The sequence below is a fragment of the Typopeltis vanoorti genome, chromosome 2 (assembly GCF_054136105.1).
Source record: "Typopeltis vanoorti isolate ZY-2024b chromosome 2, IOZ_Tvanoo_1.0, whole genome shotgun sequence".
Classification (NCBI taxonomy): domain Eukaryota; kingdom Metazoa; phylum Arthropoda; class Arachnida; order Uropygi; family Thelyphonidae; genus Typopeltis; species Typopeltis vanoorti.
Window position 1 is genome coordinate 115225896 of NC_143550.1, and position 118265 is coordinate 115344160.

General features: G+C 35.9%; 1 protein-coding gene across 2 annotated transcripts; it reads left to right on the forward strand.

Annotated features, from left to right (window-relative positions):
* The first annotated feature begins 531 nt into the window (after positions 1-531).
* On the forward strand, positions 532-94482 carry Nse1 (SMC5-SMC6 complex component Non-SMC element 1). 2 transcript variants are annotated; one of them, XM_090407644.1, is made up of 6 exons: positions 532-776; positions 20016-20143; positions 42909-43117; positions 60134-60277; positions 65638-65754; positions 92308-94482. In XM_090407644.1, exons 2-6 carry the CDS (start codon positions 20029-20031, stop codon positions 92455-92457), a joined length of 735 nt encoding a protein of 244 aa, XP_090263770.1. In that variant the 5' UTR covers positions 532-776; positions 20016-20028; the 3' UTR covers positions 92458-94482. The 2 variants fall into 2 exon arrangements, with proteins under 2 accessions (XP_090263770.1, XP_090263777.1); XM_090407651.1 differs by lacking the exon at positions 532-776 and adding an exon at positions 36592-36666 and having other exon boundaries at positions 20022-20143.
* Positions 94483-118265: the final 23783 nt, after the last annotated feature.

The following is a 118265-nucleotide window of genomic DNA, read 5'->3' on the forward strand; positions in this document are numbered from 1 at the left end:
GATTCTTGGAGAAAAAACCCTGCTACCACCGTATGAGATCGGCTAACTCACCTTCGACTGAAATCGTCCAGATAAAGATTCCTCCCGTCGTGACGAGAATAACTTAGGCCTATTCCAATCGAAGAGCGCAATGTACAGTCGTTCTTCCAATTGCGCTACGGAGGCGCTTATTATTATTTGACATAGATGAATTTTATCGTATCTTTTTGTTTCTTTCTTTTTTGGAGTTGCTAGGTTAAAACCAGTCTGAGGGACGATTAACCCATTTTTCGTAACTGAGAACAGGCAAACGGGCTCCGTGAACACACATGGATTTACAGCCCTCACATGGCGTACGCCCGTAAACCATGATGTAACTCATGGTTTAGGTGTCATCATCCTAGATAGGAGATGACACATAAAGGGAACACGTTTATAATTAATATATTTAATATTTTGCTGTTTAAGACTTTTTTACTTGTCTGTTGATCTTTCTAGTATAAGTAATAATAACATGCTGGGCGCTAGGTTCTCTACTGTTTATCTAGTATTAGGACTGGAGGTCACTTACGTACATAAATTAAAGACAGCGAAATAGTATAAGGTATAGAGAAAAATTAAAATTTCGAAAAGTGGCATAACCAGTATCTGCTGAAAGGTGGCGTGGAAAGTAGATTGATGAGAGTTTCTTTACGAAATTTGTAATCGTTTGAATTTGTGGTGGTGTTTACAAATGTTGAAGGTGTTAGTGGAGTAAAGTGTTTCGTTGGATAAACAAGATATGGATTGATTAATTGGTAAGAAGTTTGGAATTTAAATTGTGGGAATAATTAAACTATAAAGGTCAGCCATTACGTTTAATTTGTTGTATTCATTTATATTTATTGTTAAGTGTTTGTGGTCTTTGGAATTGCACATTCCTGTTAGATTGTTGTGTGATGAATTAATTACTTGTTATATGGCTTAAAAATGAAGTAGCAATAAGCAGTCATAGTTTGTGATATAGAAGAATAAACAGGGTGGTATGGCATACCACCACTCTCTTTTATCCTGACTCACATCTACATCTTAGTCACCTTAAAAAAAAATAAAAATAAATATTTATTCTATTTTTAACAGTTATATTGTGTGCGCGTGCGTGTGTGTGTGCGTGCGTGCGTATTAAAGATACCAAGCAATTTTATAAGCTAGGTTTTAATACTTTTTCCCAAGTAAGCAAACAGACAAGTAAGTCAAGTTTGCACCTGAACATAGTTCAAGTCTGAGGCAACTCGTGTTAAAGGTGGTGTAAGTTCTGATCACTTTCGTTAGTATTTTCTCCCTATTGCAAAGCACATTCCCTTGCGGAGATGCATGATGCTATGCATTAAAAGCAAGGGCCACTACCCAGACCGGTTTCCTCAGACTTGAACTATGTTCAGGTGAAAACTTGACTTACTTGTCTGTTTGCTTACTTGGGAAAAATTATTAAAACCTAGCTTATAAAATTGCTTGGTGTCTGTAACATACCATATACCCAAGGTAAAAAAAAAACTTTTTACACACACACACACACACATATATATATATATATATATATATATATATATTTAATTTAATTTAATTTAATTTTTTACATGGTCCAGAAGCTCTGCTCTACCAAGAGTCCAAGCATGGAACTTTTTTTCAAGCCACTTCAGGTCTCCAATAAGCAGAATTGTTGTCTACTGCAGGATGATAAAATTATCACCCACCTAAAGACAATCACAAACATCTATGCTAACAGCAGGATTCAAACCTGCAGATGTACATTGGCAGAAGACATCCTTACCTGGGTTTTCATCCATATTATTATTACATTGTGGACACCAGAGAAGGAATTAGAACTTTATGCAATCAAAAATATTTATTTTTTTTTTAAATGCTTGTTTGTTACAATTAACAAATATTGATATAAGTTAATTTTTTAAATATAACCTATTATTATGCAACTTTCAACATCAGGATATGACCTTGACAGTTTTACTCTTATTTAAATTATTTATTTTATGCAGAATTTATATGAACCATCAGAATGTATGGTGCAATTATCTATATTTTCTCCAGGAAAGAATATAGATAATTGCATCCTTGTTTCCAAGAAATAGACAAATTGAGTGTTTGTGTGTTTATTATTATTTGTTAACTTCATGAAGCCAAAAGTCTCATTGCAGATGACCGCTTCATTTATTAACTCCAGCATTAAACATATTATGTTTTCTTATTTGTATGTGTTCTCAGCCTGGTTTGCCTACTTTGCATAGACACGTGTGGGGAAGAATCCCCCAAAGTTATGGGTGGAAAAAATCCTGTCACCTGCATATGAGATTGGTTAAGCTAACTTATTTTCAGTTGATAAACTCTTAGAATTTTTCTCACATCATGATAAGATTCATAACTAAAGCTTTTCCAACCACAGGACATAATTTGTTGTCCTTCCAACCCTGTTTGTTATTCTATTAATATATGGAAAATATTGTTGTCTTATTCTGAGGCAATTTCATCAAATGTCTGTTGCACGATGTCAACATTTTGTAATAAATTTATTATTATTTTTTATTATTATTATTAAACAAGACCTCATGGAGTCAAAGACTCATCTAGGAGGTCCTTTTATCTCACACACATCTCATCATACCGGGTCTTAAACACATTCAAACTCCTTGTAGACACCACACTCTCAGGCAAGGCATTCCAATCATTCACAACTCTGCACGAAAAAAACCTGCCTCTCACTCCCCTACTCACACCCTCTTTATACAGTTTCCAGGGATGACCTCTGGTTCTCCCCTGATCTCCCACTATTCTCTGTAGAACTTCTCCACCATTGATCCTATAACAACCCCTTACCAACTTGTAGGTCTCTATCATATCTCCCCTCTTCCTTCTCTCCACTAGACTCTGCAAATTACATCTTTTCAATCTTTCCTCATACTCGACATTCCAGAGGTCAGAAACTACCTTAGTCAGTCGCCTTTGGACCCTTTCCAACGTCTCTTCATCCTTCTGAAAACCAGGTGACCAAATCTGGTCACAATAGTCCATGTGTGGCCTAATCAAAGCCTTGTACAATGGAACAAGAATCTCCCTACTTCTACACGTCAGTGTCCTCCTCATCATTCCCAGAAGTCTTTGTGTTGTCTTCACAATTTTGGCGATGTGTCCCCTAAATTTTAGATCCTTATCCACTATCACTCCCAGATCTCTTATTTCCTCTACTTCCAACAATATATTCTCACCAAGCATAAATTCTGCATCCCATCTTTGTTTTCCAAATTTTAAAACCTTACATTTTGCAACATTGAACTCACATCCCCATTTGCTTGCCCAATCACTCAATTTATTCAAGTCTTCTTGCAAGGCCAAAACATCTTCACTACTCTTTATGGTTCGTCCCAACTTTGCATCATCTGCAAACAACTGAATATCTCCATCCAAATCTTCGCCAATATCATTAATATACAAGTTAAATAGTAATGGCCCTAAAACAGATCCCTGAGGCACTCCACTAGTGACTTTCCTTTTCCTGGATATTGCACCCCCATACACAACTTGTTGATACCTATCAGATAGCCAGTCTCCAATCCAATGCACTAATCTAATATCCAACCCCATCTGCTCTAGTTTGACTGTCAACTTATCATGAGGTATTCTATCAAAAGCTTTTGCAAAATCCAAGTATATTACTGTGTATCCTTCTCCTCTGTCCAAGGAAGCAGTCACTTTATTGTAATAAGTAAGTAGATTACTAAAACACGACCTCCTATATTTACACAAGATATAAGTATTTACAGTTATATTTACACAAGACAGCAAAATTCATAAATCATTTACAGTGAGTGCAAATACACACATCAAGAGTATTATTATTATTTATATGAGCACGCCATGGAGTCAAAAGACTCATTGCAGGAGGCCCAACTCTATCCATTACCACAATACCCGTTATACACTTAAACCTATTCCCTGTTGGGGCAATTACAGCCACCTCTGGCAATCCATTCTACTCCGTCAGCACTTTCCATGAAAAGAACCTAGTGCACACACCCTTATTGACCACACTCTTAGACAACTTCCAAGTGTGATTCCTTGTTTTCCCCCCTTTTTTCCCTGTGTATTGAAAAATTTCTTCTGTGTCAATCTTATAGAATCCCTTTAGTAACTTATTAGTTTCTATCATACCTCCCTCTCCTCTGCCTGTCAGCTAAACTCTGCAACCCACACATCCTCAATTTATCCTCATAGGGAACATTCCATAGACATGTCACGAACTTGGTCGCTCATCTCTGAATACTCTCCACTACTTCTCAATCCCCAAGAAACACAGGTGACCAAATCTCTGCATAGCAGCCAACATGTGGTTGAATTATTCCTCTTTATAAGACTATGATTCAACCACATGTTGGCTGCTGTGCAGAAATTTGGTCACCTGCTCCCTAATCTAATCTCCCTAATAATCTCTCTAACTTTGTCCTCTTTAGCATCCAAGTAATCCTCTAAGCTATTTTGCCAACTCTTGCAATATATCCTCTGAATTTCAAATCTCTTTCCACCATCACACCCTAGATTTCTAGCATCATCAATTTTTTGTAAACTAGTACCATCAATATGATACGTGTCATCTTTTCATCCTGAAGTGCATTACTTTACATTTTACAACATTCAATTGACAACCATGATATCTACATCACCTCTATCAACTATTGCCCTCCCTAGTTTTGCATCATAAGAAAACAACTGACTGTTCCCTTTTCAAATCTACTGCTATATCATTAATATAAAAATTTAAGAGTAGTAGTACTGAGCCCTGGGACACTCCACTAATCACCCTCATTTGCCTTGATTCCATTCTGCCATACACCACACTCTGATATCTGTCTTTCAGCCACCCATGCCACAAGCCTCATATCCATTCCCATTTGCTGCAACTGATGTTTTCCATGCAATATTCTGTCATATGCCTTTTGCAAAGTTCAGCAGTATCATGGTGTAGCCATTTCCTTTATCCAATTCTGCTGTCACCTGATTATAAAATGTGAATACATTACTGAGGTAGGACCTACCTTTTATAAAGCTGTGTTGCCCCATATAAAGTATCATATTCCTATACACCCATTCCTGAATTTTACTTGTAACCAACTTTTCTAATACTTTAACCACCACTCCAGAGATACCAGCTGACCTGTAATTTGCTACTTCTGTCTTGGAGCCACCTTTATGCAATGAAACTATCTTACCCTCTTTCCACTCCTTTGGAACCTTGCCAGAACTGAGATGCAAGTTAAACTACTTGCCAGAGGCACTGCAAGTTCACTTGCACATTCTTGTAGCACATGCACAGACATACTGTCAGGCCCACTGCTGTATTCACATTGCTATTTTTCAATATACTGAGTACCTCCAGTTCATCTACCTCAATACTCATATCAGTCTGTCACCTCATCCTTGATCACTTAGTAGCTCAGCTATTTCTTCTGCTTTTGTCACTTGCCTACTATTAGCTTAGCACTGAGTAAAGTTATCTTTCCATAATCATTCTTTCTCTTACTTGATACGTAGCGAAAAAACTTTTGGATTTATTTAGCTTGCTTAGCTAATTTTCTGTCAAAATCTGATTTAGCCTTCGTTACCATACTAGCTATCCTTCTTGCTTGTGCTTTATACTGATCACTTTGTTGTTTATATTCCATTTGATCATTAACGTGGTCAAATTCCAAATTTTGTTTAGGAAACAAGATTTTTATGTACTAAATAGAGAAAGACAGAGAATGGAAATTGTTTAAATTAATAATATATGTTAACTTTGCTTCTTATTAAAATTTCTGTAACTAATTCTTGAAGATAAACTTTTGAACAGAAATTGGAGGTGTGTATACTTATGCTTCATGGAAGGGGATCAGGTTTTGGTGATCTTGAGCAAAAACTATATGCATTTGTCAAAGTAAGCCAGAGATTCTGCAGTTTAAGGTTTGAACATGGTTTAAAAGGGTAAGATCCATTAGTGATATTTGCATGGCTTTGTAAAACTCGATGTAGCTTGGAAATGCCAAAGCCCTTTACATCGATTTTTACTGAGGTCAAGTCCCATAAGAATGTTACAAAAATAACCTTGTTTGTCTCTATATGTTTTATGCTAAATATTACTGTAAATAACCCTATGGGAATTAACTGTATTTACTCCTTTAACAAGAATATTTTAGAATGTCAAAAAAAAGGCAATGCTTTGTCACTGGAACTTTATATAATAGCGCTATATGAGGGCATAAGAAAGTTGTTTATGATTTTAGTGTATGAGCAAGTTGCTTACGAGCTCTGCGCATGAACACATTCAAAGTCAGTGCCTGAGAGATCTGAAAGGTTCAGACAAGTTTCCACTGCCCGACAAGATACGATCGAAGGAGTGCACGGAGGAGAAGAAAGAACGAGTCAGTCTTAAGAGAAGATCAAGGAGTCATGGTGAATTCTTTGGGGGTTACAACCTTTCATGCAAGGTCCCAGAGAAGGTGTAAGAAAAAGGGACTGAGCCGAACATCGCGGGGGGAGGGCAGTCAGCAACAGTTAAGTCATCGAAGGCTGCAGTTAGCTATCGGAGTCAGCAGTCAAGGAGCCAATTAGAGGCAGAAGTGTTGGGAGTAGGATCCAGAGGACCGGATGTTACGACGAGCCCATGCCAGAGGAGAAAATTGGGAATGATGAGAGAACAGCCGATGTAAATACCCGAAGCAATTTTGCTCGGAAGTCCTTTTGCAGTGGGAGATCACTCTCTTGCCAGAGCATTTCGAGTACCGCAGATAGCAGTTCACAGCCCGCCAATTCCTGACGTGATATCGCTGATGCAAGACACTCCTGAAGGAAGCCTAAGACCCGAGATGAAAGAAAGCCATAGAGACTTTAGTGCAAGACTTTTGATTGAATGTGCGTTGCAGAGCCTCTGTAAGTTTGTTCTTTTTTTTTTTTTTGTACATTTCCTTTTATAATCTAGGAGATATGTTATAGATCGACTGATAAGAATTAGTTTAATAGTAATAAGAAGTGTCCATAAGAGAGTCATTTGGAATAGTAATGATTAGCATAAGATTTGTGAAATAACTTGGCATAGTTAGCTAACCTCTTAGTGAGTAAATCAGTCTTCAATAATTTGATTTAATAAGCAGAGAAGTAATTGTATTGTATAGTTAATTAGTATTGAAAAGGAAAAGTTTGTTTCTTTCTTTATTCTGGAAGTCTAAAGGATAGGTAGAGAGAGTAACCTCCCTATCGTTTAATTAATGTACTTTGATATTAATGTAAATAAATGTGTTTTATTTATATGTCAATAGAGTGCCGCCTGATTCTTTAAATTACAATGCACTATTCCTAAATAAACTCAGACTTGTGAGTGGGAAACAACTAAGGCATATCAAGCATACTTGTGAAACCATGACTGTTTACGTAAACTTTATTGAAGGAATTTATGCTACTAGTGAGAGAGAGAGATCTACAGGATGCATTACCAAATCTTATGCCGATATAGAAATGTTGGTGGCACAGTCTTAACAAAATAAATTTTCCAGTGTTATTATTATTATTATTTCCCCAAGACCTCATGGAGTCAAAGACTCATCTGGGAGGTCTCTGTGTTCATAGGCATACGACTAGTAAATGCAAAAGGTGGAATAAGCACAGTACATAATAGAATAAGTAAGGAAGGTTACAAAAGCAAAAACGCACTGTTAATTAGAAATAAGGATATTACAATAACGCATTAAACATCGTTCGTTACAATGCCGCAGTAGTTTATGTTTACAGCTTGACGTATTGTGCAAAATCCTATTTGACTGAAAAATATTTCCCCCCCCCCATTTTTTTTAATGATGCATCCCAATAAGTCATAAAGTGATTAACAGCTGTATTGTTTGGAACAATAAAATCATCAATCACCATTTTAAGAATTCAATGAATAATAATAATGCAAAACTTATAGCACCTCAGTGCTATATGTGGACAGGTGGTTAAGAATAAAGAAGGAACCTGTTGCTATTATTTATTTATTTATTAATTATTATTTTATTTTATTTTTTGAATATATTAATGTCACCTGGTTTAAACTTCCACCCAGAAGACTGTACACTTGGAAATTGCCTCAAGATAACCGACATAACATTGTCAGAGATCAAATTGATTACATACTGATAAATAAAAGATTCCACAGTAGTATAGACCGATGAGATATCTGGAGCAGATATCTCATCAGACCACAATCCCATAGTTGCAGAAGTTCGTCTTAGATTAAAATCAGCTAAAAAATCACAAAAGAAGAAAAAGAAAATTGATGTAGAAAAACTGAAAGACCTGAACATAAATAAAAGTGCCAAGACACAGCTTAACCTGCGATTACAACAGATTAACATAGAAGAAAATAAAAGAGTGGAATCTCTCTGGAATAGCTTAAAGAATGCCATCGTAACAACAAGTATTGAAGAAGTAGGTTATGTGAATAATAAAAAAACAACAGGAATGGATGACAGATGAGATTCTTTCTCTTATTGATACAAGAAGAATGTACAAAAACAAAGACCTAGCCAGATATATAGAAACACATAACATCATCAAGAAAAAAATAAAAGAAGCCAAGGAAAATTGGATGAAAAATTTATGTACTGAAATTGAACTGCTTCAGAAGAAACATGATAATTTCAATCTGTATAAGAAAATCAACGAAATTTCAGGAAAAAGCAAATAGGGTCTCTAAGAGACGAAAATGGAAGAATAGTTCTAGAAGAAGAGAATAAAGCACAGATTTGGATAAAATATGTAACAGAACTTTTCAATGATACTAGACAGAAGCCTATAAATGTAAAAGATAATATTCAAGGACCAGCAATCATGAAATGCGAAATAGAGAATGCTATACGAACAAGTAAAACAGGAAAAGCCAGTGGACCAGATGGTGTGCAAAAAGAATTTTTAAAATTAATAGAACCAGATAAGATCAAACTTTTTGAAAAACTATTTAATAAAATATATGAAAGTGATGAATTTCCATCAGATTGGCTCAAATCTACATTTATCACTATCCCAAAGAAACCCAAAGCGAATTCCTGTGGTGACTTCTGACTTATTAGTCTAATTAGCCAAACATTAAAAATATTTTTGAAAGTAATTCAGAATCGCATTTATAGAAAAAGTGAAGAAATTCTAAGTGAAACACAATTCGGCTTTCGGAATGGTTTTGGTACTAGAGAGGCCCTTTTCTGTACCCAAATATTGATACAAAAATGCATAGAAAAACAGAAGTCTGTCTTTATGTATTTCATAGATTTTGAAAAATCATTCGACAAAGTCAGACACTAACTTAATAGAAGTCCTTCAACAAATAAGACTAGACGAACAAGACATAAGACTAATAACAAATCTGTATTGGAATCAGTCAGCTACCGTTCAGTTAGACAACATTACCACCAGTGATATTAACATCAAAAGAGGAGTGAGACAAGGATGTATGCTCTCACCACTCCTGTTCAACATATGTCCAGAGGGAATCACAATAAATGGAAAGATTGTTATGATATGCAGATGACACAGTACTAATTGCAGATAACATTATGGATCTTGAAAAACTCATTGACAGAGTATACATAGAAAGCCAAAGAATGAGAATAAATATAAACATCAACAAGACAAAATACATGATCATCAGCAAACATCCAGCCTCATCAATGAAACTGACACTCAATGGGAAAAATATCGATCAAGTGTCAAGATATAAATATCTTGGTTGCTGGCTTAATGAACGGTGGGATCCAGAAATAGATATAACGACAAGGATTGAAGTTGCACGGCAGTCCTTCATGAAAATGAGAACACTATTCTGCAATAAAGACCTAAACATGGAAGTCAGATGCCGAATGCTGAAATGCTACGTGTGGTCTATTCTGCTCTATGGAGTTGAAACATGGACATTGAAGGCGACAACCATCAAGAAAATCGAAGCCTTTGAGATGTGGGTGTACAGAAGAATGCTAAAGATATCATGGACAGAAAAAATTACCAATGAAGATGTCTTAAAATCCATTGGCAAAGCTAAACATCTTATACAAATAATCAAGAAATGAAAAACATATCTTGGCCACATCATGAGAAACAGCAAATACCAACGTCTACAAACTATTTTGGTAGGAAGAATTGATGGCAAAGGAACTAGAGGAAGAAAAAGAATACCATGATTTGACAACATTAAGACGTGGATCGGAGCAGTGCATAACTACTCAGATTAGCACAAGAGCGCAGTTTGTTTGCCAAGAAGGTCTCTGACCTTCGATTGAAGATAGCACAATAATAAGAAGAATGTCAATATTAGAAGTACAAATGCAATTAACAGACATGATGCACAGGCCTTGTAGCCTCAGTTGTTGTAGCCATAATTCCAGACATCAGTAAGGATAAGATGAGTCTTTGACTCCATGAGGTCTTGGGGTAATAATAATAATAACTGAGATTGTCAGAAAAAAAAAAAGTCAACCAATGATCCAAGGATAAATTAGTACACTGATAGTACTACACAATAAAGTTTACATTATTACTAACTTCCTATCAATTTTCTTCAAATTAGTTTTATTTGTAGATTCCAGTATCGTTAGTTTTTATTATTATTATACAGGTATCTCCATGGAGTCAGAAGACTCATTGTGGGAGATTTGTTATTCACACACTAGCCATCATTCACCCAATACCTATCATACTTCTCCTTAAACTCATTCACTGATGAAGCACCCATAACCACCTCTGGCAACCCATTCCATCCATCCATTCTCCCTCCATGCAAAACATGTAGATGTTTTGCATAGAGGGAGAATGGATGGAATGGGAAAGGGAGAAGTCCTAACACCCTTGCCAACCACAACTGGCAACTTCCACTGTGACTCCCCTGCCTTGTTCTCTCTCTTTTTGCCATGTACTGAAAAAATCTTCAGTGTCAATCTTATAAAACCCCTTTAATAACTTAAATGCTTCTATCATGTCTCCTCTTTTTTGCCTATCAGCTTATTTTTGAAGCCTACAGGCCGTCAATCTCTTTTCATGGGGAGCATTCCACAGACCTGCCACAATCTTTATCACTTGCCTCTGGATCCTCTCTACAACTTCTTCATCCCCATGGAATCCAGGAGTCCAGATCTGTGTGCAGTAGTCTGGATATGGCCTTATTAAAGCTTTACATAGGGGAATAATAACCTCTCTATTTCTGATTTTTAATGTGTTCTTCAACAACCATGTAATCTGATGTGGTGTTTTGGTTTTACCTTTACAACATGCCCTCTAAACTTCAACTCCCTGTCCACAATCACACCCAAGTTTCCTGGTCTCATCAGTTTCCTGCGGTTCATTTCCATCAGTATAGTACATGGCTTCTGATCTCTTCCCGAAGTGCATTACCTTACACTTGGTCACATTAAACTGGCAGCCATTTATCTTTGTCAATATAGCTAGTCTGTTTAAGTCTTCCTGCAGGATCTCTGCATCACCTTCATTTACTTTCCCAATTTAGTATTGTCAGCAAACACTTGAATATTTCCTGTCAAAACATTTCCTGTTATCATTGATATACAAATTAAACAAGAGAGGACCAAGTACCTGAGTGCTGTGGCACACCACTGGTCACTTCCCTTCTCTTGGACTTAGCTTCTCCATTAATCACTCTTTGATATCTATCCATCAGCCACCCTCTAATCCAAATTAACAGATTCATATCCATCCCTATTTGCTCTAATTTATGCAGTAAAGTTCTATGTGGAATCTTGTCAAATGCTTTTGCAAAGTCTAACAATATCACTGAGTAGCCATTTCCTTTATCCAACTTCTTTGTCACTTGATTATAAAAAAAAAAAAAAAACTAATCAAATTACTAAGGCAAGACCTACCCTTCACAAAAACATGTTGTCCATTATAGAGTATCGTATCCACCCTGTCCTGAATTCTGATGAAATTTTGATGAAATCCTGAGAAATTTTCACCAATTTTTCCAATACCCTATTCCTTGATTAAGGCAAAGGATAACTATTCTTTATTTATTATTCTAAAGTTACATGTAGATACAATTGAAAACAAAAAAAATTAATTAACATAGATTAACTGCAGATATTCCAGTACATGTATTGTGGATCATCATATTTTTTTTCCTGGTTGTCTTGTGACTGTTCATAATAGGGGGAGGGAGGGACAGATTCCATTCTCCATATACCATCATTGTTGTTTATTTTACTTTTTTCTATCTGATGATAATTCACAATACGTGTATTGAAATATTCATAGTTAATCTATGTTAATTAAATAATTTCATCTGTTTATGTATAACTAGAATATCACGAGGTTTTAATGTTGTATATCTTTATAGGAAGTAGAAGTTAATGAGTATCAACATTGCCCACCATTTGGTGAGAATGATTGAGGTATTGGTTTGAGAGGTGATCACCTGTCAAGAAGGGATATATGTAGAATTATGAGGTGGGATTATGAAAAGCCCTGTAGTCAACTAGCGTCAGTACCATGGATTGATGAGATGTATACAAAGAAGGTTATAGAGCATGGGAATTGATTAGGAAGCATGTGACACACGAGTTAAGCAAATAAACAGAGTAGGAGTGAAATGGATGAACAGTGAAATTGGACAAACAGGAAAGAAGATGTGGAAAGAAAAGTGCAGGGTGAGAGGAGATTAGCTAGTTAGGCCAAAGATAATTCAAGAGAATATTTCTGCTGTATGGTAAGCAAGAGGAAGAATAATTATGGAAAGGTGGTGGAGAGATATGATAGCAGAGTGACCATGGCAAAGGATGTGGCAGAATTATTTAATGAGCACTTTATCATTGTATATCATGCTAGTGTAATGATTTTGAATATATAGATGGAGGAATTACAGGCAAAAGAATCAGTGCTTCAGTTGTTGATTGGGTTAGATGTTAATAAGGCTGTGGGAATGGATAACATAACACTAAGTGTTTTCAGGGAACGTGCAAAAAAGTTAGCTATGCACTTGACCTGGTTATTTAATCTATCTATTCGTATGGAGTTTCCTCCCTTTTCTCCCCCATCCCTAATAGGACGAGTTGAGCCCCCTAATAGGGGTTGAGTATTTATGACTGTAAATCCGTGTGTGTTCATGGGGCTGGTTTGCCTGTTCTAGGGGATGAAAAACTCGAGTTTCCAGGTGAGAAAATCCCCTACCTCTGTATGAGACCGCTAACTCACCTTTAGTCAAAAGAGACCAGATAAAGGTTCCTCACATACATCATGGAAAGGAATCGAACCCGGGTCTTTCCGACCAAAGGGCTTCTTCTATACCTACTGAGCTATGGAGGCTCTATGGTTATTTAATGAAAGTTTTGCAGTGGAAAAGGTCCATTTCTTAGAGTGGAAAGAAGGCAAAATAGTACACCACATGAATGGTTCTAGGACATGGTTTTCCATTTATAGACTACCTGGTTGATAGACATAGAATTCTTTGATGGTTAGCATGTGTTTTTTTTAAAGGATGGGTCTTGTTTTAGCAGTCTTGTATTTTATGGTAAGGCGACAAATGTGTTAGATAAGATTCATATACAGTGCTGTGCTTAGACTCATTGCAAAGACATTTGATAGATTACCATCATAATTTGGTGTGCAAGCTGCAGAAGATGGGAATGGATAACAAATGCTTGGATGGATTGGTGAGAGAGAAAAAGATTCACTCTCTGAATTATACCTACAAATTGCTTGTGATGGGGCAGTGCTCAGAAGATCCCCAGTCAATCCACATGAAATATCACATATAAGATAGACTTTACTGTTTATCTTATATGTGATATTTCAAGAAGAGAACCTTGAAGGTCATCAGTGATATACCCCAAGGTTTTGTTTTTGGATCCTTTACTGTTAATTTTTATGTAAGATTTCATATGGATTGATTGGGGATCTTCAGGGTTTTTTTTTTTTTTTTTTTTTTTTTTTTTTTTTTTTTTGATGATGCTAAGTTGGAGAGTATTATATGGAGCATTATCAATGTTATTTTGCTTCAAGAGGATGTGAATAGATCTTTAGTTTCTGGATTGTCATGCTTAAATTTGTTTTAAAAAATGCTAGTTTTTATTGTGATTTTGAAACATGGAAAAGGACCTGAGATGAATGACCAAGGCAGTATTATGGCTTTATGTTGGTTAGGGAGAGAAGATGAGGAATGTAAATCACAGATTTGGTGAATAGGCTGAGAAGTGGTTGTACAATTGAGAAATTTAAGTTATTGAGAAAACATCTATATAGACTTAGTGCTGGTTTAAACTCATAATAAAATTTATTAGAATGAATACAGCACAAAGGGAAATAATTAAACATCATCATCAAATTCCTGACATATACCCTTGAGGGTATATGTCAGGAATTTGTCAAGGATATGATAGTACTACATGAAAAATTTACATCAGTACTAACTTCCTATCTACAATTTTCCTCCAAATCAGTCTGTTACCTATCAACATTATCAGATCATATATTTCTATCTTCTAAGGCACTTTTTACTATATCAATCCACCTATATCTTGGTCTTCCTTTGGTCTTTTTCCTGCCAACTGGACAGAGAACACTTTTTTTTGCTAATCTTTCCTCTCTCATTCTGTTTAAGTGACCATACCACCTGAGATTAGCTCTGCTAACACATTCCTGGATGCTGACAGTGTCAAGTTCTTTCCTAATATCCTAATATGATATTGTTATTGATGGCATCTGTTCATACCCCTAATTTTTCTCAGGACTCTCATATCTGCGGTCTCTAGTCTTTGGTCAAGTGTTTTACTTCTGACCCAGCTTTCAGATCCATAGGTTAAAATTGGTTTGAACACTGTACAGCTAATTTTAGTGTTTTGGCTAATTTCTCTCTTATTCCATATAAATTTATTATTATTATCCAGGTCTCCATGGAGTCAAAGATTCATTGTGGGAGGTCTTTTTTAAGAAACACAAAGTTCATCATACCATTCCTTGAACCTATTGACCGTTCCTGCTCAAACGACTCTCTCAGGAAATGCATTCCAATGTTCAACCACTCTCCATGCAAAGAAACCACTCCTCACCCTCTTGCGCACAGCCTCCTTTCGTAACTTCCAGGGATGGCCCCTTGTCATCGCTCCTTCCTGCTGTTCCACCAAATGAAAGAAATCTCCAATGTCTACCTTGTAACTGCCTCTCAACAGTTTAAAAGTCTCAATCTTATCACTTCTCCTCCTTCTATCCACCAAACTCTGCAGTCCACATTCCCTCAGTCGATCCTTATAACTCATATTGTACAGTCTTGAAACCATCTTAGTTATCCGCCTCTGTATCTTTTCCACAGTCAATTTATCCCCTTCAAATCCTGGGGACCAAATCTGAGAACAATAGTCTGACTATTGTTCTCATCAGGGTCTTATACAATGGAATGATAACTCTTTTATCTCTGCAGGCAGCGTACTTCTCAGTATTGGAACAATCCTCTGAGTTACCCTCACCACCAGATCTCTTGTCTCCCCTACCTCCTCCAGTACAGCTCCTCCAATCGAGTATGCATCCTCCCATCGATGGATCCCAAACCTCAAGACTTTACATTTTGCTGCATTGAACCAATACCCCCATTCATTTGCTCATCTGTCTAGTTTATTCAAATCCTCTTGCAGGGCTGCCACATCTGCAATATTACTGATAACCCTTCCCAGCTTCACATCATCCGCAAACAACGAAATGTCCCCTTGCAATCCATTGACAATATCATTGATATAAAGGTTGAACAATACAGGTTATTTAGTTGACTTCTTACCATACCAGCTTTGTCGATTCTGTTGTCTGTTTTTGTATTTAATTTACCGTCTTCACTAAAAATGGTGCCTAAGTAGCTGAAATGTTTTACTTGTTCTATAGGTTCTCCATTCACAATGCAGTTGATATTTTCAGTACTTCTGCCTATTTCATTGTCTTTGTCTTGTTATTGCTGACCTTGATACCATATCTATTACAACCATTATTCAATTTAGTCGGGAATTTTGCAGACTTGTAGCAGATTTATTTAGATGTATAACATCATCTGCATAGAGCAAACAACTGAGATTAACATTTCCAATTTTGATATCAGGTTTAGTGCCACTTTCCTTCATAATTACACTATTACATCCTTGTCTGACACCAGATTTAACATTAAACTATCTTCCTGTACTTCCTTCAATTCTAACTGATGACTTATGACTCAAATAAAGACCAAATATTGCTTGATATAATGCTCCACTAACACCATATAACTCTGTAGCGTTTTGAATAGCTTCTCTCTTGGTACCTTTATATGCCTTTTCAAGATCTACAAAGCTTAAATACAGATCTTTGATATATTCCCATGATTTTTCAAATATTTGTCATAAAATGAAAATCCTGACAGCCTCTACTTGGCCTGAATCCAGCTTGTTCTTCACCAAGCTTCTCTTCCACGATCCTTATAAACCGTTTCTCAAGTATACTTGCATATATCTTTGCCAGGAACACTCGGTAGAAGTATACTCCCGTAATTCTCGCATTCAGTTTTATTTCCCTTTTTTACATATGGGTATTATGAGAGCTCTGCTCCAGTCATCTGGAATTCGTCCCTTTGTCCAGGCCTTCTGAACTATGCAGTGCAGTGCAGCCACTCTAAGACTTTTATACCTCCATACTTGAGCATTTCTGGTCGAATATCATCTACTCCTGCTGCCTTTTCACATTTCAGGCTTTTGATGGCTTTTTCTACTTCAAGTATGGATATGTATTCTTGATTGCATTCCTGGTCAGTGTTTTTTACCACTGTGCTGTCATCACTGCTTGTTTCATTTAGTAATTTTTCGACGTAATTACTCCATACTTCAAGGATATCTTTTTCTCCTCTTTGCATGTCACCTTTATCATCTCTAATTCCTTTTACAGCATCTTTCCTCCATTTCTGAGCTTCTTCAACACCTCCAGAATATCTTGCCGCCTTCAGAGATAACCTCACCACATGCCTCTCTGGCTGAATCAATGAGTGTTTTCTTCATCGCTTGCCACTGAATCTCCAAAGTTTGGTTCCTGTTCTCAAACCCTTTCATCTTTTCTTCAATTATATTTGTGTATTTCTGAATAAAATACATGCCAAAAGACATCAAGTTGGAAGACACCAGTTGGAAGAGCCTGTGCCCAAGGTTGTGCATTATTGCAGTCCAGGTGAACTTCACAAGAAAACCATCATAGAAATAATGGAGTTGGGAAGAGAAAATAGGAGGCAGAGGTTGAGGACTTAGAAGAAGATGACATCAATGATTTAATAGATGGACAGGCAACAACATTAATGGATGATGAACTAACTTGAGAAGTGTTTGTTCTAACTCTGATGCTGAGGAAGAACCATGTCAACAGAAGATTAGTCTACAGTTCACATCTGAGAGCTGCTCAACTTTTATTTGCTTTAAAACTTTCTTACATGTTTTTCTTTTTAATATGAAATTCAATTTTATCCTACTCAAGACTAAATGGTGATCACTTCCAATTTCAGATCCTCTCTACACTCTGGTGTCTTGCACCAGGGAGAAAATATCACTATCAACAATAACATAGTCAGTGAGACTTTTCTTATTCTATGCCTCTTCTCTCCATATGAATTTGTGCACATTTTTATATTTCAACATTGTGTTAGTAATAACCATTCCATCTCCTGAGCAAAAATCCAACAGGTATTTGCCATTATTATTAACTTTGCTCTTTTCTCCAGATTTTTCCAAAATATTTTTGTATGTCTGACAGTCATTTCCTACTCTGCTATTTAGATCCTCAACAAGAACCAAATTTTCCTTTTTCATTGTGTCAGTTGCTTTCTCTAAAGCCTCAAAAATTTCCTCCACTTCTACTTTAGTAGAACCGTCTTTGGGACCATAGGCACAAATAAGTCTCATTGTGCATCCCCCCCCACTCTGATATTTGCACACATCACTCTACTTGATATTGCTTGCCATTCAAGATTAGCCTCGTATTTTGTGTTCAATGCTATAGCTACACCTTCTTTTCCCTGATTGTCATTGCCTGAATATAACATTTTGTACTTATTGCTCAGAAAGATCTCACCAGTTTTTGTCTTTTTTGTTTCAGTCACCCCTATTATGTCGATATGGTACTTATCCAATTTCTCAGCCAGCTCCGTTTCTTTGCCATTCAGGCTTCTTATATTGATAGTACCGATCTTGAACTCTGGTGATGTTGCGTTGGGTGCGTTTATTGGATTTGTTCCAGTAGCCGACTTTTCGCTGTTTGCCCTGCTTCCCTGGCAAAAACAATGGACGGACTGGTTGGGGGGGGCTTGTTTAACTGGGCAGTGCCTAAGCCGGCATGAAATTCTGTTATGTTGTACCATCATTCCATATTTTGGTTTAAGCCAATAAGAATATAATTTGATTGGCTAAATCCCAAATTGCCAGCCTATCCTTCGTTCTTTCAGTATCCAGGTAAATACCCAACAGGGTGCACCACAAGAAGATGAGGATTAGACATTAGGTCAGAGGTCCTGGTCAGTTCTCTGCTTTCCTTTAGAGGCTTTGTAGAAGTCTCCTCTCAGTTATGCAGTTTTGACCCTTAAGCATCCCAATAATTAAACAGTAGGTTTAATTGTTTGAATTAAACCTACTGTTTAATTCAGTGTTTGCTGAACTATCCTTTATTTGCAAAATAAAGGAAAGTTCAGTTTGCCTGTCCAATAGTCAAAATGCCAGAAAGATCTACAAATTATCTGTCCCTCCCATCTCACATTCCTCTCAACATATAGACTACAGTAATGCCATTGGTATTCTCTATATCCGGAGTTGTGCAGTGCACAACTCCGGATATAGAGAATACCAATTACACAATGAAGTGCACCAATTACACAATGAAGTGCACAATGAAGTGCACCAATTACACAATAAAGTGCAGTGCACAACTTCAAATGTTGTGCACTGCACAACATTTGAAGTTGGCTTTTCTATACAAGAATGGGAAGCTTTAAATACTCTAATTTCTTCCCTTATTGTTTTGTGTGTTTTTGCATGTGTTATTACAATTTTAATGTTGTTTTCCTGAAGATGTCTCTTTGACAGAGATGAAATATTGGAATTATTAAACCTGTGGTTTAATTATTTCTCTTTGCTATATTCATTCTATTAAATTTTATTATAAGTTACAAGAAGATGTTATTGGATTAATACAGAGAGAAAGGGGAAGAACAAGAGGCCATTTCTAAAAGTTGAATGTTAGGAGTGTTAAGGAGTTTAAGGTTCAGTTTGATAAATACAGTGTTAGTTAAGTGGACTTCCCACAATGAGTCTGCTGATTCCGTGAAGATCAATATGAAAATAAAATAGCACTGAAATAGGCTCTGCTGAAATGGATGCCCTATTAGGTTAACGTAAGTTCCCCTGCTCTCCTTCCAGTTCATTTATGAAAGTGAAGTATAATAAAAATAAGCTTGCACTAATTAATTCATAAATTATCATGTTGTTAATTAGTATTAAGTGCTTTGTTTTAAGACAATGAAAATTTTTTTTTTTAAAAATATCAGTTTTACTCATGAGTAGTGCCAATAATTGGATTAAAGAATAAAATATAACTTTAATAAAAACAATAATTTCTACAAGTAATAATAATAAAAAAAATATTGTAGTTTTGACTACTGCGATGTGCTAAACACTTTTGTCAGTTGGAGAAATACAATACAATATATAAAAGTAAAGTATGATAATCATTAACAGATCCAAAATAGTTCTTGAGTAAGTCCTGGTTGTGGGAAAATTGGATTTGAGTCTTTATGCCTATATTCTTTTGATGATTAAATTGCTGTTTGGTATATAGAATTTAATGAAGTTAGGATGCTTTATCATTGACATGGTCAGTTGAATGGTGGCAGTGGGTGGGGGGAGGGGAATAGGTTAAATATCATCACTTTCATTAACAGGTAAATTGCTTAGTGTTTCCATATGCAAAATAAAAAAAAAACATGTTTTTTTTTTAATTTCTTGTAGAATCTTGAACAAAATGTTTTATCTTCATCCTTGTCAACAAGAATTTCTTCAGGTGATGATGTGGAAAAAAATTTGTCCAGCTATAGACGTTTGGGATATTTATGTGGATTGCTGTAGAAAACATGGTGGTTAGTGTTTTGTTTATTTATAAAATTAGCCTATTACTCATTTATGAAAGAAGCTTTTTTGCTTCTTTATTTCAGTATACTATTGTGATTCCATATGAATCTAAATTGTGATAAAGGATTCACTCATATTGTTGAGAATATTATATAGCAAACTGTATTTTTAAACAAATGATATTAGATTATATTCTGCATTATATAATTAATGAAATCATATATAATCACAATAGTATACAATAATAAAATATCATGTTACAGTAAGCTTTTTGTTATCTAATTCTTCAGCACTTCAGTGTATGCATCTGATAATTGAGCTATAATAATTGACCTGTTTGCAGTCACCAGAGAGTAGGGTTATAGTCGGAGGTGTTACGAGGTAGCAGCGGAAAAAGAGATTAGTTTTCATTATTATTTATAGAGTTTTTACTTTAAATTACAGGAAATCTAAGTTAAATACAGTAGTTTCCAATTGGAGAATTTGTACTTAAACATAATATTGCAGTATAGTTTATAGTATTCTTTGTGCAGTGTTTAAATAATGGTGAGAGATCAGGGAGTGCATATCAGCAGAAAATGTAAAAAATGGGAAGAACTTTGTGATTTAGAAATTACCATAATGGACCTTGGCAGCGTTATATCAGAAACGGGTAATTACTGCCTGAGAGAGACAAGTGGCATGATAAAGGGTGAGGAAAATGAGCAGAATGTGAATGAACAAATAAAAGTAGGGAGTGTAGTAGGTTTGAAACATCACATTGTTTTTGAAGATGGTGTTATTTGGGAGGATGAATGTCAAGCAAGAGAAGGTAGCATGCAGAGAGAGAGAGAGAGAGAGAGAGATGCTGAAAGAAGTGGAATGTATTGTATCAGGAACAAGTTCAGGAGTGTAAAAGAAGAGATTAGGTGACTGGAAACAATGAATGCAAAGTGAATCGGAGCAGTAGTGAGAGAGAGTCATGGGAATGATAGAGGTGGAGAATAGGAGAACCTGTAAAGAGAGGGTATGAGAGAAAGGCAAGACAGTGCTGGAACCAGGGATGAAGAGATTACAGGATGGCAGGTAATTGGGAGAACAAAGAAAGAAAGTGTTAGAGTTGAGAGAGTGAGGAATGCAAGTGAGCAAAGAAGAAACAATGGTAAGAGATGTGATGTATGGTGACTCGATCTGTGCTGTAGAAGATAGAATGCCAGATTAGTTTGCCTGGAGGAATGATAGCTGGTGCAACTGTGGCAATTAAGTGAGGTGAAAGGGTGAATGAGATGATTGTGATGGTGGGCACGAATGAATTAAGAGACATTGTGAATCAGATGGTAAGAGATCTGAGGTTCATGCTTGAGGTTGTATGGAAGAACATAGAGAGGGAAGATAGTGAGTGTGTTGCCCAGGTATGATAATGCAGAGCTGCAGAGAAGAGCATCAGTAACGAATAGTATAATAGCCAAAATGTGTCAAAAGAGAGGCTTTGATTACATGGAATTCTTGGAGGGCTTTGAGGACAGAAAGGAACTGTATGTGGGAGATGGCTTGCATTTCAGTGAGGAAGGATATAGGCATTTGAAGGGAATGTTCGCTCAACAAGTCAGTGTGTCAGTGCAGGGAAACTAGAATTATCAGGATGGATGGTAGCAGTGGTGGCCTCTTGTTGGGATAGTTGCTTGGAAGAAATGGGAATACATCACGTAATACTGAATCCACTGAAGTCTGGGGGGATAATGATAGGTGTAGAAACAGTGACAATAGCTTGATTCTTTATAAAATGCCAGGAGCATCTGGAATAAAGGAGATGAATTTGTGTCACTGATAGCATGCCTGTCCAGAGATTATTGGGATCTCTGAAACATGGTTGACTGAAGATGATATTCTGATAGGAACAGCAGTATCAGGGTATAGCATTTTTCAACGGGATGGAAAGAGCTAATGCAGTAGTGGAGTACTGCTTATGATAAGTCATCACTTATCATAAGCAGAGTGAAGGATTTGAAGGGCAATGACACTAATGGTTTTAAAAACATGGTGTGAGGCAGATGAGATGGGCAAGACAGGATATTTAGTTGGGTGTTGCTATAAGCCATGGAGAATAGAGGGTGAAGAGCAGGGGATGTTTATGCAATTGAGCTTGGCAATTCCAAAAAAGAATGATTATGAGATATTTTAACTACAACAGTATAAATTGGAAAGAGGAAACTGCATGTATTAGTAAGGGAATGAAAATTTTGGAATTCTTGAGGGACAAATGTCTTAGATAGCATGTAGCAGAAGGAACACTAGGTTCAAGAGTTTTAGATTTAGTCATAGCATCAGAAGATCTGATTATAACTGATATGGCATCTTTGCCCCAGTTGGAGAGAGTGACCATGTGATTTTGACTTGGAAGATGAATAGGCATGCAGGAGTATCAAAGACAAAGGAATGTATGTGTGGAATTATAAGGCAGATGATTATAATCCTATCAGTGATCCTAACAGGCACTTAAACACCTTTTCAAGCCTTCGCAACTGTAACTCGAGGATAAGGTGGTTTGCCCTATGCCTCCCAGTGTGTCTTATGTCTGTAGATGGCAGATGGCGTGTATTCACGAGGTCGTGAGGTTGGATTGCCTGTTCTGTGGGGGGGGGGGGAGGGGGGAGAATTAAAAACCTGAGGTTCCAGGTGATAAAACCCCTACCTTCGTTATGAGACCTGCTAACTTATCTTTTGCCAAAAGAAACCAGATAAAGGTTCCTCACGTCACTGACAGGAATCGAATCTAGGTCTTTCTGACCAAAGGGCTTTGTCTATACCGACTGAGTTACAGAGGCTCAAGTGATTATAATAGTCTTAGATATTAGCTTGGAGCAGTTCCATGGATGGAGGAATTGGAAGGGCTAGATATCATCAGTGCTTGGGAACGTTTCCATAATAATTTTTCATATAAGATGGAAACACATAAGTCTGCCATCTTATGTGTTTCCCAAGGCACACTTGTTCACATTTATCTTGAAGAGAAATGTGAACAAGTTACTTCTTGACCATCCCCGGTTGTACTATAGGTTGACCAACTTTGTGTGGATAGATTCCTAATAATAATTATAATAAAATCTTAGATGAATTGAAGTAGTAACAAAAACATTTTTGTTGAGGTCAGATTATAGTTTTTTTTTTTACAGTTGTATCAACATCTTTGTTGTTCATGTGCTCTTAAAGTCATTTGGGTGAGCACTGGTTCATTTTCTTTCTTTCACTTTCATTTGTTTTTTTCACTTGTTCATCAAGTATATCTCTTATCTTCAAATCTCCATACAATACCTCATCCTTATTTCCAGTTTCTTGCACTTTCATACTCTCTGAATTTATATTTTATTTTATTCTCCCACCTGCTGTACCACATAATAGTCATTTCTCCACTTGCTTTAGATCCTGTTTGGCCTGTGAAGGATGCAATATAAATGAAATGTTTCAATCCTTATCATCACTTCATCATTCACATTACTTTCAGCCACTTCTTTCACACTCTCATTCCTTGCGCTATCATTCACTACTTTCATTTTGGCCAGAACACTTTCTCTAGCTTTCTTTACATCATTAACATTCGTCAATTCATTTTCTTGCTTTCCCACACAACTCTTGTACTTTTGTACTAGCATGGAAAACGTTTACAATAAAATCTCTCTCCATTCTCACTTTCATACCACAATTCAACTCTTTGCAATGAATACATAGAACATACACTACATCATACAACATCCCTTGTGCTAAGTTCTGTGTACAAGGAATCGCTGCTCGGCATTTTCCTTATATGCATCTGTATATTAAAACTCTTTCTAAACAATATATAACCCTATTAAATTTTTCTCTCTCAACATTACAGTATAAAATAAGTATTATATAACTAAAATCATTACTTAAATTCAAGGTGTTTTGTAAAGGGTAGGTCCTGTCTTAGTAATTTATTCCTATTTTATAATAAAATGAAGCAGATTTAGATAACGGAAATGAGTACACCATTATATTGCTGGACTTGGCAAAAGCATTTGAGAGAACACTACATGAAAAACTATCACAAAAGTTGGAGCAAATGGATATGAAGCCAGTAGCTTGGAAAAGAGGGTTGACTGACAGACACGAGAGAGTAGTGTATAGTGGAGTGGAATTTAGGAGAATGAGGGTAATTAGTTGAGTACCTCAGGGTGCTGTACCAAGGCCTCTTTAATTTGTATATCAATGATATAGGGAAAAATTTAAGAGGGGATATTCAGTTGTTTGCTGATGATGATGATGCAAAACTGGGGAGAGCAATAGTTGATAAAGGTGTTGGAAATTTATTTTTCACTTGGTTAGACTATAATAAATTTAGTTTAATCCTTTATCCAAGTGTAAGCAAACAAAGTTTGCACCTGAAAATATCTTCTAGACTGAGGTAAGGTAGTGCAACACCAGGCCACTCTGAGCAAAGGTGGACCAAACTCTCATCACTCCTTGTCTCAGTATCTCCCATAATGCAAAGCACATCTCCTTGCGGACATGTATACTGCTATGCATTAAGGGAAGAGCCACTACCCCGACCGGTTTCGACCTTTATTGAGGTCTTGTCAGTGGAAGGCACATCCAAACGTGGAGATACTAAGGCAGAAACAATAGGAGAGGTCATATTTACCTATAAGAGTTGCCAACAGGTGTACCACATTATTATTGAATTACTCTGGATTTAGAGAAAGATGTTGGAAGTTTATTTTTCACTTGGTTAGACTATAATAAATTTAGTTTAATCCTTTATCCAAGTGTAAGCAAACAAAGTTTGCACCTGAAAATATCTTCAGGACTGAGGTAAGGTAGTGCAACACCAGGCAACTCTGAGCAAAGGTGGACTAAGATCTCATCACTCCTTGTTTCAGTATCTCCCATAATACTGAGACAAGGGTGATGAGAGAGCTTGATATCTCAGTATCTTGGTATCTCTTGTCTCAGTATCTCCCATAATACTGAGACAAGGAGTGATGAGAGCTTGGTCCACCTTTGCTCGGAGTTGCCTGGTGTTGCACTACCTTACCTCAGTCCTGAAGATATTTTCAGATGCAAACTTTGTTTGCTTACACTTGGATAAAGGATTAAACTAAATTTATTATGGTCTAACCAAGTGAAAAATAAACTTCCAACATCTTTCTCTAACTCCAGAGTAATTCAGTAATAATGTGGTACACCTGTTGGCAACCCCTATAGGTAAATATGACCTCTCCTATTGCTTCTGCCTTCGTATCTCCACGTTTGGGTCTGCCTCCCACTGACGAGACTTCAATAAAGGTCAAAACCAGTCTGGGTAGTGGCCCTTCCCTTAATGCATAGCAGTATACATGTCCGCAAGGAGATGTGCTTTGCATTATGGGAGATACTGAGACAAGGAGTGATGAGAGCTTGGTCCACCTTACCTTACCTCAGCCCTGAAGATATTTTCAGGCACAAACTTTGTTTGCTTACCCTTGGATAAAGGATTAAACTAAATTTATTATAGTCGATAAAGGTGATGTAGATATCCTGCATGATGCATGATGATTTAAATAAATTGGCATTGTGGGCAAAGGATAATGTTTGTCAATGTCAATTTAATGTTGCAAAATGTAAGGTTGTGCTCTTTGTGGTGAAAAGATTGCATACCGTATATCATATTGATGGTACTTGATTGATTGATGATGCTAAGGACTTGGGGATAATTCTAGAGTTGAAATTGAGAGAGCATATTGCAGTATTATTATTATTATTATTATTATTTGTGACATCTCCAAGGAGTCCGAAGACTCATCGCTGGAGGACACCTATTGTACAACTCTCCGTCTCCACCACTACACCGAATCCTCTACTACCAATCATCTACATCAGTGCCCACCACTGCAGCTAGTATTTTTTGTCTGTAAATTGCATGTCTTCTGAAGGGCCGATTTGTCTGTATTTGTCAATAGTTGGTAAAATAACTCAATGTTGAAATACACGCTAACAAATAAAGATAGGGAAGTTATTATCCCTTTGTAATGCAATGATATAGTCACATCTTGACTGTTGTGCATAAATTTCTTTACCTGGGTTTTTTGGGACCAGGAAATGGTAGAAAGATTCAAAGATGAGTGACTAAGCTGTTGTCTGTTGAATGCTTCTTATAAGGGGTTGAAAGTTTGTGGGTTTCTGCCTATCAACAAAGTTTAGTTGATAGGCAGAAAAGAGGGGACATGATTGAAACTTTTGAGATATTAAAGGAGTTTTATAAAATTGATGCAATATTTTTTAATATATGACATAGAGAGTCAGAGGCCATCTGTGGAAGTTGTGTAACAGTGTGGTTAGTAGGGATGCACAGAGATTTTTTGCATGGAGAGTGATGAATGAGTGGAATGAATAATTATAAGAATTAGTTGCGAGTTCCCTTACAATGAATGAGGTCAAGGAGAAGTATTGATGAGTTTTGTGTGTAATAGTTGATAAAGGTGATGTAGATATCTTGCAGGATGATTTAAATAAATTGGCATTGTTTGGGTTTCGAACACTGAGTTTGGACACCATGAAGATGCCATATAATAATAATAATTTTCATAGTTAGGTAGCATTTAGTTTTTAGTGCCTTCTTTGACTGTGTTCATTGAGATCATGTGGTGTTTTTCTACATGTTACTTGGGCTTTACCATCCTTTCTCATGAATAGTTTACCATCTCTTACCCATGCATACTTAACTGCAACTTTTGCTCTCTTTTTTTGCTTCGCTTGATAAAGAAGTTGCTTATTAAGTTTGGTTAAATGGTAATTTATATAGATGGGCATTTTCTTTAACTATTCATCAAACTGATGAGTGTGTAGATTTTTTTCAACCAAAAAATGAATGTGACAAAAGATACCTTACACTGTACTTAATAGGTTGTGATAATATAAATTCTTAAACTAAACCAGCTAGTTTTGCCACGTAAGCTAGTGGCTTCTTTATATCATCATGACCTATTAAAACCAGTGTCTGTTATCTTTTGTCATATTCATCGAACTTTTGGGCTGTAATCTTGTTGACTTTTCCTGCTTCCACCATCCATTTACTTTTAAAATGTTTGCTTGCTAATTGGATGACAACTGACTTGATGTCTGTTTACATGTTATTAAGTATTCCTTGGGTTTTTGAGCTGTGATAAAAAAACGTGTTTCTAATTAGTGTATGGTGTGGCTTTTCATCACAAATTGTACAAGTTTCATCACAAGTTGAAAAAACTGCTATATGTATGCACCGAAAAATGTGAACGATCTGTTGACTGTTTGGATAAACGAGAAGAAGGAAAGCATAAGTGAAAAGTGTCTGGATAGATTAGAGCAATTAGAAATAGGAGCAAATGTCAGGACCATAGTAGAAGAGCTTCTGCAGGAGTTAATGAAGATGAAAAGTGAAATGAAACATCTAGAAGAGGATATTAGACAGCTAAAGGAGAAATTGGCTGATAATAAAGAGGGGGAAGTTAATGTTATAAAGAAAGAATCAAAGGATAGTCGTATATCAGGGTGTGGTGACTTGATCATCAGAGGTATGATTAGTAATAAAGCGCACAAAACATGCTTTCCTGGTGGAACAATAAAGCAAATAACTGATGCGTTGCAGAAAAGGAAATTACTTGTGTCAGAATTAGTGGTAGTCATGGGCACAAATGACTTAGTTGGGAAGAAGAAGAATGTTGATAGAAACTGGAGGAAGTTGTTGCAGCAGGTAAAGAAGAATAGTGTTGTTGGGAAAGGCGTGGGCATGCTGCCCAGATTTGATAACAGTGAATTGAGAAGGAGAGTAGAGATAATGAATAGTAAGATGGCTGAGTTGTGTGAGGCTCAATTTGTAAATCTGGGGAGTGAATTTGAAGGAAGTTCAAATGGTATAAATCTGATGGATTACGTTTGAATGGGTTTGGTCTTGGGCATTTAGAAGGGCTATTGTTTTCTGAGAAGGCACAGAGTCAAGTTAATGTAGCAAATGATCAGAGTCTACCTGTGAAACAGGATAGCACAAATGAACAGATTGTTCAACAGGAGGAAGATGGATATGAGGTTGAAGATGTGGTTGCAGCAACACAAGGTGATAGAATGCATAAAGGTGAGGATGAGACAGGTAAGAATGTAAATCACAGTCGGATCAGGGAAATGGGGGTGGTCAAACCAAAGAGAGAGAGAGAGAGAGGTGTAGTATAGCAGCTAGAATAGAGAATGTTGGTACTGGTAGGATGGCCTCAAACATACAGTGATTGTTATGTTTATACATAAATGTAAGGAGTATTCAAAACAAGAGAGCTGAGTTTGTGGCATTAATTGGGATGGTATGCATTAAAGTAATTGCAATAAGTGAAACTTGGTTGTCTGAGGATGATGTGATGTCAGAAATAGAATTAGAAGGATATATAATTTTCCAGAAGGATAGAGATGTGAAGAGGAGGTTAATGATTGTAGAGAAATTGTGTCTGCAAAGTGAAAGTTGATGGCCAACCTGACAGAGAACACTTGTTTTGCTAATCTTGCCTCGCCCATTCTTGCACAGATTTTGAATCTGTGTAGTGCGAAGTTGAAATAAACAGGTTAGTATATCTGATAGGATGCTGTTATAGGTCAGGGAATGCAGAGAATACTGATTGTGAAATGTTTAGGCAAATTAGTTGGGCATGTAAAAAGATGATGATCCTGATGGGAGACTTTAATTACAGGAATATAGACTAGAAGGAGGAGATAGTGTATGGGAACATGGAGAGTGAGTTTGTGGAATTTCTGAGAGATCAGTATCTTAAGCAACATGTGATTGAAGCAACTAGAGTCTTTAATGTATAACTGAGAAAAATATGGAAAAATATATAACTGAGAGGAGACTTCCACATAGCCTTCAAAGGAATGCAGAGAACTGACCGGGGCTTCTAACCTAATGTCCAATCCTCGCCTTCTCGTGGTGCACACTGTTAGGTATCTACCTGGATACTGAACGGACGAGGATGGGCTGCCAATTTGGGATTTAGCTGACCAAATTTTATTCTTATTGGCTTAAACCAAAATTTTAAATGATGGTACAACATGACAGAATTTCATGCTGGCTGGGGGCGTCTCCCGGTTAAACAACGCAGCTGTTGTTTTCACCAGGGAACCAGGGCAAACAGCGAAAAGTCAGCTACTGGAACAAATCCTAAAACTTACCCAAACTCAACATCACCAGAGTTCAAGATCGGTACTATCAACATAAGAAGCCTGAATAGCAAAGAAATGGAGTTAGCTGAGGAATTGGATAAGTACCAGATCGACATAATAGGGGTGACGGAAACAAAAAAGACAAAAACTGGAGATCTTTCTGAGCTATATAACTATAGCTATATAAATACAAAATGTTATATTCAGGAAATGACAATCAAGAAAAATAAGGAGTAGTTATAGTATTCAACACTAAATACAAGGGTAATCTTCTTGAATGGCAAGCAGTCTCAAGTAGAGTGATGTGGACAAATATGAGAACGGGGAACTGGACAATGTGACTTATTTGTGCCTATGGTCCCACAGAAGGTACTAAGGCAGAAGTGAAGGAATTTCTGGAGGCTTTAGAGAAAACAACTGACACAATGAAAAAGGAAAAGTTGGTCCTTGTTGGGGATCTAAATAGCAGAGTAGGAAATGATTGTCAGACATACAAAAATATTTTGGGAAATTCTGGAGAAAAGAGCAAAGCTAATAATAATGGCAAATACCTGTTGGATTTCAGCTCAGGACATGGACTGGTTATTACTAACACAATGTTCCAACCAGTGGCGTAGCTGGGAGGAGGGGTTGCCCTGGGCAGCACTTTGAACCTTTTTGAATTTTTCAGTTAATTCTAAAATACAGTCTCGAGAACTCAGTTCCAAATATTGTAATACTACAGCAAATTTTCTTCACAGTTGCTGTAAGTGTTGCTAGTTGTGAGAGGAGTTTTTCTAAATAAAACTGATTAAAAATTACCTACATTGCTATGAAATATATTTCACCAATATCATCAATTTTGCTAAGAGAAAGCAAGAAAAATAACATTTTACAATGTTGAAATTAAAGTTCATCATCAAATTCCTGACATGTACCCTCAAAGGGCGTACAGGATATGATCGTACTACATGAAAAATTTACATCATTACTAACTTCCTATCTACAATTTTCCTCCAAATCAGTCTGTTACTTGTCAAGACTCCAGTATTATCAGATCTTATATTTCTATCGTCTAAGGCACTTTGTACCGTATCAATCTACCTATATCTTGGTCTTCCTCTGGATCGTTTTCCTGCCAACCTGGCAGAGAACACTTGTTTTGCTAATCTTTCCTCTCGCATTCTCTTTAAGTGACCATACCACCTCAGATTAGCTCTGCTAATGCATTCCTGGATGCTGACAATGTCAAGTTATTTCCTAATATCCTCGTTTTTAATATGATATTGCCATTGATGCTATCTGTTCACCCCTCTAATCATCTTTCTCAGGACTCCCATATCTGCAGTCTCTAGTCTTTGGTCAAGTGTTTTTAAAACTGGTTTGAACACTGTCTTGTATACAGCTAATTTAGTGTTCCGACTAATTTCTCTCTTATTCCATATGAATTTATTCAATTGACTTCCCACCAGCTTTGCTGATTCTGTTGTCTATTTCCATATGTTATTTACCATCTTCAGTAAAAAATCGTGCCAAAGTAGCTGAAATGTTTTACTTGTTCCACAGGTTCCCCGTTCACAACACAGTTGACAATTTCAACAATTCTACCTAATTTCATTGTCTTCGTCTTTTTAATGCTGACCTTCATACCATATCTATTACAACAGTTATTCAATTTAGTCAGGGAATCTTGCAAACTTGTAGCGGATTTATTTAGAAGTATAACATCGTCTGCATAAAGCAAAGAGCTGACATTAACATCTCCAATGCTGATATCATGTTTAATACCACTTTCCTTCATAATGTGATCCATATAAATAATGAATAACAGAGGGGATAATGTACATCCTTGTCTCACACCAGATTTAACATTAAACCGTCTTTTTGTACTTCCTTTAATTCTAACTGCTGACTTACAACTCAAATAAAGACTAAGTATTGCTTGATATAATGTCCCATTGACGCCATATAACTGTGTAACGTATTGAATAGCTTCTCTCTCTCTCTCTCTTGGCACCTTGTCATATGCTTTTTCCAGATCGACAAAACTTAAATACAGATCTTTGTTATATTCCCATGCTTTCTCAACTATTTGTCATAAAGTGAAGATCTGATCCTGACAGCCTCTATTTGGCCTGAATCCAGCTTGTTCTTCACCAAGCTTTTCTTCCACAATTCTTCTCAACCGTTTCTCAAGTATACTTGCATAGATCTTGCCAGGAACACTCAGTAAGGAAATGCCTCTGTAATTCTCACATTCAGTTTTATTTCTCTTTTTATATATGGGTAGTATTAGAGCTCTACTCCAATCATCGGGAATTTGTCCCTCTCTCCAGGCTTTCTGAACTATGTAGTGCATCCACTGTAAGACTATTATACCGGCATACTTGAGCATTTATTCGCTTTAAAACTTTCTTACATGTTGTTCTTTTCAATATGAAATTCAATTTTATCCTGCTTAAGACTAAATAGCGATCGCTTCCAATTTCATATCCTCTGTACACTGTGGTGTCCTGCACCAGGGAGAATACATCACTATCAACAATAACATAGTCAATGAGAATTTTCTTATTCCTTGCCTCTTCTCTCCATGTGAATTTGTGCACATTTTTATGTTGGAACATGGGGTTTGTAATAGCCAGTCCATGTCCTGAGCACAAATCCAACAGGTATTTGCCTTACTCTTTTCTCGAAATTTTCTGAAAATATTTTTGTATGTCTGAGAATCATTTCCTACTCTGCTATTTTGATCCCCAACAAGGACCAACTTTTCCTTTTTCATTGTGTCAGTTGCTTTTTCTAAAGCATCAAAAAATTCCTCCACTTCTACCTTAGTAGAACCTTCTGTGGGATCATAGGCACAAATGTCTCATTGTCCAGTTCCCCATTCTGATATTTGCCCACATCACTCTACTTGAGACTGCCTGCCATTGAAGAAAATTAGCCTCATATTTAGTGTTGAATACTGTGGCTACTCCTTCTTTTCCTTGATTGCCATTTCCTGAATATAACATTTTTTCTTTATTGCTCGGAAAGATATCACCAGTTTTTGTCTTTTTTGTTTCAGTCACCCCTATTATGTCGATCTGGAACTTATCTTATTCTTCAGCTAGCTCCATTTCTTTGCTATTCAGGCTTCTTATGTTGACAGTACTGATCTTAAACTCTGGCGGTGTTGAGTTGGGGTGTGCTTTCAGATTTGTTCCAGTAGCTGACTTTTCGCTGTTTGTCCTGGTTCATTGGCGAAACAACTGGGGGCGGGGGAGGGGCTACGTTTAACCGGGCGACGCTCCAGCTAGCATGAAATTTTGTCATGTTGTACCATCATTTTCTATATTGGTTTATGCCAATAAGAATACAATTTGGTCAGCTAAATCCCAAATTGCCAGCCCATCATCGTTCGTTCAGTATCTAGGTAGATACCCAACAGGGTGCACCACGAGAAGGTGAGGATTGGACATTAGGTCAGAAGCTCTTTTCGGTTTTCCGCATTCGTTTAAAGGCTATGTGGAGGTCTCCACTCAGTTATACAGATTTGACCCTTAATCACCTCGAAATTAAAATTTTACTTCAAAAATAAACAGTGTTTTAATTTATTTCCCTATATGTTGTTTTGACTTTTTGGAGTATTTTTGATGTGTATTGAGAGGGGCACCAAACTCAGAGACCACCTCGGGCAGCAGCAGCTCTAGCTACGCCACTGGTTCCAATATAAAAAGTGCATAAATTCACAATGAGAGAAGAGGCAAGGAATAAGAAAAGTCTCATTGACTATGTTATTGTTGATAGTGATGTTTTCCCACTGGTGTAGGACACCAGAGTGTACAGAGGATTTGAAATTTGACGTGATCACCATTTAGTCTTGAGCAGGATAAAATTGAATTCATATTGAACATGTAAGAAAGTTTTAAAGAGAATAAAAGTCGAGCAGCTCTCAGATATGAACTGTAGACTAAAATACACAAATATTATTCAAGAAAAAATGAAAGAGTTTGGGAGCAGGAATCAAACCTTGGAGATTCAGTGGCAAGCCCTGAAAAAAACACTGATTGATTTAGCCTGAGAGGGATGTAGCGAAGTTGTGTGCAAGGATAGAAAAAAAAATCTGAACTCCATAGTGGACACATGAAGTCAAAGAGGCAGTGAAGGAAAGGAAGAAAGCATATCAAAAATTCCTTTCAAATAAGTCAGCTTGTGCTCTTAGAGAATACAGAGACAAATGTAAGAAAGCTAAACACTGTGTAAAACTGGCTAAACAAATGTAATTGGAGGACTTTGGTAAGTAAGAACATAGAAAATAAATATCAAGAAGGTGGCAAGATATTCTGGAGGTTGTTGAAGATGCTCAGAAATGGAGGAAAGAGTGCTGTAAAAGGAATTAGAGATGATAAGGTGATATGAAAAAAGGAGAAAAAGATATCTGTGAAGTATGGAGTAATTACTTTGAAAAACTGCTAAATGAAACAAGCAGCGATGACAACACAATGGTAAAAAACACTGACCAGGCATGCAGTCCGGAATTCATATCTATACTTGAAGTAGAAAAAGCCATCAGAAGCCTGAAATGTGGAAAGGCAGCAGGAGTAGATGATATTCGACCAGAAATGCTCAAGTATGGAGATATAAAAGTTGTACAGTGGCTGCACTGCTTAGTTCAGAAAGCCTGGAGCGAGGGACACATTCCAGATGATTGAAGTAAAGCTCTCATAGTACCCATATATAAAAATGGAAATTAAACTGAAAGTGAGAATTACAGCAGCATTTTATTACTGAGTGTTCCTGGTAAGAAATATGCAAGTATACTTGAGAAATGGTTGAGAAGGATTGTTGAAGAGAAGATTGGTGAAGAACAAGCTGGATTCAGACCAAATAGAGGCTGTCAGGATCAGATTTTCACTTTACGACAAATAGTTGAGAAATCATGGGAATATAACAAAAATCTGTATTTAAGTTTTGTAGATGTGGAAAAGGCATATGACAAAGGTGCTAAGAGAGAAGCTATTCCAAACGCTACAGTTATATGGTGTTAATGGGGCATTATATCAAGCAATATTTAGTCTTTATTTGAGTTGTAAGTCAGCAGTTAGAATTGAAGGAAGTACAGGAAGATAGTTTAATGTTAGATCTGGTGTCAGACAAGGATGTACATTATCCCCTCTGTTATTCATTATTTATATGGATCACATTATGAAGGAAAGTGGTATTAAACCTGATATCAAAATTGGAGGTGTTAATCTCAGCTTTTTGCTTTATGCAGATGATGATATACTTCTAAATAAAACTGTTACGAGTCTGCAATATTCCCCGACTAAATTGAATAACTGTTATAATAGATATGGTATGAAGGTCAGCATTAAAAAGACAAAGACAATGAAAATAGGCGGAAACATTGAAAATATCAACTGAATTGTGAATGGAGAACTTATAGATAGAACAAGTAAAACATTTTAGCTACTTAGGCACGATTTTTAGTAAAGATGGTAAGTTAATTATGGAAATAGACAACAGAATCAACAAAGCTGGTATGGTAGGAAGTCAACTGAATAAATTTATATGGAATAATAGAGAAATTAGCCAAAACACTAAATTAGCTGTATACAGGACAGTGTTTAAACCAATTTTAACTTATGGATCTGAGATCTGGGTTAGAAGTAAAACATTTGACCAAAGACTAGAGACTGCAGATATGAGAGTCTTGAGAAAGATTAGGGAGCATGAACAGATGGCATCAATAGCAACAGCATATTAAAAACAAGGATATCAGGAAAGAACTTGATATTGTCAGCATCCAGGAATGCATTAGCAGAACTAATCTCAGGTGGTATGGTCACTTAAACAGAATGGGAGAGGAAAGATTAGCAAAACAAGTATTCTCTGCCAGGTTGGCAGGAAAAAGAACCAGAGGAAGACCAAGATATAGGTGGAGTGATACAGTAAAAAGTGCCTTAGACGATAGAAATATCAGATCTAATAATGGTGTAGTCTTGACAAGTAACAGACTGATTTGGAAGAAAATTGTAGATAGGAAGTTAGTAATGATGTGAATTTTTCATGTAGTACTATCATATCCTGTACACTCCTTGAGGTATATATCAGGAATTTGATGGTGTTGGTTTAGATTTGGTGATCTTTGGTCTTACCTTTGCAACTTTTGTAGTTTACTGTGGACACGACTTGTCTGTGACCTTGAAGAGTATTGTTAGGCAGGTACCATTTAGGTAAAGATGGTGGTTGTTGCAGCATGGTGTTTTTGTGTTATTTAATGGTTATAGTTTCTGATATCCTTAGCATTGTTATATTATTCTGTATGTCTAGTATGGCTTTTTTAATTTGTGGGGTATGCTTGTGTGCATACCTGTTTTCCCGAGTATTTGGTTTTTTACTCTTCTTATTTTTTAAATGTTTTGGAATTGGTATGTTATAATCACAAACATGTTCTTGTAGTCTTGCCCATAATAATTGAATCGTGGAACCTGTATAGGTGACATCAGTTGTGCTTAGCAAGGAAATTTGTACACCACATTGTGGTATTCTAATATTTCCTTGTATGAGTGAAATTTGGTAGATTTTAAGAAAGTTGCCAATTTTTAGTCGTATACTTGAAATATATTTATAAGCTTTGTATGTATTTTGGATATATGGCAGTTTAATATTATGGCTATATTCTTTGATTATAGGATTGGTTAGACGAGTTTTCACTGTTTGGTTAGCATAATTTATTAGTTGCACGAGATAATTTTGGTTTTTTAAATATCTGTGTTAAATTTCTAATCTCCACGTTAAGAGGATTACTTATGGTTGAAAATTTGTATGCGTTTATAAATTGTGAAAGAATAGATGATTTTTTTAATAGAACAAGGATAATAAAAATTTTAAAGTGGAGGTAGTTAACAATATGTGTAAGTTTGTGGAATATTTTTGTGGCTATTTTGTTCTTAGTTCTAATTAATGTTAAGTTTAGGAAATTTATGGATTTTTCATGTTCTGTTTCTATGGTGAACTTTCATCTATTGCAGAAGTCATCAAGGGAAGCTTGTAAAGAGGTAACATGTGTTGGTTCTACAATGCATAAAACATCGTCCACATATCGATTGAAAAATGTAATGCTGAGGGAAAGAGAAGGGTTTAATAGATTTGATTCTAAATATGATAAACATAATTCAGCTAATTGTCCATTAATATTTTGGCCCATTGGGAGTCCGACAATTTGGATATAGCTGTCATCATTAAATTTAAAAAAATTTGTCAAGATTATTAACTTTATCAGTGTTAAGATATCCTTGGGTGTTAATTTTGTATGTGATTCTAAGGTATGGTCTTCTAGGAATAATGTATGAAAACAATGTGTAATGCTCTGGGGATGTCCACATTGGTGTATAGTGCCATTGCATCCAGTGAGGTAAGAATGTCTTCATGGGATAAAGTTAGATTTGATATTTTTTGGTGTATGTCATCTATTTTTAATCGTAAATTTGGACTTGATTAGTAGTGGTTTGAGTAATTTTACTAAGAATTGTGATAAAGGTGATGTGGTAGTGTTTTTATATGAAATTATTGGGCATATTGGGTATAGAATGGGTATGCTTCTTTATGAATTTTAATTTGTTGAAATATATATGGAGTACAATATTTTTCACTGTTATTTTATCCATCTTATTTTGCTTTTTAATTTGTGTAATATATTGTCAATCTGTTTTATGAGGTTAGGAAGGGGATCATTTAGGATTTTTAGTTATGTGTTTTAATCATTTAAAATTTCTGTTATTTTATTGTAATAATCCATTTTGTTTATAATGACCACATGTCACCATTGTTTGTTTTGGTGATCATTATATCCACGGGCCTTGTTGACCAACTGGTTAGCATATCTGCTTTCCAACCAAAGGGCTGTGGGTTCAAATCTCACCATTGCCATGGATGTTTGTGATTGTCTGTGGAAATGCTATTGGTGGTGGGTGGTAGATTGCGTAAGTGTAGTCGTAGTTGGTGGAGACAGAGAATTGTCAAGTAGGTGCCTTCCCTCTGGCCTTGTTGGCTGAGTGGTTAGCGTATCTACTCTCTAGCCAAAAGGTTGTGGGTTCCAATCCTGCCATTGCCATGGATGTTTGTGATTGTCTGGGGAAATACTAGTGGTGGGTGGTAGATGGCATTCAGTGTAGTTGGTGGAGACAAAGAATTGTACAGTAGGTGCCCTCCCTCGATGAGTCTTTGGACTCCTTGAAGGTGTCATGTAATAATAAATAAAAATAAATATCAAAACTTCTTGTAGGTTTGGAATAATGTTAGATTGTATTTTTATTTTCATTTATGTTTATTTATTTTATGAAAATTAAAAACGTTGCTGTTTGGAATGATTGAAGGAAAGAACGAAAGAGGAAGAGCAAACAGAGAATGGGGCGATGACATCGTCAAATGGTGCAGAAACTATACACAAACTGAGTCATCTTGCACAAAATAGAATGCAATGGATGAATCATATCAAGATGGCATCAGACACCTATGGGCATTGGACCGATGGTTGTTGATGATGATGATGATTTTATGAAATATTATTTCTTTGTTGGGGTCTGTTTCTAGTTTAGTCTGAATTTCGATAATAATATCTTTGTTTGGTTCATATTTTGGGGATATTGCACCAAGGGAGTACTCCTTATGAAAATAGGCAAAATAGCCATAAGTATCACTACCATATAAGTTTTTTAGAACTGAGTTCTCAGATTGTCTAGCTTTTGTATTGAAGTTCTGTGGATTTATCACCTTTCAGGAGTGGGATTCATCTAAAAAAAAAAAAAGAAACACACACACACACACACACACACACACACACACACACACACACACACACACACACACACACACACAACGTATATAAACATGAACATCAGTTCAGTGAAGCTAGTAAAGTCAATCATTAGAAGAAATTTAAATAAAACTTGGTAATGTTTCTCATAAGTATGAAGAACCCTCATTAAAGATGCAATAATGAAGAAAGGGTCTTCGAAATTTCCGTGAACAAGTAGTAATAATGGATTATTATATAAATTATACGTAATAACAAATCATATTCTTGTTTTTATCCTTTACACAAGCAAAAAAAACTTTACTTTTGTGCACAACAGTGAAGCTTCTTTATGATTAAGCTACTTTTATATAGAGGCTGTTGACTTCATGCCATATTGCCTCATTATCTCCAAACATATAATTTACTGAGACAGCTTGAGTGAAGTTAGCAGTCTCTGAGTAGCCTAGTCATGGATATACTTTACATGTAACTTCACTTTTTCTCCCGCAAGGATGTATCTTTCTTGTGAAATATAATTAAATTATTAACAAAGTGAAAAAGCTTGTTTGCATTATTATATAATACAAGCACACAAGTAGCTGAAGTTTTTGTGTAAATTTGTAGTAAACTTTTCTAACATGAATTAGATTTTGAAAGGGGCATTCTGAAAAGAATGCCTATGCTCATAGGCCACTTAGTGTGAGTGGTCTTGAAATGAATCTAGTCTTGTTCCTTGATCTTTCTATTACAGTTGAAACAATTTTTTTAAAAGTAAAAATATTATATAAAGAAATAATTTTTACACATTTCTTTGCTAATCCTACCCACGAATGGTTCCATGGGTATGCTAAAGATTTTTAATTAACTTAAAACCAAGTTAAAAGCAAATTACGATATATATATATATATATATATATATATATATAATTGTCTGGACACCCCTGTTATTTGAAATTATGGAACATTCCAGGTTTGTTAATAACATAAAAATCAGTGTATAGATAGTAGGAAGCAATATTTCATCATAGCAATTGAATACAGGTGGTATGGCAACACATCGTGAATTCAGTGATTCCGAGAGAGGTGTCATTGTGGACTGTCATATTGGTCGCATGTCTATACATGCCATTGCCATTCAACTGGAGCATCCAAAATCAACAGTTGGTGATGTGATTAACAAATTGAGACTTCTGGAATTACTAATTGAGGAAAGCACCCAGGGCAGCTGCCAAAAATGATTGACTAGGGACAGTAGGGTGCTAAAACAGGTGGCACACAAAAACCAGTGACAATCGGCACAGACCATCCATGATGAGTTCCAGAAACACTGTGGTGGGCACTAACACTATACGAAACGAAAAGAACGGCATTTACTGTGTTTCCACGGAAGGGCATCAGCACACAAGCTGAGCATCACAGCAATTAACACGATGGCTTGCCTGGTCTGGTGCAAAGAGCATATGAACTGGACAATTGACCAATGGTAAATGGTACTCTGGAGTGATGAATCAAGGTTTGCCTGTTTCCATTCTGATGACAGGTATGGGGGGCAGCCTGCTGAACACTTGTTACTACAGTGTGTTGCATCCACAGTAAAGTTTGGTGGAGGAGGAGCAATGGTGTGGGGTGCATTCAGCTGGTTTAGAGTGGGACCACTGGTTGGTGTCCGCTTCCTACACTGTGTAATTTTTAAGGAATGACCCATGATGAAGATGACAATGCCTCATGCCACAAAGCTGCAGCTGTTATGGAATGATATGAAGAGATGGGTGTTAAACGACTGCCCTGGCCTATGCAGAGTCCTGACCTCAACCCCATCAAGCACCTATAGGACGAATTGGATTTGGCAATTGAGATACAGAGCAGCACATCCTCAATCTGTCACTGAATTCAGTACTGCTTTGATGGAGGAATGGAGACAAATTCCACCTGATATCTGCCATGCATTGGTGAAAGCCTCCTTCAAAGTATGCAGGAGGTGATCAAAGCCAAAGGTGGACATACCCAACAATAGAATTCACATGCTGGTATCAATTGTAAATTGGTAAAGTGTCTGGACAATTATTGTCCAGATACTTCTAAATGCTCTAACTAGGTAACTACTCAGCAGAACGATTTAATATGTAACATGATGATGTGTTATAAATTAAAGATGTCAAGAAATTATGTTCTTGGTTTAATCTTTTATCCAACTCTAAGCAAACAACGTTTGTGCATGAAGTAACTTCATGACAAGGCAACTCATATATAGAGGCTAATGACTTCACATCAATTACCCACATATCCTTATAGACATGTATAATGTAAACCTATGCATTATGGGAAGGGCCACTACCCGGACTGGTTTCGGCCTTTATTGAGGTCTCATCAGTGAGAGCCAGACCCAGATGATGATGATGTGTGTGTGTGTGGCAAATGAATTTTATTTTGTGCAAAAACCAGTGTTAGTTCTAAAAGTCCACTAGGGCAGTACATGGCATGGGAAACCATACCAGGTAATTCAAAATGTAGGGTAGATACAGTATGTTGTATATGGTTACACAACATGTTCAATATGCTGTCCTGCACTGTCAGCAACAGGCTGAAATCGCATATTCAACCACAGAACATAGTTTCACTTGAAATGTTGTGGATATGGCATGTAATGCTAGTCTTGAGGTCTGCTAAGTTGGCTATGTGTCCACATTAGACATTGTCTTTGAGATGTTCCTACAGGCAAAAGTCACAGAGGATATCAGATCCAGCTAACTCACAGTCCATGTTGTACAAAATTGTGGGAAAGAGATAGATGCATATCGCTGGCCATTAACAGTGCAGGGAACGAGATTAGCAAGACTGAGCTCCTCAAAAATGAAAGGTTCGATAATGAATTCTGCTGTAAAACCACACCAGACAGTGACCTGGGAATGAAGCATAATCTTTCACATGATGTGTAGGTTTGCAGTTGTGCATGCTCATAGTACTATCCAGATAGAAGTGAGCTTTGTCAGTCCAGAAAAATGTTCCATGGCCAGTCATTTTCCAGTTCAGTTCAAGCAAGAAACTGCAGGGCAAATGTTTCTTGTGCATCCCCGTCAGGATTAAGGCCAGTCTGGTTGGCCGAGTGGGTTGCATATCCACTCTTCATCTGAGAGGCTGTTGGCAAAAGTTTTCACAAAGCTTTATGTTGATTAATCCTCGCATTACAGCATGTTTTTTATGTTTAAACACTGATTTTGTTAAAAGTACCAATAAATCTATAGGCTTAATTTTATTGATCGTTTACATTTTTATTCCAGTAGGTAGGTAGGGACCCCAGTGCATTGCTTTGCCCAGGGGCCTACAATACTATTAAGACGGTACTGATGGTCCTACTAACCAATTACCACATGTACTGCTGTGATCTGTGTTCTTGTGTAGTATGACCTTTGATGTCTTTGTGCCATTAAAAAAAAAAAAAAAAATTAATCAGTATTAAACACTTGCTGAATGTAGGAAATCTTGTAAGGATAACTGCAGAATTTGCCTCATGACTTTGTGAACTATGCTTACAGGTTTCTCTAAAGACTATGCAATATGCCATGTTCCGTTGCTGCCTATGACATTTTCCATCCTTTCTTCCTCTAATGCTTGGTTACTTCTTCCACTGTCTGCCATTCGATGGGCTTCTGTCCTCTGCGAGGTTTGACATCTAAGGAAACTGTCTCTTCAAATTTCCAGATCATTTTAGGTAAACTATTTGCAGTTATAGGACCTATTTTGAATCCCTTTAATGTTCTGAACTTTTGCAATGCTGTCAAGGCACAGATTATTTTGGTAAAACAACTTCACAAGAAGCATGCCATCCTTCGGTGTAATGGTGAGATTGTGCCTTTAACATGTCTGCTCACAGACAATGAACTGATGCATTCTGCCACTACCTGCTTTAATAGAAGCTTCTTTCAAAGCATACATCATTAGGGACATTTGTCATTTGCATAAATGGTATTGCCAGAGCATTTCACTGCATACCAGAGTATCGTACTCAATTTACAGGTATTGCAGCACCATGTATCACCCTAGCAGCAACTTCTAGAACTAACATTGGTTTTGTGGAAAATAAAATTCCATTCTGCACACATCATGTTTAATATTAAATCATTCTGCTGATTAGTTATCCAGTTACAGCCTTTCGTAATTATAAATCACCCTGCATATCAAATAATTTGATGACATGTTGAAATAAGCCAAGCTAGTCAGAAAATTGAATAATCAGAGGCCAGATAATGGTGACTTTTTCAAATTATTATCCTGCCCAGGAAAAGATGGAATAAATAACATGTTAGTATTGTAGATGGACAAAGTTTAGATTACCTGATAACCTTGCTTTATAGATTAGGACTCCTTACTTTTCAAACTACCGTAAAACATGGTATGTGTCATATTTGCTCAATAGATGCTTATGTGTCATTGTATGACACATAAGCATCTATTGAGCAAAGTGAGCATCTATTATAAGGATGCACTAGGGTGAAGTTAGGCATAAATCATTTACAATTAAAACCTTGAAAAAAAATCCATGCCAGAGGAAATTTAAGCAAATGACTTCTCATTGGCAAAGAAGCTTTGCCCACTACTGAAGCCAGCAAGTCTTCAGTTGTGTCATTGTAAATTTTGTAAACAGTTATGAAGATGTCTGCTCAGCATTGACTCCTTGTTTCTCTTTCCCCCCCTACCTTTTGATTCATTGCATTTGGTAGTTATACCAAATGCATCCCTTCATCATCACTTCCTTTGCTACTAATATTTTTCTGATATAAATGACTGTGAATTTACTGAAAGACTAGAATAGATTAGTCATATAAAAATTAGTTAAATTTTTATTCAATTGTATTTTGCAGTACCAATGAAAACAAAAAATGCTGCTGAATTATTTGAATTTGTGAAAACTATAAATGGTGCTATAAACCCTTTTCATTTGGAAATTAAAAAAGGCATCAATGAGGAAACTGGTGATCATTATTATTCTCTTGTAAACTTGATAGAAAGTCCTATGTGTTTGTTAGCTACATCATTCTCAAAAAATGAACTCGAGTTCTATAAGAAAATGGTAAGTATTTTTTTAATAGTATTTTGTATCATAAACATCTCTGATTATTTTATGCCAAGTGAACGGTTTATTACCAAGAGCTGATTTGTCTTCATTCCTAAATTCCTTTTTTAAATATGTCTGACAATTTAAAGAACTGACTACCATTTGCTATATATATATATGATAGTAACATGATAACAAAATATTTAGATGCTCAGCACTAAATTTTTTTTTATTAAAATAACAGTAAAAGTACTTAATACCTGTACAGATCTCAAAACAAGTGTTATATGATATGTCCTGAGACACCCTCATTTTAGAATGAAACATACTGATGTGTGTGTGTGTGTGTGTGTGTGTGTGTGTGTGTGTGTGTGTGTGTGTGTGTGTGTGTGTGTGTCTGTCATCGAACAGTTTATGCTGCTATATGAGACAAGCAGATATGTGTTATCATCAACTGTACATCTATATTGTCAATGGCACTTGAAGAAAAATTTATACTTTAAATGAGATGTTATCATAAGGATTGCACTGTCATCAGTGGTTTATCCATTCATGACATAAAATGTTAAAATCACCCAGAATCAACTGATAGAAATATGCAGGAAGCTGACACTAATGGATGAACAGAAGCTGGTATTGAAATCTCAGCCTCTACAGTATAAAAACAGTCAACTAGGATTTCAGTTCTTGAGAGCAGTTTCAGAGCTGCACCTCACAGTTTTTATAAAATGGTAACTGTACCTAAACCAAACATCATCCATGACAATCGACAGCGCAGACACTATCTAAAAAACATTGAAAGTCTGTGATATGAAGTAATGAATCACACTACACCTTTTTCTGATCAGATGTGGACGAGACAAGTGCCTGAGGAATATCCCTCATGCCTAAAGTGTATTATCTCAGCTATGAAGTTTGCTTGTGTGGAGATGCATTGATCAGAAGCAGAAACTGGAACTTTTTACTAGTATGAACTTGGATCTTTATTGCAAAGATCCTGTAAAGGTGAATGCTGTCTAATAATCAACACCTCAGTATAATTCAGTGCTTCTTATATTGTGGCAGTTTTATCAATCAGGCTCATGTCTAGCCTGAATCATAAGAGTATCATGTCATTACAGTATAATATGTCATAGTGGAGGGGATCCTATTGTAGTGTGGTTTAAAGAAATTATATAAAAAAATGACTGGCCTTTGTTAAATCCTGATCTCAACTGGGAATATGTTTGGAACAAACTGGAATATTGGATTTGTGGGCTAGTGTTGACACATTGATTAATGATCAGTGTTGGAATGCATTCAGCATTGATAGATGGATTGGTTTGGTCATGTTGAAAAAAGATTAGTCCAAATTATCTAACACTTGGGTTGCTGCAAACTGGTGAGGAGTATGCCTAGAAGGATGGAAAGTGTAATCAACTCTAAAGGAATGCACGTGCTATTGAGAAAATGGGTGTACATTACGTTAAAATAAGCATTACAACAAAATGCATATTGACAGATCAACTGGAATTGTAAAATTGGCTAATTAGCAGCTAACAACTTGATTTATTAATTTAGTCTTATATCCTGAAATTTTCAGGATATGTAAATAAATATTGGTCACTTTTACATTACACTTATCCTCAGATTCATCAGCACTTCAGAAAATGAGGATGGGTGGGTAAGTGAAACTTTTCTTTGAAGAGCAGTAGATTCCTAAGATTTAACCATTTTGCAACCTGACAATTTAGTCAATATTTTTTGCAACCTGCCAAGTGCTGTGTATCCCATCTCTCTCTACCTCTGTGTCATAAAAGACTGCTTAATGAAGTAAAGTGTCACCTTTTTTTTTTAAAGAAATTGTTCTTTTTAAGTACAGCCTTGTTTTTTACTTTTGATTAGTTTTTTTATAGATTTACTAAATCTAGCAACGAAATAAAAATATTTAGAAAAATCGTTTCCAGTAGTATTAATGGGTACACTGGTGCCCAAAACCTAAGGACAAACACTATTTCTGAAAATTGCAACCACAAATTCAAATGAATTAGCTTGTGTCAAGTTTTATGACTGACGATTTCAAATAGAAAGCAGGTACATATTCAAATTTTCGAATCACAGGCAAAGGGATCACGTGGTAGCTCTCAACAAGATAAAAGGCAAAAGGCTGTGCTAAGTGAATTGTGTTTGAAGGATGCTCTTTTTGGGGTGCTTAAGGGTCAAAGCTGTATAACTGAGTGGAGACCTCCACATAGCCTTTAAAGGAATGCGGAGAACCGACCAGGGCTTCTGACCAAATGTCCAATCCTCACCTTCTCATGGTGCACCCTGTTGGGTATCTACTTTGATACTGAACGAACGAGGATGGGCTGGCAATTTGGGATTTAGCCGACCAAATTGTATTCTTATTGGTTAAACCAAAATAAAAAATGATGGTACAACATGACAAAATTTCATGCCGGCTGGGGCATCGCCCGGTTAAACAAGGCCCCCGTTGTTTTCGCCAGGGAACCAGGGCGAACAGCGAAAAGTCAGCTACTGGAAGAAATCTGAAAACAAACCCCAACTCAACATCACCAGAGTTAAAGATTGGTACTATCAACGTAAGAAGCCTGAATGGCAAAGGATTGGAGCTAGCTGAGGAATTAGATAAATACCAGATCGACATAATAGGGGTGACTGAAACAAAAAAGACCAAAACTGGTGAGATCTTTCTGAGCAATAAATACAAAATGTTATATTCAGGCAATGATAATCAAGGAAAAGAAGGAGTAGCCATAGTATTCAACTATGAGGCTAATCTTCTTGAATGGCAGTCAGTCTCAAGTAGAGTAATGTGGGCAAATATGAGAATGGGGAACTGCACAATGAGACTTATTTGTGCCTATGGTCCCACAGAAGGTTCTACTAAGGTAGAAGTGGAGGAATTTTTTGACGCTTTAGAAAAAGCAACTGACACAATGAAAAAGGAAAAGTTAGTCCTTGTTGGGGATCTAAATAGCAGAGTAGGAAATAATTGTGAGACATACAAAAATATTTTGGGAAAATTTGGAGAAAAGAGCAAAGCTAATAATAATGGCATATATCTGTTGGATTTCTGCTCAGGACATGGACTGGTTATTACTAACACCATGTTCCAACATAAAAATGTGCACAAATTCACATGGAGAGAAGAGGCTAGGAATAAGAAAAGTCTCATTGACTATGTTATTGTTGATAGTGATGTTTTCTCCCTGGTGCAGGACACCAGAGTGTACAGAGGATTTGAAATTGGAAGTGGTCACTATTTAGTCTTGAGCAGGATAAAATTGAATTTCATATGGAAAAGAATAACATGTAAGAAAGTTTTAAAGCGAATAAAAGTTGAGCAGCTCTCAGATGTGAACTGTAGACTAAAATACAGAAAGGTTATTGAAAAGAAAATGAAAGAGTTTGAGAACAGGAATCAAACCTTGGAGATTCAGTGGCAAACTCTGAAGGAAACATTGATTGATTCTGCCAGAGAGGCATGTGGTGAGGTTGTGTGCAAGGATAAAAAAATCCGAACTCCCTGGTGGACACAGGAAGGTTAAAGAGGCAGTGAAGGAAAAGAAGAAAGCATATCAAAAGTTCCTGGCAAATAAGTCAGCTTTTACTCTTACAGAATACAGAGACAAATGTAAGAAAGCTAAACAGTGTGTAAAACTAGCTAAACAAAAGTCATGGGAGGACTTTGGCAAGAATATAAAAAATAAATATGAAGAAGGTGGCAAAATATTCTGCAGGTTGTTGAAGAAGCTTAGGAATGGAGGAAAGAGTGCTGTAAAAGGAGTTAGAGATGATAAAGGTGACATGAAAACAGGAGAAAAAGAAATCCTTGAAGTATGGAGTAATTACTTTGAAAAACTGCTAAATGAAACAAGCAGTGATGACAGCACAGTGATAAAAAAACACTGACCAGGCATGTAGTCAGGAATACATACTTGAAGTAGAAAAAGCCATCAAAGGCTTGAAATGTGGAAAGGCAGCAGGAGTAGATGATATTCGACCAGAAATGCTGAAGTATGGTGGTATAAAAGTCTTACAGTGGCTGCACTGCATAGTTCAGAAAGCCTGGACAGAGGGACGAATTCCTGATGATTGGAGTAGAGCTCTCATAGTACCCATATATAAAAAGGGAAATAAAACTGAATGTGTAAATTACAGAGGTATTTCCCTTCTGAGTGTTCCTGACAAGATCTATGCAAATATACTTGAGAAACGGTTGAGAAGAATTGTGGAAGAAAAGCTTGGTGAAGAACAAGCTGGATTCAGGCCAAATAGAGGCTGTCAGGATCAGATCTTCACTTTATGACAAATAGTCGAGAAAGCATGGGAATATAACAAAGATCTGTATTTAAGTTTTGTCGATTTGGAAAAGGCATATGACAAGGTGCCAAGAGAGAAGCTATTCAATATGCTGCAGTTATATGGTGTCAATGGGGCATTATATCAAGCAATACTTAGTCTTTATTTGAGTTGTGAGTCAGCAGTTAGAATTGAAGGAAGTACAGGAAGATGGTTTAATGTTAAATCTGGTGTGAGACAAGGATGTACATTATCCCCTCTGTTATTCATTATCTATATGGATCACATTATGAAGGAAAGTGGTATTAAACCTAATATCAGAATTGGAGATGTTAACGTCAGCTCTTTGCTTTATGTAGATGATGTTATACTTCTAAATAAATCCGCTACAAGTCTGCAAGATTCTCTGACTAAATTGAATAACTGTTGTAATAGATATGGTATGAAGGTCAGCAATAAAAAGACAAAGACAATGAAAATAGGCAGAATCATTGAAAATATCAACTGTGTTGTGAATGGAGAACCTGTGGAACAAGTAAAACATTTCAGCTACATAGGTACGATTTTTACTGAAGATGGTAAATTAAATATAGAAATAGACAACAGAATCAGCAAAGCTGGTATGGTGGGAAGTCAATTGAATAAATTCATATGGAATAAGAGAGAAATTAGTCGGAACACTAAATTAGCTGTATACAAGACAGTGTTCAAACCAGTTTTAACTTGTGGATTTGAGAGCTGGGTCAGAAGTAAAACACTTGACCAAAGACTAGAGACCGCAGATATGAGAGTCCTGAGAAAGATTAGAGGCGTGAACAGATGGCATCAATGGCAATATCATATTAAAAATGAGGATATTAGGAAAGAACTTGACATTGTCAGCATCCAGGAATGCGTTAGCAGAGCTAATCTCAGGTGGTATGGTCACTTAAATAGAATGGGAGAGGAAAGATTAGCAAAACAAGTGTTCTCTGCCAGGTTGGCAGCAAAACGACCCAGAGGAAGACCAAGATATAGGTGGATTGATACGGTACAAAGTTCCTTAGACAATAGAAATATAAGATCTGATAATGTTGGTGTCTTGACAAGCAGCAGACTGATTTGGAGGAAAATTGTAGATAGGAAGTTAGTAATGATGTAAATTTTTCATGTAGTACTGTCATATCCTGTACACCCTTTGAGGGTACATGGCAGGAATTTGATGATGATGATGATGATGGATGTTTTTTTCATGAAGGAATATAGATGAAAACTTGGATGCCTTGTAGTGTCTCAAAGACATCATCTAGATACATTCATGCAGGGAAGAATTATTGGAACGCTTGAAGAAGGGCACAGAATTATGGATATTGCCAGAGAGTTTGGAATTCCACATAGTGTTGTATCCAGGCTCTGGGCAGTATTTCAAACTAATGGAATATGTTCCAGACGTTTGCAATGAGGTTGCCCTCGCTCCACCATATTTTTGGTTATAACAGTAAAATGTAATCGATGCACCACAGCAGGTCAGCTTGCAAGTTGACTCCATTCAAGCACAGGTATGCAGATATCTCGACAAACTGTGGTAAGATGTCTGCAACAAGTAGCCTATACGCTGGAAGGCCTGTAGTCTGCATCCCTTTATCCACAGCTCATTGCAGAGCACATATTCAATGGTGTTGTATAAAAAAAAAAATGGACAATATGCCAATGGATTAATGTACTCTTTACACATGAGAGTCGTTTTGGTATTTCTTCTGGTTCTAGATGATACTGGCATAAAAGTGCTACTGATTGCCTTTGCTAGAATGTTTTTGAAAGGGATAGATATGGCAGTGCTGGGGTCATGGTGTGAGGAGAGGCATTATGCTTAATGGATGCACTGAGCTACAAATGCTGGAAAAAGGTGAACGATATTGGAACGAAGTTCTTCAATGTCATATAACATACTATATTTATTGTTTAGTAGGATATCACCTGTTTTTGTCTCAGCAACTCCAGTGATGTCCATGTTGTTTTTTTCCAGTTCTTCTGCCAGTTAGATTTCCAATTGTTGAATCATGTGAGGAAAGGATATATGTGGAACTACAAGGCTGGTAATTATGAGAACCTCAGAAGACAGTTTGCAGCTGTAGCATGGAATGAGTAGTTGAGTGGAAAGGAGATTAATACTGCTTGGGTGCTATTTATGAACTACCTGGTAGAAGCGATGTCTAAATGTATTCTAAGTGTCAGTAGGTGTGAAATGGATGAATGAAGAGATTAAGCATGCAACATAGAGAAAGAAAGCATTATGGATGCAACATAAGGTGAGTGATAATAATCAATTCCATGGGAAGTACAATGAACAAGCAAGGAGTGTGACTCAATTCATGAAGACAGCAAACAGTGCAGTATGAAGAGCAGTTAGTAAATGAAGCAAAAAAATAAAAAAACCTAGGAATTCTTTCGATATGTAGCCAGCAAAAAAAGAATGATTGTTTAGGATGACATTGATAGGAGAAAATGAGATAAGGACAATTGCTGTAGAGGATATAGTTGAGATATTTAATGAGTCATAAAGGTCTTCATACTTGCGAACGTGTCATCATGGAGAGTTTGAGAGCAAGTGATGAGAAGAAGTAGAAACTGGTTGTGAGTGATCAAGAGGTATATAGGGAATTCAGCAGACTTGAGGATATATTGCCACATAATTCGAAGGAATGTGCCAAGGAGTTGACATCTGCCTTGGCATATTTGTTTAATATGAGTCTTACATTGGGTCACGTTCCAAAGGAGTGGAAGAAAGAGAAGTTTTTACCACTTTGTAAAGGAGGTGACAGAACTTAATCATCAAATTATAGGTTAATCTTTATGTCAGGTGTAGTGGTTAAAGTGTTAAAGAGGCTAGTGAGAACCAGGCAGAATTTGGTTGACAACAGTAGTATTATCTTTGATTGACAGCATGGATTTGCTAATAGGAGGTGATGTTTTAGTAATCTGCTTGCTTAATCAGTTGATAGCTCATTGGATGAGGGAGATGAATACACAATGGTATACTTAGATTTCGCAAAGGCTTTTGATAGATTACCACATGATAAGTTGATAATCAAACTAGAACAGATTGGGTTGAATTAGAGAGTAGCTATCTGATAAGTATAAGCAAGTTCTGTATGGGGAAGCAATATCCTGGAAGAGGAAAGTCACTAATGATGTACCTCAAGGGTCTGTTTAGCCATTGCTATTTTTAACCTGTATGTTAAATGATATTGGGAAAGATTTGAATTCTGGATATTCAGTTGTTTGCAGATGATGCAAATTTGGGAAGAACTATGAGGAGTAGAGCAGATGTGGCCTTACAAGATGACTTGAATAGACTTAGTGAATGGACGTGGAAGTGGGGATGCCTGTTCAATGTTGCAAAATGTAAGGTTTTAAAATTTGGAAAACAAAGATGGGATGTAGAATTTGTTCTTGGAATTATTAGATATACGAAGAGCCAAAGGCTTCAATTCGGCGACATATGACTTGTTTAAGTTAAGGGATATTACATCCCATATCGTTTCTTAGCCGAATAAGAAACTCAGAGTTTCATGCTGAATATAGTAGAAACTATATAAAGTTCGGCGATTCCAAGCGTAAGCAAATACCTGGATACTGCAGCAACTGACCCTAAAGGTAGTGCAAGCTGAGGCAACTCATGTCTAAGGTGGAGAAAGCTCCGATCACTATTCTTGATATTTACCCATAATGTGAACTTAGCCCTTACAAATTTTTGAAAGGATTCCAAGTATTCATTTGATAGAATTAAATGAAACTTGTAATTTAAAATGTATGCTAAAATATGTAATTAACTCATTTTTAGTTACAGTCAGATTCTTTTTATTAGCTAAATTTAGCAAACAAAATTGTGAATGAAAGTAATAATTATTCTCCTCTAATGGATTTAATGAAAAAATTTGATATTTAAATTCCTGACTTGTTTATTGAATAATTGCAATTTTAATTTCACTTAAATTATTTTTAGTGGCAAAACTAGGCATAATAAACTTATATGTCTGCAGTGCATAAGCCAAAAATAGTTCCCTGCTCAGTTGTTAGGATGATATGGGTATTTCAGTAAGAATAGCATTATGAAATAGACTCTTATGATCATTTATGATCATTTCATTACTTGTTGAAAGTTTTTTCACTTGGTTATATTATAAATTAAAGATGCCAAGAAATTATATTCTTGGTTATACATTTGGATAAAGAAGTGTAATCAAACAAAGCTTGCTCCTGAAATATCTTCAGGGGGGGTAACTCGTATATAAAGGCTAATGACTTCACATCACTTGCCTTAGTATCCCATAATGCAAAGCACATATCCTTTCAGACATGTACAAGGGACGTCCAGAAAGTAAGTTCCTTTTTTAAATATTTTCACTGCAGCGCTGCGATCACAATGGTGCACATGAGTGCTGAGTTTGTTGATTCATTAGCAAGGCGTTGGTGCCATTTTCAGACATTCTCGCAGTGCATACGCTTCTTGGTATGTGGTTATAATGTCTAAGAAAATTGAATCATCCTCCACATGCATAATTAGGTCAGTTACCTGTTTCTTGAATGTGAGGAATGTTAAAGCAGCTGAAATTCATCGGCAAATTATTGAGGTTTATGGAGAACATGCAATGAGTGATTCAATGGTACGAAAATGGATAAGACTTTTTAATGAACGAAGGAGAGGTGTGCATGATGATGAATGCAGTGGGCAACCATCTTTAGTGACTGACGATTTGGTGCATTCAGTTGAAGAGAAGATTCAACAGAATAGGGGATTCACTATGACGTCACTCTTGCTGCAATTTCCAGAAGTTTCACGTTCATGTCTTCATGAAATTGTGTCAGAGAAACTGAATTATCGGAAATTGTGTGCATGCTGTGTGCCAAAGTTGCTTACAGAACAACACAAAGTGAATTGGCTGAGCAGTGCGTTGGAATTTTTGACACGCTACTATGAGGATGGCGATGCTTTTCTGAGCAGACTTGTCACTGGGGATGAGACTTGGGTGTCGCACGCAACCCCTGAATCCAAACAACAGCCCATGGAGTGGAGGCATACCTCATCATCACTCAAGATGAAATTAAAGATGACGCTTTCCACTCAGAAAATTCATGTGCACTGTGTTTTGGGACAGACAAGGAATTTTGCTGGTAGACTTCTTTTGTCAAGGCTCCACAATCAATGCAGGTATGTACTGCCAAATTCTTTTGAATTGGAATTGGAAGAATTTGCGTCGTGCGATCCAGAATAAATGACATGGCATGCTTACCAGGGGCATTGTTTTGATTCATGATAACACCCGCCCACACATGACCGGCATAACACAACAACTTCTCGCAACCTTCGGCTGGGAACAATTCCATCATCCCCCATATAGTCCTCTCCTCGTGCCAAGTGACTTTCACATGTTTAAACATCAGAAATCTTTCCTTGGTGGGTGGTGGTTTCAAGACAAGGTTGAGGTCAAAGAAGCAGTCATTACGTGGTTTGCTTCACAGGCAGCAACCTTCGACGACGAAGGTATACAACTCTTGGTGCCCTGTTATGATAAGTGCCTGAACAATGGCGGAAATTATGTAGAAAAGTAGTGAAAGATGTCTACTTTAATTTCCAATAAAGTTTTTTTTGTAAGTATATTTTGTTTCTCTGACAGCCTATCGGAACTTACTTTCTGGACGTCCCTCGTATAATACTGTGCATTATGGGAAGGGTCACTACCCAGACCATTTCCATACCAGTATATGAAAATATAACTTCTGCATTCAACCTTGGTATCCCTTGACTCCCACTGATGAAACCTTAATAAAGGTCGAAACTGCGTAGTGACCCTTTCCATGATGCATAGCATTATACATGTCTGAAAGGATATGTGATTTGCATTATGGAATACTAAGGCAAGTGATGTGAAATCATTAGCCTGTTTATACGAGTTGCCCAGTCCTGAAGATACTTCAGGTGCAAACTTTGTTTGCTTACACTTGGATAAAGGATTAAACTAAGAATATAATTTCTTGGCATCTTTAATTTATTACATTACTTTTTTTATTTTTATCAAAATGTATCTAGGGATAGTTACTGGCCAGCAGATTCTTTTCAAACTTTTTATGTCCAATGAACAGATTTAGTGGTTGAGAAAAAATATTGTTTTTACATCATTGTGTGTGTGCACACGTGAAAGAGAGAGAGCTTAATGATTGGTAGTACTTGTCAGAAGTGAATAGCATCTTACTATGATATTTTGTTTGCCATGAGATTATTACTTACTCTGCTTATTGAAGACTTTGGGGGACCTGAAAAACTACCATGTTTGGTTGCAAGTAGAATTTCTGTTACTGTGGTGCTAATGTATAAGTTTTTCAGTCTTGTGGATAGGATGTGGATTTTTGTTATCCAGCTTAGGAATATCATGTTAGGGATTCAGGTTTTTAATGTATAATTTGTATCAACCCAGATGTGTTCTTTATTACTGATTGTTTATGTAAGTACAGGTTCCTAACAATTTTTTTCTTATATCAGCGTGATATCTGCATGCTTTCTTAAATTAAATATTGAGAACCTCTATAGAGGGATATTTTGCAGATACAGTATTTTTTACTTATTCCATATAAAGTCTTATGCAACAAATGAGTAATATTAGTAAGTGAATCATGGATTGAATTAATGCTGAGCTCACTGGATTTTGACACCCATAGAAAACAGTGAATGCTGCAGTAAGCAGGTGAGCAGGTTAGATTGCTGGTGTCACTATTCCTTATGAGAGTGATTGGGTCCGATCACTCTTGTCATTAAAAGAATAAGAATTCTAAACCAGAAAACTGGAATATAATGCCTAACAAATAGAAGAAGATTGTGAATCTGGTCTGCTGAAGTAAAACTGAAAAATCGTGAGCTGCACATATGGTCATGGGACATTGATATCAGCAGGAGTAGAACTTAAACAATATAAACAGTTGTGAAGCTTGTGGGAGAGAGAAGTATGGCATAAAGATATGACTGTCTAAGGATTAAAGCTAAATATGTTTTGGGTTGAAGAATGGAAATATCATTTGAATGTTGCTAAATGTAAAGTTATGCACATTGGCCAGAGAAGATGGAATGAGGTTTATCATATTGGAGGAACTTTGCTTTAGGTGGTAGAGGAGGCAAAGAATCTGGGGCTTTGGTGAATAGAGAACTGATGTTCAGGGAATGCATTGCAAAAGTTGTAAGGTTTACCCAAGAAATTGCTGCTATAAAGCAAAGAACACTGACGTATGAATAAGGAGATGATAGTTCCACTCTAAAAGGTGCTAATTAGGCCTCATTTGGATTTCTGGTCACCTGGCTATATTGGTGATAAGGAAACAGTGAAGAGAGTGCAGAGGCAAATAATTAAGACTGTCTCAGGAATATTTGTATGAGGACAGGGAATGTAGTCTTCAGGAGCTTGGTAGATAGAAGGAGGAAGTGTATGTGTGTATGATTGAGATGCACAAGTTGGTGAGAGGAGCATATCAAATAAATACAGGAAAATTATTGCATAGGATAATGAGTGATGCAAGAATGAGAAGTCATGCTTGGAAACTACATCTGAGTAAAGAAGTGAAAAAAGATTGGAAGAGATTTGGGATACAGTACACCTGAAATATGAAACAAGAAGTTGCTGTCATCTAATTTTGAGTAGGATAAAAATGTGTATTGTGTTGAAAAGAAAAATATCTATGAAGTTTTGAAAAAGAATCAAAAACAAAGCAGCTTTCATAAGTAAGCTGTAGACTCAAATACATAAACATGAGTGAAGAAAAGTAGAAGAGTTTGAAACAAAATCCAAACCATAGAGATATCAAATAGAGTGAAAATCTAAAGAATCATTGTGTGATTCATTCATGTGGTGAAGTTTCCTTCTGGGATAGAAAAATTGAGACATCGTAGTGCACTCAAGGAGTTAACAAAGCCATTCCAAAAAAGAAGAAATTTATCTAAAATTACAGGAAATCAACATGCTTTCCTAAATTATTAAAATGAGATAACTAGTAACAAAACATTGGCAGAAAATATTCAGAAGTGCATTCATGAGTATATTTTACTAATGGAGAAATAAAACTGTTTGAAAATATATGAAACAGTAGCTGAGTATATGATATTTGGCCAGAAATGTTTATATTAAATGAAGTAAACATTTTTACTATTCTTAGTAATTCAGAATTTTTTAGTGAAAGTTCAAATTCCAGGTTGTTGGAGCAGATACTTTACGCCTATTTATTTAAAAAATAAAATAAAATAAAATGATGGGAAAGATTAGAAATTTTCTTTTGAGCATTCACTTGAGATTTATGCAAACATACATGAGAAGCTAAGAAAAATTGTAAAACAGAAAGAAATAATGAGAATAACAAGGGCCTGTTTAAGTTTTTATAGATGTAGATTTGATGAGGTGTTAAGAGAAAAGCTATTCAAAATGTCCTATACTATATGAGAATGGGATATTACAGAGCAATATATATGAGCTATACTTGAGTTACAAGTTAGAAATTAGAATTGATGATGTAACAAGATGATTTGTTATAAAATCAGGCGTAATGAAAGATAGCACGCTATTTCCATGATTATACATTAAATTTTGAAGGAAATGGCATTAAATCTACTATCATATTCAGAGATGCAGCAAATTCTGTGTTATCTGAATAACTTGGGAAACTGATAGTAGATTTGTTTGTATAATTAGAGGCCCCTTGAAGGATGATGTCCTGAGATGTCTGAGCATGTGCTAAAGTGGTGCCATCGAATCACATATTTGAATTCTGTTATCACAATGTTAGTGCTCTTGGTAGATCATATATTTCAATAAAAAAATAAATGTTAAGTTTTAATGTATACAGGGAAAATGAAATGACTGATGAAGGAAAGAAATGAAAAGGTCATCTGAAGTCAGAGGTGTGCTGTCTATAACAACAACCAGCAGTACTAGCCAGCTGCAGAACACCACTGCCTGAAGTGTACTTTTGTTTGGGGTGTGAAATCTTAGTGTCTTAAAATTAATATGGATTGCTTATGTCATAGAATATAAAATACAAAGAAAACAGGCACAAAAAACATCACTTCTATCTTCTTGCATTTAAGTGAGGAAACAGTAAACCATTTTCACTCTAAAAGGGAAAGTTTTTCCCTATAGTGCACAAATGAAGGTTATTGCTGGCAACTTACCATATTTGTGAAAATTGAATTTAATTTGTTTTTGAAAATTTATTTTAATTTCTATAGTTGACGGCATTTTATGAAAGAAGAATAAATTTATTTCATAACCAAGTAAAGCACAGTTTGTACTAAAAAAACAGGCATTGTCAAAATGAACACTGAAATTATTTATTCATTGATTTGTATCAATTTTACAAAAATTGATTGATACAGTACTGTATATCTTGTCACAGCTATGTTTGCAGCTGATATCTATGAAAAGTTGTTGTTTACCTAAATTGCTAGGTCTATTTTTTTTCCTGCCAAGTGATGATTTTTTATTTAATATTTTTAAATGATAATTACCTTCATGTTGGCTGGTCTTATAATAAATAATGATCAATTTTTATTACTTATCTTTATAACTTTCTTTTCACGCATTTTTTTTCTCTTTTTGGCATTAGTGCATATATAGCATTTACAAAATATACAGTGTTTTCACCAGTAATTTTTTTGTGAAATTGACTTAAGTTAATGAGTTATCACAATGTTAATTTCTCCAGTTAAAATCCAATTTTTAAGTAAACTGGTTAAGAAATATATTTATTCTTCTTTTATAAACCTTTGTCAACTGCTCAAACTGAATGGCATTCAGTTTGCAAAAACACATAACATGTATCCTTGAATTTAGAGGAGACAAAAATATTGCTTATGTAGGAGGGGCATATATATGTACACACAAACATATATATATATATATATATATATACGGAGGCTGTTCAATAAGTTATAAGACTATATTTATACAGAAAACAGATTACCTTTAATCGTCATCATTTACATGGTCTTTTTCGAAGTAACTACCATGAGAGGCGATGCATTTGTCCCAACGTTGCGTCCACTTCTTAAACACATATGAAAGTCCGGTTTTTGAGAATTCTTTCAAAACCGCCTCCGCAGCTTTTACACATGCTTTGTTGCTTTCGAAATGGCGGCCTCTTAGTGGTTTCTTGAGCTGAGGAAACAGGCAGAAATCGCACGGTGTGAGATCAGGACTGTGTGGAGGGTGTGGTAGGATATCTATGTTGTTCTTCTGCAAAACGTCCACTACACAACCAGCAATATGTGGCCTTGCATTATCGTAGTGCAATAAGAAGCCATTCTTCAGCAATGGATGCTTTCTTTTGATGTGCTGTACCATTGTCCGTAAAAACATCCACATAGTATGAGCCGTTTATAGTATTCCCGGGTTCTACAGCGTGTTGGTAAACAGTGCCTTCATAGTCAAAAAACATTATGGTCATAACTTTACCAGCCGATTTTACAGTTTTTGCTTTCTTGGGGGGTAGGCGAAGACGGATACTTCCATTCACTGCTTTGTTGTTTCATTGTAGGGTCATAGTGATACAACCAAACTTCATCTGTTGTAATGATGCATTTTAAGAAGTTGTCGCATTCTTGTTCCAGTCTTTCTTTCTTTCCATTCTGTGCACACATCCACTCGATGCTGCATTTGTTCCGGTGTCAAGAGTTTGGGAATCCATCAGGCGCAAACATGTTTCAGTCCCAAATGTTCAGCCATGATTGAGTGAACACTTCCCACTGAAATATTCAGGACAACATGCAGCTGGCGTACTGTAATTCTGCGATCCTCCTTGATGATAATCGCTGCTGTGTTGATCATTGTCTCTGTGATGGACGTTGAAGGTCTTCTCCCTCACGTTCAAGATCTTCCACATTTTGCCTTCCTTCCTTAGAAGTTTTATGCTAGCGAAAAACACTTGCCCTCGACATTGCTTCATCGTGGAAAGCTTGGAGTATCATGTTAAAAGTGTCCGATGCCGGTTTTTGCAAACGCACACAAAATTTAATTGCATAACGCTGTTCCAAGGATGCTTCCGTTTCGACGACTGGTCGCGACTTGTAGGCGTGCCGAAACAAGCTTGCATTTAGTCACGTGACACTCTGGCACATCAGCCTCTATACGCCATCTATCAACCTCTTTTGTTAATACAGACAGCAACATCTCTTTATTCCACAGAAATTAATATTGTGATGAGTGGTTTCACGACAGTAAAATTAGTCTTATTACTTATTGAACAGCCCTCGTATATATATATATATATAAGTCTATGTGTATACCCCCAACAACATTTCTGAAAATACTGTTCTGTTTCTAGTATGGTAAAGATTTGGTGTGAAAATGAAATTTGCTGATGTTCCATATTTAAAGATGCTACTCTGTGCATAAATCATGCTATCCTTAAATGCCTTTGAATAACAAGTGACGAGGCTCATTTGCTTCTCCCGAAAATGTGTTTGTGCCTCTTGCCAGATTATGGTAGTTGTAAAAGACGATATGTATATTTAAAGTCAAGTGTTACTTTATGTGAGTATGTGTGTTCCCTGCCATTCTCTTTTATTTATTTTTAAAATTTTGATATGAATTTAAACCTCTCATGCAAAAAAAAAAAAAAAAAAAAAAAACTGACAATTTTTTTGTTCAAATTTGTGTTAAAAATATAAATATATAATAATAAATATAATAAAAGTATATATATAAAAGTATATAATTATAATAATAGTAATTACCCATTATAAAAATCAAGTGTGTATTAGATCCAGCATTATTTCAAAGCCGAATGTAGAAACTATGAAAGTTTTTAATATCTACTTGATTTTTATAATTTTGAATTGCCATGGTGAAGGCTTTTGGTGCTTTATTTTACTAAATACTTTTACACACCAACTGAGAGGTCACGTATGAAAAATACATCTCTTCAACGTTTGAAGTTCCTTAGTATTGAAAGAGTTTTTGCTCTCTTAAGGTTTCTGCCTGATCTCTGAAGAGAATCAAACAGTTTGAAACAGCTATCAGGCCAGTGAAACCTTATCAAAAATGGATTAATTAGAAAGCAAATATATGAATGCCCAGGTAGCGTTCATGTTTTCTAAATGGTCCATGCTAGGGCAACTTCTAAATGCCAGCGGGTGTATTCCTCTTTTAGTTCTCTGGTCAACTTATCTTTTTGAAACTTTCATAGTTTCTACATTCGGCTTTGAAATAATGTTGGATCTAATATCTATTTAATTTTTATCAATAATTTATTAATAATTTTGCATTGCCAAACTGAAGCATTTATTTTGGCTTTAGAATTTACATTGGCTCTTTATTTTAGTAAGTAATTTCCTATCAAATTTACTGTTTGATGCATGATCCATTGTATTAGTTTTTATAGTGATAAGTTCATTATAATGATATTTGATATAGTGAGAGTTGATTATACCAATACTTATAGCTGATATTGCCAAGTAAATTGAAAGTGAATATATCTAAAAATCTTGCTTTTAATAACTTCAGAATTACATTATGAATATACTTAATTTATAATTGTATTTGTAAATGTAATTGTCATTGTACATAAATAGTTCTGTAAGCCATAAATTTAAAGATTTTTTATTTTATTTTTATTTTTATAAATATGTTCCTGATGAGAAAAAAGGCAATTTTATTTCATGGTGATTGTTTTTATTATTATTTTTTTAAAAATTTTCATTCTTGTTATTAGATAGCTGAAATAGTGGAATCTGAAGATGGTTCTGTTTCTTCTATTAAAGCTTTACAACTTAGTGATGAATTAGAAAAGCATATTAGCAAGAAAGATATTGAGGAACTTCTTGAACGTTTCACTGATGACCAGTGGCTTTCAGAGGTAAAAGAAAGAAAAAAAAAATTAGATAAGCATATTACTTTTTCATAGTACATAACAAACACTGCAATCTTTAGCTCATGTACTCCTTTGACTATTAAAAAAAAAAAAAAAACAGTCTTATCATTTCTTGGATATCCTCAAATCATTCTGTAGGAAGTTTTCGGTATTGAGACCACATTGTAAAATAAGGAGTTTATTAAAAATAAACAATTAAAATCTGAGAAGTTTTGTGCATTGTATGACTTGCATCATATAGCACATGTGATAGCAACAATTAACAATGTGCCAACACACATACAGTACGGAATGTATCATTTGTATTCTGGTTTATCAATTAATTAACAGTTGTGAAGTTATCAAAAAATATCTAAAATGTGTAATTAATCATTAATAGACTTTTGTTGTGTAAAACTTTTATATACCATTACTCCTGATGATGTAAGTCTTAAGTTTATTTTTAATAAACTCCTTATATTACAATGTGATCTCAATATGATCTTCTTAACCACAGAAACCTACGCATATACCTACGTATATCCTCAAATGATATTCAGAAGAATGCTATAATATTACAACACAGAATTTCATCACTAGTTTCCTATTAACAATTTTCTGTTAAGCTAGTCTAAAATTTAGGCCTATGATTTCATCAGCTTTTAAATTTCTTTCTTTTAATGCATGCATTTATAAATATTGGATCTTTGATATTTTCTGAATATTTTTCTTCTCATTTTTACTTCATTTCTGTCATTTTGTTTAAATGGCTACATGATTGGTTCTGGTTATACATTTTTAAATGTCACAATGTTTTCTGATATTTACATTTTTAATATGGTTTTGCTGTTGATTCCATTTATTCACTTCCCTGATTTTCTTTAGAATTCTCATATTTATGTTCAGTTGTCTTTGATAAGCTGTTTTATTTTTAGTCTGTCTCTCAGACCTAATCATCAGATTCCTGATATACACACACACACACACACACACACACACGCACGCACACACGTCCTCTAAAAGGGAGCTGTATACAGGATACTATGATAGTACTACATTTAAAACATTACTTCTATATTAACTTTATCTCAGCAGTTTTCTCCAAATTAGTTTTATCTTTCAGCATTATTGTATTTTGGTCTTTTTTTTTAAGGTAGTTTGTTAGTCTCTAGCAGCACTGATCTGGCTTGCTGCTTGTTACTGTATGGCCTGCCTGCAAGTTAAGGATAGTTTTTAAATGAATTTTTTGATAGAATCATGAAACTACAGTTTCAGTATCCATAGAGTAGTGTTAATGATTCTATCAAAAAATTCATTTAAAAACTATCCTTAACTTGCATGGCTGGAGAGCAGATACGCTAACCACTCAGCCAACAATGCTGGCATGATTTATGCTATATATAAGAAGGTGGCAGCAGATCAACAGTATACCAGGCTAAAATAAACTGCGTTCTCTTAAGCATTAAACTGTTAGTCTCGGTTCTTTTTATGTAGCTCAAGAATTATAGATAGGGCTCTACAAATAAGCTTGCCTGCTCACCATAGTGAATAGATTTTGGCAACTGACAAGTAGCTTCAGACTGAACAAAAGAGAATATTTTGTATTGAAAAAAAAAAAACCCTTCTTAAATGAAATCTTTAACTTTAAAAAACACAGATACAGTATCTCTGATCAGTGTATGGAACTGCTACTGACTTATTGACACACACACATCATTAAAAAAATTGACAGTCTTGGATGAATACATTTTTTGCAATGCAAGTAGGATTTTGCATGATTTGTCAAGTCCTGATTATAGACAGTGTGAATATATTTGTTTTAATGCATACTAAAGGAATACATGTACGAATATACAGTATTTGACATTTTCAGATACATTTACTTACATAGGCAAGTTACCACAAAATGTACCTTTCACTTGCTAAATTGCAGGATATTGGATTGATCTTGAATCAAAATTGAGTGATTAATGGGATTGCATTGGCTTATACAGCAATGCACATGGGATGTGCATTGCTGTATAAGCCAACAAATATTCACCTACAGTGAATTGTATTAGTTGAATACACTGCCATCTCTAAGGAATGGTGGAACGACGTGTTAGTTGAAAGTTAGTGGCCATTCATTTGAAATTGGTGTAATGTAATTGAAATTTTAGCTCAGTCTGAAATGTTTTAGGGAAGGAACAGAAAAGGAAAATGTAGGGTTTGGTTTTTTTTTTTTTACTGTGAGAGAGAGAGAATATGCTATGTGTGTAAATAGATGAAATTAATATTTGGGCATGGGATGGTGAATCATATGTTGCTCTATTGGTCTGGCCACAGTGATGTATTATTCAGTATATCATTCACCCATTGTTAATTTTTTTTTTCTTGCACTGAGTTACTATTGTTCTGTGACCTTGTTTGTGGGATTGGATTTCCTTTCTCTCTCATAATTAGGGTTAGGGCCTCCCTCGATGAGTCTGTCGACTCCTTGGAGTTTCCCGGAACAATAATAATAATAATAATAAAAATAAAAATCTGACCTGACAAGCAATACTGATGGTGTTATTATTACTGGCCTTCTGTCAAAGGACTTAAAGTACATCTAGGGTGGTATAACAGCATAAACTCACAAATTATCCAAATTCATACCTTATATCTTGACCAATATAAGCAACTACTACCAAATCTGCTTGAGGTCAGTTATATTAGAGGGGGAATATCAGGGCATCCAGAGGATGCCCTGATTTTCAGGGGTTATGGGAAGGGAGGCTCCTCACAGTTAATCAATGATGGACCAATGCCAGTTAGCCCAGGAAACTAGGATAAACCACCAAAATGTCTGGCACATCCTAAAAGAGAGAATCAGTATATGCAAAATTTCAGCTCCTTGGGTTCCACATCATTTGACTGAGATGCAAAAATGGCCCAGGTATGCAGTTGTTGGCCTCTATCTGGAATGATACGAAAATGAATGGGATTTTTCTTCCCAAATTATATTGTAGCTATTAATAAAACTTGGACAAGGACTTATCAGCCTGAACTGAAGAGACAATCTAACAAATGCCACCATTCACCTGTCCAAAAAAACTTTGCCGGGAACCTAAAATTTAGTCATGCTGATAGTCACAACATTCAAGGTATCATTCTTCATCAATGCTATGCTCTGAGGACAAATTTTAACTCACAGTACTATTGACAATTTCTGGACCATTTGTGTTCAGCTTTAAAAGCAGCCACATTTTTCCATTGTGTTTGTTGCATGACAATGCATGATGTGTCGTAGTTGGTGATAGAGATGTTGCACAGGTGGCATTGGGACATCTTACATATTCACCGGGTATGATTCCTTGCGACTTTGACTTGCTCTCCGAAATGAAAGATCCCCCCCCCCTCCCAGGTCTGCAGTTTCATATTGTACAAGAAGTTCTTTGAGCAGTAGGCTGTATTATCACTGATATCAACAAGCAGCACTCTGCTGATGATATGCAGTAGCTCCCACAACTTTGGAAACAGGTGCAGAACATGACAGGAGATGACATTGAAAGGATGTAATTGTATAGACTTGGTAGTAAATAAGCTATTTTACATTTCGTGCACATATTGCCACTACTTTATTTATAACCCTTGTATATAACAACTTCAGAACATATTTTTGAAAAGTTGCTGTTGGGTGTTTTCAGATTTGTAGATCATCTCTTTCTGCTAATGTACTTAGTTAATCTGAAACTATGTAAAAAAAAAAAAAAAAAATCCATCAAAATAATTTGTTTGAAATATTTGCAGAATATACTTCTTATCTCATTTTTAGACATGTCTTTACCTAATAGATGGCTAAAAAGTTCCTCTTTAAGAATGGCAGGCTGGCTTTGCTCTAAATGTAATAAAAACAAGTTTAGGTATAGCATTAATCTAATGCTCTGAAAAAATGGCAGGTGTTAGATAAAAACTAGTAACTTGTAAGTTAATGCATAGGGTAAACATATTGGATGAAGGAAATGGCTGCACCATGATACTGCTGAACTCTATAAAGACAGAATGCCACACAGAACTCTGTTACATAAATTGGAGCAACTTGGGAAGGATATGAATCTGACAACATTGATAAGAAGGTGGCTGATGAACAGATGTCAAAAAGTAGTGTGTGGTGGAGTAGAATCCAAGTGAAAACATGTGACCAGTGGTGTGCCACCTCAGAGCTGTGTACATGCACTGTTACTATTTAATTTGCACATTAATGATTATAGAGAATGTTTTTGAGAGGGACATTTATTTATTTGCAAATGAAGTAGAACTGGCGAGTGAAATGGAGTGCAAGATGATTTAAATAGACTGGCATTGTAGATAAAATATAATGGTTGTTAGTTTAATGTGGTAAAGTGTAAGGTTATGCACTTGTATGTGGGGAGGGGGTGATAAAAAGTTACAAGCTGTGTACTACTACATTGAGATAACTGGACTGTAGCTAGTTGTTGAGGCTAGGGATTTGGGGATATTTTTGGGATTTGGTGGGCAAGAATTTGAAGTTCAGCAAGTATGTTGCAGAAGGGAGAAAAATAGGATGAAAGATCACTGGAATATTTGAACATAGTGACAAGTAGAGATAAGGAGGTTTTATATCTCTTCCAAAAACTTTGATACAACCACCTGATCTATATATGCAGATTTGCTCATCTGGGTTTCTTGGGATGTAGCAGAGGATCTAGATGCAAGTGATTAAGATGGTGATCTGGGGAGCGCTCCCTGTTCTAATTTGACATAGCTACTGAATCATGTGCATTGCAAAGTTTAGTTTACAAACAGAAATGTTTTGTAGAGTAGGTGTTGAAGAAATGTTCCAATATAAGACATGACAGGAGAGAACAAAGTGTGGTTTAGGGTTTCAAGACTACTTTTTTTCCATGGAGAGTGGTGAATGAGTGAAGTTGGTTACCAGAATCATTTGTGAGTGCTTTGTCAGTTAAAAATGAGTTCCAGGAGAGATGATAGGTGTGGTGTGAATAATGATTATGTGGTCATTCCATGATGAATTTTTGACTTTGTGAATGTTTCTGTATAATAATATTTATAATCAAATGTGCCAAAACATAAAAATTCAGTAGAATTCGTGTAAGGGAGAAAAGTTTTATGTTGTGTTATCAGGTACTATTTTATATTTCAACACAGTAAATAGTTCAGCCTATCTCTCTCTCTCTCTCTCTTTCAATAGCACTGCTGATTATGAATTTTAGAAACATCTAGCAGGTAAGTGTATTATCATAATATGTAGATTTAAGACTTAACATATCCAAGATTAAGGACTGCTAAATAAGAAACTCACCTTAATAAATCTTTAGAGTAACTCTTTGTATACAATTTGTAATTATGTTGTATTTTTGTAGAAAAAAGGAATATATTCCCTCAGCACTAGAGCGATGATTGAATTAGAGCCATATTTGAAAAAGGAATACGATGGTATCATATCAGTATGCCTCATGTGTGAACAAATTGTGATCAAGGTAATTACATATAATACTTAATGCCGTGTCATAATTAACATTGAGACATCCTTTAATTTAGTATAAAACATCCTGATATATATATATATTGCTTTTGTCATATGAGACTCATATTGTTATGTCAAACACAGATACACCTCAAAACTGACTGTACATTTTTGTATACTATTGATGGCACTTGAAGAACTTCAAAAGAGGCACTATCATAGAGGTGATGCCATATTAATTGATTACGTTGTAAGCTTGCATCATCCAAAATTAACCATATGCATTATTACACTGAACATTGTACATTTCACTTTCTTTAGGAGAAATTTCAGTGTAGTAATATATATTGGCTTATGCAAGTCATATTATGTGGCATGTGCTAATATACATGTCACATAATATGACTAAGATAAAAGACCAGGAGACCAGACTTGCACACAATAGTCCAAGTGAGGTTTTATCAAAGCTTTGTAAAGAGGCAAAATTACATCCTTATCTTTACATGTGAATGTTTGTTTCAGCATTGCAATTATCTTTTGAGTTGTATTTGTAATATTTGCTGCAAGGCCCCTGAACTTCAACTTGCTATCTACTAACACTTCAAGATCCCTAGCCTCATCAGGTTCTTCTAGCATAATCCCACCAATATAATACAACATTAGATATCTAATTACTCCGAAGTGAATGACTTTCCATTTACTGACATCCACTTTCCCATGCCCACAATTTCATCCTATTCAAATCATTCTGTAAGTACTGCATATCAGCAGCATTCCGGATTATCCTACTTATCTTTGCATCATCAGCAAATAACTGTATGTCTCTTGTCAAATCCTTCCCAATATCATTAATGTACAGATTGAATAACAGTGGACCAAGCACTGATCCTCGTGGTACACCACTGGTTATTATTTATTTATTTATTTTTTTTATTGATCTTTGCACTGGTTATGGGCAGTACTACCCTTACATCATGTCCAGACTTGATATAGGCCTAAGCCTTTACAAATGTTTTACCCTATGCCTGTTCTAGTTATCATTGTGGTCATTCTCTGTGCTCTGTAGGGCCCTCAAGGAAAGAACTTTTATATCCTTCTGCGTAAGCCCAGGCTGTTTTAAGTCCTTATAACTATCTGCGCTCCATATGCCATATAAAGAGATGGTGGTGCTGGTAAACCTCGGGGAAACTCCGAGGTTTATCAGCGAATTGGTTATTTTGTATAGTAGTTCACTTTATTATTATTGCTATAGGCTAGTGGGTGCCCTGTTCCCACCACCTGGGAACAGGACACAGACTTGCATCCCCTGTATACTACTTTTTGATATCTGTCAGCCAGCCATCCTCTTATCTACATTAATATTTTATAATCCAAATCCATATTCTCCAGTTTATGCAACAGTCTACCATGCTGTATTCTGTCAAAAGCCTTAGCAAAATCCAAAAGTATCATGGTGTGTCCATTCCCCTTGTCTAGTTCAATGGTAACATTGTATAGAATGTGAGCAAGTTGCTAAAACATCACCTTCCCTTAGTTGCTCATTGCAAATTATGATTCTCTGTCAACCTATTTCTGTATGTGAGCTCTTACCAACTTTCTGAAAATTTTCATTACCACTCCAGAGATACTAATTGGTCAATAGTTGGATACACTGGTCTCTGCACCGCCCTTGTGCAATGGAATTATTATACATTCTTTCCATTCCTGCAGAATCTTCCTTGTTTTGAGGCTCATCTTAAACAGCCTGGTCAAAGAAATAACGAGTTCAGCTGAACACTCTTTTAGCACATATCGTGATAGCCCATCAGTCCCTATTGCTGAATTCTTATTCAGTTTGTGCAACAACTCTAATACCTCGTCCTCATACACCTGAGTTTTTTCATCCAGTGAAGAGGTAACAATGAGCTCAATGTTGTGTACACCAGGTTGATAGCTTTTAACAAAATGGGCACTCATTAGTAGAACAATCTCTTCTGCATCTGTTATCCCCACCATCTGCATTTAGAAGAGTTATTCTTTCATATTCATTTTCTCTTTTACTTTCAGCTTATCGATAAAATTTTTGTGGGTTGTCATAAGCACACAGAGCCAGTTTCTTTTCATACTCAGACTTTGCTTTCCGTACAACAGTTATGACTATTCTAGTCTGCTGCTTATAATTTTCATAACAGACATCATCCTTGTGCATATGGTATTCCTTCCACATCATCCTTTTGCTTAATAAGATTAAGCAAGATTAAGAATAAGATTAATAAGAATCTCTTGCTTAATAAGATTACACATCCATTTGACTCCTACGCTATTTATTCTTCAAGCTCTCAGGACACATTCTGTTATCACATCCTTTAAGTATTGTTTAAATGCTTCCCATGCACTGTTCGATATTCTTCCCATCCAACAACCGATCCCATTCTACTCGGTATACTCCTCAGTTGGTCATAATTTCCTGCTTTGTAGTTCAGCATGTAACCTTTTTTGAATTATTTTGGTGATGCATTTCTTTATCACTACAATCCACCATATCTGTAACAACATCCCACTATGTAATTGATCTTGTTAGATTCCACCTCACACCAGATGGCTTCAAACTCACTGCCACGTGAAATACTGTTAGTAGTAGTACTACAATCATAGGTCTCAACTCTAACTGGATTCATGTCATCTGATATCATTAGCAGCATGCCTCTCCTCTCCTATCCTTCCTAAAAATACTGTACCCTTTACACTCGATACCAGTTAGTATGTCTCAGTAATGTCTACAATCTGAATTCCCAACATATTGACCAAGGCAACGAACTCTATCCCCTTTTTCTGGTACTCATAGCATTCATGCACAGACGTACTAGTCTACTTGCATGTTCTTTTGTATACTCTTGTCTGCAATCTTCATGACACAGTTGGACAATTTGCAGATCTCTATTCTTCTCTAGTGCCTTATACATGTAGACATGTTTGATGGGGCCGAACCAGACTGATAAAAAGTTGAAATCGTTTCTCTCCTTGTCAACATTTCCATGATAAAGCCCATTCCCATCATTAACATAGTTAAATAACATTGTTGCTCTTACACTCACATTCTCACCATTCCTCTCTTTATAATTTAGTTTCCCTGACTGTATGTTAGTTCTCATACCAGTTATTAGTTTTTCAAGACTCTCTTGATACCAAACACATTCAGGTGTATGCCATCCCTCTTATACAAATCCAATCTTCCCTCAAACTCACTCCGCACATTCAAAAACTCACATCAATTCCTTCTACATAGCTTATGCATCAAATCATTTGCCGTCATAGCCTTCTTCTTGATTTATTTTTATCATATTGAGGTAATATACTGATGATTTTCACTTTCTCACTCTTCACTCTCACCTCTTCTTATATTCTTATCCTTTATGTTCTTGATTTTCGTTCCAGGAAAAGTTATAATTTAAAGTTATAACTCACTCTTCAATAGCATGTTTTATTATAGAGTCACCATACCAAATAACATCCTTCTTTTTACAAATAACATCACTTACCCGATTTCTGCTACTTCCTGACTTACCTGTTTCCGTGCTTTGTCTTTGTTGTTTCTTAATTTAAACGCCTCTCAACTTTTTTTGTAATTCCAACATTGTCTCTCTGATTATTTGCTTTAATTTTGCTATTTTGGAGGTCAATTCGTTTTCAAAAAGCCTCCCTCTATATCTTCAATAACCTCGTTAGCAGGGCTAGCCTTCTTGTTCTCGACTGCACTGCTCTTCTTAGCATTATGTTTCTTGTGCGTTTTTGGCACCATTTTAAACTTATTATTGAAATATCTTAATAAAAATATGTTATAAAACACTAAAATCTACACTAATATACAGTCATACCCCGAAGTTACGCGGTAGGTGGGACCAACAAAAAAGCGCATAAGTCGAATTCGCGTAACTCGTGTATAATTTTGCATACAAATATACAAAATATTAGTTAATTGGGACCAAAGGTTTACAAAAACACCTATATTTTTTAAGAAATATAATCATAATTGGTTTTTCGTACATAAAAAAAAAGAAAGTTATTTCGATGTCAATGGTTTCATAAAATCTAATAGATTCGTCAAATGGCATAATGTCTTTTTTTTTTGTCATGCAAAATTTCTTCATAGCCAGCTAATGATTTTTTATTCCTTACCTTGTGGCTACAATTCGTTCCTCGTTAGAATCCATGTCCTCCAAAATCTGTAAACCTTTCTTTTATGATTGTTCTTACTGTGGATTCCTGTAGATCAAACTTCTTTGCTACCTCACAAATTTTCATTCTGCCTTCAAAATACTTAATAATGTTGAGTTTTGTTTCCAAAGTCAATGTTTTTCTTTTCTTGTTAGCTGTAGAAGAATCGGACTGCTTCCTTTTGACGACATTATTATTTTTTATGTGATAAAATTTTTATCAAGAACATAACATTAAACAATCGCAAGGTTTGTAGACTATAAAAATCGTGTATGAATGGAGACCATGCGAAACACGTCAGTGCTTGTTCACAGCATGTGTGACACTGGCGAATGCGGCCGGCACCGGAAAGATACGACTAGTGGTGAGGTGTGAAGCAGGACAGGAATACATACATATATGAAACCGCATAAGTCGGGGTATGACTGTACTATAAAACACTAATTTTTTAAGGGAAAAACACAATAAAACACACAAAAATCACCAATTTTAAATGGTAGTGCTAAATTCACCAACCAACCACAATGTATCCTCGAACCAATGTTCAATGTTATGGTGAATGTTTTTCTGCTGGAACTGTGTTTATAAAAAATTGTGTTGATCTTATAAAGCCTTTGGCCAAGATTTTTAGAGTTGTAGTGACTAAGTTTGCTATAGCAGTGTTTCCTGATATTGACTGATATAGTTTTAAGTTCCCAGTTAGTGATCCAGGAATGTTTCTTTAACCTGGAGATGTCTGATATATACATATGAAAACATAGAATCGTATTATATTCGTCTTTTAGGATTATCACTAAATAGGATTAAATTTATGAAAAAACATCATAGCCTGTTAAGTGTTTGGCTGTCATCTCATTGACAATCTTCACTGGGTTGCCAAGATGAAATAGTAAGCAAAGTGGAACAAAGTGTTAAAAGTTAAAATTAATATTGCAGATGAAAAGTCCAATAGGAATTAGAACCTAATGCTTTTAAAAAGTAAAAACACCTTTAAAAATAATGTGGAATCTTTACCAAAATTTGACAGATTTTGACAATAATCTGCTTAAATTTGGCAGATTTTTTTTTTCTTGCCCTATTGAACTCTGTAATTGGGAGGGGGAAAAAACTATATGCTGAGCAATACCAGCTTTCTGAGACTTAGTTGTAGAAAAGTTAAGTGAAACCTTGTTTACTTATACTTAGACAAAAGATTAAAACAATAATGTAATTTTCTTGTGTCATTTTATTTACTTTGTAACCAGCAGGAAAACTTTCTGCAACTATCTGTGATCCAGAGTATTTTAATGATGTTGATTCATCATTTTACTATTTGTATACAGAAAATATAGGCCTCTATATTGATTTAATATAGAGTCTAGGTCTAGCTTCCATAGGTGATACCCCAATTGATAATGGTCTGGGCAGTTTTTCTCCCCATAATGAATAACACTAAACACATTTGAAAGAAATGTGCTGTGCATTATGGGATACTGAGGCAGTTGATGTGAAATCAAACACCTCTGTATTTAAATGAATATACTCTGTATAGTCATGAAGATATTTCATGCACAGACCTCTTATACTGGGGTAAAGGATATAACAAGAATATAATTGAATGCCACTAAGAGGGCTAGATTTTTCTCTCATAGGATGGTGGATGATTGGAATGGATTGCCATTGGATTTTGTGAGTGCAAGCAGTGTGAATAAATTCAAGAATAAGTATGATGACTGGTGTGTGTGTGTGAGAGAGAGAGAGAGAGAGAGAGAGAGAGAGTAGTATGTGACCTCCCTCAACGAATCTCTGACTCCCTGGAGGTCTCTCTTAATAATAATAATAATTTACTCTAGGTATCTAAACGCTGTCTTCATGTTCTTCTCCTTCTAAATGAATATGTGCTGATCTTCTTGTTTGATTAATGTATGGCATACTATATATGTAAAACACATGGTAAACTCTTGCATGGACAATGGATCTTCTTATTAAAGATATCATCTCCTTTCTGGTTATGATTATACAGTTATTACACCAATTACAAATTTTCTATAAAGCATCCAAGGATTGCATAACGTTTCATATTATACTTCTAGTAAAATATGTTTTAAAATTGTGGAATTTTTTTATAAAACGAGGCAGAAGAGATAGTTGCATAAAATTTCTTTACTATTTAAAGCTCATTCTACATAATACTGTATTTCAGGACCTTATTAAATCATGGTCAGTAGGTTAAATAAGCTTGTACATAAATTTGTGGGATAATCAGTTAAAAAATGAGTTTCACAGCTGTATGAAATTACTAAAAATCCACAAAGGTAACATTCCAGCCAGGTTGTGAATTACATAAGTAGTGCAATATATATATATATCAGTATTAGCTCTTTCTGGTTTCATGACAATTCAGCTACTTATATCAGAAATTGAGTGGAGTTTAAAAACATGATGATAGACTGCTGAATATGCAAGAATTGTTGAAGAAAGATGTTCTTCTTGACATCATAAAATCATATGAATTGTGATTGATACCTTCCTATTGGACCCAAAACAGTAATTTTGAGTCCAATAAGACTCAAAATTACTATTTGGTTATTCTGTTTTTGTAACCTTGTATATATCACTGACGGTGACCATGAAACCTATCCAAATATTTTGCAAGTAATAGTTTCATAAGTAAAAGTTTCCCTTTAGAGGAAGGGAATGGCACAGATATCCTTGCATTGTATGCATAATTTTTTCACTTAGTACAGGTTAGTAATACTTTATCCCTAAAAAGAAATAAATGGATGGTCTACCTTTAGCCTTCTGCAATTGTTTAACCACTTTCCTTAGCTGTCATAATAATGGACAACTTCCTCTCCTCCGATTTGTTTGTCAATGGAAAAATTCCCCAGGACTCTGTTCAATATTTTTCTTTCTCACACATAAATGGCTTTCTCTCACTGATTCTAAACTCTATCCATAGCTTTGCTGATATAGTGCACCCTATTCCTCCTCATCTAATAATTTTGAAAGGTGCATGATAATGTAGTCACATTTAATAATACCAAAAACAGAACTCTGCCTTTTTTTACAAATGTCTATCTCAGTTTGCCTTTTCGTATACCTTTAATAATGTAAATAATGTATACCATTAGACAACATTAGATCTTGTCAGGAGTTTCTTTAGAAGTGTATTATATGTCAGGGGTATATTCTTTGCATAGGAATATATGTGTTCAAAAGGGAGTGTGTTGTGCATTTATGGGATACTGAGACAATTGATGTGAATTGTCTCAGCCTCTCTATACAAGTAGTGTAGTGATGACTCATTAAAGGTTTAACCACTACTGGCCAAGAACGTCTATAGACGTCAAGTTTATAATGGATGCGAAGTGCATATTAAAATTATAATATCATTGATATTACATCGAAATATATGATGGATACAAAGCATATGATGATGCGTATTTGATCCATAATGGCCGGTGAGGTAGTTAAAGCAGTGGGACAGCAGCACTAGGAAAGGATTAAAAATAGTATTTAATTTTTCCAATATTTTGTCGCAGTTACAGAGACATCATCAGGAACTATAATATGAGACTTGTAACACACACACACACACACACACACACACAAAGGCAGCACAAAACTAAGTGAAACATATTGATGAAAAACTAGAGTCCTAACTAGGTGGGGCGCCCTCTAAGGACATCTGCCGACAGCCTAGTATGTAAACTGGGATCTCGAGGTATTAGTGTTTTCCATATTTTGGGAAGATTTATGCAACCATATTTATTTAAATTAGGCTCATTTTAAAGAGCAGTAGCAGATTCTAAAAACAGTCTTTCTCTTCTAAATTTACTGTGATGGAACATGATTGATTCTGTGAGCTGCATCCAAAGCATGTTCTGTAAGGTCAGATTGACTATACTCATGGATATAGATGTATTTTTTTTTTTATGTTCTTCTATGCATATGGTAGCTGATCTTCCTGTCTGTCTACAGCAGGCCAACTTGCAGGAACTCTGTATACACCTGCAACTGAGACAGAAGGGATTTTGTCTTTAGTGAAGCAGATAAGGGTAGCTAGATTCAAGTTGGGCTTGAAAGCCATGCAGAGGTTGTATTTCTTTAAGATTCTGGCTGTTTTTTCTGATGTGTCTCAGACATATGAGATGGTGGTGATAGCATTACTAAACTCTTTCTGAAGAGAAAGTCATGAATTGGGGCAAGGATTGATTTTTTTTTTGATACTGTGGAAACTGTAGCTATTGGATATAAAAAGTGGTGTATATGATTCAGTTCTACAGCAAGAGAGATCTCACTCCATTAAAACTTGAACATCAGTTTCTCCCGGTACTTGAGCCTTAACACATGGATAAAGTTTAGTGGTGAAGATTAAAACTTTGTTTGCTTATGCTTGAGTAAATGATTAAAATGAGAATATCATTTCTTGTCTATTATAATTGGCTTTATAACCAAGTGGAAAAACTTTCTATACGATCTTGCTTCTTGGACTAATATCATCCTCCAGCCACTCCTGGTACAAACACATCCATAAATTCCTTAGCTTCCAAAATAATTGGCATTCTTTTGTGCTCAACACTGCTTTTTGCCTGTCCAGCAACTAACCCTGTATATATATTATTATTATTATTACGGGCAACTCCAAGGATCCTTAAACATCATGTCAAGAACAACTATTCAACATCCACACAGTATCTATCATACTTTGCCTTGAACTCATTTACAGTCATGGCACCCACAACAGACTCTGGCAGCTTATTCCACTCATTCACCACTCTCCAAGTAAAAAACTTAGTTTTAACACTCTTGCACAGTTTCCATGGATAGCCCCTAGTCCTCCCACCACCACCAGTCCTATTCTGAAAAATATCCTCTGAATTAATCTTATAGAAACCCTTCAGTAATTTGAATGTCTCAATCATATCACCCCTTTTCCACCTATCAACCAATTTCTGCATCCCACAAATCTTCAACCTGTTCTCATAAGGTTCATTCCATAGACCTGCTATCGTCTTGGTCACTCGCCTCTGGATCCTCTCCACCTCCTCCTCCCCATCAAGAAGAAACTCTGCCGCCCAGATCTGGGCACAGTAGTCAAGATGGGGTCTTATCAAGGCTTGATACAGAGGAACAATAACTTGCTTCTCTGCTCGTCAAAGTATTCTTCAGTAACCAAGTGATTTGATGAACTGATTTAGCCACTTTTGCAATGTGCCCCCTAAACTTTAACTCCCTATCCACCAACACTCCCAAATCCCTGGCCTCGTCAATCTCCTGGAGTACAGTTCCACCAATGTGGTTTACTGCTGCTAATCTTTTCACCCCAAAATGCATAACCTTACACTTTGCCACATTAAATTGACATCCATTCTCCTTATCCCAGTCCTCCAATCTATCTAAATCATCCTGCAAAATTTTGACATCATGTGCATTCACTATTGCTCTACCCAACTTTGCATCATCATCAGCAAACAAATGAACAGTTCCTCTCAGATCCTTTCCTATATCGTTAATGAACAAACTAAATAGTAGTGGTCCAAGAACAGAACCCTGCGGCACACCACTAGTCACAGGCCTTTTGAACTCTACTCTGAATAAACTACTCTCTCTCTGATATCTCTCCATCAACCACTCTCTTATCCATCCCCCATATGCTGCAGTTTACTGATTAGAATTCCATGTGGTATCCTGTCAAAGGCCTTAGCAAGGTCCAGCAGTATCACTGTAAAACCGTTACCCTTATCCAGTTCTGCCGTCACTGTGTTATAAAACGTGAGCAAGTTACTGAGGCATGATCTACCCTTCACAAAACCATGCTATCCCCCATACAGTATTATCCCATTTTCATCCATCCATTCCTGTATTTTTCTCTTGACTACTTTCTCCAAAACCTTGACAACAACTCCTGATATGCTGATCGGTCAGTAATTTGCAACAGCAGCCTTGGAACCTCCTTTATGTAGTGGAACTATTTTCCCCTCTTTCCACCCACCTGCGACTAACCCAGACCTGAGACTCCAATTAAACAAAATTGTCAAGGGCACTGACAGTTCTTTAGCCACTTCACATAAGACCAGAGCTGGTATACTATCCAATCCCACGGATGTATTCACATTAAAGTTTTGTAATATACTATTCACCTCCATTTCGTTCACCTCAATTCCCGTATAAGCTATTGGTTCCTTTATTCCTGAAATATCACCACCTGGATGATATTGTTAGATCCTGAATGAAGGAATCTTGCAAAGAAATCATTCATTCAGAATCCAACATATTAAACTTACAAAAAAAGAGAAATGCCTGTACATCAGCTAAAATTAAAAGTGAAACTTCTTCACTTTATGTATAAAATTTGCATTCCTTATTTCATGTACGATATATTTAATCTATTGTGTTCATATTAAGATTTTATTAGTGTATGTTTTATAAGAGGGATAATCTGACTTAATTTAAGCCTCACTTAAGCTGTGTAAAATTAACTGTGAGTCATCAAATAGTTACTAAATAATAATTCTTGGAAGGTATAAAACTACACGTGTACAGCGTAACGCTGCCGGCAGTTGCTTAAGCGGAACATATATTGATGCGAAATCTGGGAATACAAGAGCATAACACTGTCGGGAAAAAGCAAGGGGTGAAAAGAAATGGGTCGTGTGCAAAGGGGACTGAGGAAAAAGAGGGCGCTCTAAGGAGGAATATAAGGGGACGAGCGCCGTATCGGAGATCTCCCTTGTCGTATCATTTTCCTGTTTGGTGGTTCGGAAGTTAGCGGGAGTTTGCACAAAGGGGGGGGGGATGAAGCGTCTGTGCTAAGATAAGATGTCGGACAGCAGGCTTTCTTAAAAATGGAGAAGGATTCTGCGCAGAGCTGAAGGTAAAAATTTCCAGTCGTCCTAGCAGAATCAAGCCATCGCTGAGAAGTCCCATCAGGTTGTTCCTGAAATGCAAAGATTTAAGACTGTTTTCGGCAGAAATAATGAAGATAGCATAACCCCTATGTTGGCATATGGACAGCCAATAGACAAGAAGTAACCAGACATACACGTGGTGCTGAAAGACTTGGAAAAAGTTCAGTAAGGTAAAATTACTCTATTTTGTGTATAAAATTCATTAGAAGAGAGATTGTTTGCAAATGTGAAATTAAGAACAGTATTCTAAAGAACTCTGTGGACAGTCTCTAATTAGAAAGTTAACCTCCTTTGAGAGAGTAAGAAGAATTGTTTGGAAAATATCTTTAGTAATTGTATGTGATAGGATTAACTTAATAAGATCAGAATTGTGGATTTTAGTAATTGAATAACATTAGAATGTTTGTTTATATTATCTTATGAGTAGATTACAGAAAGGAATTTTAGTTTAACTTCATATCATTTGCTATCTAACCCAATATGCAGTTATTGTGTTTCGCATGTTTTATGACCTTTAATTAATTTAGAATATGTTAACCTCTTAATTCAAGTTTCATTTAGTATTGAGTCATAATTGAGTGTATGAATTTTGTATTCTGTTTAGATATTCCAATAAACATGTCATATTTACCTAAACCTGAGTCATGCCTGATTAAGATTCCAAACTACCACTTATAAAAATAGAACCTATTTTGGCAGGAAGGATTTAGAAAGCAAATATAATTATAGATTTTGGTCATGACTGCAGTCTGAATCTATACAGCAGCACTAAAGTAAAGTATTGTGTGTAAGAACAGCTGAGAGTCTAGTATTATCTCCCTGAGTAGGAACCTTTCTACTATAGGATACTGGCTGGTGCAGCATAATAAAAATTTGCCGGTATCCGAAGAGGAAACAGTCCTAGATATAAATAGATGTAAGCATATTAAAGGCCTGATATCTGAAGAAGTAAAATAGTGATAGAAAGATAGAATAGATATATATAAAACAGAATATATAGAGAAAGTAACGACGTAATAATAGAGCAGCTGGTAGGATTTTAATTGAGTAAGGTTTTGAATAAGAAAGGATTTAATCAAGTAACAACTAATTAAGTATAAATGAGGAAAATAAGAGATTAAGTATAAGTCATATAAATAAAATATTTAACAATATACTCCTGCAAAGTGCTCGCTCAGTAATTCCACTATATCAACTGATTCAGTTACCTCCCTACCATTGGCATTCCTTAAAATCATTCTGCCATATACATTTTTCTTTTACTTGCAACATATCGAAAAAACTGTTTGAGATTCTCTATATCTTGCATGGCTAATTTCCTTTCATAATCAGCTTTTTCTTTTTCTTACCACACTTGTTATCCTTCTGGCCTGTGCTTTATACTGTTCATGGGCCTGCAGGTCACCTTTCTCCTTAAATTCCCTCCACAGTTGTTTCTTTTTTTGCAGCTCAAGCTTAATGGTGTTATTCATCCATTTAACCCCTACTTGATTTACTATCCGGACTCTAGGTATACAGTCAGCCATTACCTCCTTCAAACGCTCCTTTACCACTTCCCATGCACTATCAACCTCTAGCCCTTGCAGTTTTACATGCCATGGCACTGAACTAAGCAATCTCCTAAGCTTGCCATACTTATCAGCCCGGTAATTTCACATGTACCCTTTCTTAATTGAAAATTCCACACATTTAGCCACCTCCCAGTATGATCACTCTTATCAATTGGTGGCAATGTGGTCATATTCATTACAGTCAAATTCTGAGATGCAATTACTAGGTCAAGCATTCTCGAACCCCTAGTATATTCCATTACATGCTGTCTCAGGTAGTTATTCCTTAATAACTGCATAAAATCCAATTCCTTCCTCCCATGTGTCCTCTCCTCCTTCCAATCAATGTTGCCATGGTTGAAATCTCCCATAATAATTATTTCCCCTCCTTCCACTCATTGTGTCTATTTGTCTATGCATACTATCTCCACCATCTATTCCATCACCTGGTCTATAGCAGCACCCAACTGTATATTTTGTTCCACTAGTCTCAAACTGCACACCAAATAGCCTCTCTTCACTATCCTGCAGTTCAACTTCAATTCTCCTTGGCTGCAGTTCATCAGCTATCATCAATAACATTCCTCCCCCCATTCTTTTCTCTCTGTCCCTCCTGAACACACTATACTCTTCACATTCTATCCCACTAACTATATCATCTTCTGTCAGCCATGTCTCACTTGGCGGAGACCTCCACATAGCCTTTAAAGGAATGCGGAGAACCGACCAGGGCTTCTGACCTAATGTCCAATCCTCACCTTCTCGTGGTGCACCCTGTTGGGTATCTACTTGGATACTGAACGGACGAGGATGGGCTGGCAATTTGGGATTTAGCCGACCAAATTGTATTCTTATTGGTTAAACCAAAATATAGAATAATGGTACAACATGACAAAATTTCATGCCGGCTGGGGCGTCGCCCGGTTAAACAAGGCCCCCGTTGTTTTCGCCAGGGAACCAGGGCGAACAGCGAAAAGTCAGCTACTGGAACAAATCTCAAATCTGAAAACAAACCCCAACTCAACATCACCAGAGTTAAAGATCGGTACTATCAACGTAAGAAGCCTGAATGGCAAAGAAATGGAGCTAGCTGAGGAATTAGATAAGTACCAGATCGACATAATAGGGGTGACTGAAACAAAAAAGACCAAAACTGGTGAGCTCTTTCTGAGCAATAAATACAAAATGTTATATTCAGGCAATGACAATCAAGGAAAAGAAGGAGTAGCCATAGTATTCAACACAAAATACGAGGCTAATCTTCTTGAATTGCAGGCAGTCTCAAGTAGAGTAATGTGGGCAAATATGAGAATGGGGAACTGGACAATGAGACTTATTTGTGCCTATGGTCCCACAGAAGGTTCTACTAAGGTAGAAGTGGAGGAATTTTTTGAGGCTTTAGAAAAAGCAACTGACACAATGAAAAATGAAAAGTTGGTCCTTGTTGGGGATCTAAATAGCAGAGTAGGAAATGATTGTCAGACATACAAAAATATTTTGGGAAAATTTGGAGAAAAGAGCAAAGCTAATAATAATGGCAAATATCTGTTGGATTTCTGCTCAGGACATGGACTGGTCATTACTAACACCATGTTCCAACATAAAAATGTGCACAAATTCACATGGAGAGAAGAGGCTAGGAATAAGAAAAGTCTCATTGACTATGTTATTGTTGATAGTGATGTTTTCTTCCTGGTGCAGGACACCAGAGTGTACAGAGGATTTGAAATTGGAAGTGATCACTATTTAGTCTTGAGCAGGATAAAATTGAATTTCATATTGAAAAGAATAACATGTAAGAAAGTTTTAAAGCGAATAAAAGTTGAGCAGCTCTCAGATGTGAACTGTAGACTAAAATACACAAAGATTATTGAAGAAAAAATGAAAGAGTTTGAGAACAGGAACCAAACCTTGGAGATTCAGTGGCAAACTCTGAAGAAAACATTGATTGATTCTGCCAGAGAGGCCTGTGGTGAGGTTGTTTGTAAGGATAAAAAAATCAGAACTCCCTGGTGGACACAGGAAGTTAAAGAGGCAGTGAAGGAAAAGAAGAAAGCATACCAAAAGTTCCTGGCAAATAAGTCAGCTTTTGCTTTTAGAGAATATAGAGACAAATGCAAGAATGCTAAACACTGTGTAAAACTAGCTAAACAAAAGTCATGGGAGGACTTTGGCAAGAATATAGAAAATAAATATCAAGAAGGTGGCAAAATATTCTGGAGGTTGTTGAAGAAACTTAAGAATGGAGGAAAGAGTGCTGTAAAAGGAATTAGAGATGATAAAGGTGACATGAAAACGGGAGAAAAAGATATCCTTGAAGTATGGAGTAATTACTTTGAAAAACTGCTAAATGAAACAAGCAGTGATGACAGCACAGTGGTAAAAAACACTGACCAGGCATGCAGTCAGGAATACATATCCATACTTGAAGTAGAAAAAGCCATCAAAGGCCTGAAATGTGGAAAGGCAGCAGGAGTAGATGATATTCGACCTGAAATGCTGAAGTATGGTGGTATAAGAGTATTACAGTGGCTGCACTGCATAGTTCAGAAAGCCTGGACAGAGGGACGAATTCCCGATGATTGGAGTAGAGCTCTCATAGTACCCATATATAAAAAGGGAAATAAAACTGAATGTGAGAATTACAGAGGTATTTCTCTACTGAGTGTTCCTGGCAAGATCTATGCAAGTATACTTGAGAAACGGTTGAGAAGAATTGTGGAAGAAAAGCTTGGTGAAGAACAAGCTGGATTCAGGCCAAATAGAGGCTGTCAGGATCAGATCTTCACTTTACGACAAATATTCGAGAAAGCATGGGAATATAACAAAGATCTGTATTTAAGTTTTGTCGATCTGGAAAAGGCATATGACAAGGTGCCAAGAGAGAAGCTATTCAATATGCTGCAGTTATATGGTGTGAATGGGGCATTATACCAAGCAATACTTAGTCTTTATTTGAGTTGTAAGTCAGCAGTCAGAATTGAAGGAAGTACAGGAAGATGGTTTAATGTTAAATCTGGTGTGAGACAAGGATGTACATTATCCCCTCTGTTATTCATTATCTATATGGATCACATTATGAAGAAAAGTGGTATTAAACATGATATCAAAATTGGAGATGTTAATGTCAGCTCTTTGCTTTATGTGGATGATGTTATACTTCTAAATAAATCTGCTACAGGTTTGCAAGATTCCCTGACTAAATTGAATAGCTGTTGTAATAGATATGGTATGAAGGTCAGCAATAAAAAGACAAAGACAATGAAAATAGGCAGAATCATTGAAAATGTCAACTGTGTTGTGAATGGAGAACCTGTGGAACAAGTAAAACATTTCAGCTATTTAGGCACGATTTTTACTGAAGATGGTAAATTAAATATAGAAATAGACAACAGAATCAGCAAAGCTGGTGGGAAGTCAATTGAATAAATTCATATGGAATAAGAGAGAAATTAGTCGGAACACTAAATTAGCTGTATACAAGACAGTGTTCAAACCAGTTTTAACTTATGGATCTGAGAGCTGGGTCAGAAGTAAAACACTTGACCAAAGACTAGAGACCACAGATATGAGAGTCCTGAGAAAGATTATAGGCGTGAACAGATGGCAACAATGGCAATATCATATTAAAAACGAGGATATTAGGAAAGAACTTGACATTGTCAGCATCCAGGAATGCGTTAGCAGAGCTAATCTCAGGTGGTATGGTCACTTAAATAGAATGGGCGAGGAAAGATTAGCAAAACAAGTGTTCTCTGCCAGGGTGGCAGCAAAACGACCCAGAGGAAGGCCAAGATATAGGTGGATTGATACGATACAAAGTGCTTTAGACGATAGAAATATAAGATCTGATAATGTTGGAGTCTTGACAAGTAACAGACTGATTTGGAGGAAAATTGTAGATAGGAAATTAATAATGATGTAATTTTTTTCATGTAGTACTATCATATCCTGTACACCCCTTGAGGGTACATGGCAGGAATTTGATGATGATGATGATGATGATGATAGAATACTATCCTGTGTTTGGAGTAGTTTGTCAGTAATCTCCTTAAATATTCTTGATTCCGTCCCAAAGTATAGTTCATCTATTGATGATTTCCTCATGATCTGTCTGCTTTGTCTACTTTGTCTTTTCTACAGATACTTCCGTGGATACTGTTCTGCTGAAGTGGCATCCTTCATTCCTCACTAAGCCTGTTATACTTAAGCAGTAACTGTCCAACATAATTTTAGTGCAACTGCAAACCTGTTTTTCCTCTTTTACTCATCTTCCTCTATTCCCTGGAACAAATTTCCTCAAGAAATGTTTTCCCAAAGACATCCTCCAATATTCAAAAAGAATATCAGTACATTCCTTTTTCTCTTAACCCTCCTGTCCATTCATGACAAGGGTTAAGAGACCTGTGCACCATAACTTGTGCATCCCTTAAGGATACATATCAAGAATTTGACACTGATGACATAAAGGTTATCCAACCTTTAATTATTGTACCTGCTATTTTAACTTGGTATTGCAATATTACTATATTATGTGATTAAACTATCTGTATTCAGATATGATTAAAGCATCAACTGCTGAAGATAATATAATGAAACTTGGTATGTATATAGTCCAAACTATATAGAACAGAATGATAACAGAAACAAACTAGAAAGTGCAAATATCACCATTAGAATATATGGCATATAATGCATTTTGCATGTTTACATGTGTGCAAAGGTAGTTGGGAGGAGGCATTTATAACTAAATGCCTCTCATTGTTGTTCACTAATGACATGTTTTTGTAAAGCCATAGCACATTCACACTATGGGTGGGCTAAGGATTTTTTTTTCTTTTTTTTTTTTCAATTTTTATTAATTTATATTTTTATTTATTTTTTTACATAGTCCAGAAACCCTGCTATAGAGACTAACCATGGAACTTGGAAACATGGAGCTATTTTTTGCACTTGGCAAGGAAATTCATCTCCCACCTAAAGATGATCACAAACATCCATGTCTGTGGAAAGTTTGAACCTGCATCTTATTGGTTGAAAAGCAGATATGCTAATCACTCATTGGTTTGAATCCTATCTAGGATGCAAGAAATATTTATAACGACTTTTTAATATTTATAATATAATATTTATAAAAAAAATTATAATTTATAATAAAGGTGATTAAGCAGTCTCATAGGGAAGGCAGGATTTTTCCTCTCAGGGACTCAGGTTTTTCATCCTGTTAAGTGGAAAACTGGCCAGAAAACATGCAATTAACATAATATATTGCCCTCGTAACCTTGGTTGCTTCTGCAATAATCCCAGCTAAACCAAACTTAACTGTACTATAATCACAGTAATGCTGTATCTGCATTTCAGGAATTACAAATTTTTATAACTACCAATTGAGGACAGTAGCCTAGAATTCTCTGTGAGACCCTCAGGGAACCATTAAAAGGATTTGAACTATGAAACACTTCTAGTTTCATGGTGCAACTATAACATTTGAATCTTTTATAATCCTTTGCAGAATACTTAATTAATATTCATTTAGGATTAATTCCCATGAAAAATCATAGCAAATTGCAAATGACCCATGAACACACACACACACACACACACACGGATCTACAGTCATAAAACACATATTTAATCTCCCACTAGGAGAGGCTCAACCAGTCCTAAGGGACAGTTGAGGAATGGGGGGAACCCCATACGGATAAATAAATAAAAATTGATCAATCTAATTCTACTGTGCTGAGTTAAGAAATTTTAGGGAACTCTTAGGGGCATCTTCCTAAATGTCAGAACAGTATTTCAGCCATTCAAAAGCCAAATCGATTAACTCCACGTTTTGAATTTTTTTAAATTTTAGTGTCAAAGCACTTGATTGACTCCTAACTTTTTATATTCATAATAAATTTCCCTAATAATAAGGATTAACACCACTAAATGACAAAATTTTTGTTAGCCATTGAATAATAAATAATTTATTTCAGAAGCCAATCTAATTAACTCCATAACCTAATGTAAATCATTGCAATAATGCAGTTCGAATACAGAAGCAAGTACTTGATGATAACGGTAAATTGTTTAGTGCTGTCTCATCACAAAAAAAGTAAAATAATTAACATGTTTGCTGCCATGCTCCTCGGGCGTAGTTTGTTACCACACGCCAAGCTCTTTCACTTCTTCAAGGTCAGTACGAATAATCTCGAAGCCGGCGGTAATCGACATAAGAGTGTATTCGTAGTTGGCTTATGAAGCTCATATACCAACTACGAGTATACTCGTAGTTGGCAGCAAACGTGTTAATCAGTTACAGTCTAACTGATTAACTGATGCCGTAGAAGTAAGTACTTGTGAATTTTAGTGTCAGTTGTTTTTAGAAAAAAAGAAAAATTATACCGTTATAATATCAAGATGGATGAGACTAATAATACTTATTTGGATGTGAAAAATGATGAATCTGATGGTTCTTCAATATGATTTATTGGCAGAAAGCTCAGCTCAAGAAAACGTTTATGTGTTTCTTTGGATTTGTCATCTGATTGTAGCAGTGAAAACATTACAACAAATAATTTGATTGGGCGGAAAAGAAGTTGTAATCCTGATAAATGGGCTTGAAATGTCCAAAAGCATAGAAGAATAAAAAGTTTGGAATACAGAAATAGAAGGGGAAATTTAATACCTGCAAAAACATTTGTTGATGTCGTCAGAAGGAAGTGCAATGAAAAAATTACTTCAGATGAAAGCTGCCATGGAGGCATTTTATAATTTAGACAGTCAGCTTGAGCAAAATATTTTTTTTAAGAGGTTGTATTAAAGTTAACGAAATAAAAAGAAATCACCCAAAGGATAACAGTAAAATGCCAAGATCACGTTCTTTCACATTATTGTCGAAATAGCTGAAAAAATGATATTTATGTTTGCAAAAAATATTTTAAGGATATTTATCAGATAAGTGACAGACGAATATATGACTATTATTGTAAAAAACAAGTTTCGTCTTTGATTGATCGTCGCTGTCGCCATGTTCCAGGCAATAAAATCTATGACACACGTGTTGTAAAACATACAGACTCACTAAATGTATGAAGAGCCAAAGGCTTCATATAAGCTCTGTTCGCCACAAACTGGGTATTATCTAGGTCTAGCTTCACTGATGAGACCTCAATAAAGGTTGAAACTGGTCTGGGTAGTGACCTTCTCTCATAATGTAGAACAGTAATACAGCTCCTAGGAGCTGGGTTTCACATTATGGGTAAATACCAAGAATAGTGATCAGAGCTTGCTCCACCCTTACTATGAGTTGCCTCAGTGTTGCACTACCAAATGGGTTATGTGTTGCACTTTCCAGGTATTTGCTTACGTTTGGGCTCGCCGAACTTTATATATATAGTTTCTATATTTGGCATGAAACTCTGAGTTTCTTTTTCGGCTATGAAACAATATGGGATGTAATATCCCTTAATTTAAATAATTTTACTTATAGACTCATTTCCCACCTACACTAGTCACTACACAAGAGCTCACAATCCAAGACAAAAATATTTAAATCCAGACCTAAATATTAAGAAAATGTACGAACTGTACATCGTGCAATGTGAAGATGAAGATATAGTACCGGCGAAAGAAAAATATTACGACAAGGTATTCTCCACTAAATTTAATTTACATTTCAAGCAACCGTCTAAAGATACATGCCAAACTTGTGATTCTTTGCAAATAAAAATTCAGTCTTCAGATAGTGAGGGATTCGGATGGCAAAACTTGAAAAGGATGCTCACAAGAGGCTGAACAGGCTCGTAGTCATATGGAATGGCAGCATCCGAAGAAATTTTTGTATTTTCTTTCGACTTAGAAAAAGCTTTAGCCTTTCTTAAACTTACTACATCGGTAGCTTATTATAACCAAAATTTATAAGTTTATAATTTCGGTTGCACAATTTTAATAAAAATATAAGCCACATGTTTGTTTAGCCAGAAACTGAAGGATCTCATGGGTCTCAGGAAATTTCATCATGCCTAATAAAGTATATAAAGACTTATGCTAAAAATTATGAAAAAATAATAACCTATTCAGATTCATGTACTGGACAAAATAGAAATATCAAAACTGTCTTAAGTTTATTGAAATTGGTTCAAAGTACAGAAATAAGAGCTGAGTCAATTGAAATGAAATTTTTTGTAAATGGTCATAGTTATTTGCCTAAAGATTCAAATTTTGCCATTATCGAATCACATGGGAAAAAAAATTCAAAACATTTTTTCACCAGATGATTGGTACAATATAATCAAAACCAGTAAAAAGAAAGCACCATTTAATGTGGTTCAAATGACTCATCAGGATTTTTTCTCAACAAATCCTTTAGAAAAATTCTATCATTAACAGAAAAGTAACAGTTACAGGGTTACCAGTAAATTGGCTTAAAATGCACTGGATAAAATTAGAAAGGTCGAAACCCCACGTCATACAATTCAAATATGACTTGAACGAAGATTCAGGATTTCATGCCATTAATATAAGAAAATCTGTAGCAGGTAGACCACTAGGTCTGAAAAATGCAGACCAGCCTTTGTTATATCCTACAGGTAGAACTGTGACAAGAGGAAAGATATGATGGACCTGTTGAAATTCATTCCTCCTATTAAACATGATTATTATAAAAACTTAAGAACAAATCGACATGACAGGACCTCAAATACAGTTGACGAAGAAGACATCATTTATGTTGCTGATGAATCAAGTTAAACAAACTAATAATAATAATTGTAACAGTAACAGAACAGATATTATTATTCATTTTTGCAAAAAATCTTTAATAAACAATGTATGATAATGAAGTTTTTCTGTAATAAAAAAATAATTTGAAGACTGAATTTGATGTTATTACTTTTTTTCACTTGCCAAATCGATTAACTCCCTTAGTCACGCAAAAATCTTATACATTTTATATGTCGTTAGATAAAAGCTGCATCTGCAATAATGCATTCTACAATGTTTATTTGAATTTATATTTTAAAAGGAATTTTAAAAAACAATGTATATTATTTTATCACTTTTCTCCACTTTTTGTTTTATGGAGTTAATCGATTTGGCAAGTGAGCGGCTCATTTAATTATATGATGGATTTGTAATTTATATAGTGTTAGAATGTAGTTCAGAGGTAGAGTAAACCCTGATCCAAGAGAACACAATTTCTTGGATGCTGAGGTGGCAGTACTTATATGTTTATGCAATAACACAAGTACTACTTCTTAACACAAAACGATATTGAATAATGTCTTATCTGATATGATACTGTATTTATAGTAGCATATGAAATCATGAAACTTATGTTTGCATCTTTCACATAACCCTCACCACCCCTTTATTTAAATCATGAACTGCTTCTAATCATATATTTTTTTAATCATATTAAGACTTTTTCTTTCGACTTAGAAAACGCTTTAGCCTTTATTATTATTATTATTGTTCCGGGCAACTCCAAGGAGTCGACAGACTCATCGAGGGAGGCCCTAACATCATGTCAAGAACAACTATTCGACATTGACACAGTATCTATCATACCTTGCCTTGAACTCATTCACGGTCGTATCACCCACAACAGACTCTGGAAACTTATTCCACTCATTCACCACTCTCCAAGTAAAAAACCTAGCTCTAACACCCTTGTCAACCACGCTCTTACCCAGCTTCAATGCATGGCCCCTAGTCCTTCCACCACCAGTCATATTTTCAAAAATATCTTCTGGATCAATCTTATAGAAACCCTTCAGTAATTTGAATGTCTCAATCATATCACCCCTCCTTCGCCTATCGTCCAATCTCTGCAACCCACAAATCTTCAACCTATTCTCAAAAGGTTCATTCCATAGACCTGCTATCATCTTGGTCACTCGTCTCTGGATCCTCTCCACTTCCTCCCCATCACGAAGAAACTCTGGTGCCCATAACTGGGCACAGTAGTCCAGATGGGGTCTTATCAAGGCTCGATACAGAGGAACAACGACTTGTTTGTCTCTGCATGTTAGAGTATTTTTCAGAAGCCAAGTGATTTGATGAGCTGATTTAGTCACTTTTGCAATGTGCCCCCTAAACTTCAATTCCCTATCCACCAACACTCCCAAATTCCTGGCCTCATCAATCTCCTGGAGTATGGTTCCACCAATGCGATATACTGCTGCTATTCTTTTCACCCCAAAGTGCATAACCTTACACTTTGCCATATTAAATTGACATCCATTTTTCCTTGCCCAGTCCTCCAAACTATCCAAATCATCCTGTAAAATTTTGACATCCTGTGCACTCACAATTGCTCTACCCAACTTTGCATCATCAGCAAACAAGTGAACACTTCCTCTCAAATCCTTTCCTATATCATTGATGAACAAATTGAAAAGCAGTGGTCCAAGAACAGAGCCCTGCGGCACACCACTAGTCACAAGCCGTCTTTTAGACTCCACTCCTGAATAAACCACTCTCTGGTATCTCTCCTTCAACCACCCTCCTATCCATCTCACCAACCCTATATCTATCCCCATCTGCTCCAGTTTACTGATTAGGGTTCCATGTGGTATCCTGTCAAAGGCCTTGGCAAGGTCCAGTAGTATCACTGTAAACCCATTACCCTTATCCAGTTCAGCCGTCACCTTGTTATAAAACATGAGCAAGTTACTGAGGCATGATCTACCCTTCACAAAACCATGTTGTCCCCCATACAATATCCCATTTTCATCTATCCAATCCTGTATTCTTTTCTTGACTAATTTCTCTAAGACCTTGACAATGATTCCTGATATGCTAATCGGTGGGTAATTTACAACAGCAGCAGTCTTGGAACCACCTTTATGCAGTGGAACTATTTTCCCCTCTTTCCACCCTCTTCGAACTAACCCAGACTCGAGACTCAAATTAAACAAAATGGTCAAGGGTACTGACAATTCTTTAGCTGCTTCTCGTATGACACGAGCTGGTATACCATCCAATCCCACAGATGTATTGACATTGAGGTTATGCAATAGACTACTCACCTCCACTTCATTCACCATAATTCCCGTATAATCTACTGGTTTATTCGTTTCTGCAATGTCACCACCTGGTTGATATATACTTGCAAAGTGCTCGCTAAGTAACTCAACTATATCAACTGATTCAGTTACCTCCCTACCATCGGCATTCTTTAAAATCATTCTGCCATGTACATTTTTCCTTTTACTTGCTACTTATCTAAAAAACTGTTTAGGATTCTCTTTAGCTTACCATTCATGTGCCTGCCAGTCACCTTTCTCCTTAAATTCCCTCCATAGTGGTTTCTTTTTTTGCAGCTCAAGCTTAATGGTGTTATTCATCCATTTAACCCCTACTTGATTTATTATTCGGACTCTAGGTATACAGTCAGCCATTGCTTCATGCAAACACTTCTTAACTGCCTTCCATGCACTATCAACTTCTAGTCCTTGCAGTTGTACATGCCATGGCACTGAATCAATCAAACTCCTAAGCTTGTCATACTTTCCAGCCTGATAATTCCACATGTACCCTGTCTTAATTGAAAATTCCACACCTTTAGCCACCTCCCAAGTCATATCTGTTACAGCCAAATCCTCAGATGTAATTACTAGGTCAAGCACTCTCTGACCCCTAGTATTTTCCATTACATGCTTTCGCAGATAGTTATCCCTTAATAACCGCATAAAATCCAATTCCTTCCTCCTGTGTGTCCTCTCCTCACTCCAATCAATGCGACCATAGTTGAAATCTCCCATAATAATTACCTTCCTTCCACTCATTTCTTCTATTTGCTTTTGTATACTGTCACCACCATCTTTTCCATCACCTGGTCTATAGCAGCACTCAATTGCATATTTAGATCTGCTAGCCACAATCTCACACCAAATGGCCTCAAATGTGCTCTTTTCTCTATCCTGCAATTCAACTTCTATTCTCCTTGGCTGTAGCTCATCAGCTATCATCAACAATACTCCCCCCCCATTTTATTCTCCCTGTCATTCCTGAACACACTATATCCATCACATTCAATCCCACTAACTATATCATCTGCAGTCAGCCATGTTTCACTAATACCAATAACCTGTGGTCTGGAAGTGCCAACCATGGCCAAAAACTCTTCCTTCTTGTTCCTAATACTCCTAGCATTAGTGTACGTGAATTTAAGACCCCCATTAGCCCCAACCGTACCTTGATGCCTTTTATTAACTATCCCACTCTGATTTGTTGTCCTTATTCGTTCGGGCATATTATATTCATTCATTCATACATTCAACTGCCTCCCTAAGGACTGTATATCTACCCTCCCCCCTTAATAAATCTAGTTTCCCTGAATTTGCATTTCCACTAAATTCAGCAACACTCACTCAAGTCCCCTTACACCATAACCATTCAAATGCAAGCCATCCATTTTATATAGATCCTTTCGCCCATTGAACTCACTCCACACCACTCATCATACATAACCCACGCATAAAGTCATTCGCAATTATGGCCCTCCTTTTAAACATTTCACTGTCATACTGTGGCAAAAGACTAATCATTCTAACTCTCTCACTCTTTTCTTTTGCTACCTCAAGCAATTCATTCAGGTCTTCTATCATTTCCATTTTATCTCCTTTCAAATCATTCGTACCTGCCACAACAATCATTTCTTTCACCCTTTCCTTTTGTTCTCTAATAGACTCAGTTACATCCTTTATGGTCGCACCAGGTTGGTACGATTTTGTCAAATCCTCTACTAACACACCTCGTACTAACGAGTCTCCATACAGCACTCTATCCTTCATTTTGTTCATGTTCACATTCATACGCCTATTTTTCCTGTCATACTTTTTATTATTGGCTGGTTCAATCAGTCGACTTTTGCTCATATGCTCTAGCTGCTGTTTTGCCCTTTGTATCGTACCATTCAACAGTGCGATCTCACTCATTGCATCTATCTCATCTTTTTTATTCTCTGTAAAACCATTAATACTATCATTCACACTCTCACAATTCTCTGGTTCACCCTTGCCGTTTCTTGTCATATCCCTATTTTCTTCATTCTGAAGTTTGACAAAATTATCACACTCACGATCCGAAATACACTTCAATTCCTCATTCTCCCTACATTTTCTACACACATGTACTCCTTTATTATCATCTAACCACACTCTGACCAAACTTACTACATCGATAGCTTATAACCAAAATTTATAAGTTTATAATTTCGGTTGCCACGATCTTAATAAAAATATAAGTTTAATATGAATTGATTTTATTATAAATAATTTTCCAAGTTATTTAGTGCAACAAAGTTAAAATCTATTCAAAATCAACTGGTATCTTCAAATTACCAGTTGATTTCTTTTATTACCATTGCAAATTGCATAGTTATGAAAAGATCCAAGGTTGCATTAAACACAGTACTTGAGTCTGTGGACTACTGACAGTTGTTGTAATGCATATAATGATTACTTTTACATAATTACTTGATTATAATTTGTTATCAAGCACACATCCCAGATTTTAAGGTTTGCAGATTACTGCTTTTATAATTATTTTTATAATTACACACGTACGCGCATGCACACACACACATACGAGGGTGGGGGGGCTGAAAAGTTCTGATATAATCACAAGAAAGAACATACGAGGATATAAGAAGATAATTATTATTATAAGGTGCCTCCATGGAGTCAAAAGAACATAAATTGCCTTCATAACTCTGCTACTAGTATGTTCTTTACTTTGATTATATCAGTTGCTTTAATATTTTTGTTCTAGGTGTTTATCAGAACTATTTAATCCTCCCCTCGTGTGTGTAAAAATATGCATTAAAACTGAAGTGTGTGATTAAGATATGAGGCTGTTTCTTGCAATGTTTATAAAATCACTTGTAAGAGAATTATTATTTATAATTTTTTTTCTTTATTTTTCTTCCTCAAATAGGGTCAGAGCTGTAATGAGTGTAACATAAAATTACATAATCATTGTGCTGTTCGGCGTTTCAGCCAGATAGAAAACAAGAAGTGCGTAAATTGTGGAGCTGAGTGGATGCATGATGTTGATAATGTGCAGAACGTTTCAATTTCAAATTAACTGTATGTTGTTGAATTTTTTCCCTTGAATGGTTGTGTTCCATTTAAGATGAAAATTCTAATTTCTTGGGAAAAAAAAATTTCATAGTTTAATGAAAATTTGTGATCTTTTAGAGGTATATATATGCCTTATACTTTAATCTTGTTTTGCAGATTAAAAATGGTAAGTCTACAATTTGCCTAGGATTTTTGATCTAATTCTATGAATATGGATCAATTTTTATATTTATGCACATAATTTACCACAAAATCTCTTACTTTACATGGTAATGAATTCTGTGAAAACATTATGCTAAGCAAAAACATATTAATTTAATATAATAAGCAATCAAAAAAATTGTAATTCATTCATAGACATTCAAAATCTTGACTCAATTTTTTAAAATACATTTGCTGCAATATAAAGATAAAATATTTGAAACAATTCAAAGTTTATTAAACTCTACATAATATGTATTCATGAATTATGCATACAAGTGTTTTTGAAAGAAAATTGTTTTCATGAGAAATACATATTTCAGCAAGGGAATTTTGTCCTGGCTTCTTTTTCTTTGTTCTACAGAATTCTACATTCCAGCAGAATTTTGTCTACTGTGATCAAGGTTAGCATTAGTTCAAAACAGTTAATTTCAATTAAGATTATATATATATATATATATATATATATATATATCACTGTTTTAAAAACTGTCTGAATATTAAAGCATTAATTAGTGCAGAAAAGCAATATATGGGAAAACATACCTTGAAATTCTAGAAGGGAGGGAAGAATGCTGTTCCTTTTCAAAATTTTCAAAACATAGGTGAATAAACAACACTCGTTTTTCAGAACTAATTTTTTTTTTCATGTTGTAAGTTAATTTCAAATTTTTCTCTAAAATTATAACTTTTTGTTTCTTTTTATTGTTCACACTTGCTATTTCACTCTTGCTTTTATCCATAGTCTGTGTTGAAGGATGTTTTAATATAAAAATACAAAAATACTGTGTTTTTGTCAAGAGGGAATTAAGCAAATTTTTAATCTGTGTTAAATAAATTGTGGTATGAAGTGCAATTATTAACCATGTTAATTTGAAAATTATGTTATTACAAACAATGTAAAGTGAGAGATTCCTGTATTGTAAAATATCTTTATTGTACATTATCATAATAATATGAGATATTTCCTCAATATTTTGTCCACTTCATATAAATACTTTTGAGTTTATAAGAATGTTATGTGTATCATAGTATCATTCTGAGTATCGTTAAAGATCCTTATTCATGAATAATTTCTGAATCCAAGCTTATGCTGCTTGTTGGGTATAACTAGTATTAGTTAGCTAAGCATAAAATGAATTGGAGTGATCACTGTATTAAAAACTGTCTGAATATTACTAATTAAAGCATTAATTAGTGCAGAAAAGCAATCTATAGGAAAACATACCTTGAAATTCTAGAAGGGAGGGAAGAATGCTGTTCCTTTTCAAAATTTTTGAAACATAGCTGAATAAACAACACTCATCTTTCAGAACTAAATTTTTTTTTTTTTTCATGTTGTAAGACTTCAGAGATGCAAGGTGCAATGCCTATTAAAGCATAGAGAAACAGGGCTACAACACTGGAACATTACAAAATCATATCTATCTGTGCATGTCATAGCTGCCAATAATTCCATGGACTAGTCAACAACTAGTCTTATTTAGAAGAAAATTTCAAGGAATCCTAAATAGAAATTAATTACAGCTTAATTCTTTGACATACAGAAATCCTTAATTATACCCTACAGTCTCAAATTTTATCTTTTCCAGCAAGCAGTGTGAGAAATAGATAAGCCTATCAAATGATACTTTTTGTTGTTACTTTGCATATCTTGTCATTCATTGTTCCATTATTAACAACTCCTGCACTGCATTTCTATATTAATATTTTCCCCCCGAATATGTTTTCTTATTTTCCTGTTACTTTGAAAAAAAGCTAAATAGTGAACTGAATTCTGTTTGTAAAAAATTACATTAAAATCAACATTACTATTAATCTCATTGAATTATCTTGAAACTTTCATGTTACAGATTTTGTATTTTATTTTGCAGATTTTTCTTACTTAACACCAAAGTAGAATAATTGCACTGAGTTAAAGAAAAAGAAGGGGTTATGTTTTTTTGACAGTCTCACCAACAGAGAATGAAAACAGCCATCTAAAATATTTCACTGTATTTAGTGAAAACAGATTATTACTGACATGACTGAGAGCCATCAATCCATGCTGGACAAAAGTCTTCCACAATTTTCCTTCATTTGAATATTATTAAATATTTATTTAGCGTATGGCTCACACATGAAAAGTTACATTACATTAATCCTTAATATATATGGACATAGTAATAGACATATGTACAATAAGAAGACATAATACAGTCATAAAAGAGACACTCAAGAATAGGCTACAACTGAATGTCTAGGTTGATTATCCAGTCGACTGCACTTGGTGTAGTACGGATGAAGTCTGACAGGTTTCCACTGTATGCATGTAGGACACATTCTGCTATAATATGATTAATTGTCTGGCGGGGTGATCCACAGTCGCACCTGGGTGAGGCAATCATGCCCCATTTGTAAAGGTGGTCTACACATCTGCCATGGTTGGTGCGGATTCAGTTAAGGGCAGACCAAGTTTTCCAAGGTAGGTCAAAACCTGAAGTTATCTGTGTTGGATCCACTAATTCATGGAAGATCTCTGTTGAAGTGTTACACCAGGACTCTTTCCACTTCTCCTTCATGGTGAAGCTTGTCTCTGCAAGATTTTTTGCTGTTAAGATTGGAAGGTGCCTTGACTTTAGCCTGTTTATTTCTAGGGGTGGGATGTCTTCATGGATTGGAAGATTTTGGATTTCCATGATTTTGCTGTATTCATGTAGAAGAAAGTTGGATCTGCGGATGTATGGAGGCAGGATGTTGCTTAGCACTGGGAGCCAGTAGGTTGGGGTTGATTTTACAGTTCCAGAAATAAGGTGCATAGTGGTGTTAAGCTGGGCATCAACCAAATACATATGGGCTCTGTTCAGCCATATGGGTGAGTAGTATTCAGCTGTAGAGAAAATGAGGCCAAGAGCAGTGCAGCGAAGTGTTGTTGCTGAGGCACCCCAAGTTGTTCCACATAGTTTTTGCAGTATATGTTTCTTGTTTTTAGCTTGGATGCTGTGTTAATGAGATGTGGTTTAAAAGATAGTGTTCTATCTAGAGTGATGCCCAGATATTTCGGGAATCTGTTGTAGTGTAGCAGTTTGTGGTTGAAGTAGACCATGAGTTCTTTGTTAGCGGTTATTGTTCAGGTGGAAGCATGAAACTTGTGTTTTGCTAGGATTCGGGCGAAACCCCAATTTGCTGAAGTATTCATCTAGGATTTCAAGGTCATTTGTTAGTGTATCTTCCATTGTAGTAAAATTGGTGTGTCTGGTGGCTAGAGCAATGTCATCAGCATAGCAAAACTTCTTAGAAGCTGTATGAGGCATATCTATGATGTATAAGTTAAAAAGGAGGGGGAGCCAGAACTGACCCCTGTGGTAATCCATTATCCAGTGTTCTTTGTTTGCTTTTGTTCTCGTCCATACACACTTGGAACAGGCAGTTGCTTAGCATGTTATCCATTAGTTTTGCTATTGTTTTGCAAGGGACTGCACGGAGCAGCTTGCAGACTGCGCCATGCCTCCAGACTGTGTCATAAGCAGCAGTAAGATCTACAAAAGCTACAGCTGTTTTCCGGCATTGTTGATAGCCTGCCTCTATATGTGTGGTGAGTGACAGAACCTGATCACAGCAGCTTCGTTTATGTCTGAATCCAGCCTATTCCACTGGGACTTGTTCTAATATCTTAGGGGCAATTCTATTAAGGATGAGCCTTTCTAGGAGCTTATAGCAGGTGCTAAGCAGAGCAATTGGTCTCTAGTTTTCTGGTTTGTTGTTGGTTTTTCCTGGTTTTAAGATAGGGATAATTTTTGTCCTCTTAAACTCTTTTGGAAGTCTACCAGTCTGGAGGATGTCAGAGAAAAAGCAAACCAACCACTGTCGAGCTTTTTGGCCTGTCTTCGACAGGAAATCAGGATGAATTCCATCGAAACCTGGAGCCTTGCCCGGTTTCATATCCATTAGAGCAGTGTTAACATCTTCAAGAGTGAAGGGCCGTGAGTATAGAGGGTCTGTTATGTTTCAGATATGTAAGTTCTCTTTTTATTTGAAGAGTGTTGTTTGTCCTTGGTGGTATATCTTGACATGTTGACAATATGTGATACATATTGGTTAGGAGAAATAGCTGATTGTTCCCGACAGTCAGGGTGCCACTACCTAGTTTTCTTAGAAGGCTCCACGCATTTCTACTGGAGTGCCGAAAATTGAGTCTTTCTACTGTTTCAGTCCATTTCTTCTGTCGGTTGGTGTCAAGGCTGTGAATGAGTTCATCTGCAATGTCAGGATCGCCACACTCTAGATATTCTTGATACAGTTTATTACTATCATCATCATCCCATCCAGGGATATACTCTTTCCGGAAGCCTCTTGGTATGGTCTTCTTACCTACAGCTAAGACAGCTCCTGCGAATCTTTTGTAATTACTGCTTGTTGAAGGGATCCAACGGACATATTTGTTGAGACAGGCAGCAAATGTATCCCAGTGGGCTTTCTGGAAGTTCCAACGGGGACGTTGGATGGATCTGATAAGGGGTACCTGCAGACCTACCTCTAATATAATTGGTCTATGTTGGCTTCGGGGAAAGTTGGAGAGAACTCTTCTTGATGTAGGTAACGGTTGTCCACTGTTGTCTTGAGTGACGAAGCAGAGGTCAGGGTTGTACTCCCTGTTCCAAGCTGCTGACCTGAATGAAGATCTATCTTTTGCATCGAAAATTAGGTGCATGTTGTGAATTTCTGCCCATTCAGTCAAAGTCTCTCCGCATTCATTGTTGGAAGCATATTTCCATAGCGTGTGGTGGCTGTTAAAGTCGCCTATATGCATCGCAGGGCGGTTGTGCACTGGTAGAACTTGTGGAGGCCACAAGAGAGCAGGGGGTTTATACACGTTGGTAATGGTTATGTTCCCTATCATAGTTGTTATCAGATGAACGCTGCCGACAATGCTGGCTGTAATGAGGTGGGAATCTTCTAGGGTATTACGTACATAGGTGGCAAGGCCCTGTGCATGATGGTAAGTGGCTCCAATGATAATGTAACCAGGAATTCGGCCCCTGCAGTGGAGCTGATCATCATCCTTACAGTGAGTCTCTTGAATAAGAACAACGTCGACATTGTTGTCATATAAAATCTTTGAGAGGTATTCACATTTTGCTCTACATATACCCTCAATGTTAATTTGACAAATTCGAACTACAGGTCCAATATTCCTAGTCATCTTGTCCTTAAGAGGGCTAATTCGTGTGTTTGAGTTCATGTGTGCTGTAACCAGGAGATCGAGAAGATAGTCTGGTTGCCAAGTCGCTCTAGCTCTTTAGCGTTATCCAGGATGCACCACGAGGAGTGAGCTAGCAAGAAGAAAGATCCCTAGCAGACGATCTGATTGCGTTCGTACAGCAGAATTCCTCGTAAATCTGCAGGAACAGGTGTTGAAGAACCCTGGCATTGGAATTCGGGCTTTGTTCGTGGAGTTGCTAACTGTAGTCAAGCCCTGGATAACAAGGGTAGCCAATGGTAGGCCGTATGTATGGCAGCAGGATTCGGCCCCTTGCCACACCTCTGGGAAAAGTCAAAAATGGTTGTCTGAAAATTTCTACGACTTCACCAGTCCAAATGTTTGGCCTCCAAACTCCCCAGACCTTAACCCCATGGATTATTTTGTATGGGGCGCAGTTGAAAAAGACACCAATCGCACTTCCAGTAATACAAAAGCCCAGTTAATGGATAAAATTAAAACAGTTTTTGCGGCCCTTCCCAGGGAGACTGTAGCATCAGCTTGTTCGGGGTTCCGAAGCAGAATTGAAGCTGTGATCGATGCTAATGGTGGTTATTTTGAGTAAATCTTGTTGATAGTATTGTAATTAACTCTGCCTGTAATGTTTTTTTGTCAATTCATTAAATTTAATAGATACAAAGAAGATTTTCTTTTTCCTTACGAAACTGTCAAATTTATCCCGAACACCCTGTATATATATATATATATATAAAAAACTCTCATCCAGTTAAAGAGCTTTCAAGAATTAGAAATCTCTTTGAATGTTTTAGTTAATCTAATTGTTACATCTTTCTTTACTTAATATCTGAGTGGAAGAATCTTATGGCCACATTGTTAATCTGTTTTCACATGATAGGCACTGTATTCATTTATTCTTTTTCAACCAGTATTTCCACTATCTCCATCCATGACTAATATACCTCCTAGTTTCAGACCAGTTTTAAAACTTTTGTTTTGGTGGTGATACATTGACGGTATGCTCATTATTTGAAAACCTTGTAAGTGAGAAGTGATTTTCTTCTTTTCTCAATCCACATCACCAGGTGATCTTGTATAAGTCTATTTGTGAATATACATTGCGTACCAACTCTGTTAGCTTACACTTTGGAAGGATTAAAACAAGAATCCCACTTCATAAACTTCCAGGTTTAGAAATTCTATTTTTCAAGTATTAACAAAATTAGAAATGTGAACATTAATTGCACTAAATAAATGCTAAATATTCATAATTATGACATTTGAAATATGCATGTAGCCATACGATACAGTACTACTGCACATATATTTGTTTATTCAGGCAGATGAGAGCTTCTCACCCTTCATTTTCATTGTCTTATTTCAAATGTATCTCTTTATTAATACTGTACAGTATACCAGAATGAAGTATTACTATGGAGACTAATGTTAATACAAAGAAACAGCAAAGAGGAATAACATTAGAAACAAAATATGAAATCATAAGCAAACATGCAGCTAGATTGGTTATTAATCATCCTTGTGCAAAATAGTACCTAAGCATTTGAACTGTGTGTATTGTGTGTGTGTGTATATAGTTTTAAAGGATAAAAAAAAAAAAGTTGCTTCATCTAAATTTCTAAAGAAAAGAGATAACTGTCTTGAAAACAAATGACTCTTATAATTGCATGATTTTAAAGAGTATGTTTTGATTTATTTTTAAATAGAATAAACTGTTGTTTATTCTATTTAACATTATTTATTTTTTTATTTAACATTACTATGGTCAAATTTCATTGTTGAGAATGCAACTCCTTTTTTTAACATTACATATATATAAAATAAATTCCCACTCTGAGTGAGCATATTCTAGGAATTAACTCCTAAAGTCTGGAAGTATAATTTCTTGCCAAGTATAATCAATTTCGTGATATTTATCCTCAAGAGGATGGGGGGGGGGAGTATAGGCTACTATAACAACACTTCGTGATTAAGTTTACATTATTAGTAATTTTCTACAAACAATTTTCCTCCAAATTAATCTATTACTTATCAACACTCAAATATTTGACATTTATATCTGACATTTTGGTCTTCTAAGGCACCTCTGACTGAATCAATTCACCTAAATCTTGGTCTTCCTCTGTGTCTTTTTCTGCCATCTTAGCATCAAATAGCTGTTTTGGTAATCTTTTCTCTCTGATTCTGTTAAGTGATCATAACACTTTAATTAGCCCTGTGTACACATTCTTGGATGTTAATAATGTCACCTTGCTTCCTAATGTCTTCATTTTTAATTTGATTCTGCCATTGATATCATCTGTTCAGACTCATAATTTTTCTCAGAACACTCATATCTGTGGTTTCTATAATCTTTGGTCATGCTTTATTTCTAACCCAACTCTTTATTAGATGCATAACTTAAAACTGGTTTGAACATTGTCTTGACACTACTAGTTTAGTGTTTTGGCTAATTTCTCTCATTTTCCGTATAAATTTATTCAGCTGGCTCCCCACCATACCAGGTTTGCTTATTCTGTTGTCTATTTCCATATTTAATTTGCCGTGTTTACTAAAAACTGTACCTAAATAACTCAAATAATATTCTTATATAATCAATTTATGCACTGCAGTTCACCTTAAAAGTAGATTGTAACTTGATATATTCAGTAAATCCATGATTTTCAAACAGATATTAAGATACAATGATATCATCCTTACCATATCTCAGTAGTATTTCCACTCAACACTTTTTTTTTTGCTAAACTCAAAGTTGTTACAGACTGGTTCAAAAATGACAGAGCCTTCTAAGAATCCTGGAAGATACTAATTATCCAATCAAAAATACCCAGTTACTAATCTTGTGATTTTCTAAGTGTTTATAAAATCTAGGTATTGTACCTGCAGCAAGCCTCATTAGGCCCAGTCTTGCTGAAGTCATGAAAAATCCATGAAGGGAAACACTATAGTGACATACATTTTGAAATAGAGAGAGAGAGAGAAGGGGGGGGGGAATCAGGTGCACCTTTGCATTCACATCTGTGAACACTTCTGCGGACTGAATCTGCAACTAGAATGCCTTATTTCAAAGAAATTTTATGGCTGTTTGTTTCAAAGAACAGGTTAAGTTTTCTGCTAAGTGAGAATCAAGGCTTAATTTTGCATAACTCATGAAAAGTCCTATTTAGGTTCTGCAGTACTTAGATATTAGCTATTCCAACAATCACTGGTAAGCAATGTGAGAAATAGAGATGCCTGAGAGATAATGTGACACTAGAACACTAAAGTCTTTTCATGTTCCACTAACATTCATCTGTTTTATTTTTCTTATTTTATTGTTACCTTGATAAAGCTACTAGTTTTATAAATTAGCATATGTTGGGGAATTCAGTTTGTGAAAACACATCCTTAAATCCATAACTGTTAATAAATAGTCAGCTCTCACTGTAGCAAACTCATAGGAATAGTTTGCTGTAGTGAATTTTTTAGGATAGAATTGTGACTGTGGAGATTTAGCCAGAATTTTCAACACTCAAAGAGTGTTGAAAACAACATTATAGATTCTTCAGTTAAAGCATGGTTTTCACATTATTGCTTTATAACCTTGGCAGATGTGAAGTATTTGTTTAAATACTATACCATAACCAGTAGAAATTATCAGGTGTTAGATCAAAACAGTTGTTTGTTTTACACACACACACAGTAGATTCTGGTTAATTGGAATATGTTGAGATTTTTTTGGCCCAGTTAAGTGAATTTCATGTTAGTAGTTAAAAATTTAGCAACAAATCATTTATTCAAATTAATTACAATGGTTAAATTTTCCTCGTCGTCAATATCAACAAAGAATTGTTGTCCTTCAGTGTAGTCCTATAAAAACAAAATACACAACACATTAGAAAATATTTGATATTTAAACATTTAATTTATATAACATGAATTTAATATCATGCCTACATTTCCATCAAGAACAAACCATCTATTGCTTTAAAATCATAGTGATCCAGCATCTTAGCTAGATCTCCTCTGACTTCTTTTTTAACGTTGGACCACTGACACTCCATTGAGGTATAATGGAGAACCATTGATTTAGGGTATCTCATTATCAAGATCTTTACTTTCGTGTTTTCGTTTTTGGAATGTTCCCTCTTTTTTGTGGCGAGTTAATTCTCGCAATTTATTTTGCAGTTACATATGATCATAGATTTTGGTATTCCAGTCTTAGCCAGACAAAGATGACTGGTATTGTGCGAATGGCTTTTGATTTGGTCTAGTAAGTCAGTTTTTTTGGCTAGTAACAAATATTTACATGGCATCTTAGTAAGGATCCAAAGTTTTATAAAATTAAATTCAAAAACAAAATTATCAAAAAACAGAGCATTGAAAAATCTCTACACTTTTCAAATTAGGCGTTAGCTCAGCATGAAAGATGACGCAAGTGCATTCAACTAACGCTAGCCAGAAACTATTTCCATTAGAAATTAATACAATGTATGTATAAGCTTAATTGGTGAGAGGAGTGGTGAGTTATTTATTACTCAAAACACGTGGAGGAACAAAGACTGATGAGATAATTATAAGCTGTGGTTTGGTATTGTACTCCTTGTTCCAGTAAACTTTAAATCAACTAACCATTTACAAGCAATTACTTCAGAGAGATAATCTTCAGTGCATCTCCTCTTCCAAATAAACAGCTTCCTCTTCACTTTAGGGATTACGCATTTGCCTGTTCTCTGGCCTCGCTGATCTCTCTCGTCAATATCTGTTCACTTCTTTTGGTAGCCAATATCTTTCCATCCTAAATGGATGTTCTTTCCATTTCTCTCTATATTCCTTTATCTGATCTCTCTATATTCCTTGAAATAAATGGCTTGTGTCCCAAATTAGCAAAGAAATCTGGTAATTTTCGTGATGTGGTTTGGTTCTTGAAGATTTCTCCCAAATAAATGGCTGTCCCAATTAATTGGATTCTACTCTGTGTGATGTGAGACAGTACCTTGCTTCTTAACTCAACATATGCAATGCCTTTTTTTAAGCTAATGACTACAATTCTTGCCAGATAATAATAATAATAAAAAACTATCTCCACAACCCTTTTACATCCCCCCCCCCTTCCAAACAAGGACTATAAATCTATCACTATTCCATACAATTCATGATTCCTCTGAAAAGATGGCCAAGATGTTAAAAATATAATTTGGTGACCACCTTCAAGCTACCCAAGAACTTAGCATCCCCAATCTTTTCTTCTGAAGACCAGCTGCAATCCCTGGGTTTGTCTGTGGCCTACTAAGTACCTTGCAGCTTCTGCATCCTTTCCTACTGTGGATGAAATGGGCAAGATAGCCAACATCACGATCTCAGATCAGAAACTGCATCTGATGCCACCACTATGGCTTCTCAAGACTAGCAGGCCATGCCTTGGATACCTCTCACAAGATCCATTGAAAAATGACCACTTTACTTTGCTGCAGTAGATGTGTGTATATATATACATATGTTCCCTTTTATTATTATTATGTGACACCTCCAAGGAGTCCAAAGACTCATTGAGGGAGGGAGGTCACCTATTCTACAACTCTGTCTCTACCACTCAATCCACCAACTACAATGAACTGCAACTACCATCATCATCTATACCAATGCCATCTACTGCCCACCACCACTAGTATTTTCACACACCATGCCCATGGTGGAATTCAACCTTGGCTGGAGAGCGGATACGCTAACCACTCAACCAACCAGGCCGGCTTGTTTCCTCTAAGTTGTGCACATGCATGACTGCACACAAGTCTTCTGCTCATTGTCAAAGGCTGCACACTAACAAAATATTTTTTTGTTGTTGTCATTGTGGGATTTTTAAAAGTTTTAAGTTTGACTCATGCTAGGATCTCAAATCATACTGTACAAAGATCAGTGCAAGACACTCATGATGACATTAAGAAACTTAAAAACTTCAGGAAGTTTTTAAGTTATTTTGACTAAATAAATTACTTGAAACTAAGACTGTATATTTTATGTATTATGTACAGTTATATTTTCACTTACATAAAAATATGTAATTTCTCTTTTTTTGTGGGGGGGGGGATTTATAAATGTAAAGGATAGTATTCATTTTTTTGAAACCACTCTCCATCCTGTCCAGAGTTGCTAAGCACCCAGTTGCTGATCAGAAAATGTCACGACTAATGCATTTGCTTCCTCAGCTTAAAACATTGAACCATTTCTTCAATCTGCTTCTGCCTTCACAAACTAATCTCAATAAATATGGTTGCATTTAAACTGCCTGTCATCTGAGGAAACTCAAGTCCACTAAGTGGTATAAAATATTATTGTTATTTTCCTGAAGAAACATCGTGGGAAGTCAACACTAGTGAACAGTCTATTCTACCACTCCTTAAAATCATCCATAGTTTGCATGTTCACCACCCTCTCAGCAATGCATTCCATGCAAAAAAACCTCCTTACCCTGTCACTCACCACCTCCTTTTGTAACTTCCATGGATGGTCCCTTGTCCTTGCACCTTTCTGTTGTTCTACTATATGAAAATCTCTTCAGCGTTATTATGATAGCTTTTCAACAGCTTAAATATCTCGATCGTATCCCTCCCCCTTGCCTTCTATTTGCCAAACTCTGCAGTCTGCATGCCCTCAGTCTATCCTCATAATGTTGTACAGCCTCGATATCATTTTTGTTTTCCATCTCTGCATCCTCAATATTGCTGCAATTCTCTAACATGTTTTCACAACCTTTGAAATATGTCCCCAGCTTCAAATCTCCATCCACTGACCTCAAGATTTTTTACTTCCTCTACTTCTTCCTGTATAACTTCCAAGCGAGTATGAAGAATCCCATCTATGGATCCCAAATTTTAAAATCTTATATTTAGTTGCATTAAACTGACATCCTCATTTATTTGCCTACCTTTTCAGATTATTCAAATTCTCTTGAAGAGCCGAAGCATTAGCACTTACTAATAATCCTCCCAAGCTTCACATCATCTGCAAAGAGTTGAACATCTCTCTGTAGTCCTGTGATAATATCATTGACATAAACATTGAACACCAATGATCCCAGAACTGAACCTTGTGGAACTCCGCTTGTAACTTTCCTACTCCCCCATTTATATGATTCTTTGATAACTATCAGAGAGTCAAATTAATCTGCTAATCTGATATCCAAACCCATATGATGCAACTTAAAAATCAACTTGTCATGTGGCACTCATGTCAAGTGCCTTGGAAAATTCAAAAAAAAAAAAAAAAAAATGACTATGTCTTAGCTCATCCACTGCTCTTGTTACTCTATTGTAAAAGATTACCAGATTACTAAAACAAGAGCACCCTTTAACAAAACCATACTGGCCTGCATAAATAATATTGTCCTTATCTACCCAATTCTGTATATGAGCTCTTACAAATTTCTTCAAAACCTTAACAAGTACAGAAGAAATGCAAACAGGCCTGTCCTGCTTCCATCTTTATGCAATGGTACTATTTTACCCTTCTTCCATTCTCCAGAAACCTGCCCATTGCAAGACTAATTAAACAGCCAAGTTAATGGCACAGTAAGTTCCATAGTGCATTCCTTGAACTATGTTAAGAAATTCCATCTAGTCCCCCCCCCCCACCTTATTCTTTTTCTTTCACTATGCCTTATCCCATGTGTTAAATGGGGTCGGTGCACCGATCTTTAACCTTCCTCTTCCAAGTTCTCCGGTCCAGGGCGTCCTTCATACTCCATTCTTTCTCCCTAAGATTCTCTGTCACCTTATCCCTCCACCTGAGCTTGGGCCTGCCTCTTTTCCTCCTTCCCTCCAACTCCATATACTCCACTCGTTTACCAACATACTACTCACCCTTCCTCTCTACATGTCCAAACCACCTCAGCCTACTTTCTTGTATCTTCCTGCCCGTTGTTCCCACCTTAACTGTCCCTCTGATGTAGTCATTCCTTATCCTGTCCTTTGTCACACCACTCATCCATCTCAACATCCGCATCTCTGCTACCTCCATCTTCCTCTCCTGTGCCTTGGTTATAGGCCACGTCTCCACACCATAGAGCATCGCCAGCTTCACCACCATCTTATACAGCTTTCCTTTCCTCTTATTACCACTTAGCATATTTAGAATATTACCTCTTCATTCACTTCACCACTCATCTGTCTAGGAATATAGCTTGCTGTACCTGGATGAAACACTAATAAAGTGATCATCAAACAGTTTAACTATATCATCTGCATTAGTCACTTGATTCCCATCTCCACCCAGCAAGATAATCCATCCACTGTCATTTTCTGCTTCTACTCACACATAGCAAAAAATTCCTTGGGATTCTTGGATTGCAGCACCAGTCTCTGATATTCTAAATTTTTTTTTCTTACATTACTTACATTACTAGTCACTTTTCTAGCCTGCGCCTTATTATCCTGCAACTGCTCTCCACCTCTCTTTATATGCCTTCCATAACAATTTTTTTTTTCTGAAATTCCCCTTTTATTTCTTTTCTCATCCATTTGACTTCAAACTGCTTTATCATCTTCACTCGAGGTATACGATCTGTCTGCTGTCAACACTTCTTTTTTAAATATCTCCCATGCACTAATGATGTCACCCTCTTCAAATTCTTTCATCCATTGTACTGCTTCCAGCTAGTTTATGATAGCTGCCTACTTTATTCACATAACCCTTCTATTTTCATACCTCCACATAACTTCATTCCTCGAGTCAGGACTACATGGTCACACCAATGGGAAGCAAGTATGTCATCTCAGTTACAATCATTCTCTGATGCTATGACCAAATCCCAAAGTCGATCCTTGTGTTCCCTCCACCGCATGCTGCCTAAGACCAGGGCCGGCGGAAGTGGGCATGCGGGGGACGCCGGGGCACGGTTCATAAGTTTATTTTTAAGAAACAATTTTTATCATAAAAACAAAAATTTCTTAGAATGATCAATATTAAAATAAGGCCGGATACACCGAATAAAAATTTAAAAAATTGTATATTGCCGCCTCTGATCAGCCGGCTGTTTACAATTTTGCAGTGAGAGTAAACGTTTGCCTGCAGAATGTGTCTACTGGAATCTATCTAAAGTGAAACGGTGAACATGCGCAGAAACGAATTTTCGTACAAAACGTTTGTTGCTAGGTAAACCAGTCGTGGTATGCATTTCAGTAACCTACTGACAGTAGCGCAGTGCGGACTATTATTTCGTCTCTGTGTCATGTGTAATAATTTCTTCTGAGTATAAAAGAGAAATGGAATCAAAAATTAAAAAGGTTATCCGATGCTCAAAATCGTAAGCTTCATGCTGCGAAAGAAGCAGATATTTGGACCCCCAGAAACAAACTGGGTCCTTAATAAATTTGTAAAAAATATTAAAATATTCTAATGCAGATTGTAACCAACTTGATACATCAGAAATCAGAGTTGACGAACCGTGCACATCATCCATTATGCATGAGAGTACTATTGCAACTATTGAACAAGATAACAAGATGCATGATTGAAGTGAAAAACAGGAGAAGATTTAGTTGTAGTTGACCACGAAACTAACATTGTTAGTCTCTGTAAATTTAGAAGATCCAGGTGAATGGGGAAATATGAAAAATTATGAGTTGTTTTAATTGAAATGGGGCCTGTCCAAAAGAAAAATATAATATATCCCAGAGATACATATAGTCATAAATTTGGCGACACGTATTATAATAGAACAATGGAAAACGGCAGCTCGTGCCAAGAACATCGCTCATTTATTCCGAAACTTTAAATTCTGTTTTTTGATTTTGTTGCAAACTTTTCGCACCTACTGAATCAAGTAGTCTTGTAGAAGGTTATAATGATTAGTGGAATGCAAGTACAACTTTGCATAGACATGAGACTAGTTTAACTCACATGAAAAATTTCTTAAAATGGAAGGAACTTGATAAAAATTTAAAAAACAAAACTACTCTTGATTGCCAGACTCAAAGCATGTATTAAATGGAACAGAAACATTGGACGAGTGTTGTAGAACGCTTGATTGAAATTATAAAATTCCTTGGTAGCCAAAATTTAGCTTTTCGTAGATCACCTGATAAATTCTACGAAAGGAATAACGGCAATTTTTTAAAATTAGTCGAACTGTTTGCGAAGTTTAATCCCGTTATGGAAAGTCATGTTGATAGGGTCCTACAACGAAACAATAGAGTACACTATTTGAGTAAAGACAGTCAAAATGAAATATTGGAAACTTTAAGTAACGCAATCAGGGATACAAATTTAGTATCAATTCGAAAATCTGAATATTATTCCATAATTTTAGACTGCACACCTGATGCAAGTAAAACAGAACAAATGACCATTATTATTCGATTTGTTTCCTGTGACAATGGAATTGTCAAGAACAGGGAAAACTTTTTAGGTTTTGCAGATATATCAGATTCCACAGGACGTGGTTTATGTGCAACAATAATGGAACAACAAATGTGGAACAAAAATGGAACATTCCCATTGAAGACATGCGAGGTCAAGGGTATGACAATGGGGCAAATATGAAAGGGAAAAAATATGGGTTCCAAAATTTGCTTTTGAACAAAAATCCTCGAGCTTTTTATGTGCCATTTGCTGCACATACTCTAAATTTAATCATTAACGATGCAGACAATTAGTTTCTTTGCAATTATTCAAGAAATATACAATTTCTTTTCATTCTCTTACAAACGTTGGCCAATCCTTTTAAAGTTCGTAAAAATTTAACATTGAAACAGCCATCAGAAAGTAAAATTAATGCAACCCGCCCTCTACGATATCTGTTAGGAGAAATTTACGATGCACTTTTTTAAATTTTAAATAATGAAAATTTTAATAAACTCAGCATGAAGCACAACATTATGTGCTAAAATAAAGGGCTACAAATTTATTTCTCTCATAACTTGGTATGATTTAACAGAATAAACCCTGTGAGTAAATTGCTTCAAGACAAAAATATGAACATTACACTTGCTTTAGAATCATCGAAAACTTAAAAATATTCTTACAAGAGTATCGATCAGATACAAATTTTAAATAAGTTCTAAAACCGGCAAAAGAACTCAGTGAAGAGGTGGATGGAGAACAAGAATTTAAAACTGATACGGAAGTTCGACGACGAAAGAAGACAATTTGATTACGAGCACCATTACTAAACGCCACAATCGCCAGAAGATAAATGAGAGTGAATGTGTTTTATACACTTCTAGACGTTGCAATGTGTTAGTTAATAGAACGTTTTGAACAACTAAAAACATATTATGATAATTTTAATTTCTTGTATAGATTACTGTAAATTAATAACGAAGAATTACGAAAAAATTGTGATGAATTAGAGATTCTCTTGAAGGACTGCGACATAAATGCAATAGAAATATATGAGGTGTTATGTGCTTTCCGGGATATTTTTTGGAAGGAAAATTTAAATATTCAAAACCCTTTCGATATTCTTAATTTTATTGTGTCCAATAATTTATCTTTCCCAAATTTTTCAATTGCTTTAAGAATACTATTAACCTTACCTGTTAGTGTAGCGAGCGGAGACCGTTCCTTTTCCAAGTTTGAAATTGATTAAAACCTACTTAGGAACAAGTATGTCACAAAATAGGCTTGTTAGTTTGGCGTTAATAGCTATTGAAAATTAAATATGTGCGGAATTAGAGGTTAAGACCATTATTTCTAATTTTGTGAATATGAAATCAAAACCCCTAAAATTTTAATTTAAAAAATTTCAAGTATATTTATGTAATTTAATTTTTTTTTATTATTCTGTGAAGATTTTATTTTTCGAATATTAAATGTTCTAATTATTTCTGAATTCTTTTCTTATTTTCTCATCTATCTTGAGTTTCTTTTATTTTCCTAAAAGATAGTTCCACTTATAAAAATTATTAAAAACTTTTTACAAGTTCCTAAGAATTTTGTAACTTGTAAAATGCAAACATTTTTTAAACTTTAGTTCAAATAAATTTTAACTTTAATTAAAATTCATTTTAATTTTGTTAGCGATTCGGGTCGGTGAGAAGGCTATAATCCCTGTATCGTTATATTCAACGATTAAAGTGAAGTAGCTTTATCGAAATTTGTTTTAAAGTTTGAGAATTGTTTAAATATTATAAATTTTTAACGATTATCCTGCCTAGTCAACAACCCTTGTTCGTTACATTTTGCGAACCAACGTGTGGCTGTTCTGTCAAAATGTATTTAAGAAATTTCTAATAATTTAAATTTTTAAGATGAAAAGCCAAAAGGCTATTTTTTTCTGGCAAGGTTGTTATAAGTTAAGGGGATAAAAATCCCTTCTTGTTTTTCAGCCAGTAAGCGAAACTAAGATCGAACACTACGATCTGTAACGTTTTTAATATAAATTTAAATTTTTATTATCGTAAAAGAACCACACACGCCCGGATAGTTACAGGGGCGCTGATAGAAATTGTATGCGGGCAGCAAATACCCAAGCGCCGGCACTGCCTAAGACATGTCCCAGAAGAAATCGAAAAATCCAGTTCCCTTATTACTGCATGCTGGAGCCTCTACCCGGTTTATATCACTATAGTTGAAGTCCCTCATAATGACCACTCGCTTTTCTCTTGCAAAACTAATTTAAGATCATGGGCCTTCCTCTCCATTTCATTATCACTTATGATAATGCAGTGTCTGTACGTGTTGTGCCCTTGATAATCTCATCTCTTTTTTACCATCTTACCTTGCGGTGTCGAGGGTTTATTAATCATCGGATCTCAAACCATTCACAGGATAATGTGGTCAGCTGTAAACCCCGGTGTATCCTATGTCCTGCAGTATTGAGTTCTCAAGACAGGTTTGCCTGCTTTGCGGGATGAAAAACCGCAGGAAAAACGGTAAAAAACCTACTGTCCACGCCCAGACCAGCTAACTTGGATATGGCTGAGGAAGATCATTCAGCTCAAGTCACTGATGGGAATCGAACCTAGGGCACTCCCTCCCCAGGCATATAGTTGCGAAGTGCACAGCCATTAGGCTAACCGCATGGACCCTCCCCTGATGATTCCAAGGCAAAATATTGGAATAAAATAATCTAATTAGTTTTATCTTCATTGTAATTTCTTAAAACAAGACGAGTGTACTCATTCAAAAGAGTAATAAAGGAGAAGATTGCAAAATGAACACACATTTGTGTGGTTTATTATTATTACACAGGCACCTCCATGGAGTCCTAAGACTCGTCATGGGAGAATAGCAAATCATAATTTCGGGTATTGATACCACATGTTTCGAAATATAAAACAGGTTTATTAAAATATAACCAGCAGTTTCGTAAGTCGTCGGACTTTCATCACGACTGGCAATAATATGTGTGGTCTCAATACTTTAATTTAAATGAAAATTGAAAAGGTGCTATAATTATAGTTCTTTAAAAAGAACACTACAGGGATTAAAAAAAAACTAATTCTTGCAGCAATATTGATCCTACAGATGGTACGCAAAGGCATGATCCAGTTGCAAAATCTGTACACTGGAACTTATGTGAGAAATATGTAACCAAATTGGCACAATCCCTTGGGAACATACGATTAAAAAGTCAGTAAAATGAAAATGCTAATATATATTATAGGATTTGGAGTTAAATATATCGTTTATTGCAGTGGCAATATCTGGGGATAGCATAGCAAAAGAGATGTGCATGAAAAATTCATCATCTGGAGATTGAATTTCACTGAATTTGTAAAAAGGGACAAAAACAACAGTTCCAAGTTGCCAGAGAAGCTCTAGGAACTATGAAACGCTTTGAAAGTTGAACCTCCCAGATATAACATCTCAACTTAGAAAACGGCATTTTAGAAGCCTCTCATGTTTGATGATTTTATCTAATTGATTACTAGGTCTTTAGATATGCACCAAATCGAATACCTCTGACAGTCAAATATGGGATCATGTTATTATACGTTGCTTGTACTCTGCCTATAAATTTTGTTCACCAAATATAAAATAATGAGCTAATGCCTTTTATTTCCTTATACAGGGACTAGGCGAGATTTTTTAACCCTATCTAGAATTTGGAGACAGTTGACAGTTCACTCTCCTTCAGTAGCCTATCAGATGGTTGGTCTAAGATATTAATTATAATTGCCAATCGATGAAGAGACTGGCAAACAAGTGATGCTGTTTCTTGGTACATAAACCTAAGGTGGGTTCTACAGTCGATTTTCTTGAGTTTATGGGACAAAAGAGCCAAAGTTTCCTGGAGAAAAAGAAATACACTTGCTCATGCCAGAGATTGAGTAACCTCTGTAACTGGTTGGAGAAAGGCTTAGAAAAATTTCCTCCAGTTGGTGACAAGATTTCAACTTAAGTCTATCTTCAGGCTGCTTTGTGCAGAGGATGCAAATGCCACTCCACTGAGCTACACAGGCCTTAAATAAGTTCATTTCTGTATAGCTTAATTGAAGTGGTCTTTAACTCTAATTGCCAAAACAACTACCTAGGTTTTCAAACTTCTAATGGGCATAGTTTGGAATGAAACAAAGATGGTTATGATGTTTCCAAGAAAGTAAGTGAGGAATACCAACTACTTCAATTACAGTAAAACTGTATGAGAAACTTATCAAGAGTCTTCTGCGAGGAGGATCAGAAATGACACCTTCAGTTTTAGAAAAAAAACTATAAATGATCATTATAAAGAATCATCTGCTTTCACATTCTTTCCACTCCAAACTCTAATGGCCCAAGAGATTTGCCCATATAGAACATCATCTCGTCAGAGCATTATTTTAATTTATTTTCCATTTCTGGAAATGTGAATTCACAGAATTTGCACGGTAATGTATCCACTCTGTCGATACTGATTTCAGCATAATTTTGAACAATTAAGTCCATTTTTGCCTGTTAACGTTGATTTAAAAGTTCAGCTCTGGTCTGAAATTGCATCATTGTTCACTAAGTTGTATATTTTTCAGAAAGGAAAAAAAATTCGTATTCTTGTTCAGTTCTGCATTCCGAAAGGAAGTTTTTCTCGATTTGTTCAGAGCTGTTCTCTGATCTTCGTATTTTTCCAAATAAAAATGTACGTTACATTTAAGAATGCAAATGATTCATTTGCATTCTTAAATCAAATGTCCTGCGATGTTTCTTTTAAATTGGATCCCCCAAATTTAACAGAAAAATTTGTCAAAGGAGGATGGATTTTTCACTGAATTTGCATCGCTACACTAATGTACGAGGAAACTTCTTTCAGAAGATATCGTTACCCGATATAGCATGATTTCATATGTCAAATAAGAGCTTCCAGAAAGAATGTACAGCGTCAATTATTCAATTTCGGAAATTGTTCAGACATTCGTACATATACGAGTTTCATAGCAACTCAGAAGTGAATCCCTTCTGTCTGGGAACTTCAGCCTAATTGGTTTCAACAAATATTCTGCAACATTTCCTTTAAATTAGATCCCCCAATTTAATAGTTTTGGTAAAGAGATCGAAAACTTAGAATGCTTTATGATTTATATATATATTAATTAGTGTCAACAAATGTCCTTTAAATTAATCCCCATAATTTAACAGAAATTTATCAAAGGATGAAGGCTGTGTTTGCTGAATTTGCATCACTACACTATTGAAAGACAATACTTCCTATAAATATATATATATATATATCGCAGAACAGCTTTCAGAAAGAATTTACACCCTCAATTACTCAATTTCGTAAATTTCCTTCTTGTCATGTTGGAGGATTGTTCTGATATTCATGACATATACGAATTTCAAAGTAACGCAGAAGTGAATCCCTACTATCAGAGAATTTCAGCCTAACTGGTTTCTACAAATGTCCCGCAACATTCCTTTTAAATTAGATCTCCCTAATTGCATCGTAAGAGCCTTCATAGCTGAGTCGGTACAGACGAAACCCTTTGGTTGGAAAGACCTGGGTTCGATTCCGTCAGCGACGTGAGGAACCTTTATCTGGTCTCTTGAGGTGAGTTAGCCGGTCTCATATGGAGATAGGGGGTACACCCGGAGACGCGGGTTTTTCGTCCTCCAGAGCTGGAAATCAACATGAACACACATGGATTACAGTCCGGAATACCCAAGACCCAGCCATAGGCCTGATTTATCAGCTATGCCGGTCTTGAGCCCGAATAAAATGAGGGGGATTGAGATGGTGCCTTACTTCCCTGTAAAAGGACCTTTGGCTGTTGTATGATCATATGCTAAATAAATAAATAACGACCTAGGTTCAGTTATAGTTGCTGAGGGACTTTTTCTAAGCCTTTCTTCAAGTGGTTCCAAGTGAGTCAATCACATGCATACGCAAGCGGTTTTTTTTTTTTGTCCTGTAAACTCAAGAAAATCAACCATTCAACCCACACTATTTCAAACATTAAAAATATTGTGTTAGGGACCATGAGATGGCGAATTTTTAGCTGTCTCTTTACTGGATGCCACTTAAAATTAGTGATACTCTCAAGCCAGCTATCTCTGGCTACCAGTGCAGATTAATTTGTCCACTCAGTCACGGAAAATTAGATAGGGCTAAAACGGTGTCATCTACTCTATAAGAGAATAAAAGGCATTAGCTGATATTTTTTATGGTATGCCTGTTTTGTGGATAAAAAAACCTAGTTTGTTTTTTTTCTCTCACAGAAAAACGTTTCCAGTTCCATACAAAGCTGGATAACTGACTTTCAGTTGACAAATCCCTTATAGGAGTTTTCATGTCATAGGTCTTTCTGGGTTGGAATCTTGGCATGATTCCTTGCGTGTTGCCCTTTTTCCTGCTACACTAGGAAAGCAAAGTTGCAATCTCACATTAGTGTAATTTCAATCAAGTTGTTTATGTCATCAAGTTATTTTTGATAAATTTGCTGGTCCGCTTGACTGAGTGGACAACTTTTCTGCTCTCTAAGTCACAAATTATGAGCTTGAATATTATTGTATTTTGACATTATGTAAGTCTTCAGGTGTTGGACGGTTTGCATTGCCTGGTGTGAGAATACACCTATTAACTGAATGCTAAAAGTGGCTATGAAGAAAAAAAAACTTTTGATTCATAGAGCAAGGGGCTAGATTATTTAATCCAATATGATAATACACTATGGATATATAACCTTTTGTGTTTTACGTGTGAAATCTTCTGTTCTTTCCTAACTCCTTTACGTTGATCACATATTTTTAGTTCTAAACGTTTGAAATCGGTAGGTGATTGGTCTTAGTCATTACCATTAATCGTGTTCAAGACGAATTTGAAGACTTTGAGGATGAGATGCAGTTCCCTCCCGAAAGTCTAACTGATAATTATAATAAGAAAACTTAAATGGTATAATATTGTCTGAAATAGTGTAAATGATGTGGTTAATTTTCCTGTGTTATAAGATTTAAGAAGGTCGTATTTCCGGGAGAAAAACCATACTTGCCTTGACCCGAATAATGGTCAAGGTAAGTATGGTTGCCGTGACCATTATACTATAGAAAACGTCCCTCTGTTCAGCAATAGAATCGAATCCAATGGTTTTTCTTCTGGTCTTGGAATTATAGCAAAACATTACTGGAAGCTATGCAAACATCTTTTTGTAAAATAATAATTAATAGTGTGATCTAATGATAGCATTTCAAACCAGATTCGTCATTGTTCTGCTTAAAAGGAAATGAGAAAGTTAAGAGCATTTCAAAAATTGAATGATCAAAGATGTGTCAAAAAGATGACGGCTTGCAATGTTTGTTTGGATTTGTCACTAAAGGAATGATGCATTAGGAAAAAAAAGTGAACATTCGGATTTATGTTAAATACGAAATGGAATATTTCAGTTATTTGGTTGGAACAGGTGTTTGGATCAGAAGAATTGAAGCAGTAATCAGACTATAGATAAAGAAGCATAGAAATCAGGGAGGTCATTCCAATATACATTGTTGCAGTGTCCAAAGGACACTAGTTTGAGATTGGCTGGAGAAGTCAGTCAGTAAAAGAAAAAGAATCATGGACAAGGTTATCTAGAGTTTTCTATAGTGGGGAGCTAATATCTGCATAATAAATTGAAGGAGAACTGGCTAGGTCCATGGTGTTTGAAAAATGGTGTGGATTATCCAGTATTCTAGTTGTTAGGTGAACATTTTCGTTTGACCAATAGTGACAGTGTAAATTTAACTTCCAACTTCAGTTGAAATTAGAGAAGGTAAAGTAGTTTGAATTATGAACATTAAAGTCTTCACGGATGGTCCCGCAGTTTGGATAATTAGACTGTGTGAAATCAAGCATTCAGAGATAATGAAAGATGTCAGTGCAATCATCTGAATTAGGAGAGTGGTAAAGGCATGAGATGAACATGAAGAAATGGGGAAGGGAAATCTTGATATAGAGCAGATCATGTAAATGAGTTTCAAGACGATTTATAATTTTTAGCATGGATCAGACTTGACAAAACAAAATACACACAAAATACTCTTCTTATGGAAGGAATTATGCAGAATGTTGTTTGGATTCAGGTGAACTTTAATTGTATATTTCAGTTAACTTCTGTAATGAATAACTGATCAGGTTTCAAAAAGTGCAAGTAATAGTTGTTGTAGTACCTAGATGTCAGGGAAGTGGATGCAGAAGTATTACATTTTTTTAAATGTAATATTTAATTTATATATCTAAGATCCCTAGTGTCTTTTTTATGCTAAGTGATATCAGACACTTAAGAGTAGGAGAATGCAGTGGAAGTAAGGCTTGTGGACATGACTTCCACACAGAAAATGCCCAAATTCCAAGTCCATACGTGTTCTTGATAGTGTCCTCCCCACATTGCATATACTCATACTCCATCTATCACGATTTCGAATAAGTTGCATAGCAAAATTAATCGCCAACTAATTGTAAAGCTTCACGACATGTTACCATCACGTTCGGCCATGCACCGCCGGTTGGCCGGCATGCATAAACTAAATACTGTATACTTGAATGGAGGAATTGCTAGCTTTCTGGTTAATTATGATATGTTAGGCATGTCCATGAATGATGTGACTGTGCTTCATGTGTGAAGAGGTGGGGGGGATAGGTAAAATGTAAATCAAATGGTTGGTATTTCAGATTTTTAGGCATAGTTTGTGTAGCACATTATACAGATTATTCAGATTTAAGGTATAGTATGTGCAACGCATTATACATAATTATACATAATTTAATTATTTTAAAATGAAAATTACTCCTGATTTTGGGAAATCCATTATTATCCAGCTGTTTATAATCTTCAGGCATTTTCTAATATATTGCATATACATCACTGAACTAGGCGTTTCTTCCAAAGCCTATTGTTATTATTAAAAAATCAGTTAATGTTTTTTTCTTTTTTTTTCTTATAAGGAGTAAGCACGGCCATTTTAGCCCACCTAATTTTTTTGGAAATTGAGTATACAGGTATTCCTTGGAGTGAGAAAACTAACTGCAGGAGATCCATTATTTACACACTAACTAATATTCACACAGTACCTATCAAACTTCTCCTTGAAATCATTCTCTGACGAAGCATTCACAACCTCCTTTTGTAATTCATTCCATCTATTCAGAATGCTCCAAAGAAAAATTCAAGTCTATCTAGTTCTAACATTCCATTTGCGAACCACACTATTATGCAATTCTCAGGGGTAACCCCTCTTGTTCTCTTCCTCCCTGTCCTGTCGTGAAAAGTCTTCAGTGTCAGTGCTATTAAACCTCTTTAATAACTTATGTGTTTCTATCGTCCTCTCTCTCTCTCTCTCTTGCCTTATTCTTTATCTGCTAGTTTGAGGAGGCCACATACTTTCGATTTATGGTCATAGGGAGCATTCCATAGACCTGCCACATTCTTTGTTATTCCCTCTGAATCTTTTCACTTACTTCATCTCTACAGACAGGTGACCAGAGATGTGTGCAGTGGTTCACATATGGCGTTATAAGGCTTATAAATAGGAATAAGAATAATATGCTCTCTCTCTCTCTCTCTCATTGTGAGTGTGTTTCTTTAATCGATTTGTGTGTTTCTTTTTCCCACCTTTTCAATATGCCATCTAAACATCAACGCTCCCTGTCCACAGTCCCACTCCCCTCAAATTCCGGGTTTCATCATTTTCCTGCAGTTCAATTCCATGAATACAGTATATGGTTTGTTATTTCTTCTTCTCAAAGTATATAATCTTACACTTGGAGAAACAGGTATGGATTCATTCAGGCGACAAAGTATCTAAAAGACACAAGTTTTTAAAAATATCAACGTCTTTCACTAGCGTGACTTCCGTCCCTGTCTCACTTATAGTGCTTTCTGTAAATGAAATGACGAGAGATAACTGATTTTAGAAAGTTTATGTCATTCCAGTATCATGACTTTTACTATTCTTGATAACATTGTTATGTAGGTTTATGGAGTTTTAAAGTGCTGCTTAGGATTATTGTCTTCTAATATCCTATATCCTTT

What these genes read in the sequence shown, in the direction of transcription:
- Nse1 (XM_090407644.1), top strand. Translation starts at nt 20,029, where the DNA reads ATGTTTTATCTTCATCCTTGTCAACAAGAATTTCTTCAGGTGATGATG. An exon ending in TTGCTGTAGAAAACATGGTG is followed by an intron (nt 20,144 to 42,908) that starts GTTAGTGTTTTG and finishes TGTATTTTGCAG; the next exon opens with TACCAATGAAAACAAAAAAT. An exon ending in TCGAGTTCTATAAGAAAATG is followed by an intron (nt 43,118 to 60,133) that starts GTAAGTATTTTT and finishes TCTTGTTATTAG; the next exon opens with ATAGCTGAAATAGTGGAATC.